This window comes from Pagrus pagrus (assembly GCF_965226575.1).
Source record: "Pagrus pagrus genome assembly, chromosome: 13".
NCBI classification, from domain to species: domain Eukaryota; kingdom Metazoa; phylum Chordata; class Actinopteri; order Spariformes; family Sparidae; genus Pagrus; species Pagrus pagrus.
Window position 1 is genome coordinate 9242825 of NC_140197.1, and position 144179 is coordinate 9387003.

The window sequence follows — 144179 nt, forward strand, 5'->3', positions numbered from 1 at the left end:
TATGAAAAATAGCTCCGCCAATATCAGCTATAAGAATAAAATTCTACTTACACTTTGGGGTTAATAATCTAATAATCTGACATACACAGGTTTGGGGAGTACTGGGATACATGTAACGGGATTATGAAATTAGGATACAAAAAGCTAACCTGTATAGTACCTGTATTATAAAGTTACAGTAAAAATATGTAGTTAGATTACAGATACATTCAGTAAAAAAAAGCGGAGTTCCAACAGGATTGCAAATGAAACACAACAATGAACAATTCAAACTTTATTATAACTTAATTATACAGGTTACATGTGATGGCTGCTGGCTCGATACCTTCGTCGCTCAGCCAGTTGGGAAATTCTTGCAGCACAGGTGGTCCAGCTCCTGTCAAAAAAGGTTTTCGGTGGTGTCGGCCTTGTGGATTTGCTTGCCAAACCGCATATAGACCACGGTCATTTGGATCTTGGTTAACAGGTACGCCAAAATGCGAATTTCACCTCCGTCGGCCGTGTCCCTGCGTTATACGCCGAGGGGCGTAATGCTTCATAGCCAATGCTTCGGGCCAATTACCACATCATTACCTCGGACACGGGCCGGGCTCGGGCTTGAACGCAGCAGCCGCTCTGCCCCTCCCTCTCCGATTCACGTCACTCACATTATATTATACTGATCACATAGTGGTTCGACTATGTCGAATTCAAACCATGATCATGAGGCCCTGTGGACACTTACCATCGGATTCTCTACGTGCGCGTAACGCTATGGCGGTATTTAGCCTCCTCGTTCGCCGTAACGCTGCTTTGTAATAATGCTTTTCGTGGATAACGCGGCAGTATTTTCATGCTATTGGTTTCCAAAGTCGATGTTTCCAGATAAGCTTCAGAGATGAGCGCGGGAGCCAGAGCTCGCAGAGCGTCACTGGAGGTGACTCCACGCGGATGTCACCGGAGACATCATTACACAGGTAAGGCGGGAGGGTTCTCTCTCTGGAGAGGAGGTATGAAGAACACAGCCAGCTCGTTTCCATTAAGCAGAAGCGTAAACGTGAGACGCAGAGGCTCTTCAAAGCGCAGCCTTATTTCAAACCATTTATCGTCATGAAACACCGCAACAAACATTCTGCGCGCGAAGTCCATGGCTGCTGAAGAAAAGTGACGGTGAACACAATTGCAGTTTTTATATGGAGTAGGCTAGTCCGGCCCAGTTTCACGATGTCGTGCAGCGAATTGATTTGATTTAATAAAAATGACAGGACGATGGAGGGGTGTACAGTTTCATGAGCCAATAACGTGAAGGCACGTGTCTCAGTGAACCTGACTATTGGGCAAAGGGAAATCTGAAGAGAAATCTGATTTGATGGGTGGAGACTGATCAGGTGCTGTTCTGTCCAATTACTACTACTAAACCAGCTACTTTTACGCACGAGCCTCAGAAGGCTTCCACGGCTTGATTCTGAGCAAAGATCCCAGCAGAACTGAATTTAGTGAAAACACAACACAACCTCAAAGCAGCACAAGACAGAACACAACATTGGGTCGACCAGTCGTTTGTACAATTAGTGCGTTTGTTTGTCGGGCGCTGTGAGCCTCTGTGCCATCCAGAGCGCACGCAGGCTCACACACCGTCATGTGCTGGAGAAGCTTTAGGAGGAGAGTTTCCTCTGTCACTGCAGCTTTTGACTCTGTGCTCAGTGTCTGTAGTCTGGATGAATATGGACCATCATTAATAATCAATGGCGATTGTTTCACTGTACACACTCTGAATGTAATGAGTAATGTAGTTAGTAGTGTTCATCATTAATGTGGTACAGCTAATACACAGGGGCACGGTGTCAGTTTGGTGCGGTTTAAATGTTTTTACGCACATTTCTTATGAGCAGATGAAAGAACATTTTAAACAACGGGCCAGGACAACATGACAGTTTAAAGTTTGGACATGGACTTTAATGAGCAGAGGAGACAGATACAGACACACACACACACACACACACACACACACACACACACACACACACACACACGTTATAACAGACACATCTTGGATTTGATGAATCAGGCTTAAACAAGAGCATTTCAGTTTCACAAGGATGTAGAATTCAGCAGGGTAAAGTTAGATACACAACTTTAAATCTTGAAATGTACAACAACCGGCTCCTCGGCTTCATTTAGTGAAAGCCCACATAAAGGTATGATACACAGCTGATGAGAGTCGTACGGCTGCTTCCTCGTGACAGCGCACGGAGGAGCGGAACAGGATTCTTCATAGTCTTACTTTTCCACTGTATCCGAATCAAAACACGGTGAGTGGATATCTTTAACAAGAAAAACGAAAAAGAGGAATCAATTACTTTTTCAATGATTCGTCTTGATTCCCGGGCTCCCGAGCCGGGTTGACGCGCCGAGTCAAACCGAGTAGAGCCAGGCCGGCAGATCTAATGCAAACATCGGCCCCGATGTTTCTCTGAAATGATCCTCGGCCAGCGAGCTCCGCTCTGAGTCCCGCAAACTGTCCAAAGGGCGGAGAAGCTCGGGGAGGTGCGCTGTCAGAGATTTGCTTCGTCAAAGTGAAACTTCGGCTCCCGAGCCGGGCTGCCGCGCCTCCCAGCCTGGAAGTCCTTACCGAAAATCTGCTCTATAAAGTGCGACACATTGCCATGTTGAAGCAGAAAGAATGGCTGGATTCAGCGGAAGAATCATCGGGGCACTGCAGCAGATTTCTCTCCGGGATGTCATCTCTCGGTTTGCTGTACAGTTCTGTGACGAGGAGCCTCATGGGATGGTTGTTACCATTAACTTTGATGGGCACAGACTTATTGTGATTTCCATCTTTGTACTGCTGAGGGCGATATTCAACACCAACGGAGAAGAGTTGCAGTGTGTGATCACAGCCACACCAGTCACATAGGCTGACTGTCAGAGATTTGCTTCGTCAAAGTGAAACTCCGCCGATGTACACATCTAAACAATCGCAGGGTGGATGTGGATGAACCCTAATGTACCGGATGAAGTTGTGACTTCAAAAATATCGATGAAACAATCAAATGCTTCGTTTCTCACTCTGTCACTGAAATCATTAAATCATGTTTGGTAATATTGCTCTGCTGTCATTCTTTGATTTTCCAGCAAAAACTTTGGGCTCAGTGGCTCAAAACCACCACACATTTGTAAATAAGTATTGAGATTGTAACTTCATGAAACAAGGACTTTGTAGAGAGTCGTACCTCAACTCAGGAGAAGCAGAGGGTCGTGTAAACACAGACAGGTACAGCCGCACACATTATTACAGACAGATCTTGGATTGTTATAAATCATTCTTTCACAAGATCATTTCAATTTTACAACGATGTTAAAATTATATATTCTGAAGTCTGATACACAACTGTCATATTGGAGACAAACAGTCTAATTTGACATCTTGGGAAAAGTGGAAGAGCGCTGTGGAGCCGTACCTGATTAAAAACAGAGCACTGGGAGGTGAATTGTCTCTTCGTTTTTTCGCAACGCCTTACCTGTGCCGTGTTGCTCCGTGAATGCCACATAACTGACATCAGAGCTGCTTCACTCTCCTGTGACTCATACACGTAAAAGTACCTTTGTATGGATCAGCAGCAGCTACTTTTACGCACGAGCCACAGAAGGCTTCCACGGCTTGATTCTGAGCAAAGATCCCAGCAGAACTGAATTTAGTGAAAACACAACACAACCTCAAAGCAACATAAGACAGAACACAACATCGGGTCGACCAGTCGTTTGTACAGTTAGTGTATTTGTTTGTCGGGCGCTGTGAGCCTCTGTGCCATCCAGAGCGCACGCAGGCTCACACACCGTCATGTGCTGGAGAAGCTTTAGGAGGAGAGTTTCCTCTGTCACTGCAGCTTTTGACTCTGTGCTCAGTGTCTGTAGTCTGGATGAATATGGACCATCATTAATAATCAATGGCGATTATTTCACTGTGCACACTGAATGTAATGAGCAATGTAGTTAGTTGTGTTCATCATTAATGTGGTACAGCTAATACACAGGGGCACGGTGTCAGTTTGGTGCGGTTTAAATGTTTTTACGCACATTTCTTATGAGCAGACGAAAGAACATTTTAAACAACGGGCCAGGAAAACATGACAGTTTAAAGTTTGGACATGGGCTTTAATGAGCAGAGGAGACAGATACACACACACACACGTTACAACAGACACATCTTGGATTTGATGAATCAGGCTTAAACAAGAGCATTTCAGTTTCACAAGGATGTAAAATTCAGCAGGGTAAAGTTGGATACACAACTTTAAATCTCGAAATGTACAACAACTGGCTCCTCGGCTTCATTTAGTGAAAGCCCACATAAAGGTATTAAACATCGCTGTGGAAAAACGCACGATGAGTGTCGCACGGCTGCTTCCCCGCGAAAGCGCACGGAGGAGCGGAAAAAGATTCTTCACAGACTTACTTTTTCACTGTATCCGAATCGAAACAAGGTGAATGGATATCTTTAACAAGAAAAACGAAAAAGAGGAATCAATTACTTTTTCATTGATTCGTCTTGATGCCCGGGCTCCCGAGCCGGGTTGACGCGCCGAGTCAAACCGAGTAGAGCCAGGCCGACAGATCTAGTGGAAACAACTTTAAATCTTGAAATGTAGCCTACTGGCTCCTCGGCTTCATTAAGTGAAAGCCCACATAAAGGCATGAAACACCGCTGATGAGAGTCGTACGGCTGCTTCCTCGTGAAAGCGCGCGGAGGAGCAGGAAAGGATTCTTCAAAGTCTCACATTTCACTGTATCACAGGAATCAATAACGCAAAAAAACACACAATCATAAAAGTGTTTATGTGAGCCGGTTGTACAATTAGCATCCCGGGATCCCGAGCCGGGCTGCCGCGCCTCCCAGCCCGAAATTCCTTACCGAAAATCTGCTCTATAAAATGCGACACATTGCCATGTTGAAGCAGAAAGAATGGCTGGATTCAGCGGAAGAATCATCAGGGCACTGCAGCAGATTTCTCTCCGGGATGTAGTCTCTCGGTTTGCTGTACAGTTCTGTGACGAGGAGCCTCATGGGATGGTTGTTACCATTAACTTTGACGGGCACAGACTTATTGTGATATGCATCTCTACACTGCTGAGGGCGATATTCAATACCAACGGAGAACAGTTGCAGAGTGTGATCACAGCCAGACCAGTCACATAGGCTGACTGTCAGAGATTTGCTTCGTAAAGAGTGAAACTTCGGCTCCCGAGCCGGGCTGCCGCGCCTCCCAACCCGAAATTCCTTACCGAAAATCTGCTCTATAAAATGCGACACATTGCCATGTTGAAGCAGAAAGAATGGCTGGATTCAGCGGAAGAATCATCGGGGCACTGCAGCAGATTTCTCTCCGGGATGTCATCTCTCGGTTTGCTGTACAGTTCTGTGACGAGGAGCCTCATGGGATGGTTGTTACCATTAACTTTGACGGGCACAGACTTATTGTGATATGCATCTCTACACTGCTGAGGGCGATATTCAACACCAACGGAGAAGAGTTGCAGTGTGTGATCACAGCCACACCAGTCACATAGGCTGACTGTCAGAGATTTGCTTCGTCAAAGTGAAACTCCGCCGATGTACACATCTAAACAATCGCAGGGTGGAAGTGGATGAACCCTAATGTACCGGATGAAGTTGTGACTTCAAAAATATCGATGAAACAATCAAATGCTTCGTTTCTCACTCTGTCACTGAAATCATTAAATCATGTTTGGTAATATTGCTCTGCTGTCATTCTTTGATTTTCCAGCAAAAACTTTGGGCTCAGTGGCTCAAAACCACCACACATTTGTAAATAAGTATTGAGATTGTAACTTCATGAAACAAGGACTTTGTAGAGAGTCGTACCTCAACTCAGGAGAAGCAGAGGGTCGTGTAAACACAGACAGGTACAGCCGCACACATTAATACAGACAGATCTTGGATTGTTATAAATCATTCTTTCACAAGATCATTTCAATTTTACAACGATGTTAAAATTAAATATTCTGAAGTCTGATACACAACTGTCATATTGGAGACAAACAGTCTAATTTGACATCTTGGGAAAAGTGGAAGAGCGCTGTGGAGCCGTACCTGATTAAAAACAGAGCACTGGGAGGTGAATTGTCTCTTCGTTTTTTCGCAACGCCTTACCTGTGCCGTGCTGCTCCGTGAATGCCACATAACTGACATCAGAGCTGCTTCACTCTCCTGTGACTCATACACGTAAAAGTACCTTTGTATGGATCAGCAGCAGCTACTTTTACGCACGAGCAACAGAAGGCTTCCACGGCTTGATTCTGAGCAAAGATCCCACCAGAACTGAATTTAGTGAAAACACAACATAACCTCAAAGCAACATAAGACAGAACACAACATCGGGTCGACCAGTCGTTTGTACAGTTAGTGTGTTTGTTTGTCGGGCGCTGTGAGCCTCTGTGCCATCCAGAGCGCACGCAGGCTCACACACCGTCATGTGCTGGAGAAGCTTTAGGAGGAGAGTTTCCTCTGTCACTGCAGCTTTTGACTCTGTGCTCAGTGTCTGTAGTCTGGATGAATATGGACCATCATTAATAATCAATGGCGATTATTTCACTGTACACACTGAATGTAATGAGCAATGTAGTTAGTAGTGTTCATCATTAATGTGGTACAGCTAATACACAGAGGCACGGTGTCAGTTTGGTGCGGTTTAAATGTTTTTACGCACATTTCTTACGAGCAGACGAAAGAACATTTTAAACAACGGGCCAGGACAACATGACAGTTTAAAGTTTGGTCATGGACTTTAATGAGCAGAGGAGACAGATACAGACACACACACACGTTATAACAGACACATCTTGGATTTGATGAATCAGGCTTAAACAAGAGCATTTCAGTTTCACAAGGATGTAAAATTCAGCAGGGTAAAGTTAGATACACAACTTTAAATCTCGAAATGTACAACAACTGGCTCCTCGGCTTCATTTAGTGAAAGCCCACATAAAGGTATTAAACATCGCTGTGGAAAAACGCACGATGAGTGTCGCACGGCTGCTTCTCCGTGAAAGCGCACGGAGGAGCGGAAAAAGATTATTCACAGACTTACTTTTTCACTGTATCCGAATCGAAACAAGGTGAATGGATATCTTTAACAAGAAAAACGAAAAAGAGGAATCAATTACTTTTTCATTGATTCGTCTTGATGCCCGGGCTCCCGAGCCGGGTTGACGCGCCGAGTCAAACCGAGTAGAGCCATGTCGGCAGATCTAGTGGAAACAACTTTAAATCTTGAAATGTACTGGCTCCTCGGCTTCATTAAGTGAACGCCCACATAAAGGCATGAAACACCGCTGATGAGAGTCGTACGGCTGCTTCCTCGTGAAAGCGCGCGGAGGAGCAGGAAAGGATTCTTCAAAGTCTCACATTTCACTGTATCAGAGGAATCAATAACGCAAAAAACATACAAGCATAAAAGTGTTTATACGTTGAGAAGACGATACGTGCTTTACACAAAACTTTTATCATACAAATAGTGTTATTTCTCTGAGTATGTGTGCTCTTTAGCTCCTGAATAGTAAAATGAAATACATCTGATTGCATCATCATCCTCCAAAACTCCAACCATACAAAAAATGTATGGTTGGATATACATTGTATGGTTGGATAAAAGAAGAATGGGCCGAACAAGCCTACGCCAGCCTATAAAGACTGCATATCTGTTCACCGGCGTTTCTCCTTCTTCAGCAGCCATGGACCTCGCTCGGAGATTTTTTTCTGCTGTGCTCCTGTCAACCTGGCGGGTTTGTCTTTATTTTGCCGGGTTTGAAATAAGGCTGCGCTTTGAGGAGCGTCAGGGTCTCATGTTTGCACTAATGCGTAACCGAGTCGTGCTGGCTGTGATCTCCATCCCTCCTCTCCAGAGAGGGAACCCTCCTCACGCACCTGTGTAATGGTGTGGAAACCAAAGACAAGTCAACACCGCCTCATTATCCACTGAAAGCATTATTACACAGCAACGTTACGGCGAACGAGGAAGTTGAAGTACTCCACAGCGAAACTCGCGAGGAGGTAGGTCTATTCGAATGGCAAGTATCCACGGTCCCGTTCACGCTCATGACTTTGATTCACAGCATCGACACTCCGCCAATACAGGCACACGACCTCCTCCACTGAATGGCTGAGCGGCTGCTCACATAGGCCTTCACAACGAAGAGGAAGCAGTGTTGCCAACTCAGCGACTTTGTCGCTATATTCAGCGAGTATTCAGACCACTCCAGCGACTCTTCTTCAAAAAAAGCGACCAGCAACAAATCTAACAACTTTTTCTGGTGTTATTGGAGACTCTGACGTGAAAACACGTATCGTTACTCTTCTCAACGAGCAGCGGGTGCCGCCCTCGTCTTAAAGCACTCACAGGCAGCCCAGTCCCTCCCAGCTGCAGTCAGAGGAGGAGATGTTCACCCCTCCGCGTCCAGACTGCAAATGACTCACGCATGCGCGAAGCCGCCGCTGACTGGATCCCGCCCTGGCTTACAGTCATTTAGCAATTTCTAGAAACTTTGAGGGCAGCCAATAACAACTTTCCTTACCGAGGAGTTGGCAACAATGAGAGGGAGCAGATCCTGTGGACACCAGAGGCACTCCACAACGACATGAAACTTCATGTTAATGCTGCTGAATTCTCCTCTGAGAATGCAGCGGCATTAACTGCGTCCAAGCAGCGCACAGACCAATGGACGGGATCGATGCACTTGACAATGGCTGAACCACCACCACGTCTACATGAACGCAGGCTACACCCTTCTTTTTTAATTTTTTATTTTTTTTTGGCCTTTATGGACAGTACGACTTGAGAAATGACAGGAAACAGGAAGAGAGAGAGAGGCGGAGGGCCCCAGGCCGGGACTGGATGCTGCAGCGAGGACAAAGCCTCTGAACATGGGACACCAACTCCACCAACTGAGCTAATCGGCGCGAGCCAGAATTTCCGGACTCAGAACGTGCCGTCTCCCTCTGAGCGGAGCGACGTCCCCATCCTGAAGAATGGCGCACGGAGGTAGACGAAGTATGTGGCAGATATACAACCGAGATGAGCTCCGTGCCACGGTTAACAACTCCCTCACAAAGTTACATGACCGCCATAAAATGACAACTGCTGTGTGATAATGTTTTAATAAAGTTCTGGAAACTTTGTTGTCATTGTTTTGTTTCACACAGAGACACACACACACACTCGTCGACTTCTGCCGTGTGCTCTCATTAGGACGCGGCAGTGTTGTCATTCCTTCAGTGTGTTCAGGTCGATGATTCAGATAATCTTTGGAGATGAAGTCTCGTGGAAGTCAAAGCTCGCAGCTCTCCATCCCTCCTCTCCAGAGAGGGAACCCTCCTCACGCACCTGTGTAATGGTGTGGAAACCAAAGACAAGTCAACACCGCCTCATTATCCACTGAAAGCATTATTACACAGCAACGTTACGGCGAACGAGGAAGTTGAAGTACTCCACAGCGAAACTCGCGAGGAGGTAGGTCTATTCGAATGGCAAGTATCCACGGTCCCGTTCACGCTCATGACTTTGATTCACAGCATCGACACTCCGCCAATACAGGCACACGACCTCCTCCACTGAATGGCTGAGCGGCTGCTCACATAGGCCTTCACAACGAAGAGGAAGCAGTGTTGCCAACTCAGCGACTTTGTCGCTATATTCAGCGAGTATTCAGACCACTCCAGCGACTCTTCTTCAAAAAAAGCGACCAGCAACAAATCTAACAACTTTTTCTGGTGTTATTGGAGACTCTGACGTGAAAACACGTATCGTTACTCTTCTCAACGAGCAGCGGGTGCCGCCCTCGTCTTAAAGCACTCACAGGCAGCCCAGTCCCTCCCAGCTGCAGTCAGAGGAGGAGATGTTCACCCCTCCGCGTCCAGACTGCAAATGACTCACGCATGCGCGAAGCCGCCGCTGACTGGATCCCGCCCTGGCTTACAGTCATTTAGCAATTTCTAGAAACTTTGAGGGCAGCCAATAACAACTTTCCTTAGCGAGGAGTTGGCAACAATGAGAGGGAGCAGATCCTGTGGACACCAGAGGCACTCCACAACGACATGAAACTTCATGTTAATGCTGCTGAATTCTCCTCTGAGAATGCAGCGGCAATAACTGCATTAACTGCGTCCAAGCAGCGCACAGACCAATGGACGGGATCGATGCACTTGACAATGGCTGAACCACCACCACGTCTACATGAACGCAGGCTACACCCTTCTTTTTTAATTTTTTTTTTTTTTTTGGCCTTTATGGACAGTACGACTTGAGAAATGACAGGAAACAGGAAGAGAGAGAGAGGCGGAGGGCCCCAGGCCGGGACTCGATGCTGCAGCGAGGACAAAGCCTCTGAACATGGGACACCAACTCTACCAACGGAGCTAATCGGCGCGAGCCAGAATTTCCGGACTCAGAACGTGCCGTCTCCCTCTGAGCGGAGCGACGTCCCCATCCTGAAGAAAGGCGCACGGAGGTAGACGAAGTATGTGGCAGATATACAACCGAGATGAGCTCCGTGCCACGGTTAACAACTCCCTCACAAAGTTACATGACCGCCATAAAATGACAACTGCTGTGTGATAATGTTTTAATAAAGTTCTGGAAACTTTGTTGTCATTGTTTTGTTTCACACAGAGACACACACACACACTCGTCGACTTCTGCCGTGTGCTCTCATTAGGACGCGGCAGTGTTGTCATTCCTTCAGTGTGTTCAGGTCGATGATTCAGATAATCTTTGGAGATGAAGTCTCGTGGAAGTCAAAGCTCGCAGAGCTTCACTAGAGCCGGTGTCTGCACGCGGATGCCACCGTAGACATCCCCACACAGCGACATCAGGAGAGTTCCTCATCAGGAGTGATGAAGATCACAACCAGCTACTGTCTGTAATGGAGAAGGGTCAAAAGGCCAAGAGGCTCTTCATAACGCAGCCATTTCCAACCGGTGTGTGTGTCTAGGCTCTGTATAAACTCTTCATGTATATTAAATCAATCCCCCCGTGTCCATATGTTCATCCACTTAACACATAAATAATCAATGTGTAGGTTTGTTTTTCTTTTTAAGTGCAAAGTTGGGAACAAAAAAAAACATTCAATATCTCCTGGAGGATATAGGCTATGTACAATTAGTACAAAAAAGAGTAATCAATAATCAATCTACAAATCACAACACTGAATATGATATCCAAAGTAAATTTATATTAATCATGTCAGAAACAAATTAGTTCAGATGATCCATATAAAAGAGATCAGAGGACGGACTTTAGGACTTTAGTGATATCCAATTTATTATATCTGACTAAAATATTCGGGACACAGGGCGAAACAGAAACGTGTTCCAATGTTTCTTCAGTGTCTTTACAGAAGGTACAGGGGTCCACTTCAAATGTAAACCTTTGTTTAAGAAACTCTGGATAAATCTTATGAATTATTCTAAAATGAGTTTCTTTAACTTATGGGGAAACAGGCCACTTACTAAATTTGGAATGTGCTTAATCCACAACAGAAAAGGTTATCAGCTCAGGGACTGTATATGTAACCCTCTGTTATAATCTTGAAACACCTCAGAGTTCAGAACAGTTGTTATTACATATCAATTCAATTACAATCTGCAGTAACTAGACTTAATATTTGAATACATTGAAGTGCTTTGATACTTTACATATCTTACTATATTCTCTTAGCGAGCAATTTAACTGATACTTTTCTGTAAAAACCCAGATAATCCAATATGTTACAAACAGAATGTATCTCTCCAACCAGTTGTCAGAAAAATCTATGCTGTTACATAGTCTTTCCAAACCTTCAGAGAGAAAGAAACACCAGAGAGAGTTACGTTTGATCAAATATCTTTTACTTGCAGCAAGGGGAGAATCATACACGGTTACAGGTTGTAAGGCTGTTTCTGCAGATCTCCGCAGAATTATGTTAATCACAGTCTTTTATAACTCTGGATACAAAAGTCACACCCAGTGCCAGATGACAAGTTGTCATAGTACATGCCCTTATGTGTCTCATCTCCTTATACAGACTTTTCACAATCTTGCTTCTGTAAATACATGCAAATTACACATTCAGCAAACAAGACAGTCTCACAAGTTGTCTGTCACATTGGGTCAAGCAGGGTCAAATATAGACAAGAGTTTAACAAGTATTTCTCCATCACCAGTCATTCCCAAATATTGATTTCCCATTAATTGTAATCACTCTATTGTTCCACAGAGTTGTTCAAATGAGTAAATATCATGTTCTCCTTGTATTTCAGTGGTGTTATTAATAAGCATTTATTCGTAGTGGGGTTGTCAAAATAAAAAGCTCTGAGGAGATGGGACATCCCTGAAGAACACCCTGTAGCACCTTGACCCTTGAGGTCACTCCAGGGTCCAGAGACAGAACTGTTTATGTCAGTGTAGAACATCTCAGAAATAGATTTTTCCCACAAAACCCAAAAGGTCGAATGCTTCCAACGAAAAGTTCTGTTCAGTGGTGTCAGGAAATAATACAGAACTGTCTTTATCAATACACTGTCTATAATCTAACATATCAAGTATCACCTGAGTATGATTATGTATATTTCTAACCTTTATCAAAGCTCATTAACATTCATCCACTAACTTTGTTAGACCCTCATCTAAATGGTTTGCATACACATGACCACATAACTGTTTGTGATCATTACATAATAAGGTTATGGCCTCCAGCTGTCCAGTCAAAGTCCATCCTGCTTCATATTAAAGACAAATGTCCTGGTGAAGTACAGTACATTCTAAGAAGACATTGTAAAGCATCTCTCTTCTATCCTTCCAAACAAAAAGGTGTAAAATTCCACAGTTATCCCATCAAGTCCTGGTGAAATCCAATGTTTGGGTGCTCATCCAGCATGCCCCAACTCAAATAGATTATCAGCAAAAACAAATGAACAAACAATCATCACATCAGCGTGCGGATGAGCAAATATAGTCCTTAAATAAACTTTGGTGTGAGAAGAATCCAGCTAATTTGCTCGTATATTAACTGATATATGAAGTAACTCTGAATCAGCATGTCTTTGTGTATTAGTGTCTAATACTTTAAGTCATGAAAAGAGAATATAAAAGAGTCCCTCCTCTAATTTAATTAATATCCGAAGTGATGCAGTTGATTTGAATGTAATCAGGTAGCCTAAGTGTGAATCAGATTCACTCTTTCTTGGTATTGTTCTTGGCTTCACCAACAAGTATCATGTTCTCACTTTCTAATGAGTCAGCTGGTCAAAAGTTGTAGATTTTCACATTTAAATTCATGGTAAAACAATAACAGACGAAGCAAGTGTCATGCTGAAGAAGTTGATATATGGGGGTTTCCTCAACTGGTCACCTAAAAGTTGTTTTAACTAAAGGCTTATGGATGAATGAATTATTGATTTATTTACCATTACTTACAGCTTATAGTCTGTAGTGGAACATGTTCGAACATGTTTGCATTTCACTTGTTTCTACTCCCCTACACACACACACACACACACACACACACACACACACACACACACACACACTCGCTCTCTGGATTTGAGGCATACTCTGACATCTTATGGACAGAAACTGTAATTACAGTCTGTACAGTCAATGAGATGTGTGATCATATTTCTGAAATTGTCCCTCATTCATGCTCAGCAAACAGACTGCATGATGAATGTTCATTACTCAAACAGGGACAAATTCTGATTAGAGATCACATTAATATTGTGAATATTAAAATTCCCAGTTTTAATTCCAATTTTGAATAGTAAAATAATAAATAATGTAGGCCTGCTAGTACTGTTGTTGTGTAATACACCTGTTTTTGTTTTTGTCCATTAATAAAAATGTCATTCTTTTGTTAACAACAAAACGTTCACATTTAAACATTTAAATGTGAAACATAAAAAAATGTCGTCTGCCATCAACAACATTATTTTAGGTGATTCACTTTAAAGGGGCAATGCACAAATATGTAGCCAGAATTTCAGTTTAAAACATTCCAAAAATGAACAAAAATTAAAGAAACAATAATGTTGACATTCTGTCAATGACATATCTGTATTGTGTTGAAGAGGTGTTTACTGAAGTTAGCATGTTAAGCAGCTAGCCCTGCCTGTCCTGTACTGTAATACCATTTCGGCATGAGGCGACAGTCCAGTAGCCCCCCAAAGATGTATAAGAGCGGTAAGTTTGGTTTGTTTAAGTGTAATAACTGAACAAAATAAATTCACAGTGTCAAGAAAGGAAATACTCTGACATCTGACTTCAAGTTTCTTTCTTTTGCTGAACTTAGATGAGCTTTCATTCAAACCTCATTCAAAACGCACCAACACAGTCGTGGTTTGTCTTTCCACAATCAACTGTGGCTTTATGGAAATAAATCCTAATTCACAGAGTTAGATGTGAAAATATTCTGGGTGTCTTGTAGGAGGAGGTTCAGGCTGCAGAGGATGGCAGAGGACAGACGCGGTGACAGTACTGTCACAATCTTTGCAGGTTGACATTCGAGGTGCGTGTGTCTGCTAGAATCTGCAGGTGGAGCTGGTGGCTGCAGATTCCTGGCAGAGGCTCGTGTCTGTCAGCACTAATCTACTGATGGAGGCAGTAGTGTTGGTTTTCAGTTGCAGATGGAGGTGGAGGTTGAGGCCTCATCCATCTTCCAGAATCTGTAGGTGGAGGAAACAACAGGTTACTGGCAGAGACTGTAGGCAGAAGATAAAAGACACTTTAGGTGGAGATTTTGGTGGAGGCGTTGCATTTATCTGCTAGAATCTGCAGGTGGAGCTGGTGCAGGTTCCTGGCAGAGGCTTTAGGTGGAGGCTTGTGTTTGTCAGCACACATCTACTGATGGAGGCAGGAGTGCTGATTTTCAGCCAAGGATGAAGGTGGAGGTAGAGGCCTTAGTGGTCATCCAGAATCTGTAGGTGGAGACTTTCAAAGTGTTCAAGTCTCACATTTTCCATGTTGGAAGTCGGTTGTGTGCCGGTTGTCAGTCTCAGTTGGTCATTCGTTGTTATCCGGAGTGAAAAAATCTTCAGTTGAACCAAAAACTTTACAGAAATTGACGAGTGAAATGGGTAAAATGTCTTGTGTTGATGGTTTCAGGCTTTGTTTTTGAATGATGATCTGATAGAAATGTCCAGTTGTGACTGTGTCCTCTCTCATATTGTCTGATAGAAGTTTGGTTTCAGTCCTTATAGAAACAGCTCCTTCTGAGAGGACTACATATGAAGGCTTTTATTTTGACACAGCAACAACATTTCAGACTCTTTTATTTACTTTACTTAATCTATATCTGAGGTTCGTCAACTCTCAGCTTTTATGAACATTATTTCAGTAACATCACAGAGAGCGCAAAAAGTCATCTGTGTGTATTTTATTAATGGAGCCACACACACACACAATAGCAAAACCTAACTTCAAATCTCTGCACCTGATGTCACACAATTCTTCTATTAAGTCTGGAAAAATTTAGTTTAAAAAGTGATTAATAGCCTACATGTAAAATGGTTACATAGAGCCTCTTTTAGTTGAAGGATGAAGTTGTTTTCAAAGGTTTCTAAACGTTATTTGCTTTGATTCCTTAAAATGATTATTGTAATCCTACTTGTGCTGTGACTGAAATCACTGAGTGTCCCTCAGGTCAGCCATATTTCATCAGTGTTCATGAAAGGTAGTAGGTCTGATTTGAACTGATTGTTTGTTTTCACAGTTTGTACTTTTCCGTGTGGGAGGTCGTGAAGTGCGATTGTAGTTTCCAAATTTGACCCCTAGAGGGCAGAAGCACCTTGCGAGTATCAAGTTAGCAATATAATTATCATAAATACAACATATTACACAGTATCAGTTATATACACACAATCAGTGAAGACTGGAAATACTAATATTGTTTTTATTTGTGCTCTCTAAAAAAGTTAAAACTCACTAGCCAGTGGCCTGGCTTCTTTTGATGACGTCAAATGAGCCACATCCGCTTTGGTCGCTCGCGGCAGTAAACATGGCGACCGGCTAATGCAATCGTTCATTCAGACCTGGATTGATTTGTCTCTCAGAGTATAAACTACACGTTTTCCTTCTGTTTTGGTACCAGAGGTGCGACTGTAGGGTGTCCGCTCTGCTAGTTTTACTTGAATAAAAGGTACTTTCTAGTTTTACCTGCTGCGCTGCTAACGCAGATGCTAACGCGGCCCTAGCTACAAGTGCTAACTAGCCTGCTAGCTAACTTTCAAATAAAATGCTGCATGACTGCATGGGATTTAGACATGTATCACGTGGAATCATACCGTCTTTATTGTTTTTTCGGGCCACCTTAAATATTTTCCGCTTTGGGTTACGGTGTATCTAACACAAAGCGATGTTTCATTGGTATAACTTGTTATTTTGTTTTGCGTTGATTGTCAACATTATGCTAACTTGTTAGCTAATAGTACGTTAGTTACTGCTAGCCGTCATACTCAACGAGCCATGCACTGTTTGTTCATCTAAATCGTCTTATGCCTGCCACAGCTGTCTATTTTATCTTTCAACCATTAACGACTATTGTTATCACTAGTGTATTTAAATAAATTGGACGGGCTCTTCTCTCAAGCTACCGTAGAACTGATTGTGATTTGAAAATATATGGTGAAACTTTGCATGGATGGTTTTATTTAACTTGTCATCATTTGTGGGATTTTAATACTCTCCAGGGTGAAGGAGAAGCACCAGCACAATGGGGCGACGTTCGACCTCCTCCACCAAGAGTGGGAAGTTTATGAACCCCACCGACCAGGCCAGTAAGTATAGACCACAACCAAGCTGCTGGGTCCTGTGACACCCACCTGCTGGAGAGCACTAAGTAGTAGCAATCTACTGTTATCACAATGATAACCAATATGTTATTGTTTTCTTCCTTCCCCGCAGGAAAGGAGGCCAGGAAAAGGGAGTTAAAAAAGGTACTAATGGTCTTGTAACACTGTGCTTCATCTTCTTCAATACAGCAGTAATTTTATTTTGTTAAGCACACTTTCCTTTGTCAATACTTCTGCTAGAACAAGAAGCAGAGAATGATGGTGAGGGCGGCGGTGCTGAAGATGAAGGACCCCAGACAGATCATCAGAGACATGGAGAAGCTGGATGAGATGGGTGAGGGGGCTGAGTGCCTATACTACTTTTGAAATGCTTTTGTGCAGTTAAAAATAGGTCTGTGGCTGTACACGTCTTTACTTTTCTTTAGTTATGCTACTGCAAAATTAGATAAAGTTCTTATGTTTGAATGAGGTTAATATTTTCTCAACATTTAAGGCATTTGGAGCTATTTTAATCATCACTTGCAATTTTTTAAAATCATTTTCTAAATTTCATTTTTTCATTTTTTAAATTTCAAACTAAAGCTTTTCTGTAACACCCTCAACAGAGTTTAACCCAGTCCAGCAGCCCCTGCTGAATGAGAAAGTGTTGCGGGACAAGAGGAAGAAGCTACGTGAGACGTTTGAGCGCATCGTTCGTCTGTACGAGAGAGAGAACCCCGACACCTACAAGGAGCTACGTAAACTGGAATTGGACTATGAGACCAAACGAGGGCAGCTGGCTCTCTATTTTGACTCAGTCAAGGTGTGTTTGTGTGTATATTGGTTTGGATGCATATGTATGTCTTTATATTTCATGTATTTCATGATTTACTTTCATGTCTGTTATGTCTTCTTTTTCAGAATGCAGAGTCAGTGGAGGTTGACAGTATCCCTTTACCAGATATGCCTCACGCCCCCTCCAACATCCACATCCAAGACATCCCACTACCAGGGGCTCAGCCTCCCTCCATACTAAAGAAGAGCACCTCATTTGGGTATGTATTATCCTGTCAAATGTCCTGTGTTCAATGTTTCAGCAGGTAAACTCAATAAATGATGCTGCTGAGAATCACTTTGCCTCGGAGGTAATTCTGTTCTTATGTATCGCTCAGTAAAGGACCTCTGTCAGCATCCTCTGGACCGGTTTTGGCAACAGTGCCAGGTGTGCCACGTTTACCTCCAGGGAAGAAGCCTCCTGGGCCCCCACCTGGACCCCCACCTCCACAGGTCCTGGCACTATATGGCATTCCTTCTCGACGAGCTTACGGCACAGATGCAGGTGATGCACAAATGGTTCCCTGAATGCTGATTTTCCATATAATGATAGTAGGACCTTGATTTCAGGATTGCATTGCTGCTCACCTTTCTGCTTGTTACCCTGACTTGTTTTTCCCTGAACAGAGCCTTCCATTCCTGGTCTGGAAAAGGAAACCGCCATGGACTTGGGAAGAGATCGGGACAGCGGCAGTGATAGTGACAGAGATCGGGATGATGTGGACGACGACGAAAGCGACTCTGAGGAGGACAGTGAAGAAGAGAGAGATGAAGGCATAGATGGTGACCAGAGAATGAGTGTTGACAGGCAGGATGACGAGAGGGACAGAGATGAGGATAGAGACAGAAGTGACAGGCATGCAGGTGAGTGTTTCAGTGCCTAAGCAAATTTTTTTAAATTGTATTAAATTGATGTACTATTGGTTTCTGATCTTCTTGATTTTATTTACATAAACGTTACATGTTTAGGTATTTTAAAAGTGTTTTTGGGTTATTACAGAGAATTGTGCTTTTTGGGAAAAAGCATCGAAGTTGATACATGAGATATTTGGCGGCACTCTAAGATGCACAATGAAAATGTATACACATTAAAATATATGTTCTTACACCAATATGTTCTTTTGATGACTGTTTCATAATGTGTAACGTCTTTAGGTCGCAGTGTACGTTTCGCCGACATGACTCCAGAGGCACCGCGTGAAGGAAAGCGCAAGAAAAAGAGGCTGGTTAAGAGGACCAAGGCCATTACCCCCCTGCAGGCCATGATGTTAAGGATGGCAGGTACTGTAGTACACGAGTGTCTTTGCTACATACTTATTAAGCTAGTACACCTTAATTTCTATTTCTGATGACATGGTCTGTTTTTTTAATTTACAGGTCAGTCTGTTCCTGAAGAGGAGGAAGAAGAAGAGGTAGAGGAGGAATACACAGATGAATCAGACAACTCAGACATCGAGGACAGGGGGCCACCGGGGGACAACCAGCCCCACCTTATACCAAATCAGCGTATGCCACCCCCTGCCGGGCCAGTGGGACAGCAAGGACCTCCACACTTGCAAGGCCCACCAATGGCTGGGCCTCCACCTCTGGGTCCACCCCCAGCTCCTCCAATGAGGCCTCCTGGACCACCCTCAGGCCCACCTCCCGGCCCACCACCAGGTTAGTTAATGAAATAGTATGCTCCAAATCTTGATACTAGAATAAATCGCTGGATGTGTTGTTTACTGGATGTGTTCATTATTCATATGACACTATGCATCATTTAGACGTTATATTATTTTATGTTCAGGTGCTCCTCCATTCTTGAGGCCTCCTGGTATGCCTGGAGGCATGAGGGGTCCAATGCCTCGTCTTCTGCCTCCTGGACCTCCACCGGGTCGACCCCCAGGTCCTCCACCAGGCCCTCCTCCAGGCCTCCCACCAGGCCCCCCACCACGAGGACCCCCTCCCAGACTACCACCCCCAGCACCACCAGGTAGGCATACGTGTCTATCCACATATATGTAGCACATAAAATCAGAACGTAGACTGTGTTAGTTTTAAACTGCTTATATTCTTGTCCATGCATGAGCACATGCAGAGCAAATATGAAATGCCTTAAAGTAGAAAAACGATCTCTGTCTAGGCGTGTGTTTTCACACCATATCAGAAATAATCTCTATCTATACTGACACACCTGAAAACACATATCACATGACCATTCATGTACACTGGGCATGCACATGCTGGTGTAAACAGGGAGCAGTAGATTGTATGCTCGGTGGGTGGTCGCTTGCAGAAAATACTAAAATTTCTACTTTTACTTACTCTTTACTTACTTTTACATTTAGTTTCTGTAGTACATATTAATGGTACCAGGGCTGGTACCTAGGCAACAGGTAATTTTTCCTCAAATCAGGACAAAAATGATGAGGTGGAGAAACGTGACTGTGTTTCACAGAATCCTCCTCAATAATGCTGTTTTTAGTAAAACATTGTCTGCAGCCATTTTTGTCCTTTTGTCCATTTTTGTGTTTTCTATCATTGTGTTTTCAATGTCCAACAGTGTCTTTCTAAATGAAGACAATATAACATCCATTCCATCAATGTACAAACTCAAATATAGACTAGGGATGTCCCGATACAACTTTTTCACTTCCGATACGATACCGATATTGCAGCCTTGAGTATTGGCCAATACCGATATCAATCCGATCCGATATCAGCACGAATCATACATACTTTTATTACTTATTTAGTAGTGTGGAATGTTAGAAAGGGCTTGATCAAGTGATATTACTCAAAGAGAGAACAATAGTCAGCAACAGGGTTAGAAAAACTGACCCATTTATTATTAACCAATGGGTTACATACATTTTAACCTTCAATATAAGAATATTCTACAATTAAATAAAATAAATAAAAAATAAATTAGAAGACCCTGAAAAATAACCTCAATAAATCCAATAAAAACAAATTATACTTTTAAAGTGCAAACAATTCAAGTTCACTTCAGTTATTTTTTACTGTCAGTATATGGTGGGAACAACTGAGGGTGGGGACAAAAAAACAAACAACAACAACACAATATTGTCCACTGTCCAACTGCTCAAAGTTAAGAGTCCACAGCTCAAATTTCACTGACTGTGCCCAAAACAATGTGGTCATTGCTTTTAGTCTTCACTAAAAAAAATAGAGTGTAAAAAAAATAAATATATCACTCTAATAACAAGAGCAGAAAACAAATATTAAACCGGACATTACTCACCACCGACAGGGGCCGGTCATCGAGCACAATAAATTGGGCTATCTTTTCTGTTATAGCCAATGCCTTTTTGCCGTCCCGTGGGAGTTTGTCACGCTTTGCAAATGTTTCGGTCAGCGTTGGTTGTTTGAGGGAGCCAGAGGTTTGTTGTTTCTTAGCCTCGGTGGTCTTGCGAAAATCCTCATGCTGTGTTTTGTGATGCTGCTTCAAATGCGCGATGAGGTTGGTCGTATTAAACTTCCCCGGCTCTGTACCACCACGGGAAACTTGTGCATGACAAGTTTTGCACTCAGCTACAACGTCTTTTTCCGACTTTATGGAAAAATACTGCCACACGGCCGACATCACTTCTCCTTGCTACTTTATTAGCAGTAGCACACACACGCTGTTGTTGTGATCACGTGGGCTCTGCATGCATCCAACACGCAGAGCCCAAGTGATCACAACAAGTGCTGCTGGATAGAAGTGCTGGAGCGGAACGGACTGCTTGTATCGGAGCCCTTATATCAGAGATTTTAGATGCAGTCCGATATAATCCGATACTCGTTTTTTGGCTGATATCGGACCGATATCCGATATCAATATCGGATCGGGACACCCCTAATATAGACCAATACTATTTCACCTATTTCACTTTTGCCAGTGATGCTACATAAAATGATAAGAAGAAGTCTGCGTAATCGTTTCCAAAAAGTCTTTTCCACCATCCAAACGTAACTGCTGAAAATCGTTTCTGAATGTCTTCACCCTGTGAGGAGTTTTCCTAATGCCCATTTTCAGTGACTTAAAAACACTGTTAACGTGTCTTTGAAAGGGTAAAATGCATAGAAAAAGCTATGTTTTACAAATGTGCTGACAAGGCCGTACACATCATTAAATATACGTGTGTGTAAACCTACTGTATATTTCAAATCTATGGAGCACAAAGATGAATGTCTCATAAATTTCTCATCAATATGCTTCCGTCTCGTGTCTTTCCACAGGTATCCCACCTCCTCCCCCAAGAGCCGGAGGGCCCCCGCGTCCACTCGCCCCACCACTCTCCCTCTTTCCTCCACCTCTCAACTCCAATGTGCTCAGTGCTCCTCCCAACATCGTCCAGCGACAAAAAGGCGCAGGATCCAACCAAGATGGTCCACAGGGCAACATGCCTCCTCCGGCCATGCCCATGCCCATGAGACCTGGTGTCATGCAGATGCCACCTCCTCCAGGGACAGCTGCCGCCGCCACAGGCCCAAATGCTGGCAACAACCCACCAGGCCATCACCACACAGCTACCATCGAAAAGCGAGCAAACATCACCTCTGTCGCAGCAGCTGGAGGCGGCCTGGCAGCAGGTGCCAGTTCTGGTGGGGCCACCATCTCTGCCAAACCTCAGATTATCAATCCGAAGGCGGAGGTCACCCGCTTTGTGCCCACAGCACTGAGGGTGCGTAGAGACAAGAGCGGAGCAATGCCCGGGGCAGCACCTGGCCCTCTGGAGAAAGGAGTGGGTGGTGTTGGAGGAAGGAGGGGTGATGAAGGTATGGGAGGTGGACAGGGGCAGAAACAGCAGGCCGTAGCTGCTCAAATGGGATTGGTCAACCCAGTCCAGATGGGTGCCGTGTCTCAGTCCAACATGAAGACTAAGGACCAGGTGTATGAAGCCTTTATGAGGGAGATGGAGGGACTACTCTGAGACTCGAGGGGGCAGTGGGGCACGCTGAACAACAGGAGTGTATTTGTTTTGTGTTTTTTTTGTGCAGAGTTATAGAGGTAGCTGTCTTCAAGGCTGTCAGCAAAATCAGTTTGTCTTCAGTAACAAAGGAAAAACTGCTACGTTCTCATCAAACTCATCTTCATTTGATCTGGACTTTTATTTGTCGTATCGAAGAGAATGTGAATTTGATGTACGTGAGAAATCTGATTCTCTAATTGGAAAAAAATTGATTGGTTGCTAAAGAACACTATTCTCTGCACTGAAAAAAAGCCAAGTGCTCTTTGTCTTCATTTTGTTCGTCTTTTTTTCTCTGGCCAGCTATTTGTGATTTTTTTTTGGTATGATTTTATGACTGACTATTTTATTGGTGACCTGCTAAACGTGTACGACATAAAAATTTGAGGTGGAGAATGTTCGTTAACCACCGACAAAATACATGTCTGAAAGTGTTTTCTGCAGCATAATAAACGCGTCATGAACTTGTTTTCACCTCATGTTTCAGTGTGATGTGATTAAGGAGACAATATAGGCAAGTTTATTTATATAGTACCTTTCAGGCACAAGGCAGTTCAAAGTTCTTTACATGTTACAGAGAAAGACATTACAATTGCAATTAAGAGAGTTTAAAACTACCAACAACAAGCAAATAAAAAGTTAGAGATTTAAAATTAGTTAGGTATTTGATTTATTCAGTGATGAAATTTAAGTACATTCACTCAAGCACTGTACTTAAGTTAAATTTTGAGGTATTTGTACTTGAGTATTTCCATTTTCTGTATAATTTCACTCCATTTTGGAGAAAAAAATTGCACTTTTACTACACTACATTTATTTGATAACTTTAGTTACTAGTTACTTTGCAGATTGCAGGCTGCATCAGAGCTAACATAGCATTTTTTTATTAATTTAATTAGAAATCAGATTAAAAAAACAAAAACACTGATTCCGACAATCAGAAAAATGCCTGACTATTATTGGAAAGCTGCAGTAAACAGTAATGTTTTAAGCACTGACTTGAATGAGCTAACAGACCTCGGGTATTCAGAAAGCTTCTTCCACTTGTGAGGAGCATAGAAACTAAAAGCTACTTCACCTTGCTTAGGAACACTGAGTGAACGGAAAGGAAATGGCGTTCCACCAATTTGGAAGAATCCCGCTTAGCCTGGAAAGATAGCCTAAAAATATATAGGAAGGCCCTCCGCAATGCCAGAGCAAGCTATTACTCGTCATTAATAGAGGAAAACAAAAACAACACCAGGTTTCTTTTCAGCACTGTAGCCAGGCTGACAGAAAGTCACAGCTCTACTGAACCATGTATTCCTACAACGCTCAGTAGTAATGACTTCATGAGCTTCTTTAATGATAAAATTTTAACTATTAGAGACAAAATCCATTATCGCTTGCCCTCAACTGGCACTATTGTATCTTTAAACACAGGAACCTCAGAAACAGTTGTAAATTCTGACTTATATTTAGACTGCTTCTCTCCCATCGACCTCCACCAACTAACTTTGATGGTTTCTTCATCTAGACCAACAACTTGTCTCCTAGACCCCATCCCAACTAGGTTGCTGAAAGAAACTTTACCTTTAATTAGCACATCTCTACTAGAAATGATCAACCTGTCTCTATTAACAGGATACGTACCACAATCCTTTAAACTAGCTGTAATTAGACCGCTTCTTAAAAAGCCTAATCTTGATCCAGAAGCTTTAGCCAACTATAGACCTATATCCAACCTCCCTTTCCTCTCCAAGATCCTTGAGAAAGCAGTCGCCCACCAGCTATGTGACTTTCTTCAAAAAATTAGTTTATATGAGGATTTTCAATCAGGTTTTAGAGCACATCATAGCACAGAGACGGCACTGGTGAAAGTTACAAATGACCTCCTAATCGCTTCTGACAAAGGACTTGTCTCTGTCCTGGTCTTACTAGATCTTAGTGCTGCATTTGATACCATTGATCATCACATTCTACTACAGAGACTGGAACACTTAATTGGCATTAAAGGACCCGCATTAAACTGGTTTAAGTCCTATTTATCGGATCGATTTCAGTTTGTACATGTTAATGATGAGTCATCCCTGTATACCAAGGTTAGTCATGGTGTTCCTCAAGGCTCTGTGCTTGGACCCATACTATTCACCTTATATATGCTCCCTCTAGGAAATATAATTCGGAAACACTCCATAAACTTTCATTGTTATGCAGATGATACACAGTTATACCTATCAATAAAGCAAAATGAAACTAATCAGCTTACTAAACTCCATGCATGTCTCAAGGACATTAAGACCTGGATGACCTGCAATTTTCTGCTGTTAAACTCAGATAAAACCGAAGTTATAGTACTTGGTCCTAAACACCTTAGAGATGCATTATCTAATGATATAGCGAGTTTGGATGGCATTAACTTGGCCTCCAGCACCACCGTCAGGAATCTGGGAGTTATCTTTGATCAAGATATGTCCTTCAACTCCCACATAAAACAAATTTCAAGGTCTGCATTTTTTCATCTACGTAACATTGCAAAAATCAGGCCCATCCTGTCTCAAAAAGACGCAGAAAAGCTAGTCCATGCATTTGTTACTTCCAGGCTGGACTATTGTAATTCTCTATTATCAGGCTGCCCTAACAAGTCTCTAAAGAGTCTCCAGCTGGTCCAGAATGCTGCAGCACGTGTACTGACAGGAACTAAGAAAAGAGATCATATTACTCCTGTATTGGCCTCTCTGCACTGGCTCCCTGTAAAATCAAGAATAGAGTTTAAAATCCTTCTCCTAACTTACAAAGCTGTTAATGGTCAGGCACCATCATATCTCCAGGAGCTCATACTACCCTATCACCCAACTAGAGCATTACGCTCCCAGAACGCAGGATTACTTGTAGTTCCTAAAGTCTCCAAAAGTAGAATGGGAGCCAGAGCCTTCAGCTATCAAGCTCCTCTTCTGTGGAACCATCTTCCTGTTTTGGTCCGGGAGGCAGACACCCTCTCTACCTTTAAGAGTAGACTTAAGACCTTCCTCTTCGATAGAGCTTGTAGTTAGGGCTGGCCTGTCCTGGCCCAGCTCTTAGTTATGCTGCTATAGGCCTAGTCCGGGGGAGAATGACACACTGAGCTTCTCTCTCCTCCCCTCTCCTCTCCTCTCCATCTGTATACATTATGCCTGTATACATGCCCCATCTCTGCATGTCACTGACTTACTTCTTCCCCGGAGTCCTTGTGCTTTCTAGTCCTACAGGCTCCCATGGATCCTGGCCGCGCCCGGGTCGTGGATCGTGGATGCGCCCACTGCTATGGCCCTGCCTGATCGTGGATGCGCCCACTGCTATGGCCCTGCCTGATCGTGGATGCGCCTACTGCTATGACTCTGCCGGATCGTGGATGCGCCTACTGCCATGACCCTGCCTGACACCCACCACTACTGTCGCTAATATTAGTCACATCTGTTACATACGTTCCACTACTATTATTGTAATGTATTACTACATACTATCCTTACCATTAATCACTACTACTGTTATCACTAGTAATCACATTTCCATGTGCATTTCATTATTATTGCTGTAATACATCTTTATGTACTTTCACTCCTGTCAACCATCGCTTATAATTGAATACATTGTGATCTCGTTGATCTGCTCTGTACATGCGACATCTATTGCACGTCTGTCCGTCCTGGGAGAGGGATCCCTCCTCTGTGGCTCTCCCTGAGGTTTCTTCCGCATTTTTTTCCCTGTTAAAAGGGCCTTTTTTTGGGTCAAGTTTTTCCTCACTCGAATCGAGGGTCGAAGGACAGAGGGTGTCGTCTCTGTACAGATTGTAAAGCCCTCTGAGGCAAACTGTGATTTGTGAATTTGGGCTATACAAATAAAATTTGATTTGATTTGATTTGATTTGAACCTGTCCCAGATGACCTGAGGCGTCTGGATTGCTTGTTATGGTGAAGTAAATCAGAGATGAATTTTGGACCAAGTTGATTCAGTGCTTGAAGAAAAGTATTAGGATTTTAAAATATATCCTTTGATACAGAAGAAGTCAGTGCAGTGATTTAAGGGTCAGTGTGATGTGCTCCACTTTCTATGTTTTAGAGAGGACTGTGGCTGCAGCTGTCTGATTGATTTCTGTGGACACACCATTACAAAAGTATGGACAACACAAAAATAAGCACAAACATGTATACAAAATAATTATATACATATACACAAAATCATTCTATACATATACACAAAGTTATTATAAACATATACACAAATTAATCATATACACAAAATAATTAGATAGTATAACAATGTATTCCAGGATACTTTATATGTTTGCCTCAAATTAACTTTAATAGCCTATCTAATCTAATATTATATATATTTTAAATAGTATCTATTTTTTAAGGGGTGGGGTAAGTTTAATAAGATTTCGGTGGTGCACTATACCTCGTGTGGCGTATGTTCATATTGTCTATGCGTGCTGACAAACAAGGTCGTGCTAAAAACAACAATTCCCACCATCCATTGCGGCACGAAACTGTTTCCGCATTTGCGCTTTGGGGACCTGACGACACGTTGGGGCGAAAAGCATGGCGGACGTTGAGGAAAACGTGAAGCCAAACACAGATGAAACACTCGACGGTTCGAGTAGTGATGATGATAACAGTCGGTCTAATGGTGGTGAAGTCGATGAGACAGTGAAGAGCTTCAAGGACCTGGTAGGTTTATCTCACAGTGAAGAGGAGACGCCATTTTAGCAACGTCAACAAGCAGCAGCATAGCAGTTTGAGCTAGCTAAACTAAGCTAGTTACACCTGTGTGTTTATAGTATGAAATATACCTCCAGTCTGGCTATGGTGAAATAACTGTTGTAACTTGGTATCAAAACATTATCAGCAGCTGACAAAGGTCTTTACCCGGTGTCTGTGCCGTTCACAGGGTGTCACTGAGGTTCTCTGTGAGGCTTGTGACCAGCTGGGATGGAAGAGTCCAACAAAGATTCAGGTAGAAGCTATACCTGTAGCCCTGCAAGGTGAGTGATCTGGTGACGGTAACATGTTTCTGTCAGCTGAGTCTTTCAGAGAGGGCTGCTGCTGATGCCACTGTGTTTTCTGTGCAGCCCATCAAATCAAATGTGCCTAGAATACCTGTAACACAGTGTACAAGTACTCCATTAGTCCTGCATGCAAAACGTTACATGAGTAAACACACTCGCATAACAACACAATTATCAGCTACGTGTGCCTGATGTCATTATGCAGCAGTCTTAGCCCCGTCAGCACTGCATCAATACATTACATTATTATATTGTTATCACTGATGCATTAAACATTTAAACTGCATTTCAATGTTGTAGCTATTATAGTTTGTTTCATTTACTGCATGACAATGCATCATATTTTACATGTATATCGGTGTTTGTGATGGACGGTTTGCAGGATGTTTTTGTGTTTTTCACAGTCTGTTTTTTGTTCCAATCAGCAAGGATTTCTGGCATTGTTAAAGGTTTTTAAAGTCTTAATCAGCAAACGAACCCTCTGCTATATCTGCTGAATAAATGGGTGAATAAAAAGTACGGTGTATTAGGGCTGCAACTAACAATTATTTTCACTAACAGTTAATCTGTCGGTTACTTTCGTGATTATTTGATTAGCTGTTTGGGCTGTAAAATGTCAGAAAAGGCTAAACAAAAAAAAGTAGATCAGTGTTTAACAAAGTCCAAAACGATGTCCTCAAATGTCTTGTCTCAAAACCAAAAGATATTCAGTTTAGAGGAGTAAAGAAATGAGAAAATATTAACATTTTGCAATTGGGAATCAGAGAAGTATGATTCAGACTGATTAATCAAATAATCAAATATCAAAATAGTTGGCAACTAATTGTTTAATCATTCAATGCAGCTCTTCTGTACATCTGTCTGAAACTTTTTGAGTTAGAATTGAAAAAGTTAAATAAAATGGAAAATTCTCAAGTTGAGTGAGCTAATAACTTCAAATTATAGTACAGAACTGGAGTATATGTGTTACTTTTCCTCCTCGGCCTGTACACATGACTTCATTAACTTCTGTTTGTGCCTTCTTCTTGAACTACAGGAAAGGATGTTATCGGCCTGGCAGAGACTGGTTCAGGAAAGACGGGTGCCTTTGCTCTGCCCATCCTCCAGTCACTGCTGGCCTCACCCCAGAGGCTTCACACCCTCGTCCTCACCCCCACCAGGGAGTTGGCATTTCAGATCGCTGAGCAGTTTGAGGCTCTGGGCTCCAGCATTGGTGTTAAGTGTGGTACGTGTCCAATTAACTTGTTTACATAGATCCAGAAGGGATTCTTTGGTTCTGTACCTGAAACTTGTCTCATTTCTGTTGCAGCTGTCATCGTTGGAGGAATCGATATGATGTCCCAGTCTTTGGTGTTGGCTAAAAAACCACACATTGTTATTGGTAAGGCAATTATTGAAACTATGATGAGTATTTCACAGTATTTATGTAGCACCTAGACCTGCGTTATAATCTAAGAAGACATGGAAATCTAATTTACAAGATGGGACCTTTTAATGTCTATGAAGACTTTCAGTCATTTCAATATGCAACAGTTTGAAAGGATAATAATTTTGGCATCAATGTGATGAAGTGAATGTAATATGTTTACAGCCACACCTGGTCGGTTGATAGACCACATGGAGAACACAAAGGGCTTCTCCCTCCGAGCTCTGAAGTTCCTGGTCATGGATGAAGCAGACAGAATCCTCAACATGGACTTTGAGACTGAGGTAGGTAGTTAGAAACTCTTGATTTCATTCAGTGCAACATGTTCCCACTAGGGCTGCACAATTAATCGAATTTTAATCACGATCACGATTTTGGCTGCCACGACTAAATTAAGATGATCGTCGCGATATTAACATTTAAAAAGCGGGCTCTGTTGCATATCAAATCAAGCACTTTCTCAACCCAATAGTCAGCCAACCACCAGGTGGCGAACGAAAGGTTAGGGCTTCATTAAGCTGCCTAACTAGCAAGCGAGCGCACCCTGCAGCAGCGACAGCCTCAAATAATATTCAACAATGTGACACCCCGTCTTGACATATAGCGACGCGACAGCGAGCGAGCAAGGAAAAGTGATTAGCATGTGTACTTTTCAATCAGCCTGTCCTGACGTGCCACGAGCGATATCGCTCCGTCCAGCGATGTCGCTCAACCCTGAAAAAATCGCTCACTCTGTCTCTATCTGGACGACATTTCGCGGCGGTGTCCCGCCCCTACATTTCTAAAACTTCTAACTTCCTAAACTCCTTCTCTTTTCAGAGTTGTGTCTGCGCCACAGGGCAACACAACTAACTTATTCAACCACCTGAAAAAACACCACAAACCCAAATATGATGAATACATGAAGGCCAAAGCTAACGCTGGTCCACTAAATCCCCATCCGTGTCCAGCGCCAACCCAGACAACCCAGGCACTTTATGGTTGCACTCTGCAATGGCATATTTATTTTTTGCCCTTTGTCTTGGGTACATTTTATTTTATTATTTATGATTTATTATTATTTTAAGTTTCAATTTGAAGCCTTGTTCACATACGGTTTGTTTAAAAAAGTGCAATAAAAAGATGTTTTACCTAACGTAATGAGTAATCGTGATTAATAATCTTGATTTCAATATTGATAAAAATAATCGTGATTATCATTTTGGCCATAATCGTGCAGCCCTAGTTCCCACTATATTTAGCTTCATTTTGTTTAATTATCTCTATTGAATAGGAAGAAAAGAAATCACTCAAGTGGAAACATTCATTAATTTTTACATTTCAATAAAAAATAATGAAACTTGTCTTTCCAGGTGGATAAAATCTTGAAGGTGATTCCCAGAGAGAGGCGCACTTTCTTGTTCTCTGCCACCATGACCAAAAAGGTAGACAATAGTTCTGCTTTGTTCTGTGTTACTGGCTGCTGGTGCTGCAGGTACACCAGGTGACAGAAGAGTACTGACAGTCTCTGATTTGTTTTACAGGTCCAGAAACTCCAGAGGGCAGCTCTGAAAGATCCTGTGAAGTGTGCGGTATCCACCAAATACTCTACAGTAGACAAACTGCAGCAATATTATGTCTTTATACCATCAAAGTACAAGGTAGATCACACAGAAATGCACATTCTCTTTTCATATTTAAATGTCTGGAAACAAATCCTGCATATCAATGATGCTGATATTTCTATAAAGCATATTTAAGGTTGTGTCTGTGCCTGTTTCCGGCAGGACTGTTACCTGGTCTCCATCCTGAACGAGCTGGCCGGCAACTCATTTATAATTTTCTGCAGCACGTGTAACAATGCCCAGCGGGTGGCGCTGTTGTTAAGGAACCTTGGTATCACTGCTATCCCTCTTCATGGCCAGCTTAGTCAGGTAGAGCCTCAGTGAAACACACACACACACAAACACACTCCCTGGAATCACTTGGCTCTAAGAATTGCAAACGTTTGTCCTCTCAGCTCTGCTTTGTTTTTCTCGGTTTACATTTTTGATAAAACAGATTCTGGTCTTTTCTACTGACAGACACCATCATTCACAAGGCCTGTTGTTGTAGTGCAACAATTATGCAGAGCTGTCCACTGCATTTTCTGCAGCTTACAGTAAAAATCACAAAACAAAGTGTTCCAGAGTTGTAACGATTAATGGACTAATGAAACGACAAGAAGTTATTTTTGTATTTTTTTGAAGCAAAAATGACAATGTGCTGGTTTCAGCTTCAAGTTCTACTTATTGTCTCGTAAACTGAATATCTTTGGTTCTTGTGTTGTTGATCACACCTTTTTAAGCCATTATAGGATTTCACTGTGCACTTTGGGAAATAGTGACATAGTGCATTTGTGCAAGCACAATGTGCAATGAAAGTCATTAGTTGCCGCCCTACATCACTGCACTGTTTGCAACAGCATTCTTTGGTGCAATCTTAACACAAAGTTTGGTATTTGGGGTGCCAAAAGATGTCCTTTGTGTAACTTATAAACATTAACAACTCATGTCAGTTAATGTCTGTCATGTTGTGATCTTAACTCTAAGATAAATTCATGTTTGAAGCAGTTGTGAGATTGCATTTATAATATCTACCTCATCAGAGATCTTTCCATCTTCAGTTTTCACTGCTTTCATTTCTTAACTGATGTGCTTAACCATAAGTCTTTTATTCATCCCTTTTATAATAAATAAAAGATAAAAGTGCTGTGGACACACTAATACAGCTAAACTACTCTGCATTTTTTTCTTAATTAAAAAAAAAAGCAATTTACTGTTATTATCATCACTACGTAATTAATGTGATGTTATTATGTACTGTAAATACATACAGTCAAACACTGAATGAAGCTTTTTAGGAAGTTTTCCCAGTAGTGCAAAACTTATGTGCAGTGTCTGTTTTGCTGTCTTGTTATTCACTCTGGATCCTCCTCCCTGCGTCATTCAGAACAAACGTCTTGGAGCGCTGAACAAATTCAAGTCCAAGTCTCGATCGGTGCTGCTGGCGACCGATGTGGCTTCCAGAGGACTGGACATTCCTCATGTCGACTGCGTCATCAACTACGACATCCCCACTCACTCCAAGGTACCTCAGTGCTGACGTTCACATTCCCAGTTATTTGATGATTGTTTGATTTGACTTAAATTTATCTTTGGATCTGTCTGCCCTTATAGGACTACATCCACAGAGTCGGAAGAACAGCCAGAGCAGGACGGTCGGGGAAATCCATCACTTTTGTCACTCAGTAAGAACTTCCTCTCTGATGTCTTGAGACTTGATTGGATCACTTTTTTTATTATTTTGTGTTACACATATTGTGGGTGTCTGCCACCTTTATGATGGGTTTCTGTTTATGCTCCAAGTAAATAAGTGACTATGAGATGACTTCAGTAAACTGACACATTCTGTTATCTCAGATATGACGTGGAGCTTTTCCAGCGAATCGAAACTCTGATTGGAAAGAAACTCCCTGCCTTCCCGACCCAGGAAGACGAAGTGATGATGTTGGTAGAGAGGGTGAGCGAGGCCCAGAGATATGCCCGGCTGGTAAGTCATCTTTACTGTACGAACACTTTTCTGCCCAAATAACTGGAATGTCCTCTCAGACAGACAAATTGAATCTTCTTCATTGGTAGAAAAAGACTGAAAGGACATATTGACAGACGTAACAAATGAATAACACATGTTTTGATTGAGAGTGATGGAAAACTAGTTGGCAAGTGAGCAGAAAAGTCTAAACAGTTAGCTAATAGTAATAGATAAATGGCTAAAATTGCTAGCTTAAAGGAATGGACAATCAGTTTAAATATGTAGCTAAAAGTAATGAAAACGATTAGGTATCGTCAGCTCAAACGTACTATAAGGACCTTTTAGCTGGTTACGAAACAGTCTCAATTTGATACTGATGTCTCTATATGATCTTCACAAGCGAACGAGACCATCACCAAGAAGACTGACTTTTGGGCAGATTCTGATAATTCAAGCTTTTACAGCTGCTCTGTAGTCTGGTGGTGTTTCAGCCGATACTTCTGTACAACTGGCTTATAAGGTAGTATTTTATGTTGGCCTTACTACCAAGCTATATTTTGCTGTTGGCCTATTATGATGAAGACATTACATTATTGGGGAATGCTGATTACTTAACCTTTTAACAAAATTACTATTATCACAGGGGCAAGTTCCTTGTAGCTGCTTTCCGGTTTTAAAGAAAGAATAGATGTCATATCTGTATTGTTTACTGAAAAAAAAAAAAACCCAATTAACATTAAATTGTTACAACAAAATGTCTTGTCTTCCTCAGGAAATGAAGGAGCAGGGTGAGAAAAGGAAACGGCCCAAAGTAGGAGACGGAGACGAGGATGACACAGAACAAGCAAGCGGAGTGAGGAAGAAAGTGAAGGGAGGACCAGGAGGAGGTGGAGGACGAGGAGGAGGAGGAGGAGGAGGAGGTGGAGGACGAGGAGGGATGAAGAAGCGGGGTGGAGCAGCGTGGAGGGGAAGACGCTGAAGCCTCTGACACGAACAGACTGTACATACCCACAACATTATGATGCCTCTCTTGTTTTTCATATCCAACTTGAGCATGCTTTTCTGTATTTAGTACGGAAGCAAACTAATTAATTATAGAAAACATGCTTTTTCTTGTTCTTGTATGAGAGTTTTCCACTTGTAATAAAAACGCCTCAGTAAAACCAAAAGCCTGTGTTTGTGGGAGGCCGATGTGTGATTGCGGGAGTAGTGTTGAGGGTAAAATGGTGCTGTTGCTGCTTTCAGACACAAGGGGGCGGTGTTTCAGTCTACAGCATTTAAATGGAGAAAAGCTACAAATCTACATAATTTTCTTATGTTTTATTTTTATAATTTCAGAATTATAAAAAAAGAACATATTTTAAAAAGAATGCGAGATATCAAATAAATGTTGAGCAGTGATAATAAAAGTTATTTAATAAGTCATGTAGGCAAGCAACAATTGCAATAGCAACCCTTTTTTTATTTTCAAGCATGTTATTGATTGGCAGCAAATTGGGGGGTTGGTTCATTCCAGCCAATCACAACGAAGCAAAGAGGGAGACCGCAAAGTGAGAGCCCAATTGTCTGTGGGCTGCATCCAGTGGGTGTGTGTAATGCATAGATATTTGAGGGATAGATTTTAAATGGAGATAATCACACCATAATGTCCTGAGAAAATGATTATTTTAATGTGTTTGTCCATGAGATAAAGCATATTACGACTGTCCTGAGTGCATACAGCCCACATCACCGCTCAGGTGAATCCTACCACACGGTGTCACAGTGGGTGTATTGATGATCTGCATGGTCACTCTCTATGTGAGCGCACAGTCCATCGTAGGCGGGGAGCCGCAGCAGCAGCAGCGGTCAAGTGTGCTCTGTTTAGGAGGGGCTCCAGTGTAGAGGCAGCGCTCTCTGTGCCTGTGCTGCATACCAAAGCCCAAATACATGCCTGCATTTCAATTGTGTGTGGTAGCTAGTTGCACACAGGGTCGCGTCAGGGGGATATCGGAGTGCTCGGTGAACAGGATCTGACCGCTGCTTTCACTGACTGACACCAGGTGAGTTATTGTTATTATTATTATTGTTGTTGTTATTATTCTCATTCACAACGAGGACCTGGAGGAGAGAGAGCATGGGGGTGTTGGACCAACGGTGTGGATGGACGGAGCAGTGTTGAGGATGGAGGATGGACGGTGCTCTGGAAACTTAGTTTGGCTGTTTGGTTAGTGAGTTCAGAGCCCACCTTTTTTATTCTCAGGTAGGTTAATGTTAGCCTGAGTTGCTGACCTGTTTGTTAACCCATACATGTTATTGAGGTTATGGTGAAACAACATAAAACAAAGTGCTAAAGCTAGCTTCATGATAACTATTTAATTCGAGCTAAACTAAACTTGCTACCTTCCCTGAAGCTAGTTGTTTTTGCTTATTCCCCTGGTAATACACATACTTTTAGCCATCATTAGCAACCTTATTTGTCATATGTTCTTATCAAAATTAGCTTAATTGGTTAGCATTTCCATTTGCGCAGGTGAATTAGCGCAGATATTAGCCTAATATTTGTAAACAGGACTTCCTCCCCTCCGGACTGTTTGTTTCTCTGCTTTCTGGGGACTTGCCAATGCACAGTCATCGTATCTGTTGTATAAGCGCCATCTGTACAGACAAGTGCAGGTTGTAGATATTATCAGGGCGACATGGTGATGTGTTAACTGTGGGGTTTTCCCCACACTGCCAGGTTGACACGCCAGTAACAGTAATGGGCCATTCACGACGTCCAGTTTGATCTGTCGTGAGAGCGGAGCAGCCTACGCAGTATGCGCATTAGTATTGTGCGGCTCCATTCAGTGAGAAGAAGAAGCGCACACCATCAGACCTGCACTGAAACCTGCCTTTAAAATGTGCTCCGACTTTTAATTCGTGTGTCATGCTCTGAGCATGTCCCCTCCTCACTGTGTCCTGTGTATTACTCTGTCATACCACATATCAGGGGTACACCGATTATCAGCCCTGGACGATTTTCCCAGTTATCGTTATTGGTGATTTTTTTCCATCAGATTGCTGATAAAATAAACACATTTAAAAATGTATTATTTTGGCTCCTATGCAGCATCATCTCACAAAGTGTCACGCCCACAACAATATCTGATTGGTAACATGTCACAGTTATAAACACTGAATAATCAAGGAGTAACTAACTGTTGTGGAGAGGAAGTATATAGTAGCCAAAATAAAGTACCTGAAAATTGTGCTTAAGAACTGTACTTGAGTAAATTGTACTTAAGTTTTTTTCCATAACTTGATGAATATCGGTCCCAAATTTCGTTTTTCAGTGTCCTTAATTTCTTATAATCGGTATCAACATCAGCCCTGAAAAAGCCATATCAGTGGACCCCTACCGCATAAGAGTGCAGGAGATTTATTTTGTCCCTGTCTCCTATCATTGATCTGACTGTTTATAATATGATTTGTCATATATGTATTAAATATTTACAGTTTAAAAAACGAAATAATAGCAAAAAATACAAATAATCATAAAGTGAAAGTACAATATCCCTTTGTTGAGTCTGTACTGATCACAGACACCATCTGTGATCAGACATGTGTATGCTGTTTCTGATATTTTATATCCCATGTATTATGTCTAAAGTACCACTCCCTGTCTGTCCTAGGTGGCCACGTTGCTCTGGTTAACCGCAGCTAAGATGTCTCATCGAAGTGGGCAAGAGGACCCAGAGCGGTACCTGTTCGTGGACCGGGCTGTGGTTTACAACCCAGCCACGCAGGCCGACTGGACGGCCAAGAAGCTGGTGTGGGTACCCTCAGAGCGCCATGGCTTTGAGGCAGCCAGCATCCGGGAGGAGCGCGGCGAGGAGGTGCTGGTGGAGCTGGCCGAGAACGGTAAGAAGGTGGTGATCAACAAGGATGACATCCAGAAGATGAACCCGCCCAAGTTCAGCAAAGTGGAAGACATGGCTGAGCTCACCTGCCTGAATGAGGCGTCTGTGCTGCACAACCTGAAGGACCGCTACTACTCGGGACTCATATATGTGAGTGACTTTGACCAAGACCCTTCAAAGATTGTCTGTTTTTCTTACTGTGTATACTTTCCACAGTGGGGAAAGATTAACCTCAAATCTCAAAGATCCCCTGGGTCTCACAGCTGTAGATTCAATTTCACCCCAAGCTATTATAATTGTGAAATGATCTTCAGTATTGTTGCTTGAATGCACACCAGTCTTAACTTTTAGCTGTCTTTTGCATTCTTATGTTAAAGTAAGATCTGATTTGTCAGTGTTTGTTTGGGAACAGAGAGGGCATTGAGCTTTTGGCTGTTCTGAAAGAATCCTGACCACACAGACACACACATATTTGCACACAGTATGAGTGACAGGTCTCGCTGGTCTTTTAAACATTGCCAGACTTTAACCGCCGCTGATTCTTCTCTCCTTAGTGCCTCTAGGATACAGATTGTTGCCTCCCATCGTGGTTTCCCTCTCACCTCAGCCAAAGGCAGGCCTCCTACATAAACACGACTGGTTTCAGTTTGTTTGTCCTCCTCTGTGCTTCTACTGGCAGGCCTTGTTTGATCACAGAGATGGCTTGACCTCTCTCTCTCTTCTGTGGCAGACCCACTGTGCAAAAATAAACAAATTTGGCCCAAAATATAGGTTACAAAGAAGGATTCTGTCACCTAAGGTTCATTCCGTTCCACAAGACCAACATTTTTAGATTTATAAATAAATGTAATTTATTAGAGTACTTTGGAAAAACTCCCTGGTCAAAAACATAATCCAAAACAAACACATTTAAATTTACCTGAGTATGGACAATGCATTGATTTTCTTGTCTAGTCTCTTAATTATATGTTACATTCTGAATTAATCAGAGTCAATGTCTGTAGTTATTTGTATTGTCGCATTGACACTGTCCCCATAATCCAATTTGACTACAGAAGGAGCTGCTCTGTGATGTTCTAGTTGTGATCTTGACCCATTTAGTGACATGTTTTCCAGGAATAGAATGTGGGTTGGCTATCATCTGAGAGACTCTGGTTCAGAGACTGCAGGGGCAATTGTTGCTCTCCCCATCACATCATGATAAAACATCATCACTGGCTCTTGACCCTTCAGCGAAGGTGTTATTATCAATTTCCCATATGCTTTGAATTGACATGCAAGTCCCCCGGTTCCCTCCTGGGTTCCTCTTCATTTTCTCTCTCATACCATGGTGTCATGGTTTCTACTTCTTCGTGGTTCAGAATTGGCTTTGGAGCTTGTTAATTTGCCCCATGGCCAAGAGAAATTGAAAACATGTGTCTGGCTGTTTTGGTTTTCTATCAGGAAGAGAATTTTCCCATTCAGCTCACTCTTAGAAGAAGAAACCCCCAACTTTTTCCAGTGTGTTTGACTTACCCCCCAAAGCTCAGCTACATCTACTGCAGACATAATATAATGCCTCCCCCAGGCTGTGTCCTTAGTTGGGGTGGATGCAAGGGAGGACTTCCCTGTCTGAATCATAGTGAGATCAGCATAGATCTGCTAAAGTCTGCTGCTCACCTACTTTTATGTAAATCTTTACGTTTTAACCGGTATGGTTTTACTGGGCATGCATACTACAGTCTGTAGTTCACTTCACTTTCAGATGTTCAAGTGGCTCCTCTGCTCTCAGTTACTTTGCAGTTAGGCACTTTTTTTAAATACAGATAGGTAAACTGGGTATTTTGAATCAAGATCCAACAAAAAATGATAACACAAAGATATATACCGCAATTCACAATACTGTAATAATGTAGGTTTTTTATTTTTGACATAGTAGCCCCTTTGACACCCAAAGTATGTGGAAATTTTAGCCCAAGGAACTACTTTCTTATGAAAATCAAAGGTTCCTTCATCTAGTTGTTTGCACTGAGGTCTAAACACCCACAAAGATTAGGGAAATGTTTAGCACTGCAAGCCAAACCCCCAAAGTTCCTGTACTTATGGCAAGTCAAGCATTGGGGCAGGGAGTTTTTGGGGTATCATATAATGTCCCAGGAACTTAATTTAGATCCTGGTACCTGTGGTGGAAACGCACAAAGTTCCTTCAAACGTTCCTCCAAAGGTTGCTCGTCCCTGGCTAATACTGACCAATGGCCACTTAAACATCCGTCAACATCTTAGTAATATTGGCAAAAGTGTGATCATGTTCTCTCTCTTTGCCTATATTCTTTCTGTGGATTGCGATCGCACACCTTTACTGTGCAGCAACTGCAACCTGAAGGCTACCTCTGCAGTTTTAGGCCTTTGTGTGGTAGCTATGATTGATTCCTCTCTCCCATGCCGGCTCCCACTGTGGCCCTTTGCCCATCTGACGGCTCCATCCGTGCGAAGTCAGTCAGCGTGTTTAGCCAACTCATTTATTGTAGCAGCTTGCTATCTGTGAGGTGGTGAGTCAGAGGCTAACCGCAGCACTACACACAAGGCTACACCACACTAGCGGGGCTACAAGCAGGCCTTTGTGTCGTTAGATAAGCCTCAGCTGTCAGAAAGCCTCAGCATTCTTCCATGGCAAAAAGATCGTCCGTCTGTCTGTCTCCCGCCGCCCACTTCAGCTCTGCTGCTGCCGCTCAGTGTCCGTCCTGTCTTCACCAACTCTTTCCCACACTCTCTCTCTGTGCCTCACTGCTCCTGGACAACAGTGACATGGACCCTATCTTTCTTTCATCTTGATCTTGACCTTATTAATTTTATGACATTTTGATTTTTTCTGTTATTCAAGTGCTATTTGTGTGCAAGCCAAACATGCCCCATTTTCCTAGTCAGATTTTGCTCTATTTTCTAATGCTGGATCTGCTGCAGGGCAACAGGTAAAGCAGCACAGAAAAAAAACGAATGCAAATAAAAGTGCACCGTCATGCTCCTTCCCATATCCCTGTGGAGACATGTGGATTAAAGTCACATGCAACCTTCAGTATCTGTTTTCTTTTCGTGTCACTATGATTTTGAAAAACATAACCATGAATTTGTGTATGAATTAGAAATAGAATACCGCTGATTCATGCTGCATTGTTAACATACTGCGGTATGATGGCCACCCTGCTCTAGAATTCAGCGAGCAAGAATTTCCAACTTATTAAAGCTGCAGAAAAGCAGGTGTGCTGCTGCTGTCGACGTTATTGGATACCATGCATCTCAGTGTATTGATCATATTTCAAAAGCCTCGTCGGAAGTATTCACAAGCTTTGTTATGAAATCACTAGAGCGAAGCGCTGTCAAGGGAATGGTCAAGGTCTCCTGTACTCCACACAGATCAATGGCACTGAGGCTGCCTCTGCACCCAGAGTGCCCTCTCCAACCTCTACAGTGGAGAAGGGCCTATCAACGTACTGTAGGCACGCTGCCTCACTGATCAGAGATGGCAGATGGGGTCGGCTGTTGTGTCTGCTGTTGGCTGTATGTTGCTCAGCTGTTACTAGGCCACGGCATCCCCTCCCCTGGATCTGATTACACAGTGGAAATATCACCTTCTCTTTCCTGGACGGGGCCAGACATGTCGGTTTGGCAGGCGGTGTTGAGTTAGCCGTATGCTCTGGGAGCAGGCAACAGCAGTAGTAAATGTTCTATATTCTGCAACGATCCTGCAAGATTTTTCACTATGAGTGCAACAACAAGCATGCAAAAATTATGTCTTGCTTTTTAATTTTTAAGGCATTTCTGTTCAATTGAACACAGAGATTGGTGGATAAAGAAAAGGACCTCTGACTTTAACTGTAGATAAATGCCAGACTCAACCTCAATTCAACCACTGGAGTTATTTTTAGAGATCAGATTGACTGACGCACCATTTCAGCTCTGTTCAAAACAAGACACTCTGTCCAGTTTTAACCAAATAAAATGCGCACATGAAGACATGAAGCAGCAAATTACAGTGCCCCCTTTAACCCCTCAGTGGCCTGGGTCCGTCCACCTACAGTCCAGGCATCTCTGTGCAGCCTCGCCAGCTGCCTCAGTGCAGAACCCTGTCGCAGAACAGAAGAGAACAGAACAGACCCCCTATTTATAGCAGCTCCAGTTTTCAGATAAGGGTGAATTAATTTTTCATTAGCCTCGCAAAGGAGAGTGGAGAGTTAGAATTTCAGCAGGCCCCTGTCTCTCTCCGTCTCTGAGCTCTCTCCTCTTCTCAGGTTGGGACCAATTTACTGCAAGGCTGAGAACACGGTTCACTGTTTGTTACACCTCAGCTTCTCAACTGGATTGGACCTAAGGGAGCCCCGTCAGCTGGATCATTGCACCACTCTTCATTTCTGTCAGCCTCCCTCGTCTTTGCCACCTTCTCTCTCCTACCCCTTTCTGCTTCTTGTTTATTTTATATCAGCAGTACAGAGCATCAGTTGCTCAATTCTGCTGACTGAGGGCCCAAACTGAGCTGTTACATAATGGCAACAGTCTTCTCTCTGGGACCTACTTTGTGAACCTATGGTTGCTGAGTCACTCGCAGCATGGTGCCTCATTTGCCCTTGGATGTAGTTTTAATTAAGAGATGTCACAATGGTTGATACTTTGATATGAAAAGACCCCTTTAGGACATAGGTTCTGTAAATATTACATGCCATATATGCTATTTATTGACAGCAGGAGCAACAGGAGAGAAGAGCAGAATGAACAGTTCTTGAAATAATTACAGCTCTTTAAAACAGGCTCAGTCATTTTATTACAGCCTCTGTGGAGAATTCCTGAACTTCATCTCAAAACATTAAACAGATCGTGCTAATTCTTTCTCTCCTATACTCCTGATTTTTTTTGTTTTGTAATGCAAGTGCTTCTTATAAACAAAAAGTAACTGCAGAGTGTACATGTGGTCCCAGAAGGAGAAAGAACAAACATTTCTGCCACACTGACCTTGAAGCCAGCAGGGAGCCAGCTTGATTGATAAACTTAATAACACAAAATAATGACAACTGACCCAACAAAATCCTATATTGATTCTACTAAATGGCTAAAATGTAATCATATCAGTTTGTATAGAATGTATTTTTGTATTTTTACATGAAAAAATTACTTGTATTTTAATTAGATACTTTTTGGTGTATTTGTGCCCATCTCTGATTGTCCATTAATACATTCTTAATTGGTTGCATTCTTCCATTAATCGATAAATATCATTACGTTTCACCATCCAGTGGGTTCAGCCCGAATGAACGAACAGTCCATTTTTACAAAATTGTTTCACTCGATCATAATGTATCATAAAGTATCAGGATTTAATTTTTTGATTATTGACATTTCTGAATCAGTGTTTCAAGAGAGAATCGCAATGCATTTAAGAACATATTTTTTTCCTCAACCTCTAACTACTATTTTATATCTAACAGTCTAACTGATCCAGTTTTAGTTCAGTACCTTCAATACCTTCAGTATTGTTATGACTCTCTTCCACTCTTAATGATTTAAGGTCCATATATATATATATATATATATATATGTATACATTTGCATGTAACTGTTAGTAGTTAAAGTTCATGTTTCTAAGTATGTACTGTATGTGGGTAGATAGTGAGGTAAGTAGAGGTCGGCATTGCCATGCCAGTGATCAAAGTCATACTACTGGAAGGCAGTTTTGTCTCTGTGTAGTCTACAGCAACATCTGCAGAATGAGAGACAGCCATTGCCCCACCAGGGCCTCTCACTCACTCCTGGCTGCCTCGCTGCCTGGTCGTTTCAGCCTGCAGCATAGCTGAGAAGTGTTCATACCACACACACTCTCTGGGGAGAAATCTTCGGGCTAATTACACAGCCAAATGCAACACCATAACTCAGAAAGTAGGCTAAACGTTTGCAGTGCAAGCTCATTGCTGCCACATGAGTCTTTATAATGTTCATACACTCTTTAGTGTAGCTCTGTGTTTGATTTAAAGTCTTAATAGCGCTCTCAGGGCATTGTGATGCTTCAGAAGACACAACAGTCTGTTTAGTGTTTCATTTACTCAGTCTGCCCTGTGTCTATCACTATGTTGCATGCCAGCTACAATGATGTAAGCTCCTAAAACGTGGGTAATGACAGCTCCTGCTACACTGACAGAATGCAGACCTGATGATTTAAAACACTAGGACTTGCCTGTTCCATTTTAATGTGAAGAACACTGATGTTTTACATTTTCTCTCTTCCAATTCTGGCTAGTGAGAGTTTATCTTGCCTGTTTCCAGCAGGATTTGAAAAACAGCCATGGCTTTGTTAATATGTTTTAACATTTCTTGAAAATAAAGTGATTCTGATGTTGAGCTGAAGCTTCTCTTTGTTCCTTACTGTGTAATCATTTCCCATGTTCATCTGTTTTGTATCTTTACAGACATACTCTGGCCTTTTCTGTGTGGTAATCAACCCCTACAAGAACCTGCCCATCTATTCAGAGAACATCATTGAGATGTACAGAGGGAAGAAGAGGCACGAGATGCCTCCGCACATCTATGCCATCTCTGAGTCAGCATACCGCTGCATGCTTCAAGGTATGACAGGCACTCGTTTTCCTCAAATTGACCTTTTAATTTTGTTTTTTATTAAGCTCTTTACTTTTAATTTGGTCTTCATTGACAGTGTGTTATGATGGTCGTCCACTGTGTGATTTTTAATTTTTCAAGATGACATTTCCTTGAGTTGTAGAAGTATTTTCGTCATCTCAAGGGAGATACAAATATATTTTGACTTTCAGTTTGAAAAATTGTGGGTTCTGGCAGCATCAGATGCAGTAACGCTGGAAACTGTTGTTTTTTATGCAAGTACGTGCACATTTGGCAGGGAGTTTAGCTCACTTGCAGGCAGCATGGGGTTTGGCTGCATAGCCCAGGAGATTAGTATGTGAAGAAAGTGTGTGAAGTGTGTGAAAGGTCATAAGGTCAGAGAGGATGTGACATCACCGATTATGTTGCAGAGGTTTGCTGTCATAAGGGGGGGGATCAAGTAGATGACTAACTATCTGGCAGATTTGTTACCGTGTCATGTCGTCAATTAGTTATTACATGGCAATAAGAGGCTGTTCAACACCATCGTCAACACTGTAAACACTAGGCAAAGCATCGAGGATTGGACTGGTTTCTTTTCTGAACAACTGCAACTTTTTTTCCAAGCATGCAAGTTCAAATTCAGACAGGTTCAATTCATAGTAATGATGTTATTTTGGGATAAATGTGTGCTGCCAAACATCCATACTTTGTGTTTGCTTCCCAAACTTTTAAAGAAAAATATAATGCAGAGACACTCTTAAAAAGTTTTGTTTTGTTTTGTTTCCTTATATTGAAATATTTTGTGTTTGAGTGTTTCTGAATTATTCAACAGCTCAACTAAAAGTACATTCTTCTTTGTGGATTTCTTATGATTTATTGTGTTGCAGTCTATTTGGTTATCTACAGTGTATCAGCATTATACTGCCAGCAGAGACAGACAACAGCCTCTCTCTCTGTTTAGAGGAAGTAGCGAGGGGTTTCTGAGCTGCTAATAGCGTTGGTGTTGAGAGGCTTGCCTGCTAGAACTGATGCCCTGTGACAAAGAGATATGTAGAAAAAGAGAGAGAGAGAGCAGGTTCAGCCAGCACCAGTCTTCAGGCTGTCATTAACAGATCTTGTAGAGTTGTTTTCATCTTGCAAAGCTGCTTCATGCCGTGAGCTGCAGCTGTTGCATGCTCAAAATGTTAGCTTGTTTACAGTTTATATTTTAGGTGCATGTCAAAGATAGTCCAAATTGTTTGAATGAATAAAGTCTTTAGGAGGAGAGTTGTGCAACTTAGTCTGCACCTTGCTGTGTATGCATTATCAAGATTTGAACATCTGAGCAAGTTGAAAAAGTAAAAGAGCCACAAGAAACAGGGACTGTGACCCACTTTGGGTCTGACGAATTGTTTTTGAATCTCTGATGTAGAAGAACCGCTGCGATAAGCAGAACCTTTATCACAGTCTATCAGTGTTTAGACAGCCTCAGCCTCTCTGCTGTGTGCTGTCAGTGTCAAACCGTGAAACAACAGCATTACTTTCTCCCTTTTGTTTTACATCCACAGGATTTGAGTCTATAAAAAGCATGTTTGCCAACTTTTCCCTTGCCTTTTATTATAATATTTGTCCCAACATACGTTAGCCTTGATGTGACATTGTCACTGATGTTCTGGTTGACCTCTGCAGCTGCAGCTGTAAAGCTCCAGGGTTTGTGTGTCTGACTGATGTGCTGGAGGCTCCCTGTCATTACACACCCTCAGGCTGTGTTCTGGGCTCTGGTCTAGGCGGGCTGGATCTCCACACAGCTGAGACTTTAACTGGAGCCCTGGGCTGAGCAGAGCCAGAATGTGGACCATTGATTTTTAATGTTTGGTTCTGGACCTTAAAGTGTGTATTATGTGAAGATCAGAGCTCCAAAGTCCTGGAGAACTGTATTTGTTAAGGAAAATATGGGGCTAATGTTTCCCAAACCTTTTTAACTCACTCCATTCCTGTTGGCATCCCTTTTGTTGCACTAACCATATGTTCCTCACACTAAATATAGCTTTATTCAGAACCACACACTCCACCCATACTATTATCACTATGCAAGATGTTTGTCTGGATATGAGACACCTCTCCTGTGCCACCATTCTTTACTCTTACCCCCTTATTCCCTGTCGGCGGTGTTCATTCTTTTGGACTGCTGTCCCTCAGAAGCGAGGGGAGAGGTGGGGGGCAAAGCAGCCCTTGGAATGAGGTCATTGCTGTCCCAGCTCTCCATACCATGCTGTGCTAAATTCTACAAGCTGAGTCATCGTCAAGTTGTCGCAATCGTCCGAGCAGCCCGTTACCCTCTGCTGGGTGAGCAGGGGTGCGTCACCATGGATACCTGAGTGTATCTGTGTGTGTGTGACCAAAATAACCTTCCCCTGGGATGTCTAACAGAGGTGTCACTTGGTGAGAGTGACAGTATTTAAAATGGCAGCAGTGAGGGGCTTTTATTTAATGTAATTCACTGAAATCTCCTTCAGTCGGTTTCTATTTCCTGTTCAGGATGAGGAAAGCTGTGCCTTTTAACGCTCCAAAGCTATTTAGAATCTCCTACTGGTTTATAATTGCTTTCTTTCTTCCCTCAATGACTACCCCTTTCTTTGCTTTACTCACTAGTTTGTTCAGACTACTTCTTTCTTTCTGTTTCTCTTTCTTTCGACCAGAATGTTCTGTCTTGGAAGACGCTGAAGAGGAAAATTCCCCACATCCTTGAAGGCATTTTGGTCGCCTTTCACTTAACATGAAAAATACAAACCGCAGCTCTGCTGGAAGCTTTGTGGTGGCTCAGTTTGCTTTGTTCCTTCCCTCTCCTGCTTTGATCAGGAAACACAGGAGGACAAGTGTGTGGAATGTCCACCTTCTCATCGCTCCTCCACGTCAGGGTGTAGCCAGGGTTGCCATGGTTAGGCCTCTGTTTAACTAACAACGCTGTGTCCCCATTTTCTCTTATTTCACCCCTCAAACAGTCAGACCACAAGGTTTGTGCCACATATTCAGATTCCTAGAGACTGTGTGCATGTATTTGTGTTTTCTTTCATTTTTTTCCCTCTTGTCTGGCTCATGCTGCTGTTTCTCAGGAAGACAGATAAAGCAGACTAACACCCAGGTGGCAACTGCATTATACAGTAGTGTTACTGCAGCTCAGCTTACTCAAGAAACCACAGGGCATCACCGGGCAGGTCCTTATTTTCTGAGGTGAATGCCACAGATTGCTCCTCTGTATGTATGCAATGTAGCAGTAGACCTCTCTTCAACAAAACATGTGAAACACTGCATATATGCATGTGTGTAAGTCAACATTAAATTGACAAACTATGGTTTGGATATTGGCAAATTAAATATCACAGTGGGATTTCTTTAGATTACTGCCAGTCTTGCAACTCCAGCCAATGGTCAAAGTTATGGCTGCTTCTTTCACTTTGAAGCAAATGTGTTGCGCGTGCAAGTTGTGCAACTCCAAGAATCTTAAGCCGCACAGATGGCACTGAATGGTAAAACATGTTCAGAAATAGCTGAACAAACCCCTACCTGTTTCAGGTGTTTTTATTTCTCACAGAAGGGTGTGGATAGGAGAATCTTCCGACATTGCTGCTGATGTGCTATACGTTTCATTTGTTAGAAGTGTGAGAAAGATGAATGGCAAGTTTTCCAGATGGTAGGTCCGAAATCTTGCACAGCTCCCACACCCGTCACACAGATGATACCAGGTGAAAATTAAGTTGAAGAGAACTTACGGAAGTTGCAAAAAAGAGACTGGAAAGAGGCTGGAAATGTGCGCTCACACAAGCAAAAAAGTGGGTTGAGCTACCCAGAAACAACATTGGTTCCCAACTACCAAGTATGAGTGATACTAAGAGCCACTGTCTGCTCATCAGCTGCCGTTTGGCAAAAGATAAAACTAAACTCATCCTCTACACTCCACCCCACATATCCCCAAATAGTATAAATGCCACGACAGAGAGAGAAACATTGTAATAACAATCATTCTACCCCACATGAACTACAGATCCTCTAGACATGACGTGTCTCTTATCCAGCAGCACAGAGGGGGGATATAGGAGGTGACACAACACTCAGAGAAGTGGAAAATGTCTTGGAACTCAGAGGCGAGAGGGAGGTCCATGCTGGGAGAGAGACGGAGAGAGACGAGGGTTCGTTGAAGGCCTTAATATTGAAGGGGGATAGTGGGGGAAAGGTCTGAGGAGGATAAAAGAGGGAAGAACCCTACAGACACGACACAGGATTGGTAGTGGAGATTTAAGCATAAAGAGGAGAGAGTAGAGGAGGAAAGAAAGCAAAGAAAAGCAGAGAATGAGGGAGTCAGGCAAAAGCAAGAGGGGGCAGAGGGGACAGAGTTATGGGGGAAACAGAGCAGAGGGTACAGGGGAAAGGCAGAGGGGGCGGCCAGCATTGTGCCTCACAATGGGGGCTTTGTGCAGTCTGAAGGGGGCTGGGACCAGGGTGTAGTGTGTGTGATTGTGTGTGTGTGTGTGTGTGTGTGTGTGTGTGTGTGTGTGTGTGTGTGTGTGTGTGTGAGGGTGCAGATAGGGAAGACTGGAGCCACAGAGCTCTCCCCTAAGAAATGAGGCCTCTTGTTGGGGCAGTGAGGACTGGAGAGGAGGCCTGGTGAAGGGCACACCCAGGGCCTGAGTGACAAGACAGGTGTGTGTGTGTGTGTGTGTGTGTGTGTGTGTGTGTGTGTGTGTGTGTGCGTGTGCGTGTGTGTGTGTGTGTCAGGGACTTTTTCCCGGTCTGTACTCACTACATGTTCAGGGGATGACTTTCAGACAAATGGGGAAGCCTGTTTAAACAGTATGTTTGCATGAGTGTACTGCAAACATTCTCTGTCTTACACACATACACACACAAGCACACGCACACGCAGACACATACTTCATACAAATACATACGGGCAGATGAGTCATAGATGACAGACAGCTGTTCATAAAGGATAAAATCATATTTCTGTTGGGGATCATACATCTTTTCTGATCTACTACTCCCCCCTGACACTTCTTCTATCTAGTCTCGATAGGGCGATGACTGGGAGGGCTGTTGTGTGTCAGTTGTCATGTATATGTACAGCATGTTACTGTTAAATGGAAAGAAGCCTGAATTCTCAGTTGACAATCAGTTGACAATTTTTTGGGATATTACAAGGTTCAAGGTTCGTTTTTTTTTTTGTTTTTTTAAATCCCTTGGATTTTAAAATGGTTGATGGATTGCAGAGGCTTGGCAGAAATCACAGAATAAGTATGAATGTTAAGAAGACTGTATCTATTTCACCCACAGCTATTGCGTTAATTATTTAGAGTATTGTATTTATTTCAGGACATAAAGGTGAAACTTGGGATGGGTATTTTAGGTCATTTCCCTATTCAAGTCTAAAAAAAAAAAAATAAGACAAACATTCAAGGGAAAATTTAGGAAGAATAAGCCACAGTCCACCTGTATATAAGCCAATCTTGTTGACTTTGCGTGTGTTTACACATGTGTAGTCAATAGTCAACACTCTTCACTGCCATGAAGCCAGGTGGTCTGTGTGACTGTCAGAGACATTCATAGAACTGAGAGACGATGATTTAAAGTCTCTGTCATGTATTCCCCTCGTTCTTGGTTGGTGCTGTCATGAGAGACACATAGCATTGATACCAGAAGCCTGAGTAGGACAGATAGGGTTACCTGACTGATGCTGGGACTGCCCTCTCTCTGACACCCACTGCAGGCCAGGGAGAGAAGCAGCTGGCTGACTGGTGCTTGAGCTTTTCAGTCACTGTGTTTAATGAGCAACTGATGACATATTTGTATTTATTAACACATTCACAAAACTCAGCCACATTTTTGAGGCAATTTTACTTTGTTTCACCTCAGCCTGTCGCTGCTTCCTAGTTGTATGACACAGTTTCCTTTTAGAGCTGCCACAACTAATTAATCAATTGATTAATTATTTTTCAAATGATAAATTAATCAGCAACTACAATAGTTTGATGATCAGTTTGAGTAATTTTTAAGAAATAATGTCAACATTCTCTAATTCCAGCTACTTCGATATTAATATTTTCTGGTTTCTTTACTCCTTTAAGGTGGTAAACTGAGTATCTTTGGGTTGTGGTCAAAACAAGACATTTGAGGATAAAATTTTGGGCTTTAGGAAACACTGATGAACATTTTTCCACCTTTTTCTGTTATTGGACAGACCAAACAACCAATCAATCAATCTAGAAACTAACAACACATTAATCGACAATGAAAACAATAGTCAGTTGCAGCCCTATTTCACTTGAATAAGTAATACAAATGTGACACTGTTGTCACATTTGATCCCTTTTTGATTTAGTTTATTTTATATTCTTTCTCTGACTCCACTAGATTCAGTTGTACGCGGCCACACAGTCTCACACTGATACAGTTGCCCCTGTGTGGCTGGACCCCTGCTCCCCCTTGTGTGTCTGGATTCCTGTGGGGCTACAGAGCTTAGCACTGCGATATTAGAGGTGCCAGCATAAACACACAGCACACGAAAACAGCCTTGTCCTGCTGGATTATGGCAGGCCTAGCCATCACAAAGAACCACTGTGGGCCAAACAAGCCGCCCGACGGCTGCCATCTGCAATCGATTACCTTGCCAAATACTCTCTGCCATATCTGCCACAACTGCTTTCTCTCCCCTTTCATTGGCCTTAAGGCAACACCCAACAGCACAAGGCTAATTTTACACCCTTGGAAAGCGTGCTGTTGTACCTGCCTATGTGTAAGACTTGTAGTGCAAACTGCTACTCAAGATATCCACTGTCTTTAGTGGATAACCCCGCCCAGAGAAGTGTGTAGAATTTATTGTTGGCCTTTGAGCAGCAGTGGTGATAATGTGTATTATGTTTCCATGGGACACTTAACAGGTAATCCATGTTGACAGTGTAAGACATTGACAATAAATGGACATGATGATGTGTGACAGCAGCAGGCGAGCTGGGAGTTGTCCATGATGCTTCATAGTAGCTGTTTCCAAACAGACGTGATGACAAAGTAGAGTGGAGTTCTGCTACTCTCCATTATAGTGCTTTCATTGCATTTTACAATAACACCTAAACTCTGCCAAAAGGAAGAGGTCACAGATTTTAATAAACTGATGACATATTTGCAATCTTCTTCCTGCAGTTTTGGGCCACACATAGGCAGGCATTGTGGATCACAGCATATCACACCTTGTGCTGTAGTAAAATATTGCCTCTGCTCACGTGTAGGAAGAGAGACAACTTATTTCGATTTATGACAAAATACAGAATTTTCATTTGGATCATCAGCTGGAAAAGAAGAGCTGTGAGGAACTTAGATGAACCTAGCCCACAGAGAAAGTAGTGGCATTGTTCCAGCAGCAACACTGAAAGATAAATCAAGTATTAATAGGGCAGTACTAGTAATAGTAATCGATATATCTTAGAAATCGCAGTATGGCTAAGTGCAATATTCAAATCTGCAATGGTAAAATGCGTCACAACATACCATTAAAAATGAAGCATTGTAGTGTTAAAGAGATGCCCCAGCCTACAAATCATTTTCCAGACATGAGAGAACATTATTGTTTGATAAGGACCCCAGCAAAAATCACATCAATAACATCATTGCAATATAATTTTTATTGCATATTGTTCAGCTGTAAGCAAAATGTAATTCAGAATCACTCTGTTCAGAATGTTTTAGACACATAAGATTAGAGGTTAGATGATGAGCATACAATTGTGTTGATTTGGAGTAGTTATTGATTATGAGTTTATGACTGGAATGTAATTAAAAAAAAAATTGTATAGCCAGTCTAAATAACAACAGTCTGAATCGTTACAGAGTATATCAGAAGCAGAGGATAGACCATGCACCCCGTCACTTTTGTGGGAAATGAGAACATAAGTACGTCTCTGTGTTGTTGTGTTTGCTATTTTGAAGCTGTTGGTACTTTGTCTGGCATCATGACCACTGTGCTCAGTGGACCAAAACGTACAGTACGCCTCACTGTTGCCATGTGTCACTCTTCTCCATGTACTACTCTGTGTCACTTATGCGTATTGCTAGTCCTCTACAGCAAGCACAAGCTACAGGTAGTACAACTACTCAAACTGCATGAAACTCTCAGTCCCACCCTCACCAGATGTTACAGTCCCACTCACTGACTCCTGACTGGGAATTTGAGCCATGGATACCAATTCCACTGTGCTACTCATATGTTGTCTCTCTGCTATGCTGCCATATAGCCGGCACATATATTCAGGCCAACAGACATGAAGTACGGTTAATGCAGGGGAATAGACATATTGGATTTCAAAGACTCTTCTAATTATTCCAAGAATGTTTACCACACCAGTCCAGCACCTCTCCATGAAAAACACGTGGGACCTGGTCCTCTACACCCCTCTCTCTATCTCTTTCTCTTTATTATTGCTCTATCTATCTCGATACCCCTCTTTTCCCCTCCCAGGATTTTCTCATTTCACCCCTCTGTCAGAAACATTTGAAAAATGTGCTTTGTGGGACTTGAAAAGGGAAAGACTCCAAAAGCCTGTCTGAATGCTCTCTGTGGAGCTCAGCTCAGACAGTATAACACAAGCCTTACGAGCCAAACACAAGCCCACAGGACATGTGGCTTAGAAGCTGAGTGTAACAAGCAAGAGACTCTAACAGCCATATGTGTTTAACACTTCTCTTAAATATACTGTTTAATCTATTACATTCCATTTCTCTTACCAAAGTTGGCCATCATCAACTCGCAATTTAAACATGAAGTACTTGAAACAGAACATATTTAACCTAATTAACCTAACTCTTGTCTCCAGTCTTTTTTTGTCTTTGTACAAATAAAAGAATAGTTTCGGGGGAACAAAGAAAATGCTTGTGTCATGTACAACATGTGGGAAACATATCAGCTCATGTATGGATCTAAAGCCAGCAGCCAGTTAGCACAAAGACTACCAGCACTTCTAGTGCTCACTAATTAGCATGGTATCTATTGTTTGTAGAAATTGTCCAGAAACTGAAGTATGATGAAAAAATGCACAATTTTACGAGGTGTTTCTGTTTCTCGGCTGGGAGCAGTTGCCATGCAACCAACTGAGGCTCCAGGAAAGTTACTGCAACCAGCCAAAAAATAGTCCAGCACATAACCCCCTTAAAACCCCCACTGTCATGATCTGTCCGTCTGTTTAACAGACAGAAATGAAAGATATTGATTTTCTCCTCTGACTCAAAAAGTGAATAATTGTATCAAAAGATCATATAATCTCCCATGCTTTTCCTTTAAAGTGGCCCCAAAGCCAACCATCTAATAAAGACAGAGAGACACTGCTAACCCATGGAGCCCTCGCTGTAAATCAAATTAATTTATCTGTGTGCAAGTGCGTCAGTATGTGTGTATGGACTTAATTTTCATGAAGATTCAAAGTGATGGCACAGATGAGATTTTTGAGCTGAGTCAATTTTTCTTGGCTTCAAGCAAAGTGAAGTGGGAGTGCTCAAGTGTTTTATTAGGATCAGGTGATGCAGTATTTGGTATGAAATCACTGTGTTTCTGTAGTTTTTTTCTCTTTTTACTACAAAACATTCGATTTTTTTGTATTGCTATTAAGGCAGAGTATCTAATGGGTTACATTAAATGAATGCTGCTACTGATAATCGTGTCCAATACTTTTGTAGTTAAGCATTAATGAGCCATAAATCACCACTGTAGTCTGCAGTTTATATACTGTATCTAAACACTAATTTCCCATCTCGCTGTAATCCTTTACTTGTTATCAAAATGCAGGTTCACATGTTTAAACCAAAGCTGAGGAGTGTTGACATGCATTAAACAGCTTAACATGCTTCAAGTGAGAAAACTCAAGGTGTAAATGATGACAATAGCCTCTTCTCCACCTTTGCATGTGTGTGTGTTTAATGTATCTCTACCCTCACACACTCACTCAGGTGCTCCCTCACACACTGCTGTCATTTCCTCAAGGGTGGGAACATTCACTAACCCATGATGACAATCTATTTCTGTCTGTGATCTCAGCTGCCAACTGTCATCACTATCCTGAAACTGAATCAGAAGTACTGAAACACACTTAGGATTTCATCTGCAAGTATGTCAGCAGGCGACACGATGGTATTTATAGCTTTTTCTGACTCCCATTTGCCATTGTGATCTTTCCTTCTGCTATCACCATTTTCCCTTGTTCATTCTCCTATCTGGTCCCTTCCCACCACACCCTTTTCTCCTCTTCTCACCAGCCTGGGAAGTATTCGCTTGTGCCAGATGCACAGGGGAACATCCTGTGACTGGCAGTGGGATCAAGTACGATCTCCACCCGTTTGTTCATTTGCTGATGGCGTAAAAATGACGCATCTCCCCTGTATAGTCTGCTTCTGACCTCTCTGTTACTGATTTGCACAGAGGGGGGTGTTTTATTTGTGGCTGATGATGAAACACACAAGCTAATAACCATAAAAACAGACATACCCCAACAATTTGCCCCTTAATGTCACCTCTGTTGGACCACCAGCTTGCTGAAAACAACGCCTGCTCCACACCCAAGAGGCCCCAGTGCTTGTAGGGAGGGAAACCAGGGGCATCAGAATTCCAGCACACAAACACACACACACACACACACACACACACACACAGATTGGTACACGCAAATGGCCAGTCAGCTCAGGGGGGCTGTCTGCCCCTCTGTTCGTAGGCTCATGAATGCCCATGAATGCCTCACTGACAGCTGGTTCAACAGCATTACAGTGAATAAAGCAGCAGTTGAGCTGTTAAGTCACTCAGTGGTTACAACCGTATACTGTATGTACAGAGAAGTGCATTGTAGTGACTCAGTAGAGTTTGATCTGTGAGCCAAAATGTTAGTTTGTTATCCTTAGCTGATATCATGAATTATTAAACTGCTGACTTTGGTGCAAGTTGCTACAGATGTCATTTTTGTGCTCATTAGAGACAGGGACTGGTAGTCTTGTGACTGCTGTAATGAGAGATTTTACAACTCATGTATTTCTCATCTTTTAGCCTTACATGTAAAACACTCACTGTGGTGGTAAAAGATGTGGAAATTGAGGAAGCAGGGTGGCTTTATCAAAGATGCTATTGAGGTGCGTTATGAGAACTGTAAGCAGCGTCATTTTTTGCATCTTAGCAAAAACAAAACAAAAATGTTTACTAAGTGTTGTGTGGGAAGGGCCGGGTGGAGTGGGAGCATAGCCGCTGCTCAGCTGATGAGAGCCGGCCAGCTCCGGAGGAGAGAGTCGGGTGCAGAGCCTGATCTTCTGGAGGAGTAAACAGCCATAGGCACATCAGATTCTGCTCTGACCCAGAGCCATTTTCCAATGGGAGGAGAACTCAAAGATTACTTTTAAACTTTTGGGATTAAAAAGTGGATTTATCCTCACTCCTGTTTATCAACCTGACTGCAGCAACAATCCACAGAGGTGACTACCAGTGTCGGGTGTTTATGTTCTGTAATGTCGACTGGAGCCGGAGGGTAAATGTTACTTTACCTCATGAACATAACAACGAGTAACAACTGGAGTCTCTGGTGAATGCTGATTTATTGATTAATGATTAAACCGAACCACACACAGTTTTAGGTTTTTTTTATTAGTTTTATTCACATTAAATGTAGTCGCATTCACGGACTTCCTTCCTTACTTCATACCAGATAGCGACAGGCTACGAAATGAAATGCATTGTTGTGTAACAATGTAAGTAAACAACTCAACAAAATATACAACAAAGGTTTAGTTGTTTTTAGATATTTTAATGCAGGCTTCTTATATATCTTTAGCAATACAAAAGCAGGACGCCTTCACAGTGAGACTTGTTTTAATTGCTTTATGCTAGAGATATCCTCCAAGTTTGTAAATTGGCCACTCATAGACACCAAGTACTGGATGTAAGAATTAAATGCATCCTGTGATCATTCAGGGTACTTCACTGTCTGCTTGTAGCCAGGCTTCTCCTTTGCTCTATTCCACACAGTAGTTGACATGACTATTAATATAACCTTAATCACTATTCGAGGATTCATATTGCTTCGAAGTCTGTTTATCTCATCAAAACTTAAGCTGGAGGATGTAGTCTATAACTCATCTTCAGCTCTCAACTTAACTGTGTTTAATTTGCGTGTTATCATAATTGTCCAGAAGCTTAGAAGTGACAGTTAAACACTGCAGGTACCCACAGACCAGAACACTTTCCAGATCACGCTGACTGTTTGCTACTTCCACTGTCTGGGAATGTGAATGAGCTCTGTCTCACTGATACACACACACACGCACACAAACACACACACACACACACACACACACACACACACACACACACACACACACACACACACACACACACACACACACACACACACACACAAGGCTTTGTTCCTAAGGTTTTAAGAAGCTCTGGACTGTGTTCTGTCTTTGCTTTAGGCCTTTATGAGTAAGCAGGCTGCCATTTTTATATTACCTCCGCACTAATACAATCACCATATTCTACTAGGACGAGGGAGTTGTGTGTGCACGACTGTGTGTGTTTGTGTGTAGATCTCACCACATTTAAAAGCAGTTTATGAGAGAGCAGCTCACTGGCAATCACTCAGGATTTCTTACATGTGTGAAGTGGTTCCCATGGCACTAGAAGTTTCACTGTGTGCAGTTGCATTTTACAACTTCTTTTATGAAGCAAATTGTGAGAGCTCGTGCTGTAGTGTGGAAAAAATGTGTTACATCCAGTTGCAAAGACCCTCAAAAGGTTGAAAATCACATTTCCAATCACAAGCCAACTTCCATTTTTGTTTTTTGTAGCTGCTTGTTACTAATCAGAAAATTATGATTTTGCTCCTTTAATTGGCAAGAAAACTCCTTTAAATGTGTTTTGAAAAGTAGGTGGTCAGTCAGTTCCTCTATACATAAATAAATCAAGGGGCAGGGACTGGTATAATTTCTTACTGTAAGTTAACTCTGCCAGTGTTTTCACAAGATTAAGGAGAATACGTGAATTCAATCATGGATTGTTTGACAGCTAACTGATTCACATGCGCAGAGCTACAATTAAAACAGTTCGCAACAATTTGAGGGCAATTTGTGGGCTCGACTTTTTCTCAAACTGCATTGAACTGGAGCCATATTGCTGAGGACCATTGACAACAAATGGACGTAATTATGATCCTTGTGCCAAGAATGTGTGTGAACACTACGGTTTGGTTTGAGCGTGGTGTGTGGAGAATGTTTTAGGTGGTCATGGTCAGGAGTCCTCCAAACTTTTCAGTCTGGAGCTGAGATGAGAAATTGTGTTCCACGCTCAGACGCTTGCTCAATCCATTTTGAACCACAGCTTAAATGATGAGGTCATTATTTTTTGCACATTTTTGCGCATTAAATATAACCTGTAGTTCACATTACTTCTGACAAGTTTCAAACCGTAGTGATACCACCACATAGACTCTTCTACTCTCCAAATTAGTTTTTTTTTTCTCCGATGAACAAAACATAACACCCCTGTTCCATCGTGCCAGTTTACTGGCTCATTCTTTTATGAATCAATTCGGCATTGTTGCTACCTCCGCTGCTGAGGCGGTGTCTTCATACCTTTAACACAGAACAGCGAGGTGGAATAATGGCGTAACATATCCACCTTGAACAGGCTGTGTTAAAGGGGCTATAGATTATTCAACATGTTTCCCCACCTTCCAGTATATTGTCTTAATCTCTTGGCCTCAAAATGTGTTTTATTTACTAAGAACAAGGAGCTCCATATAAGGAAGGGGGGAACAGTTTACAGTAGATTACATGTATGGGTATGAAAACAGAACAATAAATAGAGTTACAGCCTGGAGAGGCGTACCGAGGCTGTACAAGGTTAAATGAGGTCGATAATAAGGGGTTATGATAACGATTGGGGCTTTTGTTGAGATGGAGGGAGAGGGGGGAACGCTCTGGAATGTGAGGAATGAGGGTTTGTTTAATCCTCGTGGGGGATAAATTATTAGCAGCAAAAGGAACCCTGCTGTGCAAGACAGGCCCGTCTCCTACCTATCATGGGAGTCTAAAGTGAGATCATGTGTATCGGTTTTCGAGACAGACACTACGCAGTTGTTTAAATTGATTGAAATGATAGGTGAAATTTACATCAACTTCAGGAAATTGGTGTCACTGTGGAGCTGGAAATGGCTGCTACATCAGTTGAAAGTGTTGTTTTTGTAGAACTGCCTGCTCTCAGTCTTGAACATGGAGTAGAAGTGAAGCATTTCACCCTTCAGTGAACCATGCTATGACACTGCTGCAATACTGATTGGCCTGAAAGCTGCCTTTTCCTGTGCTGTCATTTAGATTCACATTTAGCTCGTATCCAAACAGAGACTGAACTGTGGTCTAACCTAAAAGCTGATGAATGAACGGGCCAACTTTATTTCCATCTCCTGTTAACATTACCTAAATGACTGGCTGTGAGTTGTTGTGGTGGAAATAACAGTGCAGCTAAAACTTCTGATGAGGTGTTCAAATTAAAAACATCTGTTGATGTGGAAAAGTGATTTTGTCGTCAGTACTCTTTAGTGGTCTGAGTAATCTGGCTTTGCACCATTCATGGGGGGAAAAGGGGAAATGAGAGCAACAGAGGGAAAGAGGAAACACAAAGGGGGTAAAGATTTAGTGAGGCAGTAATGAGCTACTGGAAGGGAAGAGCACATGCAGTTTGATTGGTCCACCTACGCCGAGCCAGCATGGCATCCTGGGTAAATATGACCCAGCAGTTAGTTGCCGTGGTGATCGAGGAAGCAGCAGCTGCCAAGGTGGGAGCACGGACCAGATGGATGCACGCACACACCCACTCAAACAACACAGGCCAAGTTAGACAGTTCAAAGGGAATTTTCGGAAAAAGATCCATCACAAAAAGTTTAAAAGCAGAGCAAGACAAAGTTTAAGAAATAAAGTCAAAACAAAGAATACATCTTTATAATTGCCAGGCTGTCAAAAGTTCACAAGATCTGAAAATCTACTCCGAACAATAACATATTATTCAATAAACTGTATACAAAAGTTGTTGATGTCAGACATTTCTTAAAAGTAAGGACTTTGCTGCATTTCTTTGTCTTTTATGACATTTAAGTCTTTGGGTTTTGGACTGTTGGTTGGACAAAAGAAGATTGATCTGTGGGAAGTTGTCAAAATGTTTTGATTTTGTAGACTAAAGTTGGTTGGTTAATGGATATTGAAAATAATCTTTAGTTGCAGCCCTTTGGCAGTTGTCTGACATTACACGGATTGCGCTCCACTTGATAACTAAGTTTGTGTTTTAGATGGAAGAGAATGCTTTTACAAAACTTGCCATTGGTTCTGGTGAGTGAAGTCAGTATCTACTTTATGTTGTCTGACTTTACAGAACAATAGAATCATAATAGTAAGTAGTATAATATAATATAAAGTAGGTGGTCGATTAAAGCTATGCTTGTCTGTCGTGCAGAGAGCTCAGAGGTGGAGGTGATGGATGTCCGCAGAAGAATATGAGGTCAATGAAAGATATAAAAAGGGTATCAGAAGTAAGCTGGGTAAATAGATGTCTGATGGGCAGCAAATTAAGTGAGTGTGGCTCTAATGGATGTTCAACGGTGTGTGTGTGTGTGTGTGTGTGTGTGTGTGTGTTTGCTGACCCTTTATTTTCTTGATCAGACTTTTGTGAGATTCCTTTGGATGGCAAAGGAATGAAAGGTGGGCTGTGTACATGTAATTTATCCACATACACTCCCAAACATCCCAACCTCACTTTCGTAGGTCCATCTGTTTTTTCATCAGTGATCAGATCAGTCAGTGAGGGTCAGCTGAGGTCATCTTATCTCCCACACTGAACAGAGATTTTTTTTATAATGATGATATAATGATAATGACACAGGTACACATAGAAATGTCTTATATAAATATGACACATTTTTCTGAATTTTCTTTTCTTTTGTTGCTCAGTTTTTGTCCATATAGCTATGCTATCTGTTAGTGCTCATGCTGCTACAATTCCAAACAAATGACTGCTGCTGCTGCTGCCAGAGGGACAAAACATTGTTCTTGTACACCAGAGGAAACGCTTATCTGTCACATGGTGTTTATTAAGGCACCAGAACAACACTTTAGGTAACTGTATGGGCATTTGTGCAGTTGTTGGCAATTGTCGGACTCTTGGGAGGACCAGAGTGACGTAGGGTGAACCTTTTTTTTTTGTATCTGGAGATGCAGAGGATTACAAGCAAGTGCTAATTTCAGAGACGTGAGGTCACACATGCAAACTGGTTCTCCTTTTAATCATGTAAAGCTGTTCGGTGAGTGTGTATTTGGTTTTCATATTCACGATAGCTTACACAGTGTTGCGTGCGTCAGTCCAGTGAGGCTGGAGATGTGATGTCTTGTAAAAATCAACATAAGGTGCATCTGATTAGCATCAGGTTTATGTAGATGTGGCTGTGAAACACGCACAGGAAGAGTAATCAAACTTTGACCCGTGTCTCGAAGGCTGCCTCATCATCAAGGGAGAGTGGGCCGGTTAAAGTGAGCGGCTCATTCATCATTCCCACTGTTACAGTAACGTCCAACACAAGTGTGCATACATTTGCTGGTACATTCATCATTTTTTTGATGAGAAAAAGCAGACTCTTGCTGGAAGGAGAAAAGAGCACCCCATTTAATGATGCGACGTCTCCAGGTGCAAACACACACACACGTACAGCCAAACTCATTTGTCACCTGAGGGAAGTTTACGCTTTAGCGCAAGAACAAAAGGTCATACTTTGGTGAAAGATAACACCTTAAAGACTGTCTTAACTGTCTGTGAAAACTGACACACAACAAGATGTGGGTGAATGGGTTAGAGGAGGCAATTATCCCCACAGTGGGTGGCTAATATTATCCATTAGAGGATCTGACTGATCATGGTCTTTAGCTGCACTGGCTAAAGAGAACTACATCAGAGAATTTTGAACAATTCCCTTAGCAATGCAGCTCACAGTTGTGTGAGATGTGAGTGTATATGGGTAGCCCCTGTCCTTTCAGTTTTATTAAGTTTAGGAGTTTGAAGTTGTTCCCAAATTTGTCTTTCTCAGGAAATGAAAAATCTCCTTACTTCCTGCAACAGTTGAGGAGGAGGACTCACATTGTGACTGGCACAAGACGTATTACTTTAAGATCATTATCAAAGCTGTTGTTGTCTCTGTTCCTCAATTAAGTCTTATGTGGAACCCAAAAGACCTAATTGCATCTCAGCTCAAGGAGCCCATTTGCACACACAACCTGAGATAACATGCCACCATGATGATGTCCACAGAGCTGCTCCCTCCTGTATGCCGCTCACCTCAGATGTTTTAGGCTCTGGCCTGTGTTTTTGACCCATGAGACAAGGTCATTTCAGCTATGTCGTCTATCCACTAAAGGGTGCAGTGACGTCAGGGTCCATTTTCACACAGTACACAAGGAGACAGTTTTGGGATTTGAAGTCATGCCTGTAGGTTTCAGGTATCAGATGACTCTTGATATATGGAAAAAGTGAGTTTAGTGAACAGTTTTGCATGTTTGTAGTTGTCGCTGGTGTCAGAAGATGTGTTGAATGATATCTCTATGATGAAAATAATAAAAATGTTGTTTGATAATTAATAGTGTTAAATAACATCCAGTTTATAATAAATTGAGAAGATAGCTCAAACTTGATGGATGGTGTCGATGAAGGGGTTATTGCGGTCATCTTAGTTACTGGGGTACATAAGACAAAATATTTGGGAACCACTGCTCTACAGGACCTTAAAACACTTTGCCTGATAATTTGGGGCAGTAAAACCTGCTATTTTTAGCTGATCCATCTCTATATGAAAGAAATATGCTACATACATGTTCACAAGTGGGTATAATAAATTAGGGCATGCTGTGATGGTGACAGTTTCTGTTAGCTGATAACTGGTCAGTTCCCTCTTGGTTCTGGTCTTTGTAGTATTTTTCAATGCACAGCAGAGCCTTCAAAGTTGAGGGGTCACACACTTCAGTGAGCATAGATAATCCTGTCATCTGGTCCTTGGTCTGAATTCCTCTGTGATGAAAGGTGTTAGAGCTTTGGTTACCAGTCTGGGTGTCAGTTTATTGCCATTACACAGCATGGCTCTGCAGGGAAGTCTGGATGAAGGAGGCTGAGGAATGGGCTGTTGGCTGTAAAATGTGCTCTTGACACACACACGCACACACACACACACACACACACACACACACACACTGGATTTATGTGACTTTGGTGTCCATGGAGCAATATTTCAGTGTTTCCTGTTATTCTCTGAAGCATTCAATGTCAGTTATGTTCATTTTACCATACTGTCTGATCTCTGGTTAAATTGCATTGCATTTGACCACATGAGGTAGTTTTAATGAAGGGTCAGACCAGGGAGAGGATAAAAAGATGCTGACTGTGTTTTTTCGTTTTTTTTTTCAACAGATCGTGAGGACCAATCAATCCTTTGCACGTAAGTACTGCAACTCTTTACTCCCTGTTAATCCTCCCCGTTTCCTCTGCTCTCCTGAGGTCATTTCTCTGTTGGTTCTGTTCATAAAGCAGCTTGATGGGCTGGAAAATGAAACTGTCAAGATGAAGATTATATTGTACAGCTGCACCTTTATAGGGTTGTTTCATATGAAGGCAGGGTCTTTATATTATAGAAAATATTTATATATACCTTACAGTGAGGAAGAGGAAATAAGCATCGTAATTGTATTGTGTTACATACAATGAGAGTAATTTATATGGATCATCACTTCTGAAGTACTTGGTTGTTTTGTCTCTGTGAAGTAATGTAACCCTGAGTCAGTTGGCCAGCTCCCATCATCCTGCTGTTTTATTTAAAGATTGGTTTCAAATAGCTTTTTGCGGACGATGGGTTGTGCAGCAGCTCTACCCAGTACTAAGGGAATTATGAGTGCGGTTTGGTGCCCTGCCTTCATCCCCTTTGGCAGAGAGTAATTAAGTGCCACACTCTTTCAGTGTGGCTTGAGTTTAGCTGCCAATGGCTGGGCAGGAGTTGTTGCATAATCTGTCCTAAGTTCTCAAAACAACACCCCCTGTTGGTGACAGTGGAGACATATAAGCAGTGTTACCCCAAGGAGGTAGGTCACCCATTCTTGAGAAGCTGCTTCATCACAGTCCAGATATCTATATATTGATTTTAGTACAAAAGACATCGGTTGGAAGTGTATAATAATATTAATTGAAAAAGAAATAGAGAAGGACTTTTGCTGATCCATCAACATACAGTAAAGCATCTTGAAAAGTAATCATAGGCCCATAAAAATGGAGGAAAGAAGTAGAGATGTCACAGTATGAAGAAAAACGGACCCTCTCATTTGAATTTCCCAAAACAATCTGAACATAATGCTGAAAGTCAGAATGAGGGAATGGATTTTCAGACCTTTCAGAAAAGCACCACATGGTGTTAATACAGCTTCAAATGCTAGTCCTCAACCAAAGACAATTAACCCTGGAGAAACACTGATTTGAAAAAAATCACAGGTTATCTCACTATGTTGTGCAGGCCAGCTCACAACCTGTGTTTATACAGGTCGGACTCTATTTAGTCTGCATGAACTTTGCAACAACCAATTTTAATCAGGTTAAAATGCCACAAGCCTATTTAGCATAGCATATAATTATAAGGTCTTGTGTAGTTATGTGGTTTAGCTGTGATGAGTTATGAATAACATCAACAACAGTACTTATTCATATATGGTACTTATATGAATGATCCACACTTAACCTGTGTAAAGTGTCTTCAGAGGGTGAAGGAAGTCACTGCAGTCAGCTGTCAACTCCCAGGTCACGCATGTCTATATGATGTATCCTAAAGAACAGGAGTTCAGGGAGCGCCCCGTGACACTGACAACTTGTAGAATCTCACACTTAAGATTTGAATATACTGTTGACCCTCAGATGTAAGATAGCCATGAGAGAGTGATCAACAGACAAGAGGCAAAATGGCAAGAGGTATAGTTTTCTCAAACTGAGGAGTCCTGCCAAAAGCAAACCCATAACCCTGCATCTTATAGATATAATATGTATGTATGTATAACATTTTCAAATTCGAAAAAAAAAAGGACTACACCTTCGTTATTAACTTTTTTTAGTTTTGGACTTACATTCCAAATGTTTCTAAAAGTGTTCAAACCCAGGTAACGACTCATTTTATTTGGTTGCCTGTTGCTGTACCTTCCGGGTAAATACCAGATGATGCTGCAGTGAGTGAGGAAGACAGTCGGTGAACGTGACTAAATGTTACATCCCTTTTTAAAACATCAACCTCCTCCACGACCATTTCTTTGTGAGTCACTTCAGATGGATTTTCATTGGTATTTGTGGTAGTGTAACACTGAAGATAACAACTCCAATGATCCCATGCCACTTCACAACATTGTCAAACTACTTAATTTGTTTTCATGTTTGATTAAGAGAGCCCTAGTGGCAGAAGTTACTTACTGTGCGTTTAACATCTAAAGAAAAAAGGATCAAAGGTGGGAAAAGTCAGTGAATGGTTATTTCCATGAGATGCATTACTCCTGTAAAACTATGAAGACATCAAGCCAAACTCGGACGTGTAACTCGATGACCTATATTGCAATGCTGTGTATCCTGTGTTCGAGCTCTCGCCCACTGAATTCTAGTGTGACAGCTACAACTGCAGTTCTCGATGTGTATTGGAGCTAATAGTCAGCTAGACTAAAGCCACTGGTATGTAGCTAGATGTAGTGTTGCTGGCCTGGTTTCGGTTTTGGCTTTGGTTTTCTGGGCTCTGGGTCCTGACTGTGGGATGGGCCGCCTGTACACAGCTATCATTAGAGATGGCCCAAAAAGCCTGGAAACTTTGGAGACTGGCCCACCAAACCACAGGGTTCTCCAGTAAAACAGACTGACCGACGAACGGATGGATTTAGAAAACAACAACAGATAGCCTCCTTCTCTCTTTGGCTATTCTTTCCTCTGGATCCAATCCTTCATCCAATCACTTGGGACCACCATAATGATGAGCTATCGTTCTTTCGGTTACAGTTTGATAGTGTTTTGTCTGTACCTTGCTAAACTGTGGACAACTTACACATTACTTCCTGTAGTGTGGCTGTGCCTCGAAACTAAAAGCCTGTAATTCATGAAAGCAAACAAAGGGTGTTGTAATTATTTGTTTGAATAGATAAGAGAGGGCAGAAACTAACATGAAAGTAGTCTGTTTGTTTCCTCTCAAACATTCTTCAATCATTCACACTTTTGCTCCCTCTGGCTGCCCATGTTTATCACCATGCTTTCTATCCCATTTGTTTTCAGAGGTGAATCAGGCGCTGGCAAGACCGAGAACACGAAGAAGGTCATCCAGTACCTGGCCCACGTTGCCTCCTCACACAAAGGACGCAAAGACCACAACATTCCTGTGAGAGCCCCACTGCCTACAGTTTTTCTTCTCATCTCCTCTGCTCTGACCTCAAAGACATCACGTTTGAACTCTCATTGCTGATGGTGCACCTTGTCACCTATTAGATTAAAAACTGAATGTCCACGTTGGCATAGTTCAATATTTTGGGAAACATGCTTTTTTATTTTCTAGCAGATAATTAACACTAGACAGTTTAGAGGATCGATACCAAGCTCATATCTGTCTGATGAACATAAGACCAGTAGCTGATTATCTTCGCTTAGCAAAAAGACTGCAAATAGTGAGACTGGCTCTGCCCAGCAGTAACAAAGCTCAGTAACTAAAACTTAATGACGATTTATTTTTTTTATTCCTTACATAAACTAGTTACTTTAGACCAATACCAAGAATAGTCTGGCAGATAACCTCCATAGAACAGCAAACTGTCATTTTTACACTTTGTTTTTTGCATGGATTATATAATGTGTTAATTATTGAGCCTTAGAGGTTCTCCCTGTTTCTAGTCATTGTGCTAAGCTAAGCTACAGATATGAGTGTGGTATCAATCATCTTTTGTTTCTCCACCAGAAAGCAAATAAGCATGTTTCCCAAAATGTCAAACCATCCAGTCAATGATTTGTATTGTTACTGTGTTTTAGTTCAAATTGAAATGCATAGTTTAGTTTTGATATTCAGCTGATAACAAGTTGTGTATTAATCCACAGCTAACCTAATAGATTTTAATATAGCCGGACTCCTGCTTCATGTCATCCAGTGCCATTCTACCAGACTGTCCCTGATGCTGGGCTCAGTGTGTACTGGTGTTCTGTATCCTGTTGCTTGCACTTCAGGTTTTAACACTTACATTTGTTTATCCATAACAAACAGCCCGAATCTCCCAAAGCATTCAAGCTCCAGGCAAGTGTTTCTCCAGCTTTCTCAAAAAGAGTGTGTGGTCCGTTTTGATGTGTGTGAAGTGCATGCCCCTCTCTCTCAATCTCTGCCGCTTCCATAATGATGTTGATGGACTAATCTAAGCTTCTCTTTTTATGAGGTATTTGTTTGTGCTGGCTCAGTCTTCTCACATTATTATTTGAAGCCCAGTGAATCTGTCATCAAACCCGCAGGCTCATGATACTAAAACACTTTGTTTTATCAAATGGTTCAGATTTAATAGAACAGTTAGAAATTGAGACGTCTATTAAAAACACATGTGAGTTAAATGCCAAAAAGTACAGGTCAAACCTGTCAATTAAAAGTGTTCGTTGTCAGGCATTAACTGACTCTGTACAGCCTGTCTGTGTAGGTTCATCGGCCCTCTGTTTCTGAGGTTTACATCGTGTGTAGGATGAGCACACCAACTGTGATATCAGACCACAGCCACACTAAACATCTCCCCTCAGATGTTTTACTCTAATCTTCATCTTTAACATTTTATTCACGTAAATATCATGCCCAGGTGTAAAATGAAGATGCAAAGGACAATGAAACATGATGCTAGTTGATTGAATCTTTCATATATTCATGCATGTTTTTCATTGGTTATGCACTTTAGATGCATGTGATTAGTTTGAAAAGCCAATTCATTGGCCTATTCTTTAGCCTTGGCTGTGGTAATAATATTCCAGTAACCAACTGCGTGGCTTTCGCAGCCCAGTCAATAACTGAACTCAGGGGATGCTTTAATGTGGGTGTTGTAGCCTCACCTGGATTTTTAGATTTGAATCTATACTGTTTTGTCCCAGAAGAAACACAAATGAGACTCTGCTGACACAGTCCTGAATCCTCCCCAACTCCATCATCTCTCTCTCTCGTGCGCTCTATAAAACTTGATATGCTCTGGCTCACCTCTTCTCTGCTTGATTTACCCAGTAGCTATTTTTCTTTCTCCCCCAAACCAATACCTGATGTCTCTGTGTCCTCAGTAAATCCAATAGAATTCGAGTCTTAACTGAAACCTTTAACCTGCAGCTCTGGGCACACACAATCCGGGTGAATGCCTGTTTAATATGCTGCGTTTCAGTAGCTGAGAGTGAGTAGCTGTAACTCACGGCCTCAGTGCTCCTCAGCCAGAGTACACCATCCGCGCTGACCTCCTTAATGCTGCTTCCCTTCTGCGTTGCATTACGGCTGCTTTTGAGCACAGGCCAGAGGAATGTAGAACCAGGGATCGAGGGAGAGCGAAGATACGGTGGAGGATAGAGGTTTGGAAGGGGGTGAAAAGGGGGGAGATGAAGACGTGGAGAAGAGGGAAAGCAGACCTGAAGGGGCCAGACTTAATATTTCTCTCAGAGAGAAAAAAAGACAGATTAGAACCATTGTTTAGTCTTAACTAATAGAGGGATGTATGCACTGGGTTTTGTTTTATTATAAAATATTCAGAGCCTGAAAAAGTCTTTCCTCTCTCTGATTTACTCTTTCCTTGTTCTGTCTCTTCTACAGGCCAAAGTATTTTAATCCTCTCTCTCTGTTTCTGTCAGTCTCTCTCCTCTCACTTCCTGTATAACAACACATCTAAGTAGGGCTATAGGTTTGCCTCGATCGCCATTTCTGTCTGGCTTACAGCATCGGGCAACAAGTCAGAGCTCACACAAACTTTACACTGTTCCCCCTGGGCAGTCAGAGTCCAGAGGAGTATCTGGACCCAGATCAAGGCAAGGTCTGATCTGCTGTAGGGACTATCTCTGTGCTGTCAGTGCCCTGGATAGAGCAGACTGTGTCATGAATAGAGGAACTGGAGGTTTCCAGGTCCGTAGGGAATGTCCCAACTGCCTATCAATCCAGGTTTTGAGATTTGAAAGGAAGCCATCATTACCATCATCACAGCCATAGGAATGTGCAGGCCAGAAGAAGGCTCTCCCACCTCGAGCCAAAGTAACCACACACTGTAGGGCATATGTCGAAACACATTCGCTATATTGCCTTTGTGGTTTCACGAGTTCCGTCAAACTATTTGCTTGTCTTGGCACGTTAACTTGTCGAGTTCCCCTGACAAAAATCACATTGTACTGCAATAGACTAAAGTAAAAGCCAACAGAGCCATGATGAACTGCTGACTGTCTGAAAGATTGGTTTCGCATTTTACCTTTGCTTTCTCTCGCTGCTCTGTTGGGAAGAATTGATTTTGCCTAATCAACTTTTGCTTTTCGGCAGACACAAATTAAAGTGGGATAAATAGTGGTAAAATATTTATTACCTGGTGCCAGTCGTTAGAAATGTTTGACAGCTAGGAGGCTTCTTAACTTCTCTGTCTTTCTCCACAGGGTGAGTTGGAACGCCAGCTCCTGCAAGCCAACCCCATCCTCGAATCTTTTGGCAATGCCAAGACAGTGAAGAATGACAACTCATCCCGCTTTGTGAGTTACAGTTTCTGTTTAAATGACCATTCTCTTGATTTAAACATATGTACTGAGAGTGTGCTGAAGGGAAACAGGTTTACGTAAGCTTAAAATTAATTATCAGTGCAGTTCACATTTGCCTTAACAGATATGTGCAAAGAAGTGAACACATGTTAAAGATCCTAAAAGGGAGATGTTGTTTTTTTATTATCAGAAATTTTATTCCGCGTAGCTTTTATGTTTTAACTTTGAACTCTTCTTTTTCCCATATTTTAACTTGAACTAAACTGATTTGCTTTTATTTAGGATGAATAACAAACTGCTAAATGGTATGCTAAAACATATAAGAGATAGGGATCTCATGTCTTTATGGTATATATGAAGTTACAGTCAACAGCTTAGCAAGCTAGTTAGCTTATCTTAGCATTAAAACTTGAAACAAGGGAAAAACAGCAAAGAGGATCAGTTGGGGGGAAAAATCCACCTTCCAGCACCTTTCAGCTCACTAATATCAACACAGGACTCCAGAAAGTTACTGCTTACCACCAATATTAGTCTGGTACGTACCTCCCTGTAAAACCACAGTACCTCATTTTACATATGTTTTTGTACAGACAAACAAGATACAGCATCTCAATTATGTCATGCTAACCGTTTTTTGCTCTTTATGCTAAGCTAAGCTAACCAGCGGCTCGCTGTAGCTTCTTTATTACAAATATAGACATGAGAGTAGAATTTTTCTCTACATATTCTATACATATTTCTAAAAATGTCAAACTAATCCTTTAATAAATATTAGTTTTGGGATTTTTTTATTTAATTACGTAACTTTAGAGTATTTAATTTAAGAAAATTATAGTTTATTGGTTTTGTTTCATAAGCCTTTTTTCTCTTATAATTTCCTAAAAATCTAGTATTATAAAGTGGTCTGATTCTGCTCTTTTAATAGTTTGTTATCTCTGATCGTCTAATGATGAGTTACAGGAATCACAACAATTCATGCTCTCAGCATTTGAAATTGTTGTGTGACTAAGTAAACCATGTGGCCAAGATTAACCACCATGGTGTTCAGACCTCATGAATCACCGGCTGTCTCAGAGGAGAAGCGATGAAGAGCGGTCGACAGATGGGCACACGCTTACGTACACACATTCACTGACAGGAAACCACAGACATGCCTGAGATTCTTTCTGACCTGTTAACCTGGCTTTCCCTAATATAGACATTCTGTCCTCCACTGTGTCTCTGTCATCTGCAAGAGTCCACAAAGTGGTATTCAAAATGCAAAGGAGAAGAAATATATGACACATACAGTATAGTACACACGGATATGTGCTTTTTAACAAACCTGTGAAGTTTCAGCAAGTTCAACAACTGTTTTTCAACATTAATATTTGTTTTGTTTCCTGCAGGGGAAGTTCATCAGAGTAAACTTTGACGTCACAGGCTACATTGTTGGGGCCAATATTGAAACTTGTATCCTCATCACTGGGCCAGGCTGAGGGAGCAGGAGGTCAAAGGATTGTTTCAAAAAAACTAAAGGGCAGAGTACACACTGAGTTTAGAGCTGAGGGCAGCGGTCAGGCTACACGACTCACCAAGGCTTATGCATAACCACAAGAATGCCATTCCAATTCTGAATATTCCCTAGTCAGAGCTTTAGGGGCCTGAGCTCTAAAGAAACCATGTTTTTATTGTTATTCCTCCATTTTTATTCAAGTTTATTTATGCCTGGTGAGGAAAATAATGAATTAGGCTCCTCAGGATATTATTTCTTTGTTGTTGCATTTCTAGACAGAGTATGGAGTTGGTTCCCCAGTGATTTCTATTTAGATTTATTGATTGTTTACTTAACTCGAGTTCTTCCTGAAAACACAGAAAGTGCTTGCACGCACTGCACGCAAAACTGCAAGTCATAGAATATGTGGCTAAACTGTTCTGTTGTTCCTCATCAGCAGAAATGTGTTATTTTCATAATATTTACTGTAATTTTTACAGTGACAATATCAGTTTCCTGATGTCCATGCTGTAATTACCTGGTCAGTCCTTAACCTTTGCTCTCAGACCTTCTGGAGAAGTCGAGGGCCATTAGACAGGCCAAAGATGAGAGGACCTTCCACATATTCTACCGCCTGCTGGCAGGGGCTGGAGAGCATCTTCGAAGTGAGTGTCTGACAACCACTATAAGAACCAAAGTATGAGAGCAATGATGGTGAGGTTGTTTGTGACAATATGCTTCAGGCGAGCAGTAGAGCTAAAGAAAGCTGGTTTGAATTAGCACCGGCCAGCTAATCTTTTTCTCTCGTTAAGTTTTAATTAAGCTTGTTAGTACATTGTTTCATGGTGATGCAGAACGTGCTTAGGCATTTCAAGTGGACAGCATATTTCTCTTATGAAATAGTGGATTTGAAAAGCCACTGGATCTCTCCCCCACTTATCCACTCTCTCCCTGAGTCTAGACTGAAAATAGATGCAAATGTAACACATACTTCACTGCAATACAGCATTTTTTGACCATCCAACAATAACTAAAATTGTTACTTTTAAGGGCAAAATCCACACGCAGCATAGTCCTAATACACTTTATAAATATCAGAGAGTATACAGTGAAAAGAGATCTTTAAAAATCTTTCTTTCCTTTCCTTCTCCAGCGGACCTGCTCCTCGAAGGCTTTAACAACTACCGTTTCCTGTCAAATGGTAACATTCCTATCCCTGGCCAGCAGGACAAGGATAATTTCCAGGAGACGTTGGATGCCATGCACATCATGAGCTTTACACATGACGAGATTGTCTGTGAGTTGTACAGTACTTCCAGATGTGCCCTGAAAGAGTGTATTCTTATTCTCCTTCTCTTTCTACAATTAAATCCCTTTGTTTCCACTCTTACTTTGCCATTACCTAATTTCCTACCCTGGAGATCACTGAAGTGTTATCTCATCCTTGCCAGGCATGTTGAAGGTGGTGTCTGCAGTGCTGCAGTTCGGCAACATTATCTTTAAGAAAGAGAGAAACACTGACCAGGCCTCCATGCCTGAGAACACAGGTAAACATGCAACATCCAGTCAAAGTAAAATGCACCCACGCTAGTGTCACTCATGATTCATTAATTGGAAGAAATGAGGTGACCACGTCACCTCAGCCAGCAACACAACAGTTGCTGGAAAACAGATGATCATTTCCACATATATACATACTCATTCTCATTCAACGTGAGCTCATGCTATATAAGAAACATGATTACACAGAAGTTTAAATTGTGTGTCTCTTGGTTTTGGAATGCTTGTAATGCCGAGATGATGTCAGCATCAGCAGATGCTCCAACAGTCTGGACCATGCTGTACTCGCATACTTCTTTGTATAAGACAGAAAAACTGTAATGAGTGCATGAGTGGATGAGTATGGCGTTATTGAGTCTGTGGTATTGGGGTGAGAACAATTAAACATACAGATCTTAGACTGACTTAAACAAAACCTGACCCATTGTGGGGTTTTACTGCCAGGATATGTAGAATTTGGCTATAGTCTTATATCCTGGGTTGTTACAAAGGAGTTAGGCAATATTACTTTAAGACTATTTTATCATTTACTTATCTGAACCTAACATAAAACTTAAATCTAATGCTGAAGATGGTAAAACACACAATTCACAAGCCATATATGTGAAACAGTGTGCACTCTGCATTTTTATCAAACAATATATTTCCTTTGTCCTTGCACTCCCAGTGGCGCAGAAGCTCTGCCACCTGCTTGGAATGAACGTTACGGAGTTCACCAGAGCGATCCTCACCCCAAGGATCAAAGTGGGACGAGACTATGTACAGAAGGCACAGACCAAAGAGCAGGTAAAGTCTCATCAGGCTCTGTCGTTGAGGATTATGTTTGCCTTGTATGTTTATTTATTATTTTTATGACTGTGCTAACATCTTTTGGTCTATAGTGAACTTTTGCAAACTCATGCGTCATAAACATCCTTCTAATGGTTTTTCCTGACTGTAGCCCATGGTCTGAAGTCATACCATGATATATAACTCCAAACTATAACAGCGACACAAAGTTTATATTCTTATTTCTTCTGTCATGACTCAGTGGGCTATGTATTATTTTTTAGTGTTTTTCATAGTTACTCTTCATGGTCCTGTGCTCTTTATTTTATCCTTAGGCTGACTTTGCTGTTGAAGCTCTGGCCAAGGCAACATATGAGCGGCTGTTCCGTTGGCTGGTCCACCGCATCAACAAGGCTCTGGACAGGACCAAACGCCAGGGGGCGTCTTTCATCGGCATCCTGGATATCGCTGGCTTTGAGATCTTTGAGGTGCTTTGATATGAACAAGCCTATTTGTACAAAAACATTTTACTTCTAGACGTTGTGGTTTTGATCTTTTACACATGGATTAAACAGAATCATAAAATGAGCAACAATAAAACATGTCACCAGTACTAACAATCTTCTGCTTCCTTTCAGCTGAACTCATTTGAGCAGCTGTGCATAAACTACACCAACGAGAAGCTGCAGCAGCTCTTCAATCATACAATGTTCATCCTGGAGCAGGAGGAGTACCAGAGGGAGGGTATCGAGTGGAGCTTCATCGACTTCGGCCTGGACCTGCAGCCCTGCATCGACCTCATTGAGAGGCCGGTCAGTGTTCTCCATCTGCGTTTATGACTCTATGGGGTTGCTTTACATATATTTGTATCAAACGACTTCTGTTTCCTCAGAATAACCCGCCTGGTATCCTCGCCCTGCTGGATGAGGAGTGCTGGTTTCCCAAGGCCACTGACAAGACGTTTATCGACAAGGTCCTCCAGGAGCAGGGAACACACACCAAGTTTCAGAAGCCACGTCAGCTCAAGGACAAAGCCGACTTCTGCATCATTCACTACGCAGGGCGGGTATGTATTTCAGCCCATTAAGGTGTCTTGCATTCTTGACTGCTCTCTTGGGAATGGTAGCTGGTTGGACCTACTACTCAATAAGTATGCTGCTACTCTTAGAAGACAGCTCTTAAAAACTACAAAAAAGACAGAAAACCATGTCATGTCCCCTTTATTGCCTCAGATTCATCCATGTGTGTTTTCCTCATGCAACAACTCGGTTTCTGACTCGTTTTTAAGTTTTTCTAGGAGACACAGACTTTGCTCCTCCAAGGCGCCGTTAACCAGGTCATTGCCTGAAAACAATAGCCCAGTTGTCGGACTGCTGCCGTAGGAAGCCCACATCTGGTTCACATTGGTGTGAGATTGAGTCTTTGGTGCCTGGCGGTTACATAACAGAGGTTTTTAACTTTCACCTTTGTGTGGTGGTCTGCCATCGGTAGAGAGAAAACGATACTCCAAAGCATTCCAGAGAGGATGATTGTCAGCCGAACCTTGAAAGCCGATATCATCCCCTGAGTGATAGTTTTTACCTGTCTCCTTTTCCTCTCCTGCACATGTGTATATGAACACACTGTCCAAACATCAGTCCTGGACAGGGGCCTTACCACGATAAACAGGTGAAAACCTCGGACTCATCCACAATTTGATCCTGGAGCCAGCAATAAATTTGAACTTCATTAAATAAATCCTGCTTGACAGAGTGATACTGAAGAGGAAAACAAGTGCTAACACAGTGAGTTTGCTTTTCCAGGATTCTGATGAGACCCATCTGGAGGTCTTACATTCCTCATCTCAGGTTGCCGACCGTGTCAGTTACTTAATATGTTCGGCTCTAATCCAACACTCTTCATAGTGTGTTAGACGTTTGGAAAACACATATAAGTACAAATCAACATCATGTTACAGAGACTAATTCCATCAACACAGTATGGTGCAGTAAGAACTAACTGTGCTGGCAGTCAGTTATAATGAAGTTATATAAAGACTTTTTTGGCTCCCTGTTCAAGGCTTGATACCAAAGTGCCTCTGTATTTTTGTTTTAAGGTCTAACATGGCCATGCAGTGACATAAAAGCATTCTAATAATTTAAAGAGAGTTTTCTTATGATTTTTATCTATAAAGTCTATGTTTCAAACCTACTGCAAGTACCAGATGGGTGAGGTACAACCCGACAATGATGCTTATGTCAGTATTGTGTATCATTGTTTGATGAACTGTCCGCTGCTTATCGTACATTCAGCTGAACATCTGGTGCTGCCTGTGAGATAAAACAACTGTGTGGTGTTTGGAAACACTACTAGAGCTGTCAGTTAACTGACTCTACATACTTTGCAGGCAGGTGAAGCAACAGACCAGTAAGCATTTATCAGATACTGGAAGGCAGTCGTCTCAAAGTGTATTTTGAAAGCATTTTCTTCTTTTAGCTGTTAACACTGGGATATAACAGTAATGAAAGGAAGACGATCAGATGGCAAACATTGAGGTTCATGAGTGAAATCTGATTTGATGCAGAGTTGTTTTTTTGTTTTTGCTGTCGAGATACCAAACCTTGTGTAACCAATTTATAACAGAGGTCTGTGGTTATTATTGGTGTGTAAACTGTACATTACACCTTAACCTGCCTTGAACGTATTCTCATTTTAATCATTTATTCATACATTCAACATGTTTATGTTTTAGCGAAATACACAAGAACATTTTGTTTTCCAGCCACTAAAGTAACTCTGATGAATCTTCTTCAGGTGGACTATAAAGCTGATGAATGGCTGATGAAGAACATGGACCCCCTGAATGACAACGTGGCCACACTGCTACACCAGTCAACTGACAAGTTTGTGGCTGAGCTCTGGAAAGACGGTGAGTCTCCCAACATTTTCTTTTGCCTCGTAGGAGCTCATCAAGCTTTGAATTGTACAAAAGAATATTGTTGTACAATTTAATCTGATGTATAAATAAACCTGCAGCTATCCTTATCAGTCCAGAACGATGTGACACAGATACCTGTTGTGGAGTGAACAAATGAGACACAGAAAGAAAAGCATTTAAAAGCATTTTTGTCTATTAAACGTACCAAACATAGGTTAGCATTGTCAGTGTGAGCATGTTAGCATGCTGAATTTAGCATTTAGCTTAAAGCACAGTTGTTAGAGAGCTGCTAGCATGGCTGTAGGTTCTGCAAAGCCAATTTTGAACAACTGCATCTTGTATTTAATGAAAAGAGGAAATACATTTTCTCATCTCTCACACTTGTTATCTGAGTTTCATCCAGCAGTGTGTCTCATTGTTTTTCTAATGTGGGATGAGTAAGGAAGTAAACAGCCAGGAAACAATTCTGTTTCTCAGAGCCGAATGATAGTTTTATTGCTAAACTTGCATTTTCTCCTTCAGCCAGTACAGTTTTAATAGATCAGCCAGATCAGAACCACAGCCCTTGGACTCATTATTTTGATTTGACATTTGTTTTTTATTGAATCACACACAGTTCAGATGGAAAAAAACATGGTTATATAACACTTTGTGGTCTAATCGCTCTCCTCATTAATAACTGTGATAACCCAACACTATCTTTGAACAGTATACAGTGAATTAACTGACACTTAACTCTTCAGTCCTCTTTATAACAGCTAATTAATGCTTGTGAAAGTTTTGTATGTGTGTGGGTGTATGAATGACGGGTGTATGTGTCTGCATGCCGACTTTTTTCTCTCTCTCTCACTCTCCTGTCTTCTTTTTCTGTCCGTGTCTCTGTTGCTGTAGACATACAGACGTTTCAGAGAGCCTCTTTCTATGACAATGTGTCTGGGCTCCATGAAGCTCCAGGTGAATCATAGTAACACTTAACCTTCGTGTACCACTGGCTTCTCCTCATCCTCTGCACTGGAGGGATCATTGGTTCCCTGTCCTGTCCTGTGATGGCTGCACTGTGCGCCCCTGTAAAAGCTCCCCTCTGGCTTTGCATGGCTGTAATCCAGTTGTAAAACCTCTGATACTAAAACATGTCATTCTGCCATGAATGCTGGAGGCATATTTACCTTCAGACTTACTGCCACAATAATTATTCTATCTATTGGTTAAAAGATAAGCTAGGTAAGGCATTTCTTTTGTAATTGTGCAAAAATAAAGCTTTGTGTACAAAGTTAATTCACTCAACAGAAAACAGATTGATACAATTATTATCAAATGGCTGAAAATGTGAGACAGGAAATATTATAATTAAACATTTGCCTGGTTAGATGGAGGAATTTTAAGACTGCTCTGTACTTTTTTGTCAACTAAAAGGGGTAAAATAAGGAAATGTGCTTAGAGAAAGTGTCGCTTCATCTAAAAAGGGCACATTCTGGAGATATTTGGTCGACGCAAAGCTACACTGATTAGCAGTCCACTGACACAGTTACATAAAGAAAAATATCTCTGTGACAATACAATAAGTTTTGCATTCAACAGACTTAAACCAGTGCATGTGTTTCAGAGCTAAGATGGAAAGAAATAGCAGTGCCCAGATTAATTTTGAGGAATAAGTGGATCCAGAATTGCATTTAAGTTTCTGTTTCAGGAACCTGCATGCCAGACATCTGATCCAACTCTGTGTCATTAATCTTTTTTATTAAAAGACAGCTGGGCTGAGAGACGTTTGTGTTGCTGAACTGTCATGCAGTTGTAGGAAAATCTGAATGGGGTCATGTCCTTGATTTGAGTACAGGTTCACTTATAAACGGGTGGAGGTAACTCACCTAGATACACTGCAATGGGCTGCAAAGACGGTGACGAAGAAGACTGCAAGCTAGTAAACATGGTGTGAATAATGCAGGATTTAAAATACTGAATAGATCTTTAATGCATTTAAAATATTTTTTAGAACTCAAGGATATACACAATGTGTTTTAGTGAGTAACTAAATGTAAACATAACTTTTGTATATATGTTAACAAGGCATAGGGCTCCTTTAAGTTTATTCCTCTTTGCTTTAATTGGATAGTTGACAGAAGAGTGGCAGGACAAATTAACACTTAGGGATGATGTGACAAAGGTCTGCTGGACCGCGAAGATGCTCCTGAAGCAGGAAGTTTAATTTAAATGCATATTTGTACCTAACAAGAATGAGATAAATCAAATAAATAATTTATGCAAATTGCTTATTTTAATTATATAAAACGACCTGATAACCTCCCTCTTTTAGTAATATCCTCAGGAAGATCCTGCTTTAAAATCATTTTTGAATGAAGGATTGTTCATGAGTAGGCTGGCTGAGGGAAACCAGCTCTGCGTGTTTTCTTGCCTGTAATATCAAACCAGCTGATGGTCTCTGGTCACAGCTGGTGTGACATCATGTCTGTCTTCATGCTTTTTCAAAATATTAGAAAAGAGTTAATCCTGCTCAGTTGAACCTTTATTGGTAACAGATAAATTGGATTCAAACACCAAGAAAAGGTTAAAAGTCATTTTGCTGGCTTTTCTCTTTTCTACATTCATGTCAAAAGCACTTTTCTTTGGAGAGCTCTACATTTATAAGTAAATTAGTTACCTTTCCTTGCATTAATACAGTCATCTTTCTCTTTGTCTTCATCTCATTCTTCATCACCAGTCGACCGAATTGTGGGTCTGGATCAGGTTGCGGGCATGAACGAGACAGCGTTTGGTGCCGCCTACAAGACCAAGAAGGGCATGTTCCGCACTGTAGGACAGCTGTACAAGGAGCAGTTATCTAAGCTCATGGCCACACTGAGGAACACTAATCCCAACTTTGTCCGCTGCATCATCCCCAACCACGAGAAGAGGGTGAGTTTTAAAATGGTCACACCTACCCTCGGTACACGCTGGTCTGAGATCTGCTCCACTAAATCTGTTGACCTAACGAAGTAGAGTTTTGGTTTCAAATACACCATCTAGTTGACAGTACATATCTATCACTTTACAGAAATATAACCTGGGATTAGGTTTGGATGAGATCCACTTGTACTGTATGTAGTGACCACAAATGAGTGAGAATCACTGATATGTTAAAAAGGGCAGATACGTTTCATTTTTGGTCACAGGTCTTAATTATATCTAAATTAAAATTCAGCCTATTCAGGTTCAAGTTCATTTATTTATGCAGGACCTTTACCCATACACCAAAATTCAAAAGTCCTCTTCATCATCTATTTTTTTCCTCTCCCTCCTCCCCTAGGCTGGTAAACTGGACCCCCACCTGGTTCTGGATCAGCTGAGGTGTAATGGTGTGCTGGAGGGGATCCGTATCTGCAGACAGGGCTTCCCCAACCGCATCGTCTTCCAGGAGTTCAGACAGAGGTAACTGAAACTAGTATGGTATAAAACAACATGAATTTTATGAAATAAAAGCACATTATTGCCATAAGTAGATAAACATAGTTGTCAGAAGTAGATACATATTTCAGAGATTGTGTATAAAAGTTTTTTAATAAGTCAGAAATCCCCCCCTGTTACACTTGTTACACTACATCTGTTTCTTATATTTGAGCTGCAATTTAACAGTCATGTCATTATGACTCTGTCTTTATAATGCACTTCTCTCTCGGCTCCTTGTCCAGGTATGAGATCCTCACTCCTAACGCCATCCCCAAGGGCTTCATGGATGGCAAGCAGGCCTGTGAGAGAATGGTAAGGACAAATGAGATAATCTCGACTGCTGCCTCAGAGTTAAATGATAAGACAGTGGCATGAAATTATCAAAATGTTATCAACAACAGTCTAAATAAGGCATTAAAAAACTGTTTTCCCTCCCTTTCTCTCCCTTTTCCGCTTCAATGTGTCTCCCTGTCTTTGGTAGATTCAAGCCCTGGAGCTGGATGGCAACCTGTTCCGAATCGGCCAGAGTAAGATCTTCTTCAGGGCAGGAGTCCTGGCCCATTTGGAGGAAGAGAGGGATCTGAAGATCACTGACATTATCATTTACTTCCAGGCCGTCTGTCGGGGATATCTGGCACGCAAGTAAGGGTTTCTCTCCTGCTGCTGTCTGTCTGCATTTGAGATCCACTCAACCCTAAACTGAAATTGAGTCATTTGTATGTATTTGATCACAAAAAAGTAGAGATTGCTGTTGTTCCACTCAGTCTTTTGATCTCCTTTTCTCACTGTAATGCATCAGGGCCTTTGCTAAGAAGCAGCAGCAGCTCAGTGCTCTGAAGGTTCTCCAGAGGAACTGCGCTGCCTACTTGAAGCTGCGTCACTGGCAGTGGTGGCGACTCTTCACCAAGGTGTGTGCTTGCTTGTATGCCATCAAGGGTGTTTGTGCAACAGACCCTGTGTGTCTGCCTCTAGAGATTAGTGATCTCTAGAGGCATTAGTAGAGCTAATCTTCCATCTGTACCTGCAGGTGAAGCCCCTGCTGCAGGTGACCAGGCAGGAGGAAGAGATGCAGGCAAAAGATGAGGAGCTGGTCAAGGTGAAGGAAAAGCAGACCAAGGTGGAGGGAGAGCTGGTGGAGATGGAGAGGAAACACCAGCAGGTCAGCAATACTCTGAACTCTGAACACATTATATAGATTTTTAGGATGCGTAATTTAAGGTTTTAATGTTATGTGTGTGTAGTTAATGGAGGAGAAGAACATCCTAGCAGAGCAGCTCCAAGCCGAGACAGAGCTGTTTGCAGAGGCTGAGGAGATGAGAGCTCGCCTGGCTTCCAAAAAGCAAGAGCTGGAGGAGATCCTTCACGACCTGGAGTCCAGGCTGGAGGAGGAAGAAGAGAGGACCCAAGGCATGCAGAACGAGAAGAAGAAGATGCAGTCCCACATCCAGGTGTGTCCTATTTCCAAGTTTAATTACTTAAATTTCAAAAACATTATTAAATTATGTTTGCCTGTATGATTAAATGCGTGTGTGCCTAGGACCTGGAAGAACAGTTGGATGAAGAGGAGGCTGGCAGGCAGAAGCTGCAGCTGGAGAAAGTGACAGCTGAGGCCAAAATGAAAAAATTTGAAGAAGACATTTTGCTGCTAGAGGACCAGAACTCCAAGTTTCTAAAGGTGAGAGCGAGAAGAAGGCTCTGAAGGTCTGCATTCAAGCTAAGGGTTAAGGATGGACAGAGGTAATGACATGTGAAAGAGTCTTTAAGAAGTTTTTCTCCTTTACTGCACAGCGTAATAATATACAACCAAAAGTTTGAGATCATTCAAATATGTAGATGCTGGGTTGAGACACTAGCTATGCACTTACCTGTCTGTATCTCTTTCCTTTAGGAAAAGAAGCTGTTGGATGACCGAATCAATGAGATGACCTCCATGTTAGCTGAAGAGGAAGAAAAGGCCAAGAACCTGAGCAAGGTCAAGAACAAGCAGGAGATGATGATGGTCGACCTAGAGGGTAAATGACTACAGAATACACAGAATAATAAAGTGGACAATTGCTCTGTAGAATTGTTTGAATTACTCTTCGATGAAAAGACGATTCTTACTTTTGTTAAACTACTGTAACCTCTTTCAATTTAGAGAGACTGAAGAAGGAGGAGAAGACCCGTCAGGAGCTGGAGAAGGCAAAGAGGAAGCTGGATGGGGAGACATCTGACCTCCAGGATCAGATAGGCGAGCTCCAGACCCAGATAGAGGAGATGAAAAGTCAGATGGTCAAGAAGGAAGATGAGCAGCAGATGATGCAGGCGAGGTAGGAGAAACTGGGACCACCACAGAGAAGAGACAACATACTCCCACATAACTTTGAATGAGCTAAATATGGATGTTTGAGCTTTGATCGAGCCAGTGAGGTTCTGCTTCATGATGTGAGTCAGTCTGAGCTAAGTGTTACATAGCTGTACTGAAAGGTCATCGTACTAAACACTGTATGATACACTCACACCTGCCATTTTATTGAACTGATCACACTCCAGACAAGCTGGACAGCAGTGATCTTATCATCTCGTAAAAAAAAAAGAAACAAAAATAGCCTCTGAGCTTTCACTGATTGTTGTGCTTCCCTCTGACATGCTGCCTGTATCTACTCACTGATTCTCACTACATTGGAATGTGTTTGCGCTGACCGTGTCATTGGTGTGCATGTTATTAGTGTGTATCAATCGGTCTTTACAGCACACAGCTCTTTTAAGAAAAGAGGAGGCATCAGCTGCTCTATGAAAGAGTGACTCTGCTGCCACCCAGAGTTCAGTCAGGAAATGTGTGCTTTATTTTTTTTTTAAGTAAGACACAGAAAATAGAATAATTCAGAACTACAAAATGCCGTAATAAACCATAATCAATTAGGTATTTCCAGTGGTGGAATGTAACTCAATACTGTGAATCCAGTACCATATTTAAACACAATCTTGAGGTATATGTACTTTACCCCACTACATTTGTTTATAGCTTTATTTACTACGTACTTAACAGATTTTTTTCTCGAAATATAAATAAACAAATAAATATTGATATTGTATTAATTTTAGGCCACCCAGCAGAATATAAAATAATCAAAATTGGCTCCACCTTTAACAGCTGCATCATTAAAGTAACACATTAGTGCATCAGTAATAATCAGTTATTATAATCTAGTAAAATAATAATATATAATATAATCTGAAATGATTATGCATAAATGAATGATAGCTACATTTACCTTTGGTATATTATTAAGCTGACAGGTATCGGCAGTTCAGGCGTGCTGCAGCGCGGGCGGTCGCGGAAGCAAAGGTTCGGGCCTGGGAAAGGTTCGGGGAGGCCATGGAGGAGGACTACCGGTCGGCCTCGAGGAAATTCTGGCAAACCATCCGGCGCCTCAGGAAGGGGAAGCAGCCCTCCACCAACACTGTTTACGGTGGAGGTGGGGAGCTGTTGACCTCGACTGGGGATATCGTCGGGCGGTGGAAGGAGTACTTCGAGGATCTCCTCAATCCCACTGACATGCCTTCCATAGAGGAAGCAGAGGCTGGGGACTCGGAGGTGGATTCATGCATCACCCAAGCTGAAGTCACTGAGGTAGTTCGGAAGCTGCCCAGTGGCAAAGCACCGGGGGTGGATGAGATCCACCCTGCGTACCTCAAGTCTCTGGATGTTGTGGGGCTGTCTTGGCTGACACGTCTCTGCAACATCGCGTGGCAGTCGGGGATGGTGCCTCTGGACTGGCAGACCGGGGTGGTGGTCCCTCTATTCAAAAAGGGGGACCGGAGGGTGTGTTCCAACTATCGGGGGATCACACTCCTCAGCCTCCCTGGTAAAGTCTATTCTAGGGTACTGGAGAGGAGAATTCGGCCGATAGTCGAACCTCGGATTCAGGAGGAACAATGCGGTTTTCGTCCTGGCCGCGGAACGCTGGACCAGCTCTATACCCTCCGCAGGGTGCTCGAGGGTTCATGGGAGTTTGCCCAACCAGTCCACATGTGTTTTGTGGACTTGGAGAAGGCATTCGACCGTGTCCCCCGTGGCATTCTGTGGGAGGTGCTCTGGGAGTACGGGGTCGGCGGCCCTCTGCTAAGGGCTGTGCGGTCCCTGTACGACCGGAGCAGGAGTCTGGTTCGCATTGCCGGCAGTAAGTCAGACCTGTTTCCAGTGCATGTTGGACTCCGGCAGGGCTGCCCTTTGTCACCGGTTCTGTTCATTATATTTATGGACAGAATTTCTAGGCGCAGTCATGGGCCGGAGGGGATCTGGTTCGGGAGCCACAGGATTTCATCCCTGCTTTTTGCGGACGATGTTGTCTTGTTGGCTCCTTTGGGCCAGGACCTCCAGCATGTCCTGGGGCGGTTTGCAGCCGAGTGTGAAGCAGCTGGGATGAGAATCAGCACCTCCAAGTCTGAGGCCATGGTTCTCGACCGGAAAAAGGTGGCTTGCTCCCTCCGGGTTGGGGGAGAGATCCTGCCTCAAGTGGAGGAGTTCAAGTATCTTGGGGTCTTGTTCACGAGTGAGGGAAGGATGGAGCGTGAGGTTGATAGGCGGATCGGTGCGGCGGCCGCAGTAATGCGGTCGTTGTATCGGTCCGTCGTGGTGAAGAGAGAGCTGAGCCGCAAGGCGAGGCTCTCGATTTACCGATCAATCTATGTTCCTACCCTCACCTATGGTCACGAACTTTGGGTCGTGACCGAAAGAATAAGATCCCGGATACAAGCGGCCGAAATGAGTTTCCTTCGCAGGGTGGCGGGGCGCTCCCTTAGAGATAGGGTGAGGAGCTCCGCCACACGGGAGGAGCTCGGAGTAGAGCCGCTGCTCCTCCACATCGAGAGGAGTCAGCTGAGGTGGCTCGGGCATCTGTATCGGATGCCCCCTGGACGCCTCCCTCGGGAGGTGTTCCAGGCATGCCCCACCGGGGGGAGGAGACCCCGAGGAAGACCCAGGACACGCTGGAGTGACTATGTCGCCCGGCTGGCCTGGGAACGCCTTGGGATCCTCCCGGAAGAGCTGGAGGAAGTGTCCGGGGAGAGGGAAGTCTGGGTGTCCCTGCTCAGGCAGCTGCCCCCGCGACCCGGCCCCGGATAAGCGGAAGAAAATGGATGGATGGATGGATATTATTAAGTATATTTTGACTGTATTACTTTGGAACTTTTACTTTAGCAGTATTTTGAATGCAGGACTTGTAACATCTTATTTTTACACGGTAGTATTGCTCTTTTCACTTAATTACTTACCACTGGGTTTTTCTAGCATATGTAAAATGAATGAATAGCTAAGTCAAATAATTGTTCAAGCACTAACAAAATAACTCAGGTACTTATTTCAGTGTATTATTATAAGTATTTTGTGTTTTTCCATTATCGTACCATCACAGTCACAGTATTGTGTCCACTTTTCACCTGAGATATTGTTAATGTTCTTAATTGTTCTCAATGACAGGGGTGAAGACGAGGTTAGCCAGAAGAACAACGCTCTGAAACAGGTGAGGGAGCTGCAGGCCCAGATGTCGGAGCTGCAGGAGGACCTTGAGTCAGAGAAACTGGCCAGGAACAAGGCTGAGAAACTCAAGAGGGACTTGAGTGAAGAGCTGGAGGCCCTGAAGACAGAACTGGAGGACACCCTTGATACAACCGCTGCCCAGCAGGAACTTAGGTACTGTACTCTGCATTTTAGAGTTATATCATAGATAGGGGGGCGTTTATTTGAAAATATTCTTTTTGTCAACTCTGTAGGACCAAGCGTGAACAGGAGGTTGCAGAGCTTAAGAAGACCATTGATGAGGAGACTAAAAACCACGAATCTCAGATCCAGGACATGAGACAGAGGCATGGCACTGCTTTGGAAGAGCTTTCTGAACAGCTGGAGCAGGCCAAGAGGGTAACACACTGCTTCACAATCTAATATCACAAGATTATCAAATCCAACAAAAAGCGTCATCATTTCATCGCCTGACCACACTCATTTTTGTTGATTATGTCTAGTTCAAGGCAAACCTGGAGAAGACCAAGCAGAGCCAGGAGAGTGCCAACAAGGAGTTGGCCAGCGAGGTGAAGGCCCTGCAGCAGGCGAAGACTGAGTCTGAACACAAGAGGAAGAAACTGGAGGCTCAGCTGCAGGAGTTCATGGCCAGGGTCACTGAGGGAGACAGGGCCAAGTCAGAACTGTCCGACCGCTCACACAAACTGCAGGTAAATATATGATTTGATACAATGGAAGCAGTCCAATTTTTTGTTTTTGTGATAAATATATTCAGAATTAGCTTGGTGTAGATTAGTTGTTGTTTTTCCCCAAAATAGTGATATCATTCCTGGATTTTGAACTTGAAACTAGCAACTATGATGGAAAATAAAATACTTACCAATAAAAAAAAAATAGTTAATGATTAACTGCAGCCTTCATGTACGAAAATTCGGGAGACACTAAAATGCATCATGCTTTTTTGAAAGCCACGTGCAAAAATTGACTTGGTACAGTTGCAGGTGTGAAAAGAACCACATCTCATTGTTGCTGTTGCATCAGATCAAATTAAAAATAGTTTGTAAATTTAAGTATCTGTGTGAATGTGTTCGACAAATACATTTTCTTTGCATTGATAACTTGGTGTAACTCTGGTATATCTCTATGCAGACTGAGTTGGACAACGTGTCAGCCATACTGGAAGATGCAGAGAGGAAGGGTATCAAGATGACCAAAGATGTCACTGGACTGGAAAGTCAGCTACAAGACACACAGGTCGTTATTGTACCTTTGAGCATTAATCATCAACCCACATTTCATGCATCCTTTCTGTTAAACTAACTGGACAAATTCATTGTCATGTAGGAGCTGCTCCAGGAGGAGACACGTCAGAAACTAAACCTCAGCAGTCGTATACGCCAGCTTGAGGAGGAGAAGAACACTCTGCAGGAGCAGCAGGAGGAGGATGAGGAGGCGCGCAAGAATCTGGAGAAACAGATATTGACCCTGCAGGCTCAGGTAGAACAGGTGGTCTCTGGTGTAGAAAAACAATGTTTAGATACTATTTTTCTTGACTTTTATTCAGATTTCTGCTTTTTTGTTGTTGTTCGTAGCTGTCAGACAGCAAGAAGAAGCTGGAGGATGATGGTGGAACAATAGATGGCTTGGAAGAGGTGAAGAAGAAGCTTCAGAAGGACCTGGAGCTGACCAGCCAGCGTCTGGAAGAGAAGACCATCGGCTTTGAAAAGATGGAGAAGACAAAGACCCGTCTGCAGCAGGAGCTGGATGACATAACTGTAGACTTGGATCACCAGAGGCAGATCGTCTCCAATCTGGAGAAGAAGCAGAAGAAGTTTGACCAGGTGAGATCACACTTTACCAGGAATATTGTGCTGGTTTTCACAGACACTGGAAAACAAGTTTGGATAGAATGAGTTTACAAGTTTGTCAAATATTTATTTATAAATAGTCCAACTTAATGATCATGTTTAGATAGATCTCAGGATTTTTTACAAATAAAATTTTCAGAAGATCCTGATCCACAATGTGATGCCTTCCTCCTGTGTAGATGTTGGCTGAGGAGAAGAGCATCTCGGCTCGTTACGCTGAGGAGCGTGACCGTGCTGAAGCTGAGGCCAGGGAGAAGGAGACCAAAGCTCTGTCCATGACCAGAGCTCTGGACGAGGCGCTGGAGGCCAAAGAGGAGCTAGAGAGGATTAACAAGCAGCTTCGTGCTGAAATGGAAGATCTGATGAGCTCTAAGGACGACGTGGGAAAGAATGTGAGTGCTAAGATCGATAAAGCACAAATTATTTTCTGTGACAGTTCAGGAGTAGTCTCACCAATCATCCTCTGTTCATCTCGTCCCTGTCAGGTCCACGAGCTGGAGAAGTCTAAGCGTACTCTGGAACAGCAGCTGGAGGAGATGAAGACTCAGCTGGAGGAGCTGGAGGACGAGCTGCAGGCCACAGAGGACGCCAAGCTGCGTCTGGAGGTCAACATGCAGGCCATGAAGGCCCAGTATGAGAGAGACCTTCAGGGCCGGGACGACCAGAACGATGAAAAGAAGAGAGCACTGGTCAAGCAGGTGCAGAATAACACATAACAGTACATCACACGCTGTTAAACCAACAATTTATTCCCACAAAACTAACAACTTGTCTGGCTTCCCATCAGGTACGAGAGATGGAGGCAGAGTTGGAGGATGAGAGGAAGCAGAGAGCTTTGGCTGTAGCTGCCAAAAAGAAGCTGGAGATGGATTTGAAGGATATAGAGGGTCACATAGAGGGAGCCAACAAGTCTCGAGACGAGGCCATCAAGCAGCTGCGCAAGTTACAGGTACGGATACAATACTTATGTTCGAATTAGTTTCACTTACTACAGTGAGCAGCCTTTCTGAGCAATATGTTTTCTCCTTCAGGCCCAAATGAAGGACTACCAGCGGGAGTTGGAAGACGCCCGATCTTCTAGAGACGACATTTTCGCCATATCCAAGGAGAATGAGAAGAAACTGAAGAGTCTGGAGGCTGAGATTGTGCAGCTTCATGAGGTACAGAAAGTCTGTTGTGTTGCATGGTTACAATGTGCACAGTTTGGGTTGGAGGGTGTTCATGTGTGTGGTTTTTAGATTTATATCAGCTGTATTATCATGAAAAAGTACTGAGTGGTGCCTCTCAATAGTAGAAGTGCTGATGACTAGCTTTTCATCTTTCCGCAGGACCTGGCAGCGTCTGAGAGGGGCCGGCGCCACGCTGAACAGGAACGGGATGAGCTGCAAGATGAAATCTCAAACAGCACTTCTGGAAAGTGAGTTAGCCTCACACGCTTGACCACACATCTGTCGAGAAATGCATCTTCTTGTTTATACTGTCTTTTAACATGGGAGGGAGCAGCAAACAAATTTATCAGAAACACATCTTTCGTACTTAACTCTTTTTGTACTCTTTTTGCAGCAAACCATATCTATTTTACTCTGCTTTGTTAAACATATTGTATATCCATTTTTGGGATCCTTGAGATGAAGCAGGTAAAGAAAGTGAATAAAAAACCATAATAATAACAAGAAAAAACATCAGATAAAGCAGAAAAAGGGGGAAATGATAAATAAGCCTACATAAGTCAAAGAGTGCCCTCAAGCTTATTGTTGTGAAATAGCTCATTTTTTCTAAAATAAGGCTATGAGTCATCCCATGAAGCCTATACATCATTTTGCTTTAACAGGCAAATATTGATTAAAGAGCGTTCACGTCCTGAGGTGAACAAGCCCTCATGATAAACATTTTTAAGACATGTTTTGGGGTTAAAAGGAACCTTTTTTTTATAAATAATTTGTCAAAAACCTTCTTCCAAAGGAAATTTAAGAGATTGTGTTTGTTGGGTCTTTGTCAACACATATACGCAATGAATGTCGTCACAATTTTAACTGTCTTCCTTGTGTCAGGTCTGCTCTGATGGATGAGAAGAGGAGGCTGGAGGCTCGCATCGCTCAGCTGGAGGAGGAGCTGGAGGAGGAGCAGGGCAACATGGAGCTGCTTAACGACCGCTTCAGAAAGACAACTATGCAGGTGTGGTGTGATTTATGAATAGTACGGTGAGGTGGTTCATCATAGAGCTTTATTCATCCTTATTTCCACTTGACTTAGAATTCTTAATTAGCCCGTGCAAAATGATAAATTACGACATATTAGCAGACACACACAATGCAAATCTTCACTCCACCTCTGTCTGTTACCTCCTCCCCTCCGTCTGTCCCTCAGGTGGACACTCTGACTACAGAGTTGAGTGCAGAGCGCAGCACAGGCCAGAAGAGCGAAAATGCTCGGCAGCAACTGGAGCGTCAAAACAAGGAGCTGCGGGCCAAGCTGGGCGAGCTGGAGGGCTCTGTGAAGAGCAGGTTCAAGGCCTCCATCACTGCCCTGGAGGCCAAGATAGCACAGCTGGAGGAACAGCTGGAGCAGGAGGCCAAGTGAGAATTCAATACACCGTTCTCCTCGCATTAACTAATGAACATTTGTATCAAAAAACTATAAACCGTGCTAAAATCTGAGATCAAGGTTGAGTTTTAGGCGATTAAATCCTGCTTTGTTTGTTTAACCTTCACTGATGTCTGTTAAAGGGAGCGAGCAGCAGCCAACAAGATTACGAGAAGGACCGAGAAGAAGCTAAAAGAAATCTGCATGCAAGTGGAGGATGAGCGTCGCCATGCTGACCAGTTTAAAGAACAAGTATGTCTGACACTGTTGACATTAACACTCACCCCACCAAACTGTTTGGCCCCACATTGGTTTTAAAAGAGATCAATCAAGTGTTTTCAGCTTTATGAACAACTCTGTGGTCCTTGCTATTCTCATCTCATTCTCTAATTACATGTTTGGCTGTTAAAGCTCCAATTGTAGGTGTCCACCATTATATCTTACACAAACCTCCTCCACCATTCTACAATTCACATCAGAGACCCACCTTGCTGACTTTTGAACACATTTTGTATTTCTTTGTCATGTATTTATTTGTCTTTCTGTGTGTATGTGTGCAGGTGGAGAAGGCCAACTCTCGTATGAAGCAGCTGAAGCGTCAGCTGGAGGAGGCTGAGGAGGAGGCCACGAGGGCCAACGCCTCACGCAGGAAACTGCAGAGGGAGCTGGATGACGCCACCGAGGCCAGCGAGGGTCTGAGCCGCGAGGTTCACACACTGAAGAACCGCCTCAGGTACGACGCAGAACGCGAAAGCATCTACAATCTGACATTCACAATTTATCATTTTATTTTATATTTATCTTAAATTTCTATTTTAGCCTAAAAGCACTATAGATATCAGTCGTCCTTAATGCTGGCATTGTGGAGAGCATTAAATTTTTTTTTTTTTTTTTTCTTCTACACGTGTCACTTACAACAACTAATAGTCAAATCCTAAATCAGGGATATCTGAAAGTAATTTTACTGAAATCTTACCTGCTAAGAGAGTTGGGAATATCAGATTCTAGTATTTGCTTCAAGAACGCAGATGAGTGCCTCTTTCCTGTTATTCAGAAATGTGTTTAATGTAATAAACATCTGGGTTCATAAAAGTTTTAAAACACCGGCCCATATTCATGAAACCTGTGGGAATGAGTTCAGTCTCAAGTGCTGTAAGAGACATAAAAACCCTCTCCACGTCTGATTTAAGAAATGTACACAAATCGTCTGAGTGAACTGTGATTTAACTGGAGACAAGAAAGAGCCACATCAGTCCTTTATTCAGTCTACATTATTTACATGTAATGTGCTCTAAATGAAAATGATATGTTGACTCACAACTTATTAGTTACCTGACATTACCAAGGCTTTCTGCCCACATGAAACACATAGTGGTCAAACAGCAAGTACTACCGGTGACTCCATAAAGTGTCTATTAAATGAGATTTTACTGGGTAATGAAGTAATATTTTCGGGGGGATTACATGTTATAAATACAGATTATGTCATATAACAGTAAGGTGAAAAAATATCTTCATGCTTTGTCACAGAGCGTGGTGGCAAGCTTTGATATTGTGAATTTCCCAAGTTTTCAAAGTGCAAATCAAAGATTGGGCTCCTTAAAATGAGCAGATGTCAGCCCAATCTTTTGCTTTTAAGATTAATAAACACCTTTGAAGATATGTTGGCTTGATCGATGACCGCTCTTTTGCCTTTGTCTCTGATCAAATACCTCTACTCCTTTTCCTCCTGCAGGCGTGGCGGCCCCATCAGCTTCTCCTCCAGCCGCTCAGGCAGACGTCAGCTTCAGGTGTCGGAGGGAACTTCTCTGGACCTCCTGTCCGACGATGAGCTGGAGAACAAGATCACAGACAACAATGCCAATGAGACACCAGCGCCTCAGCCGGAGTAGAAGAGAAGAAGCCTTAACTTTTTGCTCACAGCCACAACAAGAAATACTTAGACCATCCCAGCTTGAATAGGGACCCTCTTCTTCCCTCTAGCTCATGTCTGGATAGATCTGTTCTCTCCAAACACACACGCAGCATGATCTGAAGCCCAGTATATTCTTGACCTTACTTCTGAACCCTAAACCTTAGCACACACCAGCAGTTGGAACCCCAACGCTCTCTTTCCCCCCTACTTAAGGTTGTAAGAAGCACTACTCTGCCTTACCCCTCCTTGTCAAGCTGCAGGGCTGTTTAATTGCAACTTCCATCATCAATGAGCATAAAAGACTTCAGTAACATGAACAGCAGATGAGCTGTATCGCAGATAGGAGTGCTTTTCTTTAAAAAAGCACATACATTGCACATGTTGTCAACTAAAAAGCCCCTTAATCCAGTCATGCACACAGTAGAAAAACCTTCTGATTGAGTTCTGATCACAATCCAGTGAGAGCACACGTGTGGATGATCATTATCCTCTGTTGGACCAGTATTTAGCTGTTTAAAATGCTTCCAAATGCTAAAGTAATAGCATTGCAATATTTGATAGGAGCAGATCAAGATGAGAGAAAAAGACCCTCTGACTATATTTTTTCATCAGTCTACAGTATACAGTTTGTCCATCATATGACTCAGTTTAGTTATATAAGTAGAACTGTAACTAAATAGTATTTTTCCAATCCTATGCAAGGATTGTTTGCTTGCATATGAATATAGAAATGTGACTGTAAGCTGCCTTGTTGCCTCAGTGCTACAACACGTTGCTCTTTTGACAGTATTGGTTTGACAGTAGGTCAGTGTTGACTTGTAATTATACAGTGCAAGTGCTGAAAGCAGCAATCACACGCATGTGCTCTGGCTTTCTTCTTCTTCTTCTTCTTCTTCTTCTTCTTCTTCTTCTGTGCCTTTTCTCGCTCCCTAAACTCCAGACCCATTTATGCCACATATACTGTTCATATATTGAACCATGCCTATTTTCATGAAGGTATTTTCATAAAATATTCATAAATTTGCATATGTCATAAGATCTTAGTGGGAAACTGATTTTCTTTGATTTGTATGTTCTGCTACAGCTTCTCTGTTACCGCGATTGATATGTCAGACCGTGCGGGATTCTTTGTAGATGGGTGCTATGACTTTTCTTATGGATAACTTTTATACTTTTTGAGTTATTAAGATTTAAAACAATCCAATAGACATCGACTGTATTTATATCTCTGCTATTGTACACAGTGCAAACTCCATTCATATCTCAAAATGCTCAGTGTTGCACATCGATCAACTGTACCAACGCTCATTATCATGACATGTACAGTTTATGAGCTATTAGGAGCTATATAATACATTAAAGTCTATGGAGCCCAATCCACTCACATTGTTTTCATAAGTCACCTGTTTACAGTCAGAATTCAGTGTTTGGGATATCACAGTGGTCAATTAGTCCATGATGATGTTAGATTTGGCATTTGTTATTGGTCGTCACATTTATAGTGTCATTCATTTTCAGCTCTGGCAGGAAGATAATTTCAGTCAGGATGACAGCAATCACACACATTTTCTTTTCAAATATTGGGCATTTTGACAAAAACTGGGCACTGAAGGCTTTGTGGTGTGCCTCTGGGATGAGTCTACAAGCCACCCGGACCTCCAAGCATCAGGAAAAGGTTTGGCAAGAAATGTGTCTTTAAATCCCAGGCTGCTCATTCCCCTCCGCCTCTTCCTCTGCGCCTCCTGATGTCATCCTGATTAGAAGCAGATCAACTGGATTTGATTCGATCAAATATGTATGCCACAGTGCTTCTAAGGAGTGTTGACCGTTGGTGCTGTGTGTTTCTGTGTTTATACACGTTTTTGTTACCTATTGGGGACCTTTGCATAAATACTGACCATGTCAGGACCAGTAGCCTCATGGGGACCAAAGATTGGTCTTAATGTGGCAAAACAGTTATGAAGTCCTGGTTAATGTTAGAGGAATGGTGTGAATTGAGGTTAGTTAAAGGCCAGGGTTAGGCTGTATACAATGAATGGAGGTCAATATAAAGTCCTAACAAGGATAGCTGTGTAAACCTCTGTGTGTGTGAGAGAGAGAGAGAGAGTGAGAGAGAGAGATATTCAGTTAAAGGCAAACTAAAACAGACAATAAGTCCAATAAATTAAATACCAGTGGTGTAAAGTAACCAAGTATGTTTTTAGAAGTACTGCACTTCTATCCATTTTATAGTACTTAAACTTATAGTTAAGTAAGTTAATCTTAAAATTAAAATTAGAACTGGAATAGACTTAATTGTATTAATTAACACTTGAAAAATACAATTAGTTGTTCAAGATTAAAGGGGCAATATGTAGTTTTTGAGAACTCAAAATCGTATTAAAAAAATATTATTATTATTATTATTATTATATATTTTTATATACATTAAAGAGGTCTTGTGCTAATTTTTTAGGTTCATCATTTTATTTGCGTGTCCTAGTAGAATAGGTTTACATACTTAAATTTTTTGAAAAAACATTGTTTTTCTCATATGGTGCTCTGCTGCAGCACCCCTTTACACACTGTGTCTTGAACATGCCATTTTAGCTACGGAGTGAGACATCTTGCCTCCGTTCAATCTCTGATGAGAGTTGCACATGCGCATCACTTAACACGCCGAGCAAGGTAGTGTGATACAAAATAACAGAAGTCCCTTTGGTGTGGACTTTTTCACTTTGCAGACCCTTTACATCAAACAAAATGCTACATAACACAACAAAGGAAAGGAGAAAACCCCAAAGAAACATATGACCTGTTAAAAAAAAAATCAGTCAATGAAGATCTTTATCTCTCTAATTAAAATTTCTTCCCCAAAAATACAAAGTGATTCCCAATCTTTTGGGCTTGTGACAGCTTAATAAAGCTGGTTTGATTGGGGGCCCCTTGTCACATTTCAGATGTGAGTCATTTTCACCAAAGAGACATATTCTCTGTAGAGTGTACATTATCGATGCATCAGTGTTAATCAAATAATGTAACATTATAATATATACGTTGCAGGAGTATTTTTCTGCTAATTAAGCACTTTTACTTTATATTCTCTTCTTAGTTACACTTAGCAAATAAAACTTGTGTACTTTCACTCAAGTAAGGTTTTAAATGCAGGACTTTTACTCGGAATGCATTATGTATATAATGACACTTTTGATATTTCATCATTGATGCACACAAACAATCTCAATCACTGTAATCTTCAGCGCTGGATCAAAACGGTGTGACTGTTTGTTGGGTTAAAACCAACAGCGAGGTGAGAGCGTTCACTCTGTCAGAGAGGAGATAAGGTGCCTGTAATGCGCCGAGTTGTGGAAACAACTTCTGTAATCCTTCATCATGTGACTCATAGTAATAATCACTTGATAATGAAGAGAGACGTCTGTCGTGGTGAGACAGAGGCAGAGGCAGAGGAGGAGAGCTGGTCAGACAACAGAACCTCACTCACACAAACACCTCAGCATCAACAGGTAAGTGTCACTGCAGCTTTGTTAGTGTGTTGGAAACGTGACGTCAGAGTGTGTTTTCAGTGTTTAGCTTGTGGGGTTTTAATTGTTTTATTCACTTTACTGGAAAGGAATTAACATAATTCTATAAGCTGTGCCACAGATTGGTTGTGATACCTTGAAATATAGAATATTCTGAACATTTAGTGGCACTTCTCTCCGTCAAACACAACTTTTATAAACTGCTGCTGTCACAAGCCTGCTATCAATAGGCAGGAGGTGGTGCTTCACAGCAAATCATTTGTTATTATCAACTGTCAGTTCGTTTTAGAGACAAAAACCAATGGATGCAGTTAATTGTACGGTTGATTTTAATGGACCTGCACAGTTGTGACCTTCAGTCATTCATTGACATCATATATTCAAATGCAAATGAGCTGGTGAATCACAGCTGGCAGAGCTGTCCTATAAAAACAGACACAAACCATCCAGTTGTCCTCGCAGGTCCCAGAGGTGATCCTGCCGAGCGGGAGAGGAGACAGAAGACAAGACAAGACGTTCTGGGGGAGACAGAGAGAGAGTTTAAAATCATATGATGTCAGTAGTTGGCGCGCAGCCTTTCATCAAACCAATGCAGCCAGGACCTTCTGTTTCGCCTGGTATCCAGAGGAGACACACACTGCCCGCCAGCGAGGTCCGACCGCTCAACACGCAAGATGCCATTAGCGTCTTTGAGATCGAGCGTGAAGGTAAGTGACCCATCTTATCATGCAGTCGTATGTTGAAGCAGAAATCCGCTCTGAGGGCGGATTTGCTCTCAAGTGTTGCTAAGTGAAGAGAGCATTACGCAGATAGAGGGCTGTGCGTAAAACCATTTCTGGCATCGACGGATCTAATTATCTTTTTAGCATTTAATGCGGCCTTTAGTCAGATGTTCTTTTTATTCACATTTTAGAAAGACAATGTTAAATCTATAAATCTGTGTTAAACACCCAGCTCAAAGTGTGCTGAGCATTTTTTGGTGTGCGTAAAAGTCAAATCAAATCAAATCAAATTTTATTTGTATAGCCCAAATTCACAAATCACAGTTTGCCTCAGAGGGCTTTACAATCTGTACAGAGACGACACCCTCTGTCCTTCGACCCTCGATTCGACTGAGGAAAAACTTGCCCCCAAAAAAAGCCCTTTTAACAGGGGAAAAAAATGCGGAAGAAACCTCAGGAAGAGCCACAGAGGAGGGATCCCTCTCCCAGGACGGACAGGCGTGCAATAGATGTCGTATGTACAGAGCAGATCAACGAGATCACAATGTATACAATTATAATGGGTGGTTGACAGGAATGAAAGCACATAAAGAGGCATCACAGCAACAACAATGAAATGCACATGGAAATGTGATTACTAGTGATAACAGTAGTAGTGCTTAACGGTAAGGATAGCATGTAGTAATGCATTACAGTAATAGTAGTGGAACGTATGTAACAGAGATATGACTAATAACAGAGATATGACTAAAGTAGTGCCAAACTATTTTTGCGCACGTCCATCTCACACTTTCCCTCTCTATGTCTCTCTCAGCTTTTATCTCAGTGTCAGGTGAGTGTCCCCTCCACCTGGATGAGGTGCGTCACTTCCTCACGCTGTGTCCAGAGCTGTCCATGGGCTGGTTCGAGGAGGGCCGGCTGGTGGCTTTTATCATCGGCTCTCTGTGGGACCAGGACAGACTCACTACAGTAAGACATCTTGCACCTTTCCAACTCATCATTTACTTCCTCAAAACAAAGCTCCATGTGATCAGTAATTCTGATCTCTAACCACTCTGCTCCAGGACGCGCTGACTCTCCACAAGCCCCGCGGCTCCACCGTCCACATCCACGTCCTCGCTGTCCACCGCACCTTCAGGCAGCAGGGCAAAGGCCCCATCCTGATGTGGCGTTACCTGCAGTACCTCCGCTGCCTGCCCAATGTGCGCCGGGCGGTGCTGATGTGCGAGGACTTCCTCATTCCCTTCTACCGCAAGTCAGGCTTCAAGGTGCTAGGACGCTGCGCCATCACCGTGGCCAACATGACCTTCACGGAGATGTGGTACCCCATCAGCGGCCACGCGTACATGAGGCGCAACAGTGAGGCGATCCGTTTCCCTCAGCATCCCCTGACCCTGCCACTGACAAAGACTGATGAGCATGTATGACTGTCTGTGAGATGAGATGCACACAGGTTGTGTTTGATTTAAAATTAGTGTCGTATCCTGTAGGACATGTTGGGGTTTTACTCTGTTTTGTTGGATTTCTTTCCCTCTGATCTCCTACTGAAACTCTTTAATCTATCTTGTGTGTGAAATCCTCTTAAAACAAGAATGTACTATACTGTAATGTGATGTATTATACTGTATGTAATCAAGTTTATTTTCATAGACTCTATTCTGTGTTTACCAAGTAAATTAGTGTGTTCAACTGTTCCAACAACTCTGTAGTCAGAGTTAGTTTGATGGTGTGTTTCTTTTGTGTTAGACATTTGGATTTGTACCTTCCTGCTTAGCAGCGTCATGGACTTCCCACAACTATGGACTGACGTCAGCCTGCAGGCTTTAGCCGCTCAACCGCAGCTCCTCCAGCTCTATTAGGGGGTTTTAGCTGTTGTAAACGTCGGAGGATTTAGAAAAGGGATCCACTCATCATTTAGTCTGCAGATCCAATGACCTGACTTAGATTTTGGTAAGATAGGACTTCGTATTGTGATGTGTTTGTTTCATTTTTGTGTCTGTTGCAGTATCAATCTCAATAAAATGTTTTATACTGTTTTTTAAGATGAAAAATGAATGTTTTTGATTTGATTTGTCCTCTCCAAGACATTTTAACTTTTCCCTTGAATACCTCATTTATTTTGTCATGAGAGTGTGTTTACCTTTCTGTCTCCATATTAGTACCTGCAACTGTACCTCCTCTGGCCAGCCAGTGGGAATCCTTATGCTCTTGAATGGAGCTTTAATCCATGACATCGACTCATGTCTAATCCACTAACGTGCCAAGGACAAATTGGGCACCTAGTGGTCACCTCAAAAATGACCCAGATGTCCAGTTGGCATCAGCACAGCTTGAGCAGCGCAAATATGTTTAAAGTCTGATGCCAATTTAATCTTACCATCAGCCCCTATCTTGTGCCCAAAGCCAAAAGGAAGAACCCTGTGACACAATGCTTTATGTGGCCTTCTGGGCAATAGTGGGAGTCTCCACTGAAACTCAGATTGAAGTTCACAGTGAAAAATGAACTCTTTGCCACATCATCACCACAATTTACACATTGTACACCACCGACAACAGATGTCACTAGTGTGGTATCGTGGCATATGAACAAGTGAAGTTGTTAAAACTAATTAAATCAAACAAAATTATAATCAAACTTAACAAGTAGATATAATGTAGGAAAAAGTTAGATTAACTTTACTATATTTACCATTTTCAACTGGTTTCCTTGTTTGTTTGTTTGTTTGTTTGAACTTTTTCAAGTGAGATGAATTGGTCAGATTTTACATTGTGAGGATCACCGGACAGGAAAACAATCAGGGGAATATGATTTTGATCAGAATCTTCAACAATGAAAAAGTTGACGTGTCAACTCATGTTTTCTCTCAGGAATTGAAACTCCTTCAGGTTGTGTCTCGTTTTGTGAACCTCGCCGGTCAAGTGGACTTGTGGAGGTTATCTTTGGCGACATTTTCTCCGACAGACAGGAGTCTGCAGATTGAAGATGGCTTGCAGCATGTTTGGTCTCAAGCTGATGCAGCCAGCTGGCATCTTTGCACAGTTGGCTGTCGTTGAAGTCTGAGATTTACTGGAGTTTATTTCCTCTGGCAGAAACCAATGAAGAAAATGTGGAACTTAATTAGTGTGTGCGATAAAGTTGCTTTACTTTGGCAAATGTGTATTGTTGTAGTATTGTGCAGAGTTGCTCAGTGCCTGGATGAAGATGCTTAGGACTCATGTTTTGTATTTTCTATCATGATCATACCTTGGTCTGATGTTTATTTGCCATCTCTACAGAATAACAATATACACTATACAATCTTGACGTACACCTGCTCAATCTGGAAAGTGTCATGAGATGACTTATGTTGTGAATTGGAGCTATACAAATCAAGACTGATAGATAGATAGATAGATAGATAGATAGATAGATAGATAGATAGATAGATAGATAGATAGATAGATATAGTATAGTGCCATATAAACAATGGTGGGACAAAACACAGAGCTCATAGGACAATGTGGGCTTTATTTAACATTGTTTGACTTTATTACAGGGTAATTTGGTGCTAAATACAATAAAACAGTGCTGTAAAATAAAGTCAAACATCATTGTACTCTCTTGTTGCCTGGATGTTCTCCAGAGTCCTGTGGAAGTTGTAGGTAGGCTGCTGGAACATCGCCACATGCTTCCTTGATAGTTTTCTTGTAATGTGTTGCTAATTAACCTCTAAGAAAGTCTAATAAGGTATTGGCAAGGAAGCATGTGGTTATGTACTAGTAGCCAAGTCTTTTTTCTAGTTTTTGTCTCATTTGTTATGAAACTTGGCTTATTACGTCTTATTAGTTCACTTGCAACATTACTTTTACTTTTTTATTATCTAATAAATAGCATATTATTTCTAGTTTTTGTTTAATTTGATATAAAATTCACCTTGTTACATCTTATTAGTTGACTAAGGTGATAACTGTGTTTTATATTTTCTAAATCATCTCATTAGTGAATGCGAAAATATATTTCTGTTGCATCAGGGTTTATGTATGTTTGGATTGATAAATTGATTTCCAATAGCATTAATAAAGTGCCTGTCTGACTCTTTTTATCCCTAAATATATCACACCTCCTGATATTGTCGAATGCAGAGGGAAAATACAGCCCAGTGCTCACTGAATAAGAGTGCCTTTAATACCAATTGAAATCATATTGGCATGATTGCAGGGCAGGCGCACAGGGAGGCTTCGTTATCATCATTTATAGAGTGAATAAGAGACAAATGTGCAAATGCTCATTGTCAAGGCTTAAACCATCAGCACTGCAGTCTAGTATTACTTCAATAATAATCCATCCAAACAAAAAGGAGCTGCCAATTACCATGTTCATCACTCAGGCGATGGTCCAGTGCAAATGTGTTATTTGTGTTTCCACATACTATATGAGATGCTGACGTATTCTATTTAACAGGCTTTTCAGGGAGGTAGTCGTCACATATACACAGTCGCACCATTGATAGAAAATAAAGGTTGTACACTCTGCTGCCAAAATGTGTATATTTGTTTAAAAGAATAGGGAAGAAAAACAAGCAAAAAGCAAAAAAACAATACACACTGCATGCTGATGTTGTCATTACAGCATTATGTATTCTAACTACTTTAAGTGAGGTGACACAGCCATCAGGGAACATCCTTCACCCCCCCGCAGACACAGAGTGGGGCCACTTCAGCCTCCAGACAGGCTCATGTGCAGTAATCCCACAAAGTCCTTTCAGTCACCGGGTAATCTGGCAGACAGACATACCAGCAGAGAGGCCGCATATTCCCACACAACACCATTTACTGTAATTGTGGGGTCATATGCGGTCTTTTCCCCAACAAATATCACCTTTTAATCCTTGTCAGGAAAAAGGGGGATTTAGACTTTTGTTTACAGTTTTGGTAAGACATTGCTAATACGTATACCTGCTGATAAGGTAGTGCACTCTGGAACTACATAAAGACCAGTGGGTCCCCTAATATTTTAGTTGTCTGCATGTTTCCAATGCCTGCATTAGCCCAGGCAGTCTTTTATTAGACCTCATCCATGTAGGCTGATGAGTTTGACCTTGTTAACCTTAACACACTACATGCTAGTATGTGAGTCATGTTTAATCTGTATCCTTAATCCATAATTTCCAAGCATCTGATTTGTCAGGGTTTACGAGCGTGTATATTAAGTACAACTATGTTGCCATGAGATTAAGTATTAGATACAGGAGATGAGTCACCTTCTTGTGGAGCACGTTTTTTCTGGAAATGGAAAGATATGTGTCATAATTATAATTATTAATTTATCAAATGATCATAATTATAATATTAATAGAGTGAATCACCAAGACGTCACACTAGCAACAACATTCACTTCCTAGTAGAAAACTGGCATTTGATTTACATTGTGGAGATGTTAAATCAAATGTAGCTTTTAAAGCTATAGTTAAAGACGTTTCTACGTCTGCATGTACTGTGATGCTTTGCTAGCATTTTTTATATCAAAACAACAGCGACATCTCGGACTAGTTTAACTGCTAGTTTTGGGTAAACTCAATATGTTATTTTCTTTAGGCTGTGGCCCAACAGGTGAGTAAGCTTTTCAAACTAAGATCAGTGAAAGTGTTGTCTTTGGTGAGATATGATGAATTAGGTGTATTTACTTAGAAATAACATCATGTATAAGACAGTTATGTATGTAAGCGCATCACAAACGTAGTGTGTGATGCATGGGTTGTCTACCCACAAGTTATTGTCAGCAACCATTTTGATTCAGTCTACATTAATAGTAAGACAAGCTTCTACAGCTAGCAGCTAGCAGCTGTGTGCGGCTGTATTTAGCTAGTGTTGCTTTGAGCTAAATGCTAACACCAGCATGCTAACATGCTGAAATGACACTACCTAACATGCCGGTACAATGTTTAGCATCTTCAACAATTTAGCTTAATGTGTGAGTATGGTGCAGATGAGGCTGATGGGAAGGTAATCAGTTTAGCAGGTATTTGATCATAACCCAAGGTACTGGATGAATTCAAGTTTTGACCTGTATGTACAGTATGGGTACCAAATGTCCAGCAAGCAAATACTTGTCAACCTATTTCACTTAAACAACAAATGTCAACCTCATGTTGGCAGTAGAGTAAAAGTTGGGGGAACAACAGGGTCATCAATCTTCCTCTGGGCACCAAACATGTCTGCACCAAATGTCATTGAAATCTGTCAGTTGTTGAGATATTTGGACTAAAAAGGTGGATCGACCATTGAGTGACAGACAGACCAACACTGCCATCATTTGAGCCTGGGCTGCTAGTATAAGTAAAAACCAGAGGTCAGACTGAGGACCATCATAAGATTGCCAGCATTATCACAGGTGAAAACCCCAAACCTTCTGTAGTTTATGAATTAACTTGACTCGATTTACTTACTTATGTTTCTATGATTCATCCTTTTAATATTTTAAATAACAGGACAGAAAAATATATGTGAGGCTTGTGGAGTTTATTTACTTTTAAAGCGGTGAAAAAAACAGTTTACCAACAAATATTACCCTCGTTTCAACAGCAGACCCTTAAATTACATTGAAAAAAAGAGACCCAAATGTACAGTTTAACCAAAAAGTAGTTTTTCCCAAGTATGTGTATGAACATGTCAATCTTTGTTTTACTAGACAGAATTATCGTACACCCTCTAGCACCAGTGGCTGCAGCAAACAAAACATGATACATCTTGAACTTAACATCTAGTATTTGCCGTAGGGGGAATTGAACCTAAAGTTTGAGTATGACGGGGCATTTGAGGCATCAGTGGAGGCTGCAGGAAGCAGCAGGAGCCCCGTGCTGATGTCTCTCTTACACCGATCCATCGCCTGCTTGTATGATATCTTCTCTTTAGTGATTGGGTCCACCAGCTCTTTTGTGTGGGAAGTCTCATCTATTAGCTGATCAGCAGTTGTGCTGTCAATTAGATTGTCGGCAAGAGCTTCTTGGACAGTGATGCGGCCTGCTTTAGCGGGGTCCACCAACCCACCAGTCAGATACTGCGCCTCCATGTACCTCCTGGCATTTTCTCGGGGCATATACCCTTTCTCTGCTGCCCGTCCCACTGCGAGTCGCCCTTTGGTCACTGGATCCTCAACTCCAGTGAAGGCCTTCTGGGCGTTCAGAAGCTTGTACATGTGACCTTGGTCAATTAAGCCTTGTGCGGCTGCCTTGTGGACGGACAGTTTGTCCTTTTTGTTGAGATCAACGATTCCACCGGAGGCTGCTTGTGCCTCCAGCAGCTTCAGAGCCGTGTCGTCGTCAATGAGTCTGCGGGTCAGGGCACTTCTCACAGACATGCGGCTTTCAGTGGTGGTGTCAAAAATACCAGAGATGGGGAAATACTCGTCACCAGCTGAAGCAGTGAGGTTGTTCAGACTGGAACTACGGTGAGTGTTGAGGCCACTGAGGTTGTTCAAACTGCCACTAAGGTGAGTGTTAAGGCTGGTGTAGGAGGACCTAAGGGAGGGTTGCACGGAGCTCAAAGGAGAGATAGGAGACATTGGAGACATTGGGCCAGGTCTGGTGGGTGATCTTGGGATTGTTACTGGAGGAATGTAGGGCGGTTTGGTTTCCCCTACAACAAGAAGGGCCAACTCAGAAATGTGCATAGTCCCTTCCTTGTAGTGCATCAGATCAAGTTGGGTCAAGCGACCGTCTCTCAGAGCATCCTTGATAGAGTACTGCTTTCCACTTTTGCGATCCTGCAGAATTGTTGTATCCCCATCTGGACCAGTTGAAGTGATTTCCTCCCAGTCACACTCCAACTTTGACAGCTTAATGTAGTGGTCACGTTCAATTAGGCCATGCATGTAAGCATCATAGGGAGACATGTCTTTACCCGTTTCTGGATCCAAGATGGTGATTTTCGTGGAAAGACTTGCCTCTCTGGTTTGACTTTCAGAATGGTCTTCTTTTTTAATGCTGTCCTGCAGCTCAATGATGAGTGAATCTTTCTGGTGTATTTTGTCTTTTTCGTCGAGGATTTCTTTCTCCAGACGTTGCAATTCAGAGGATGTTTTAAGACTCCTGTGCCGCGCCAACTGGTTTCTCTCACTCATCAGCTTGGACTGTTGCTGGAAGGTTATAGTGATGTTCTGTCTTTGAGACTCCAGTATTTTGAGCTGTCTGAGGAGATCCTCCTTCTCTCTCTGCTGAGCATCTCTGTTGGTGATGAGAGTAGTCTCCTCCTGAGAAGTTACAGTCTTCGACGTCTGCAGATGGCTTATTTTGATGTTGACATTCTGAAGTGTATCCTCCTGGTCACGCCTGAGATTTCTCTCCTGTGTTACTAGCTGTCTTAGATGTTCAAGTTCAGCTTCCACTGCTGGGTCATTCTCTACACGAACAACTTCTCTGTAAACAACTTTCTCAACAGACTTCTCCTTTTGCAGAACTTCCAACTTGACCCTCAGGTTGCGAATTTCTCTCTCAAAATTACGGATACTAGTGCCCTCAGTCTCCAAGTCGTCACGTAAACCATCAATAAGTTTTTCAAGCTGAGGCTCCCTCTCCACTTTGAGGATCTCCTGGATGACAATCTTTTCCTCAACGGGCAGAGGAGCATTTTCAAGTTCATAAATGCGAGATTTGATCTGTCTGAGCTCCGACTCTATTTGGATCTTCTTCTGACGATCATCCATCTGAGCCAGGGTACTCTCTTTTTCTTGAACCAATGCTCTGAGCTGTCTAACCTCCAATTCAAGCTGTCTACGGACTTTAATTTCCTCGTCCAGGTTCCTGTTCAACTTCTCATGCTCCAGAATCTGCTTGGGGTCCTTCTGAAGACGCACCACTTCCTGTGTTACAATCTTCTCCTCTGGCTTCTGCCTTTCAAGAAGAATGTATTGGTTCTGGAGGTCAAAGACACACTCCTCCACACTGCGCCGTTGCTGAATCTCTTCTCTTACATTCCTCCGAAGTCTGTCAGCCTCTTTCTCAAGGAGAGGATCATTCTCATATTTGATGAGCTCAGTATTGACTAGCTTGGTCTCCACCTTGGATTTTTCTGCCTTCAACTCGTCTCTCTCTTTAAGGAGTCTGGTAAGCAGCTCAAATGTAGTGTCATAGTTGACTTGCAGACGGGACGCTTGGTTGTTTAGCCTCTGTAATTCCCTGATGACTTCTGGACTTTTCTCTTGTTTGATCACCTCCTGGGTCACCTCCTTGTACTCCACTTTGGGTTTCTGAGCACGCAGGGTAGTGAGAGTGGCTATCACCGTGGTGATTTCTTTCTCCATGTCTGCGCGGTTACGGCTTGTTTCCTGCAGCTCTTTCCTCAGACGCACCAGCTCAACTTCCGTCTCAGGATCAACTCTGTAGATCTCATTGATGATCTCTTTGACCTCAACTTTAGGCCTGAGCTTATCCACTTCACTATAGCGTAGCTGAAGGGTTGTCAGGTTCTTCAGCAAGATGGCAATCTCATCTTTCTCCTCCTCCAAGGCTGTTCGTAGTTTCTTCGACTCTTCAAGTGTTTCTGGATCTTGCTGTACTTTCTTAACCACCTTGGAGACAATCTTGGGTTGGATGGTGGGAATTACCCTCTCCAGTGTGTTTATCTGGCTCCTTGTGGCAAAAATGCTCTCGTTCAGAGACTTGCAATGGGATTCCTCTGCTGCAATATCACTCTGGCACATGAAAACATCTTTCAGCATCTCTGGATCCTTTTCAAACCTCACCACCTCTTTCTGAACAACTCTCTCCCTGATTTTAGGTTTCTGCTGAGCGAGAACAGTGAGCTCAGTTTTCACATGAACAGTCTCGGTATCTCTTGTTTGAAGCTCCAGTTGTATCCTCTGTATCTCATCTCTAATCCTGGCAGCTTCTTTGTCAAGCTGCGGATCTCTCTCATACTCAGTCAGTATCTTGGTCACCAGTTTAGGCTCAACTGTAGTCATCTGCAATTCCAGTTTGATAATCTTTTCGTTTAAAATTTCTATCTCTGAATCGAATCTTGACCTTTTGAAAGCTTCCTCCTGGATCCGTTTTTTCAGGGACTGTAGTTCCATCTCCAGCTTGGGGTCACGGTAGTATTGCACCACCTCCTTCTCCTCCACCCTCTCCACTCCTCTCCTGCTTTTCAGAGACAAATACCGCCTGCGATATGTTTCCAGGTCTTTTTCCGCATGTAAGCGCCTTTCAGTCTCCTCACTTAATTCATTTTTCAGACTAACACTCTCCTCAAGGTCCTTCTTCTGGCTCTGTAGCTGCAGCTGCTGACTGACAACTGCCTGACTGACTTTGTCTTCATTCTGGGAATGAATAAAAGGATGTAAGAGAGAAATGTTCACTTCAGACCAACTGACAACAATAATTTTATTGAAGAATGCTTCTACTGTTACTATCAGTGAAAACTGTTAATGATTTGATTCAGATTCCATATATCATACCCTGGCCTTGATGTTCTTTGCTACTTCCAGCTGGCTGAGTAGCTGGTCATTTTCTGCAGACACCTCAGAGAAAAGGTTCAGAAGGTTTTTCTCCTGTAGTTAGAGGCAGAAGGCAAAGTTAAGATAGCAGTGGAAAAGTAGAGAGGCATCATGAGTTCTTAGTTTTCTTTGGGACCCGTGTCCACAGCGTTTATTTTAGGCAGAAAAGTGTTGGCGGTGTGCTTAGGAGCACTGGGATGAAGTGCTTGTGCGCTGAGAGAAAAAACACTGCACACTGGTTTTGATTGACAGCTACTAACGCCATGGTAACGCATAGGGTGATCAAAGTGCATAGGGTGATAAAAGTGCACTTTTTCTCTAGGCAGCCACATGCTGCTGCATACGCTCGCTCCTCATTAGAAACAATTGAAAAAAAGACACTGATGCCCAGAAAAAAAACACATGTGAACACGGGCCCTTAGGTTGTCTATAACTGCACCTTTCTCTGAACAGCCTGAGCCATGGTTAAAGTTTGACGTCTCTTTAGGATTGGTTCATCATCATCGTCATCCTCCTCGTCATCATCGTCATCATTTAGAGTGCCACTGTAGGTTTTTGACTTAACGTCATGCTCCTGAAAGGAAATATATTTAAACATTGAAGGATTAAGCACTTGGAAGTACAAAGCTATTTACCCTTGAAGTTGCAAATGGTAAATAAGAGTAATAATAGTCTCTTAACTCACATTTAAGACTTTCTGGAGATCACAGGAAAGACCCCTGACATGGTCTAACTCCTTTGATTTACTCTTGATGTCCTCCATCACTCTCTAAACAAGACAAGCAATCCAAAAACAACAGCTAATGAGACAAAGCAGTGTTAAGCCATTGTTGAAACACATATGAGTTAGTTGTACATAGAGGTTGGAGACATATAGTTTGTAAACAAATACATTCACTTACCTTTTGAGAATTCTGCTTGGCTCTTATCTGCTCCACATCATCAGTAGGTTTAATGGCATTATTTGGCAAGTTGACCAAGAAGAAATCCAGTGACTGAAGACCATTCTGGAAATCTTGATTTTTACTGGTTGCTTCCTTTATAAGAGCAGACCTAAAGGAAAAAATAAATAAATAAATAAAATAAAAAAAAAAAAAAATAAAAATATATATATATATATATATATATATATATATATATAAACTCCTCTTCACGAATGACATATTTGTCAGGACATCAGAGAAGTTTAAGAAAAAACACAGAGCCACAAACAGTTACAAAAATGCTTGAATCTTTTTTTTTGACTCACCTTTCCTGGAGCTGATTATTGACAATCGCATAACGGTTATTCAGCTTCTTCACCTCATCCTCCTGGCGCCGGATGTCAGGACAGTATTCATTGAAACGTTGCTGCAGGGGGCTGCATGCTTGCTCTGTCAGGTCCAAGTCTCTGCCTAATTTATTCAACTCATCCGTCTTTGAGGCGACGTTCTTGCGCATTTCCTGGTTGGCATTAGGAGAAAGAACAGAGATAAAGTAAAAGTAAAAAAACAAAAAGAAAACACCATACATGTAGGTTTGTATTCTTCTTTCTTCTCATAATTATGTGAGCCTATCCTGAAATTGTTAAATATTTGACTGTTTTGGTTGCATTATAAAACACGACACCTGCAGCTGCTGGTTGCGAATCTGAAGGGCCTTTTTCTCATCAGGAATGACTCCATCTTTGGCTAGCTGCTCCTCAAACCCAGACACGATGCTGTCCACATTCTTCATCTGCTTCTCCAGGTACATGGAGGCTGTAGCTCTGTGGTTAGAGGAGAGACATGATAGGTAAAAACACAAAAAAGCACACAAATAGATGTAAACTTTGTAAGTTTTGCTAAAAAAACAGGCACAGGAAGTTATAAAGTAAAATCTTTGCTAACATTAGCTACCATAAATTAGAAAAATTCCTGAGGATGTTGAATTGAGTAAGTGTAAGTCTTACTGCTCATATGAAGACAGCTTTTCATTTTTAACAGGAATAATCTGTAATTAGCTCCGGCAAGGAGATTATGTTTTGCCCGTGTTTGTTTGTTGATTGGTTGGTTTGTCAGCAGGATTACACAAAAACAACTGAACAGATCACCACCAAACTTGGATAGAGGCCCAGAACAGACCCCATTAACTATTTGTGCAGAACCAGATAAAGGAACGGATCTCACGAGAGTTTCATTCTCGTTTCTGCTTTTAAAGTTACAGTTTCACTGTAAATTAGAACGTTTCCTGATAACTTGTTTCGCTGGCGTGTAAACATAAGTTTACACTTAGAGTGGTCAACTACTTTTAATCTATAAGGGCCAAAAAATAATAAATAAACTCTCCTAAAAATGTTTGTGTATATTACATTGGTTAGCTAAAGCTAACCAGTGTTGTTAACAGTAAACCATGCCAGGTTTTTTATAGTGCAACATTTGACTATAAAGATGTGACATGTCAGGGCAAATTATGTCAATATGTAAAATATATGTTTAACTGTATTTACTGTATTTCTGGCGAGGGTAGCATACTACACTGTGCTACAAGATATAACTTCTTCTTACTTTTTACTATAAAGATCAATGAGGGTGTTGATGTCATCAATCTTGTTGTTGACAGCGCTGAGTTTGGGGGGCAGGCTGGAAGTGGTAGGTCCCAGGGGTTTCTTGGCCAGAATAGGCCCCATCTCTCTCTGCACCGCAGCCTTCTCAGACTCCAGTTTTCTGACAGCCTGAGCTGATTTCTGGAGAGAAAGTCGGTCAAGACAATAAGACGGACGTATGTGGACGAAGTGAGTACAACATTCTGAAAATGATTAAATGTAAGCTCATAAGATCACATTATGAAAACATTATGTTGCTCATGTTAACCTCGTGTTCTTGCAGCCTGTTGGCCAGGTCCTGTGTGGGGCTGCGGTTGTCCAGCGGTGCTCTGAGTCGACCCTGGATTTGTTCTTCGCACTGTTCAAGGGCTCTGCTGATCCTGTCTAATTCATTGGCCAACTCTGCAGCTCTGGGATCCTCTGGAGCACTTTGTACAGTGGCTGAGGAAGAGCAAAGACAATGATTCTACAGTAACAAGTTAGATAAGCTTAGATAATACATCTGAGTGTCTTTTGTAATCTTATAGCCTGGGAAAACAAAATATGTTGTGGTGTATTTTTTCTCACCTGTCTTCTGAGGGCGAACCACCTCCACTGTGGGGTTTTTCAGGGAGGTCATGAGTGTAGATCTACGTCTCTTCAGGCCACTCAGGGCTCTGTCCAGACTGAACACACACAGACACACAGTGTTTCATCAATCACATGAAAAAACATTGGAAGTTAAACATTCTGCCGATCATGAGTTTGTACTCTGTACCTGTCTACTTTCTCCTGGGCCTCAGCATCAGGCGGTGGGACCATGAAACACGCCCCAGGGAGGGTTCTGGTTTTCCCTCTGCTGTCCTGAAGCTCCCAGTCCTTAATATCAGAGTTGGACATTAGGCTTAGTGCCTCACTGCGCCTCACTGTGTCCTGAAACAGATGGAGGTCAAATTCAGATACCACAAACAGAATATTTTGCCTTTTCATTCATCCTGTACAGCCTGCAAACGACCACTGATCACATCCTACCTCTTCATCTGCCCAGTCACACAGGGACACTGCAGTGGTGGGTTTGGTGGGCTGGACTCGGCGTGACTTCAGGGGCACGACGCTGCTGCTGAGCTCCTTGAGGGCTGCCAGTCGCTGCTCGTTCCTCTTCACTGCTGGTTCATCTCCCTGAAGGTAATAGTGAGTTAGAGAAGAAGCAAACCAGTAAATAATCATCTGAATAGACTTTGCTAAATTTGCTTTATTTATGAAAAAAAATTTAAAAAGTCCTATTTTTATTAATCTTTTTTATCTATTTTTTTTTGGGTTGTTTTTTTCTCAGGAGTATTGTACATGAAGGCTCTGCTCTGGGTTAGACACAAAAAAGTTGTCCAAGTAACTCTGTAAACCTGCTTGTTGGAAAACAAGCCTGCAAACTGTGCTAAGACTAAACAAACACTGCAAGTCAACACAGGAGCTGAGCTGAACACTGTGAGTAAAACTTGTACAACTGAACAGGCAACTTCTCACACTGAAAACTCAAAAAAGTGACATATAAATTCTCCACTTTTCCTCCTACTTGTTCTTTTATTTATTACATTTCTTCAACTGGAAGCAACATTATGTCACTTTGTACCTTTAAAATGACAGCTTCAAAATCATGCTGACAGTACAGTGTCTTGTGGGTGAATGATGTCTGTGTTTCAGCCATATCGCCCCATCACATGTTTCTGCACTATGTAACTTCAGTGAGGGCATAATCACAGTGTCACATACATGTTTATTTCAACCAACATGCAAGTTTTCAACACATACCACCGTTATGACGTAATGAGTTTTGTTTGTAGTCAGCACCTATGTTACATCTGACTAATTGTTACAGACCTGGGATTTGTATTTATGACAGTGGTGTTGCACTCAGAAACTGTGGGTGGCACCAAGTGGAACAAAATTCCAATTTCTACATAATGTTGCTGTTACTCCTCCAGAGTGCTTTAAAAACGACTGAATGTTATAATTCAATGTGAAATAATATGTTTATATTGCAGAATAGGGTAGTTTTAGCCTACTATTTGCATGTATGTTTGTTTTTTTTCTCACTTTTTTTAACACTGCAAGATTGTGCGAACATTTTTGCAAATTTCTTATTAAATAATGCATGGATCTTGCTGAAAAAAATCAGGTGTATTTAGGTGGCTGGTGTCGGTGTACCAAATTAATGTATGACAGAACAGTTTTGGGGGGGAACTTATGCTAATGATGCTCCAGCTAATGCTCCAGAAACCATAACAAAACACAGTCATACCTCCAGCGCCAGCAGGACCTCGGAGTTGCTCTTGCCTGCAAGAGACTTTGGATCCAGAGTGGAATTGAGTCTCTCCAGGGACTCAGACAATGTCTCTGCATCCACCTGGAACTGCATTGAACAAATAGTCTCTTCTTAACAATGAGCTGCAGTGAGCTGGTGGATTTAGTAGAGGAACCATGAGCATGGTGGGTCATAGTGTCAGAAACTCTTTACCTTCCTGTAGTTCTCAATGTTGTCCAGATGTGCTTCCTGGGCCAGACATAAGTTGAGGAAGGCTTGCCACTCGTTCTGCACAGCATCTCTGTGTAACTGACAAAAACAATTCAATTTGATTATAATCTGCTCAGTGTGATTGATTTCAAGTCATAACACTGTGTCTGACAGAGAAGATACCTGTATTGCTGGGCTTCCTGGGTGTCTCTTTTCAACAAAACGATCTCCTTCCTCCTGCAGCTGGTTGATCTCACTCTCATGTGCTAGTAGTCCACCATTTTTGAATTTCTGTGTACAAACAAAGACAGCGAGATGTAGGAGACATGAAAATGTTTCAAGCATTCAAATCAGATTCTCCCTGCAGCTTAGCCGTTACTGTGTACCGTACTGGTTACACCAGTTGGGTCTCAAGCTGCTGCAGCGGGCCCCGAGAGGATTGTGCTTGAAGGCAAGCTAACAAACAAAATGAAGTGTTCTTCTTTTCCTCAGCTTCTCTCTCTGATCACAACATCAAAAATCAGTAAGGACGTCTGCCTTTTACCAACGTCACCATCAGCATACATGTAGTGGCTGTCTCCTCACCTCATACTCCATGCGGACGCTTTTGGGGTCAGCCATGCGATCACTCCAGTCTCTCTTGAGGATCCTCTCCTGCTGGCCTGACAGGTAGACCAGCTCCTTACTGCAGCTCTGCATGTACTCGTACAGAGAGGCCAGGTGGTTGCGTCTCTGCTTGGAGCTCTCCTGCAGAACACACAACATGCATGCAAGATGTACACATTACATATATAAATCACTCTGAACTTGACTGAAAGCCTGAGAGTAAACAAGTGCAAAAAAAAACAAAAAACAACCAACTCACAAGAAGTTTAGCATATTTCGCTCTGAGGGCGTTGTACTTCTCCTAATAACAAAGAAGAAGAAGATAAATGATCCATCCTGCATGTCATCCTGCAGCGTGCATGCATGTGTTGATGTACCGGTGCATGTACCTGTGATGTGGTGGTACTGGGCTGCAGCTGGGTGTCGTAGGCCTCGATCGCCTGGTGCAGAATGTTGTGTGCTGCAATCTGCTTCTCTACATCCGTCAGCTTGGGGCCATATGCCTCTGAATTTATCTGTTTCTGTAAATCACAGCATTACAACCCTGTTACACTTCACAATCACAAAGATGTTTAGCTACTCCAGATTAACCTAAAGCTCAAACTGACTTGTTTTTCATCCAGCAGTGGACCCCAGCTGATCTTCTGTGTCGGCTCCAAACCTAGTTTCTGGTTATACAGTTCCCTGTGGGTGGCACAGTCCCTCGCCCAGCGATCATGCAGATTTTTCACACTGATAAAGGAGACACAGAAGTATTTCAGTCACCGGAAAGTACATGGGTGGAGATCAGTAGAAGAAAATGTGGAAACTATGCTTTTGTTGGCCAGCATACCTCGACGGCATGTAACATTTCGAGTTTTAGGTGTGTCTGTTGGCATTGTGCCTGCGTTTGTGTGCTAGTTTGTCTGTGACACCCCAGAATAAACTCACTCTTTCTCTATTTCCAGAGCCTGCGGGTGCTGCAGCTTCTTGGACTTGTCCACGTCCATGAAGAGGTCCTTCAGCAGCAGCTCAGCCTCCGCCAGGTTTTCTGCGTTCACCTTCTGGTGGATCAGGGTCATTTTCTTCCCATCACGCTCTTTATCCTGCACAGGAACCAAAAGAGCAGAGCAGTGTGTTTGTGAGGTTCAAACTTTTGAAGAAAAGTTTAGTTCTGATACTTTTCCGTCAAAAAAGTTTTTTAATATGTCTTTATTTACAAGTAAAAATAAATGAATATATTCAATAAAAATAAAGAAAACAAGAAGATTTAGCAAAGACCAAACAAAGATGGTCATACTCTTTACTCTCACAGAGACTACATATTGTGTTTCCATCACAACGGCAGCGTCTCAGTCAATTAAACTTGTGAACTCAGCCTTTATTACTGAGAATTTATAGGTCAAAACTGATCAGGTAACGGCTTTCTAGTATCACAATAAGTATTTTTGTGCTCTCTTGTTCAGGTCTCAAAGTCTCCAGCTCTAGAGAATTCTTACCTCATCCAGCAGCTCCTCTGATTGCAGGATGTTCTTCTCTACTTTGTCTGCATACTTCTGCATGCGAGAAACCAGCACCGCCAGGTCATTGGCTTGACTCCTGGGTAAAAACACAGAAATGGGACAGTCAAAATGACAGGATTGTCTGCAGAAGCTCCAGATGTTTCTTGGCATCCTTTGAAGACAGATATACTCTTGTTACTGTGATTAAAGGGGGTACTGAGATCTTTTACTTAAGGGAACACAGCAGTACTAGAATGTAGAAATACTACAAGTTAAAGTCAAGGTCCAGTGTGTAGGGTTCAATCCGCATCTATAGTAGTGCACTTGCAGATTGCAACCACCTGAATAACCCTCACTTTACCCTCTACTGTGGCTGCTACAAACACGAAAGGCCCTCTCTAGAGCAAATGTTTGGTTTGTCTGTTCTGGGCTACTGTAGAAACATGGTGGACTACTTCGAAGGGGACCCGCTCCCTCGGTAGATATAAAAGACGCATTCTAAGGTAACAAAAACATAAAGATTCTTAGTTTCGTAGGGAATCTGACCAAAAGTTATTTTACAGATTAATCAGGAACTAAAAAAGACAATATTTCAAGGTAAAACAACATATTTGATAACCCTCGATGACTTCTGTTCTGCTAATGTTAGCAATCGACCACCTTCTAGCTGACATTGCTGTTTCATAGTGTTACATGATATGACAGGAAAGGCACAAATCAATTCTCAAACATTGACGCAAATCTGCTAGCAATAGCAATAGCTAATGGTTTGTCAAATATATTGTTTTATTTTCGACCTGGAGGCAGCTAACTTCCAGTTTAGTCCCCGGCTAGCTTGAATGGGGATAAAAAGATTTAATCGCACAGCTCTTCTAGACTTTCTAAATGTTATTGGCCCAAATGGAGCAAATTCTAATAGTGAAACAACTGATTTCACGGGGGGTTGTCACGCTCAAAAAAATGTTGCTACTGTTTTACAGCTTCTTCTTTTAAAATGTGAAATTATGGGGAAAAGTGTGTTTGGGCCACAGTGTATCATGCAGTGTCGTAATTACACAGTTTGGCAATGAATGTGACGTCAGAGGAAAATGGCTGCCAATAGATCCTCCCTAATCCTACACACCTTTAAGTAGAAGAACAAAAGTATTAGCAGTAAAATGCACTTAAAAGCAGAATTACTCCTGTAAGACTGCTATATTACTGTGTTAAAATGACTAATGCTGGTTGAGGTTATATTCTGTCAGGCAGTTCAATCTATAAATGCATCATATTTAAGAAGTTGATTAGATGTTGTGTGTAATCTTGATATTCAGAGTAACTAATAAGAAAACGAGCTGTCAGATAATTGTAGTGGGGTAAAAAGTGCAATATTTCCCATTAAAATGTAGTGGAGTAGAAGTATAAACTGAAAAAACTCAAAGTGACTGAAAATTTTACCCCACAGTACAGTACTTGAGTAAATGCAATTAATTACTTCCCACGACAGGGTTGGGAATGTATATTTGTATTAAAAGAGTTGCTTTTGCACTTCTGACCACGTTACTTCTGTTCTTCTTGTGATTAATTGACACCAAAGTGAACGTGAAGAACAAAAAAGATTCCTTTGCTGGCATGTGACCCATCAACACATCCTGCAGACCTGTTTGTGCTCTCTGGGTGTTTGTTCTGTCATTCCTCTTCCACTGTTATATGAAAGCCAACTATTTATTCTGACACACCCTCACCAGGACCCAGGGGACACTAGTAAAAGGGTGGGCGGGTCAGGAATGTTGTCTGTTCGTGTGTGACACTGCTGAGATGAACGTGTCTGTCACACCCTTCCATTCAGCTCTTATCAAATGAACAGTGTCACTTATCTCCAGTGGGGCCGTGACAGTTGTAGTCAGACATTATGGCTCGTAGTAGGCGGAGGACTGGAGGACAATTACTTTGTGTGCCAGTGATTTTTTTTTATTGCTTCCAGTGGTGGAATGTGAAGTACATTTACTGTCGATTTAAACATTAGGTACTTGTACTTTACTTTTACTAGTATTGTCTTGTCATGCCACTTCATACTTTTACTGTGCTTAAATTCAGGGGAAAATGTTCATTTTTTACTCCTACATTTATTTGACAGCTGGTTATCAATGAAGGTTTATTGTATCTTAAAGGCTTGTCATTTTCATATGTTATGCATATAAAACATATGAAAATCTTGATGCATCAGACCAGAAATTTTCAAACTTTTCGACATCAAGGACCCCATAAGTGAGAGAATTTCAACCATGGACCCCCATTTGATAAGTTTTTGTCCCAGGGTCCTCCATCTGATAAGAGTAATGTTATTGTTTTTGTTTTGGATGGAACAGTAATTTATTCTCTCAGACCCCCAACAGTGTATACAAGTAGAGCTGAAGTCAATCAATAAGTCAAATTACATTTCATTGACTTCATTGATTTTTTTCATGACTGAATAACTAAATAAACAAACAGACCGTAAAGGACCAGACAATTTCATATTGTTTTACTTTGTTTATATGTGATGGACCCTGCCACCTTTCTAGTTTCAAACAGTGTTCCGGGTACCTTATTTTCTTCTGAGAACAGCTTTTTTGTTTGATTATGGAAAAAATAAATATCATAGTTATAACACAGTTTTTACTTCTACCTCATAATATTGTAAATATAAATAATCTGAGTTTGGATTTCTTTGCCAAAACGACATAGTGCCCCTTTAATTATCGTTTATGTCATTTCTAATGCAAAATATTTTTATGCTTCCAGGTTCTCAAATGTGTTCTCAAATTTGAAAAAAAAAAAAAAAAAAAAAAAAACAACAACCAAGAATTGTGAAGGATTCATGTTTGGCAACTGTGACAGGTGTTTATGAATATATTCTGATTTTTTACAAATAAAAGAATCGATTAATCAGCTCATAATGACAATAATAATAAATAATAATAATCCCATATACAATTGTTAAAAATGTGTTCCTATTCAACTAAAACAATAAAATCTGGCCTCCAGATTAATGCACGATACAATAAATAATAGCATAACAGACATTTTTTGCTCACTTTTCATATTTCAAGTATTTTTTTAAATGCTTTTACTTGTAACTAGTGCTCCTTTAATCAAACAGGCTCTTATCTCTGCTGCAAAGGTCCAACATGTGGCTGAGTCCATTCATGACTGAGAACTGTTACTGTTTCATGCTCTGTCTAATGCAAAGCTATTTCTTGCCAAAATCCTGAATTATCACCCTGTATATCCGAAACAGTGTGAATACATGCCGGCAGCACATTATGCACTCTCTAACTGACTCACTCACTTCTTTTCAAGCTCAAGTGTCACTATTACGATGAAGACAAACAGACCTTGCAGCAGAAACACCCTGCCCTGACACTCCCTCGGCCCCTCCTATCTCCTGGACAGGAATGTTCAACAGTATGTGTCCCCCTTGGGTGACATATTGCACCGACAGGAGATAAACACTCAATCGCTTTGAGAGGTTGCACAATATCAAACCTCTAGGAGTCCACACATTTATTGCCATGTGTAACTTCATAAAACATGATTGATTGAGGCAAGAGTCGACTCACTCATGTACTCAAACAACCACAGGCTACACACTCTATTATAGGCTGTCTCGGCTGAATAAGAGCAGTTAAAGGCACAGTGTTTCCCCATATGAGTCAGTACACTGGCCTGGTGAGTGGCACCTGTATTAAGTGAGTCAGTAAACGTTGATGCTACACCCTTTGGGGTAAAGATAAAAACAAGTGCTGTGGTTGAGTGATGGAGTCAGGCGAGGTGACAAAAAGACACTCAACACGTTGTACAGGACGAGAAGAGGGAGGATGCACTCATTTTCAAAAGACCTTCGCGTATCTTTAGTTTTTAGAATAATGAATTCAAGTCTTTAACACACAGTGAATATACAGTGAAACAGTCAGATCATTGATGCTTTAATTTGACACCTGTCTCCTGTATTGTCCGGGGAACTATACCGGCCATCTCCTGTGCAAACACAAATGGGATCATGGTACAAACGTGCCCCCATCCAGCATGAAACAGATTACAGGAGAAACAACCAGTGCAAGGAGATAAGACAGGGGACAGTAACATAAAACTATAAGTAACCTGACACCCACACACACACCCACACACACACACACACACACACACACACACACACACACACACACACACACACACACACAGAAAGGTGGCAGAACTCACTTGCTGATCTTCACAGGAGAGTATTCCTTCGACATCTTGGGGGTCCGAGCGTGTTTCTTCTAACTCCTCACTCTCCTCGTCCCTCTCACTGCTTCTCGTCTGCCTTGTCTAGGCCTCTGCTCCACCTTAAGGAGCGTCCACCTGTCTCAGCTCCTCCCAGGCCAACAGGTGTGTCGACAGTAAAAGCAGCGGAGGAGCAGACCGGGCGGACCTGTTCCTCGATCCTGCCGCTTCACAGCCCTCGTCGCTCTCACTTTATATTTAAGGAGCTAATAAATGATTGTGTGTGTGCGTGTGTGTGTGTTTTAAAGCATGATAGGCAAACAAGCTGTTGATGCCACACTTGATACTTGATTGTATAAATAAACCGGACACGCCCATGTTTAATTTAGATGTTTATTTGTCTTATTCGTGAGTGTAATAACAAATGGCTACCAGACAAGGTAAGGGAGCGTGTGAAATTTAAAAGGAGATCCATAATTTGTTCTTATTATGTGAGTTATGATAAGCTCGTAGGAAGCAGGAGCTAGCTTGCTAGCTAGAAGCCTGTGCTTAGAAAAAATAGTTGTTCAGGCTGCCACACTGGAAAGATGACATACTTAAACAGTGTTGATCATAAGCTTTAAGTACACCTATGATGCCGTCAGATGATGTTGTAGACACAGTAGATGACTCACTGTCTTGTGGAGCGAGTTATTCGTGGAAATGGAAAGATGTATCATGACCGTACACCTCCCATAATAACAGACCCAATCACCATGACGGCGAAGTAGCAACAACATTTTACTTCCGGGTATATGTATTACAGAGATATGAAATCTACGGAAGCCCTAAAGGGCCATGCATTCATACATTTTATTTCCTCCGTTTTCCCGTGATAAGGAGTTAATTTCATTTATTTTCTCGAGATCTCGAGTTATTATCTTGAAATAACAACTGCTGTTTTCCCGAGATAAAGGGATCATTTTTCTCGAGATCTCGAGATAACGAAACTTTGTTTTCCCGAGATAAAGGGATCTTTTTTCTCGAGATCTCGAGATAACGAAACTTTGTTTTCCCGAGATAACGATATAATTAATTTGAGATCTTGAGCTGTTGTAACATTTATTCATTCCCTTCATCAAAAACTGATTTAGTATGGAAAGCATAATCGCACGAAACAAACAGAGAAATAGACTTACCTACAGTAGTGTTCAAGAAACCCATCGGTCAGCATGCCATGCCACTTGTGTGTGATGGAAATCTCAGGCCTATCATATCACAGTCATTATCTCGAGATCTCAAATTAATTATATCGTTATCTCGGGAAAACAAAGTTTCGTTATCTCGAGATCTCCAGAAAAATTATCCTGTTATCTCTGGAAAACGGCAGTTGTTATTTCGAGATAATAACACAAGATCTCGAGAAAACAAATGAAATTAACTCGTTATCATGGGAAGACGGAGGAAATAAAATGTATGAAAGCATGGCCCTTTAGGGCTTCCGTAGAAATCAACAAACTTGTGGTTTTCAGCCATGACTGTGTAGCTTTTAAAGCTATAGTAAAACACTGTGGTCCGACTGTCTGTCGTTTCTGCATCTTCATGTACTGTAGCTAATGCTTTGCTAGCATCTTTGATATCTTCCACCCAGCAACTCGGGGTAACTGCTTTAGTCTGTAGCCCATCAGGTAAACTAGACAAGGCAAGTTCTGAAGAACTTACGGTTGTGAATGCTGCCTGTTGAGAAGCTGACACCAAATACGGATTGCTGGCTGTGAAAACTTTGAATATTGTCAAGAATATATGAAATATGTTAAATATTTTAAGGGTTTTTGAATAGTCGAAGCTAAATGTGCATTGTTGGCTTTGAAAACTTTGAATAATGTCCAGAATATCTAAAAACTGTTAAAAAAATATGGGTTTGTTGAAAAGCTTAGGTCAAACTGAATTGGTGGCTTTAATGTATTTGAAGTCTCGTCTGAAGAGAATGAAGCGTCTTAACAGTTGGGTGAGAATAGAGCATTAAAATTAGAATATAACCTGTGAGCCGAACTGCAATGCTTCCTTGAATTTGTGTTGAAAAGCAGCTGGTGTATGAAGAGATGTTACAGTGAGAATGAATCAAATACTCTGAATGGGACTGAAAAGTTAAATAAATGTCAATGCATCAATAATTGGGAACAATCATTAAATATTAATATCATTGTAATAATGTAATTATTAACAATCATTATATAAAAATATTTAAATGGAATTTCTGACTCCAATGAATGAAAAGATAATAGTTAAATATAGTTAATATGTTGGGAAGTATACTGTGTGTGTGTATGTGTGTGCGTGTACATGTGTGGTCATTGGTGCACGCTGTGCATATTTGGCTGCATTTGTAGCTGAGGCTCTCCTCACATTATCATGCTTCTCCCTCCAAAACAGTAACTGCTATCAATTAAATAATGATATGATAGAAACTATGAGTCTTGTGAGCACTTTGTGAAATTTTTGTGTGTGTATGGTCAAAAATGGATCTTGTGGAGCAGTTCAGAAAAGTGGATGTGTTGCCGCCATATATTTTTCCTATCAGTTTAATGGGACTTAATGCAGCAGTTGGTCAGTGTTCTTGTCATTTAACCCCACCGAGCCAAAAGTTTTTGTCCAATTGCCTACAGAGAACCACTGTAGCCACCAGCACGATTTTTCCTGATGCCGTAATTTTTTCTGCTGGAGTGAAGATTGTGGAAGCGAGGGCGAGTTTAAGACGAGGTTTTTAGAAATGTTTTGAGCTCCTCCCCCCTCTATCAGTTGGCTCCTCCACTCTGACTGTCAACACCCCCCCTATACACATCAATGCAAAAATCTGAAAGTGGCTGAAACGTTATGAATGATTGAACTGTGTCCGTGCCTCCAGCATTCAAAACCAATTAGCTCTTCAAACAAACATTAGTGAATGTGTTGTTATCAATGAGATATGAAAGCATCAAACATGCTTTTTAGATGAATAAGATGTATTTACTTTGAAAGTACAATATGAAAAAGTGGTTGTAAATGAAGTGTGATGCAGGTTTTTTTTATTGTAAACATTGTGATTCTGTCTATATTCGTAGTGAGACTGAGTCTACAGCCATGCCAGCTGCTTGGTGTGGTGGTACTTATAGCCACAGAATGGCTTTGAGCTTAATGCTAATGCCAGCATGCTAACATGCTGAAATGACTGCTAATATGCAGAATTTTAGCAGATACAATGTTTAGCATCTTCAACAATTTAATTTAACATAATAGTATGGTTACAGTTGTTAGTTATGCCTCTGTACAGCTGAGGCTGATGGGAAGGTCATTTGGTCATAACCCAAAGTATTGGACAAATTCAAATTTGGACCTGATGAAAGTTACTATATGTACACCAGATTTCCAGCCAGTAAATACTTCCTCTGGGCATTAAATGTCTGTATCAAATGTTGTCGAAATCATTTTGTCAGTTGATGAGATATTTCAAAAGTGGTGGATCGACCACTGACTGAGTGACAGATCGACATTGCCATCTCTTGACACTGAGCTGTTAGCATGACTAAAAACCACAGGTCAGAACGAAGCCCATCATATGATCAAGTGAAAACTCCAAACCTTGTGTAGTTTTCCTCTGATTCATCTCTTAATATTTTAAATAACTGGACAGGAAAATGTGAGTAAGGCTTGTGAAGTTTATTTAACTTTACAGTGGTGAAAAAGCAGTTTAACAGTAAATATTACCCTAATTTTCAGAGCAGACCCCAAAGTTGAAGAAAAAAAAAAACAAGAGTAAAAAACAGTCCCATACTTTTACCAGAAAAGTATTTTCTCCTGTGTAACCGTTAAGTTTATGAATATATCAATGTTTACCTTTATATGCCCCAGATAGCATTATCATACACCCTCTAGCACCAGTGGCTGCAGCAAATATAACATGGTACATCTTAAACTTAACATCTAGTATTTGCCATTGGGGTTAGTGAACCGAAAGTTTGAGTATGACGGAGCATTTGAGCCATCAGTGGAGGCTGCAGGAAGCAGCAGGAGCCCTGTGCTGATGTCTCTCTTACACCGATCCATCGCCTGCTTGTATGATATCTTCTCTTTAGTGATTGGGTCCACCAGCTCTTTTGTGTGGGAAGTCTCATCTAGCAACTGATCAGCAGTTGTGCTGTCAATCAAATTGTTGGTGAGAGCTTCTTGGACGGTGATGCGGCCTGCTTTAGCGGGGTTCACCAACCCACCAGTCAGATACTGCGCCTCCATGTACCTCCTGGCATTTTCTCCAGGCATATACCCTTTCTGTGTTGCCCGTCCCACTGCGAGTCGCTCTTTGGTCACTGGATCCTCAACTCCAGTGAAGGCCTTCTGGGCGTTCAGAAGCTTGTACATGTGACCTTGGTCAATCAAACCTTGTTCTGCTGCCTTGTGGACGGACAGTTTGTCCTTTTTGTTGAGATCAACGATTCCACCAGAGGCTGCTTGTGCCTCCAGCAGCTTCAGAGCCATGTCGTCATCAATGATTTTGCGGGTCAGGGCACTTCTCACAGACATGTGGCTTTCAGTGGTGGTGTCAAAAATACCAGAGATTGGGAAATACTCGTCACCAGCTGAAGCATTGAGGTTGTTTGTACTACCACTAAAGTGAGTGTTGAGGCTGGTGTAGGAGGACCTAAGGGAAGATTGCATGGAGCTCAAAGTAGAGATTGAGGTTGATTTGGTTTCCCCTACAACAAGGAGGGCAAACTCAGAAATGTGCATAGTCCCTTCCTTGTAATGCATCAGATCAAGTTGGGTCAAGCGACCGTCTCTCAGAGCATCCGTGACAGAGTACTGCTTTCCAGTTTTGCGATCCTGCAGGGTTACTGTATCCCCATCTGGACCGGTTGAAGTGATTTCCTCCCAGTTGCACTCCAACTTTGACAGCCTGATGTAGTGGTCACGAGTAATTAGGCCACACACATAGGCATCATAGGGAGACATGTCTTTACCAGTTTCTGGATCCATGATGGTGACCTTCGTGGAAAGACTTCTCTCTCTGGTGTGAGTTTCAGAATATTCTTCTTGTTTGATGCTTTTCAGCAGCTCAATGATGAGTGAATCTTTCTGCTGTATTTTGTCTTTTTCGCTGAGGATTTCTTTCTCCAGACGTTGCAATTCAGAGGATGTTTTAAGACTCCTCTGCAGTGCAATCTCGTCTCTCTCAATCACCAGCCTTGACTCTTGCTGGAAGGTTATAGTGATTTTCTGTCTTTCAGACTCCAGTATTTTGAGCTGTCTGAGGAGATCCTCCTTCTCTCTCCGAAGAGCATCTCTGGTGGTGATGACAGTAGTCTCCTCCTGAGAAGTTACAGTCTTCGACGTCTGCAGATGGGTTATTTTGATGTTGACGTTCTGAAGTTTATCCTCCTGGCCACACCTAAGATTTCTCTCCTGTGTTACTAGCTGTCTTAGATGTTCCAGTTCAGCTTCCGCTGCTGGGTCTTTCTCTACACGAACAACTTCTCTGTAAATGACCTTCTCAACAGACTTCTCCTTTTGCAGAACTTCCAACTTGACCGCCAGGTTGCGGATTTCTCTCTCGACACGACTGGTATTAGTGGCCTCACTCTCCAAGCAAGCACGTAAACCCACAATAACTTTTTCAAGCTCAGCATCCCTCTCCACTTTGAAGACCTCCTTGATGACAACCTTTTCCTCAATGGGCGTATTTTCAAATGTATAAATGCGAGATTTGATCTGCCTGAGCTCTGAATCTAGTTGGATCCTAATCTGACGATCATCCATCTGAGATAGGCTAGTCCCCTTTTCTCGAATCAGGGTTCTGAGCTGTCTGACATCTATTTCAAGCTGTCTACGGGCTGCTATTTCCTCATTCAGAATCCTGCTCAACCTCTCATGCTCCAGGATCTGCTTGTGGTCCTTCTGAATACGCACCACTTCCCGCACAACAATCCTCTCCTCTATCTTCTGCTGTTCAAGAAAAATGTATTGGTTATGGAGTTCAGTGACAGACTCTTCCACACTGCGGAGTAACTGACTCTCTTCTCTCACAGTCCTTCGAAGTCTGTCAGCCTCTTTCTCAAGAAGAGGATCGTTCTCATATCTGATGAACTCTTTAACAACAATCTTGGTCTCCACCTTGGATTTTTCAACCTTCAGCATGTCTCTCTCTTGACAGAGTGTGGTCAGCAGCTCTAGGGTAGAGTTATAGTGGAGTTGCAGGCGGGAAACTTCGTTGGTTATTGTTTGTAATTCTCTGGTGATTTCTGGGCTGTTCTGAAGTTTGATCACCTCCTGGATCACCTCCCTGTATTCCACTTTGGGTTTCTGAGTACGCTGGGTAGTCACAGTTGTTGTCACTGTATTAATTTCCTTTTCCAAAATTATGAGTTTACGGCTCCATTCGTGCAGCTCTCTCCTCAAACGCACAAGCTCGGCTTCCATCTCAGGAGTGACTCTGTAGAACTCATTGACAATCTCCTTAACCTCGACTTTAATGCTTAGCTTCTCCACTTCACTATAGCGGAGCTGAAGGGTTCTCATGTCCTCCATCAAGATAGCAATTTCCCGTCTCTCCTCCTCCAAGGCTATTCGTAGTTTCCTTGACTCTTCAAGTGTTTCTGGATCTTGCTGCACTTGTGTCACCACCCTGGTAACTTCCCTTGGTTGGATAGTGGAAATGACCCTCTCCAGTGTGTTTATCTGGCTCCTTGTGCTAAAAATGCTCTCGCTAAGTGTCTTGCAATGGGATTCCACCGTTGCAATATCACTCTTGAACATGAGAACGGCTTGCAGCATCTCTGGATCCTTTTCAAACCTCACCACCTCTTTTCTGACAACCCTCTCCCTGATTTTGGTTTTCTGCTGAGCAAGAACAGTGAGCTCAGTTTTCATATGATATACCTTGGTATCTCTCGTTTGGAGCTCTAGTCGTATGCTCTGCATCTCATCTCTAATCCTGGCAGCTTCTCTGTCAAGTTGCAGATCTCTCTCATACTCAGTCATTATCTTGCTCATCAGTTTAGGTTCTATTTTGGTCAGTTGCGCTTTGGTTACTTTCTCTTTGTAAACCTTTATCTCTGAATGGAATTCAGACCTTTTGAAAGTTTCATCCTGGATCAGTTTGGTCAGGGACTGTAGTTCCATCTCCAGCTTGGGGTCACGGTAGTATTGCACCACCTCCTTCTCCTCTACCCTCTGCACTCCTCTTCTGTTCTTCAGATTTACAAGCCTCTTACGGTATGTTTCCAGCTCAAGTTCAGCACGTAAGCGCCTTTCAGTCTCCTCACTTAATTCATTTTTCAGACTAACACTCGCTTCAAGGTCCCTCCTCTGGCTCTGTATCTGCCGAGTGATGATAACCTGACTGACTTTTTCTTCATTCTGGGAATGAATAAAAGCATATGAGAGAGAAATAGTAACTTCAGACCAACTGACAACAATAACTTTACAGAAGAATGCTTTTACTGTTACTATCAGTGAAATCTGTTAATGATGTGATTTGGATTCCATAATATCATACCCTGGCCTTGATGTTCCTCGCCGTTTCCAGCTGGATGAGAAGCTGGTTGTTTTCTGCAGACACCTCAGAGTAAAAGTTCAGTAGATTGATCTCCTGTAGCAGAAGCAGAAGGTAAAATGAGTTTGGAAATCAAAGACAACAGAGTTTAAATTGTAGAGGAAAAGTAGAGAAGTTTCAGGAGTTTTTAGTTGCCTTTAGGCTGTTGTCTATAACTGCACCTTTCTCTGAATAGCCTGAGCCACAGTTTGACGTCTCCATAGGATTAGTACATCATTCGTGTCCTCATTGTCATCATAGTCATATTCATCATTCCACGTGTCACGGTAAGATTTTGACCTAACCTCATACTCCTGAAAGGAAACATATTTAAATACATGAAATATCACAGCCATCAACTATGTTCAACGGGGAACTCCATCAATTGTGCAAACTGCATGAGGTGAAAAAAGTAGTATGAAGTCTTTTATGGCTCCGAAGGAAGCTACATGTAATCTGACAAATCGACTCCAGTGATGACACTTGGTGGCTAAGTTGCATTGTGGGTAATGTAACTTAGCCACTGAGCCACATCACTGGGGGCAATTTAACAGATTACAAGTAGCTTCCTCTTGAGTCACAAAAGGCTTTATACAACTTTTTTCACATATGCAGTTGTACTCCCTAAGACCTGTAAACACACTTTATGTGTAAAATTGGTGGAGTCACACTTTAAGTTGCAAATGGTAAATAAGAGTAATAATAGTCTCTGAACTCACATATAAGACTCTCTGGAGATCACTGGAAAGACCCCTGACACGGTCTAAATCCCTTGATTTACTCCTGATGTCCTCCATCACTCTCTAAACAAGACAAGCAATCCAAAAACAACAGCTAATGAGACAAAGCAGTGTTAGGCCATCGTTGAAACACACAAGTTACTTTTAATTATACAGAATGTGGAGACAGGTTGATATTTGTAAAGAAATACTTTCACTCACCATTTGAGAGTTCTGCTTGGCTCTTATCTGCTCCACATCATCAGTCAGTCTGATGGCATTATTTGGCAAGTTGACCAAGAAGAAATCCAGTGACTGAAGAGCAGTCTGGAAATCTTCATTTTTACTGGTTGCTTCCTTTATGAGAGCAGACCTAAAGCAGAATATAAAAACCCCTCCTCCTTACTAATATATAAAACATAAGTAAAACATATTTGTCAGGACATCAGAGAAGTTAAAAAACTTACAGCCTAACACAATTACAAAAATGCTTGAATCCATTTTTTGACTCACCTTTCCTTGAGCAGTTTCTTGACAACCGTGTAACGGTTGTACAGCTCCTTTACCTCATCCTCCTGGCGCTTGATGTCAGGACAGTATTCATTGAAACTGTACTGCAGGTGGCGGCATGCTTGCTCTGTCAGGTCCAAGTCTCTGCCTAATTTATTCAACTCATCCCCCTTTGAGACGACGTTGTTATGCATAAGCTGATTGGCATTAGGAGAAAAAACAGAGATAAAGACAAAACAACAACAACAACAAAAACCTATAGGCTTGTATCTCTTTGGGGCATCCCCTCATAATTATGTGAGCTGACCTTAAATTGCTAAATATTTGACAGTTTTGGTTGCATTATAAAACACGACACCTGCAGTTGCTTGTTGCGATTCTCCAGGGCCTTATGCTCATCAAGAATGACTCCATCTCTGGCTAGCTGCTCCTCAAACCCAGACACGATGCCGTCCATGTACCGAATCTGCTTTTCCAGGTTCACGGAGGCTGTAGCTCTGGTTAAAAGGAGAAAAACACACAAGGTGATAACAAAAAGGAACTTTGAATATCGTTTTACCAAATAAAATATGTGTACTCACAGATGTGCTGCTTGTCCAATTAAAAATTAGATGAAAGTGTAACTTTGTAAGTTTTGCTAAAAAAGGGGCACTTTGGCTACAAATGATCATTATGGGACAATGCTAAATGCTAAATGATTTATAGTTATAAAGCAATATTTACCTGAATTTTGCTAACATTAGCTACGATAATTTAGAAAAAATCCTGAGGGTGTTGATTTGAGCAAGCGTGAGTGTTATTGCTTATATGAAGATAGCTTTTAATTTTTAACAGGAAGAATCTGTCATTTCTTCTTTTAAAGTTACATAGTTTCACTTTGATTTAGGGATGCTAACGACTTATTGCCATGAAAATGTTTGAAATTTAGTTTAAACCTAGACTAGGCAACTCTTAAAGAATACAATAAACACAATTCAATCAATGTTTAACTTTGAAAGAATATTGTGTATATGACATCCTAGATACAGTTAATGGATGCTCTGCAAAGCTCTTTATAAAGCGACGAGGAAGACATGACATTTCAGTGCTAATTATGTCAATATGTAATTTAAATATGTACATTAATAAAATAATAATAGGTTTAACAGACAAGTATTTGTGGTACCGAATAGTGAGTGAAGTAACATTTAATCTACTGGTCAACTAATCGCACAGATCCCTATTTTGAATGCTTTTGTTTTAAGAATCATCTTGAAGAAAAAAAATCTACCCTCTGCTACAAGATATAACTTCTTCTTACTTTTTGTTATAAAGATCAATGAGGGTGTTGATGTCATCAATCTTGTTGCTGATAGCACTGAGTTTGGGGGGCAGGCTGGAAGCGGTGGGTTCCAGGGGTTTCTTGGCCAGAATAGGCCCCATCTCTCTCTGCACTGCAGCCTTCTCAGACTCCAGTTTACTGACAGTCTGAGCAGATTTCTAGAGGGAAAGTCAGTCAAGTCCGTGTCAGTAATCACATCAAGATGGAAATGTGTGGACATGTTGAGGAGAACATACCAATAAATAAAGTGATGATACTATAACCTAGATCATATTGCTAATGACTAATTTTGCTCATGTTCACCTCAAGCTCATGCAGCCTGTTGGCCAGGTCCTGTGTGGGGCTGCGGTCTCCCAGCGGTGCTCTGAGTCGTCCCAGGATTTGTTCTTTGCACTGCTCAAGGGCTCTGTAGATCTTGTCTAATTCACTGGCCAAGTCTGCAGCTCTGGGATCCCCTGGAGCACTTTGTACAGTGACTGAGGACGAGCAAAGACAATATTTCTGTATTACATCAAAGTGTCTTTTGTGGTCTTGTAGCCAGGGAAAGAAAGTAAGTGTTCTGTTTAAGAGTTTGTCTTCTCACCTGCCCTCTGTGGGTGAACCACCTCCACAACAGTTCTTACATCAACTGACTGTGTCAGCTCCAAACCTAGCATCTGGTTATACAGTTCCCTGAAGGTGGCGCAGTCCCTCACCAAGCGACTCTGCAGAGTTTTCATCCTGAAAAAGGAGACAAGGAAGTATTTTAGTCACTGGAAAGTAGACGGGTGGAGAGCATTAAAAGGGAATGTGGAAACAACGCTCTTGCTGGCGGGCATATCGCGATGGCATGTAACATATCAAGTTTTAGGTGCGTCTGTTGGCATCGTGGCTGCGTTTATGTGTTAGTTTGTCTGTCACACTCCAGAATAAACTCACTCTTTCTCTATCTCCAGGGCCTGTGGGTTCTGCATCTTCTTTGACTTTTCTAAGTCTACAAAGAGCTCCCTCAGCAGCCGCTCAGCCTCAGTCAGGTTGTTTGCATTTGCTCTCCGGTGGATCCGGGTCATACCCTGCCGATCACGCTCTTTGTCCTATACAGGGGCCAATGGAGCATAGCAGTGTGTGAGTTTGTGAGATTCAAACTTATCTAAGTTTGAAGAAAAGCTTTAAGGTTTGTTGATTAATACGTTATTTAAGTTCTTGTTATTGACTTGATTTACAGTCTCAAATAGTATCAAAAGTTAGAAATCATATTATGATGGTTCCCAGGTCTCTGAGTGCTGAACATGCCAAATAATGACTTTGCATTAGTTCTGGTGCTTTTTTTTGGAAAGATGTTTTAATGCCACTTTATTAACATGGAAGGACCAACTCCCTGTAATGAACATGGAACAACAGATTTTGCTGCACTCTTTACTCTCACAGAAATCACATACAGTATAGTCACCAAAACAGCAGCATGTTAGTCAAAGTTAGTTAGTTAGTTAGTTAGTTAGTTAGTTAGTTAATCACACTTGGAAATTCAACCATTATTGCTGAGATTTTATGGGTAAAACTTGCTGCACGTTTGCCAACTTTAATATAGTCAAGTCATGAGTTTTTATTTTCATGATCCGAGTCTGGTTTAAGTCTTGTGTCTCCAGCTCTGGTGCTATTTGCACTTCTTACCACAGTCAGAAGCTCCTCTGATTGCAGGATCGTCTTCTCTGCTCGGTCAAAATTTCTCTGCATGCGAGAAATCAGCTCAGCCAGGTCACTGGACTGAAACCTGGGTTAAAAAAACAGAAAGAGATCCGTCAAAATCCTCCAAAACAATCACAAGCTCCAAATGTTTCAGATATACTCTTGTTACTGTGATTGTTATTATCATTGTACTTAAATACCTATATGCAAAACATTTAGGGTTAGGAGTGCATCAATGCTTTTAAGAGGACCAGGTTTGTAAAGTAATGAAGGAAGTATTAAAATGTTTGACCTCAGTGAACACAGCAGTACCAGACTGTAGAAATACTACAAGTCCTGCATTCATCATTTTATTAAAGTGGAAAGAGAAAAGTATAAACAGCTAAATACACAAAAACGTCAAAGACGATTGTAATCGTGACAGGCATTCCCATTGTTTTCTAAATTTTAACAAACCAAACGTCCTTTACTTAAACAGGCTTTTATCTCTGCTGCAAAGGTCCAACATGTGGCTGAGTCCATTCATCACAGAGTGCTACTTTACAAACACACAGCGCTGAAGCAGAGCTGTTTCTTGCCACATCATCAGTTATTGACCCTTGTATGCAGGCAGCACATTATACATTATGACTCACTCACTCACTCACTCTTCTATTTAAGCTTAAAGGAAATCTATTATGCTTTTTGGCTTTAAAAAAAAAAAAAAAAAAAATTCAGTGTATTATAGTTAAAAAGTCTGCACCAACAGAAGCTCCTCTTTCCCACAGAAAACACTGCTCATAAACGCCTCGTCAGTAGTCCCGCCTTTAATTCTGTGACTTCTTGGCATCACACTAAGTCACCATGTGACATTTGCATAATTTCTGCCTCGTGGGTAGTTTGGAACATAACAATTAATTCGGCACAGCTGCCCTTGTTGCTGTTAGCAATGCTGGCTCAGGTGAGTGTGAGCTGACCAATCAGAGCAGAGGAGGCAGAGGGGGAATACAGCGCTGCTGCACTGGACAGTATGAGAAAACTGATGTGTTTTTTTACCATTAAAGCATGTAAAACTATTCTAGTAATGACCCAAAATAGAATTATGAACCTGAAAATGAGCATATAATATCCCTTTTAAGTGTCACTGTCCCGATGAAGACAAACAGACCTTGCAGCAGAAAGATCCTGCCATGACCTGTCCCTCGGTACTTCCTGTCTCCTGTAAAGGAGCGCTAATGTTCAACAGAATGTGTCCCCCTTGGGTGACATTTTGCACCGACAGGAGACATACACTTTGAGAAGTGCAGTGTAGAGGTCTACACATTTATCACCATGTGGAACTTCATAAAAAAATGATTAATTGTGGCAAGAGTCAACTCACTCTTGTACTCAAACAACCACAGGTTCCAACTAATGATGATGATACACCTTTTGGCTAAAGACACAAATAATTATAAGTGCTGTGGTTGAGTAAAGGAGGCAGGCGAGGTGACAAAAAGACACTCAACATGTAAAGTTGCACAGGACAAGACTGTGATACAAGACTGAGGTTTTCATAAATTTTCCTCATGCTCCTTTAGTTTTGGCAAAAGTGAACGAAAGACAGAGAATATATTTTAACAGTCAGATAATTGCTGCTTTCACATGGCACATGTCTCTTGTGGAACATTTCAGTTTTTTTGTTTTATTGGGGGGTGGGGATAAAATAGCCCTCTCATGTGCAAACACAAATGCCTGCATGCAACCAGTGCAAGACAACAAAACAGAGGAGACAGGACAAGTGACAGTAACATAAAACTGCAAGTAATGTGTCATCCTAACAGCTAAGTTGTCGAGCGTGCTCCGTGTCCTCACTGCAGCTTTTGCAGGATTTGTGAATCTGACCTCCGACTTGTGGCCCTTTGCTGCATGTCACGCTCCTGTTACCTGTCACTGCTTGCCTACTCCATCATTAAAGCCAAGAAAAGGTAAACCAGTTTTTTAAAAATATCAACCCCAAAACAAGCAAAAAAACCAAACTGTAACCTTACACACGCACACACACACACACACACACACACAGAGGAAGGTGAAAGAACTCACTTGTTTATCTTCACAGAACCGTACACCCTCGACATCTTGGAGACCGTCCGGGACTGCTTCAGTAATCTGAGTCAAAGTGCGTTTCGTCCAACTTCTCACTACCTCCTCTCCTCTCACTCCTTCTTGTCTCTTGCGATGCCCCCCTCACCTCCTAATAAGCAGCATCCACCTGTCTCAGCTCCTCCCAGACGAGCATCACAACCCTCCTTGCTCCGACTTTATTTTCTGTGAGCTCAAAGCCAAATTTTTTTTAAATGCATGATCAATTAACACAAGATGAAGCCTCAAACAGCTTCATGGTGCTCGCGGTGCCACACCTAAAAATCTTTCATCTTTCTGGCAACACACCTGCCCATAGAGATACAGCTGCAGCTCTGTTATCAGCTTCATGCAACACACAAGACATTATAAACTTTAATAAGCACTCACTGTTTCCACATGAATGGAAACTAGATGGCTGGTTTATCATCATCTTGTACTTATTGTTCATTAAGACATGACAAGCCATTATCTAATTTGGATGGAATTATCATATTCATATATTATCATCATTATCATTTTTTTATTATCATCATCCATAAATATGTCCATCATTTGTTCTTATTAAGTGTGTTTTTATAAGCTTGTAAGCATCGGCATATGAAGATGAGCTAGCTGTTCAGGCTGCCACACTGGAAGGATGACATACTTTTGATCACAATAATGCTGAAGGTTTAACTGAACACAATTAGTTTTGGCGCAGGCAGCCTGAACTACTTTGAACTACTCTGCACCCTGAAGGGTTGGTACACCAAACCTGATCCAGACAAAGCATACTCATTTCCTACTATCAGTGGTTATCAGACACACACCCTGGGAAATTACTGCCTTGGCAAATGAGGAGTCAAGGTCTACTTTAAAAAAACAAACTTCACCTGCTGTCAAAAGAAAAGATAACAGGTAGTGTGAAAAATGTGCTGCGTGCAAAATATTTCATTTATGCTGGCACACAACCCAAGTATGCACGATGCACAATAAAGTGGGTGGTGGGAGTTGGAGGCAAGTGGAGTCAAACAATGTCACCTTTCATGCTTCAGTTGGAAGAACTCGGCCCAGCACGTTGCTCCGTCTCATGCTTGCAGTAGGTGTGTCTGACACACACCCAGAGCAGTTAGTCCTCAGACAAACACCTACATACCTGCAGGGAGAGAGGGGGAGTGCTGACAGAGGAGGAACACAATGGTAAAAAGATCACACTGAGGAATGAGTGAAAGGACAGGAAAGTTGTTAAGTGTAGTAGTAGTAGTACTCTCACCTGGCGTTGACCTTTAACCCTGGCAGTACTTAAAGCTGCTATAATTTATATTTTAACAGTCACAATGTATCAGATGTGAAAACCATGTGAAAGGGGTCACTCCTCCGGATTAGAATTATCACCAATTATCACTTATTTGGGAGCTTAAGGCTGAGTTTCAGTTCATTGTTTTGGTTTGCAAGGCCAAAACATCACTGTTTTTGTTGACTCACAGTTCTCATCATAGCTTCAGTTTTGGTCGCAATTAATTTTATTTTTTATCATCGGTTGGATTAAAGATAAAAAAAACAATAAAACAAACACTGATTTTGATAAAAGTGTTTAATATTGGATACTCAAGAACAATTCGTATGGGTGACTTTCACTTTTATCAAAGTAATATTTTTACACAATATTTTCACTTTTAAACTGCTAAAAACCCACAGTAAACCATCCACTCAGTAGCAAACTGCTGACAGACAGCTGGTGAAAATTGTGGAGCATTTAGCGGCTAATGAGCCAGATATTTCTCTCAGGAGAAAGTGGAGACCAAACACAGAGCTAAAAGTAGAGATAAAAGTTGGTAAGGTACCCTCTAATCACAACTTTCTGTGCCCTGGTCCCGCACGGCATACACCTGGTGCCCTTTTAATTTTTTCGCCCCTACCCCTCAAATATCCTGTGTCCACCACTGTCCAGGTAAATGATTATATGGCTTCATTTCCACAGGATATGTAAATAAAAAACTGTGTGCTGAAAAGTTTGCTCCATCAACTTAAAAGGTGATTATTTATTTTCACAAGGAATCTGTCTTTGCAGGTTTAATAATTAATTGACATTAATGCATCAGCATTCATAGTTAGCAGTTTCTACCAGATGTAAAGTGCAGGGCAAGATCAGAAATAGAAAGTATCTGCTAGTCTCTTGTGTCTTTCCCTTATTGATAAGGTGTACAAGAACACATTTCTCTCTAGCAGATCAAACCAAAATGACTACAGTTGATTTAACACAAATATGATACTTTATAAGCTTCACAAAGAGAGTATTAATTGCATAATATGGTACAGTTGTTCATGTTATTGTGTCCACCCCTGTACCTTAATCAAGCACAGCCCACCTGTTTGAATTCCACATTGTGCAATCCAACCAAGATAAGCATAACCTGTGATCTAATGTAAACACAGTGAACTATGAATGACATGTCACTGTGTTTCACAATGTTTTACTCTGAATATAGAAAAAACAAACATAAAAGCCTAACAGGTTTTTTATATACTGAATAGTGTTGTCAACAGCAGGGAGTTGCTGTCACATATCAAAATGCAAACAAAAGCAATTGACTCATGAGGAAGGACGCTCAGTAGTATCTACATGACGAGAGTTCCACACATACCTCCAGGCCACGCTTCTGAAAAATGTTGAAAAACAATTTACATCAGCCGCGCCCACAGCTCTAATCTCTAATCAGCAGGTGTGCTGCTGACCTGTGGCCAAGTTTCAGTCTTTGATTATACACATGACAGGTGGAGCAACAGTGCGACTGTGACGCGTGGGCCCAGACTCTGAATCTTTTATAACAAAAAGATTCATATCAACAAATGCGCTTATTATCAGATAACCGATAACGATTAACATCAGGGTGTGAAGTGACTGTTATACATGTTGCTTTTGTCTTCAAGCTCAGACAAATATAGGGATGTCTTGATCAAATGTTTTGGTGCTGGTCCTCATAGGCATCCTTGTAGCACCCAATACCCAGATAGAAAAATTGTTGCGGCCCAGACCTGGCACATAGCAGACACATGGATTTGACCCACATGGAGCCGAATGATGGCTCTTGGGCGGTCCTCTCCTGTTTGCCAGATCTGAACCACAAGCGGGCCTTACTATGGCCACATGTCAAACAAGAACTGGCCCAAGTAGTTTATTCTGTTCGCTCTTGGCTGACATGTGGCCAAGATGTGGCCTGCTTGTAGTTCAGATCTGTCTACAGGAGCGGACTGCCCAAGTGTCATCATTCCATGCGCTTTGTGAGCCGGATGAGGCGGTCTGGTACAATTGTGCTATCTGGGTAATGTCAGTATTTCCTGAGAATGTAATAATGCCTGAAAATATAATACAATTGGCCATCTGATTGAAAATGTTATAAAACCCAATTATGTGATAAAATATCTGAAAAATGTAATTTCACAGATAAAGTAATAGCTTTCAGGTGGGTCATTTTTTTAAACTGATGATGTAATAATTGTGACGCATAATGTAAAAATGTAAATGATAAGTGTAATGTCAAAATCTACAACTGACAAGTAGTGGTGAGATGCATTAAACTAAAATCCCTAGCAATGTGAAACCAACCTGCTTAATCTCATGCTGATTGGTCTTCATGTATGGTCTGTCCATTAGACCAGAGTGGACCTAAGGTTAGACACCATCAGAAGATGGCAAAAGTTGCAGAAGATGGATAATGTTACAGGGACTAGGAGGCAAAGAGTCAAAGAAATGCTTATTTTTATCAAAGTTCACAGTGATTTTTACTGAATAAGGTGTCTCCTCTGCCTCTATGTCATATAGCATCAGAATGACATCATATGTCAAATGACCACTTTGTCGTTTGACATAGAGGATGAAGTCATTTTGACATTGACACCCTTTATGGAATAAGCATTTATGATTGGTTATGTATGTTTGTTTCAGGTGTCATGTAGACCCTCATCAAATAGTGTTGCTTTCGAGAGTGAAGGACAAGTTAATGAACATTTACCTGGGGTTTCTAGCGCTGTTCGGGAGCTAATCTGACCTGGTCTCCCAAAGAAGTCGTCCATCACTCGCTCAATTAGACCAGGATGTTGACTGCCTATGTGCACATGGCTGCATGGTGCACAAAGCCTGCACTTCAACCTCATAGACATTCTGGACTGAAATTGAGCATTGTATTACATTATCTGTCAAGTATTACATGAAAAAATGACCCAATGTTACATATTCCTAATAATGTAATAAGGTATTACATAATTAATAAAAATGTTCTAACAATTTCAGTCAGGATATTTTATTACATGATTCGTCACATCATTGGGTTTAATTTACTTTTCAATCAAGTTAGGTGCAAATATTCTGACATTTTCAGGAAATTATTAAATTATGGGTGCGACAGTCCTTTAATGTTGAGTGTCTGCAAATACTTACAGTACATTAAACATACATTAAAATTAGCAAAGCAACCTGAATATTTGAACGCAGACTATCACTGCTTGAAAATATAATCTGTATCACCGGTTTCATACAGTGGTGTGTGTGGTGTCGTCGAGTTTGTACCCAACCTGGGGGTCAGGACCACACCCGCCAAACGGGTTCCAATACAAATGTGTGTGCCCACGAGATGATTTAACAGGATAGGGAACAAATAAATATTTCTGCATATTGTTTTGCAAGACTTTTTTCCTTTCTATTAAAAGAAAATGTAAATTCCCACACACTACAGCACAACAGGAGCACTCTTGCGTAGTAGCTGAAAGTACTATGGAGGATTTTTTTCAGTTGTGGGTATGCATACTATTCAAGGGTGCAACAAGCGATTCTGAAGAAAGATCACTGTCATTGTTGACTCACATTCCGAGGTTAAATACAGACGCTTTGGTTTGGCAAGTCGCCAACCCAAAGAGACTTAGGGTGAGACTCAATCAATCACATACTCAGCCATCTTTCTCCATATGGTGCCCAGAAATATCCGGAGTCAGTCATAAGTGATGATTAAGAGGGCTTATTTTTGTGTGAGCCAGTACATTGTTTTTTAGGAACTTCCTACATAGTATACCTTTAACCGGGAAAATAACACTGAGAAAGACCAAAAATGTTCAAAAGCAACACTTCTGTGGCTCCCACGGGCCCACCATCTTATCTGTTAGTACTCAGTATTTTAGTCTGCTTGTATGAGAGTGTATCCCTCTTAACACCTCACACCTAAAAGCATGCATGTTAGATGCCAAGACTTTCTATAAGATGTAAAACTATCTGTAGTCCAGATGATATGCGACAAATTCGAGATATATCTTTCACTTTTTCATGAGAGTGAAACATGGTAAAGTTGTACAGTTTGGGGCGCTGAACAAAATGCCACATCACATCGCGACATGACAGCCATTTCATTTTCCCCCAAAACTGAATTATGTGTTTTGCATCATATCTCCTGAACCAATCATAACAGAGAAAAGGTGATATCTAACCATTTATTTCGACGGTAAAGCATTACAATGATACTGTTTACAACATCAGAAACTGTTCAGGTGAACATGTATTGGTGAATTCATTGACATTATGAGAAGGAAACAGTATCTGAGAAGCTAGGTGAGACTTTGAAATATCATGTCAGTTGGATACATGTTGGGCAGAGTTTTAAAAGCTTGCATGTAACAAATATGAAAGGTAATTTAAACAAAGTTTAATTTGTTTCACTTTTGTCATATTAACAACATCATCGAGAGGTTGACAGTAGGGGTAGCACCAGGGTGCTGGTTCTACTGTTGAGCCCCCAAAGATGTCATGGGCCTAAATCAATGAGACACTGAAGGAGGATGTGCCTATTTACAAACCTGCTGAGGCGTCCAACACAGCTCCAGTTTAGAGGGAGGTACCTTAAGGGAGGAAAAGGAGAGAGCAAGGCTGCAGGCTCACACATGGCTCAGCTTGAGCACCTGTAAAGGTAAACCAGTTTCACTAAAAATATCATATTTTGCATACATCTATATGGGTCTTTCAAAGCCACAAATAGATACGTCACCTCATTGCTATGCATGTTGCAAACACCTGTATTTAAAAACTAAAAACAGTGTTAACAATATTAATAGGGTCTAGCAATGTCAAGATCTTTATGACATGAGGAGGGGGTGCTCAAACAATCCACAACGAAAAATAAAAGTTGTTTGTAGTTGCTTTAAGCTAAGTTGCCAAGTTCATAATATGAATGAAGGAATTCATTGAATAATAAAATGTATACTGTATTTTCAGGGTTTATTAATTAGGTCTACTCAACATGCATGCAGGCACATTAGAAAGTCTGCCCAATGTTATCAGATACTCTGGTAACATGGCAAAATGTGGTCCTCGACACATACTGTAGTGGGAACCAGCCACAGAAGCAATTTTGAGTACTTTGCCAGGTGATATATCGATATATATTTGAAGATGGGTTTGGTGCGACCCATGAATACTGAGTACTCATGTAATAATGTAGTAACGACTACTGAGAACTCATGTCCACATGTTAATGGGCATCGTGGCTGGTGTGTTCCCATTGCAAGATGGTCTGTAGTTTTCTTCTCACAGTGTAACAGAATTTGACATTAACTGTTGACCGTCATAACAATTTATGATATAGTTTATGGTATCACTGTAATCCTTGACAATCAAAACATATGGGTAGACATCACCTTTTCTGTGTTATCATGTTTGGTTCAGGAGATATACGATGCAAAATAAATATTTCGGTTATGGCTTTTTTTTTTATGTTTTTTGCGATGGCGTCCTCTCTAAAAATGTTCAGGGCCCCAAACTGTACCTAGTGTCACGCTATTATAAAAATTGAGCAATTTTTTCGTAGATCATCTTGACTACTGGTCTTCTACCAGCAGGTGGAGACATTACACCATTTCTCATCCATCTCCCCCAAACCAAACTACAGCTCAGAGGTGTAGTTACAAAGTGATACATTTGGGCAAATGGCACGTCAGAAGATATTGAGTTATGAGTCATCAAAAATAGTTAATGTTCCCCTGATGCCAGCCTTGGCATCACATGCGAAGCATGAGACTGACAGGTTAGACAGGTTTCCACAACTGGTGAATAAATCAGAAGAATGTCAGACTAATTTCCATTCATGCGACAACTATTTTGCAAATATCAAGACACTACAACCATCAGTCCACTGTTGATTTTGGTACTGTAATGTGATACACTACTCAAAATTAGTAATATTTTAGCATTTCAATTAATTGTGAATTACATTCATTTTTATTTTGTCCCGTCAGTATTTTTGGTTCCAACAAATAATGCAACACATTTCATTTTACCTTCATTGCAATATCCCAAACTAACTGTGTTGTGTACTTTCCACATTAAGGGTCATACGCTGGTTCTTGAGGTTATACACGACACCGAGCATAACTTGCTAAAGTTTAATGGTGAATAATGACACCTGCTGGACAGGAAAGGCAGTACAAGTGTTCAATTATTTTCCTCAGAATAGATTACTACTACAATAGTTTCAACTTTTAAGTACAGAATAAAAACACCATGTTTTTTTTTAATGTTTTATTTGAAAGATCATGCAGTGCACTTCCAAGGTCGGAGCTTAACATCACTTTCAATGATACACATGAAAAACCAATACATTTGTAATTACCTAGTACAAAACATAAGCATTACTGAGGAATGTAACAAATAAAATAAAATGGGGGGGAAAAACAAGTGCGCAACACTATTGCTGCACTGCAGATCTTAAAAGGCTTAATAGAGGTTGAAGTTGTTTTTAACCCTGTTGTGTAAATACAAAAAAATCTGGATTAAGTGTAGAACTTAAAAAACGACAAAAAGCAATAAATTACTTCTTTCAAGTGTAAAGTGTGTTTACTGAGAGAACTGAGGAGGCATGGGGTAGGGCACCAGCGGTGGGGGGTGCTGCTGCGGAGCCTGTGCCTGGGGGAAGGGGAATGGGGGATGACCCGCGCCAGTCTGGGCTCCAACCTTAGCGGGAGCAAACTGTGGGGCCTGGAAGTTGTTCTGACCACCGAACGCTCCTGCTTGGCTGTTGAAGTTGGACTGTCCATTACCATTGTAGCTGCCTCCGCTGAAGCCGTTGGCGCCGCCATTATTGCCCCCATAGCCTCCTCCATTCTGTGAATTTGTGCCAAAAGCTTTGTTTGGTCCATTATCATAACCTCTACCGTTATCCCTGTCCCTAAAACCGCCAAAATCACGCCTTCCAGAGGAGTATCTATCCCGACGGTCATAGTCGCCACCTCTGCCTCCCCTTGAACGACCTGGAAAAGAAGAACAAACTTAAGGCGTGGCAATAGTCATTTAAAAAAAAAAAAAAAAAGTTTAGGCAAAAACTAGTTTGAGATACCAAAATGCTCTTTATGATTAACCAATCGACTTCTCAGAATAGAAAAGGAGAGCAGCAGAAAAAAAGTGGCTGCAGTTCACAGCACAGTTTCTGTATCTCACCAATTAGATTTACCTCCTCTGTCTTCCGCCATCTGGAGGAGCTTTGGGTTGATGGCCTGGTTGGCCTCGCGGAGCACAGAGATGAGGTCACTGGCCTGCCTCATGTTGTTGGGAGTGAAGAAGGTGTAGGCTGTGCCTGTCTTTTGGCTACGAGCCGTTCTGCCAATGCGGTGGATATAGTCCTCAGAGTTGTTGGGGTAGTCAAAGTTGATGACAAATTTCACGTCTTCAACATCTGTAAGATTGTGTTGCAGTGTGGCATAAAGGAAGAGGAGGACAGCACACAAAGACGTGCACCAGCGCCACCACAACAACCAGATCAAAAACAAAAGTTAGTACTGCCGTGAGGTAGGGACGGCTAGTAAAATCCACAAGGCTGCAAAAGACTACCATTAGACAAAACGGATGAACATTTACTCCACGGGGAGACTACGGTGGGAAAAGAGAACCGATGCACACTCCATTGGCTTCCAATCCAGATGGATAAAATAAAAGCCCTCCCCTGTTGAACCACTGCCAAACCACCCTCAAAAAGAATGGATCAGAAGTCTTACCCTTTTTGGAGTATGCATTCACTAGTCGATTCCCATTGCAGCATACTCCCCACATACTGTCAAGTGACCCACAGGTGTCCCCCTCACAGTAGGGCTGCTATGCACACTACTGCCTCCTAGTGTGCTTCAACTAGCACTTAACCAAGGTCCCTTTGTCAGGCTTGCTATAAAGCTCACACTGCAGTGTCTCTTGCTGAGAAACTGTAGATCTGAATCAATTTGCAGGATGCCTACAAACAGAACATCCCCACTCTCGGCATGGCAAGATATTTCCAGACCCAGTGTTCACTTGATCATAATGTCTCTCGTTGGCAGGTCTCGACATGACTTTGAAACGCAGGCGAGGGAGGAGTGTGAGCTTGGATTTTGTCCAAGTGTGTCCAACTTAGCATGTCCCACTGTCACCAAAAGCGCCAGTAGCCATGTCTTTACAGAGGTGAAGGTATGATCGATCTGACAGACTGCTCTTCCGACAGAAGTTTAGGAAACTGCGACATTAACGCCACCCATGCTTTACAACGAGTCTACACAACAAAAAGCACCCCCCAAATGACTCAAATAGCTTGCAATGCAGTGCCCAAACATACATGCAAGACAATAGGAGACAGTGTAGCTGGGCTTTGAGCTGGGACAGTTACAGAGCCTGGGTGTGTGAAGCAGTCCAAACCATTGCCAGAGAACAGACGAGCATGTGGGGGAGGAACTGTGGCCAGCCCTCAACTCGCCCCCCTTTTTAGGCAGGCCAGCGCGTTAGCTGCACTTGGGCCTGGTCACCTCTGTATATCTGCTCGACTGGGAGACCCGTGCCTCGCCAGTCAGGACACCTCCAAGAATCCTCCTTCCCCCTCTGGAGACCTGGGCTTGTCATGCCAAGGCCCTGCCACACAGACTGCTCCTTCAGGCCAGGGGAGAAACTCAGAAAGAAGCAGAAGAGTTAAAGAAAGCAAATACACTTTCTTTTTTGAATTACATAAGAGTACAAAACTCATCAGGGAGGATACTGACCTAGACCTCTGGAGGCAACATCTGTAGCAATGAGAATTGGAGCCTTTCCGTATTTGAACTCTGAAAAAATTAAAAGGAATTGAATCAGACATGATTAATGTTTCCTGGAAGTTGCACAGCTCCAATTAACCACTAACGGAAATGTTCTGGTGATGCAAGCTTACCATTGAGAACCCAGTCTCTTTCCTGCTGGCTTTTGTCTCCGTGGATTCCCATAGCTGGCCACCTAACAGGATTAAAGAGTTCAATGTTAATCCATACAATGATTATAAACTCAAAAAAAAAAAAAAAAGCAGTTCTGTTGTGATCAGCATTTTAGCTTTGACACTTACCCATCCCTTCTCATCCTCCTGGTGAGGTCATCACAGCGCCTCTTTGTTTCCACGAAGATGATGGTCTTGTTCTCTTTCTCACTCATGATTTCCTCAAGCAGACGAATGAGTCTAAACAAAGGAAACAAATAAACAGTAAGTTTTAGATTCTGTAAATGAATCACTGTCACCAGTAGCCATTATGAAAACATCAGCTTCAACACTTGCCATTAGAGCCACACTACTCACTTGTTTTCCTTCTCTCCGTCGTTGCAGACGTCCACTATCTGCAGGATGTTGTGGTTAGCACTGAGCTGCAGCGCACCAACATTGATCTGGACGTACTCCTTCAGGAAGTCTTCTGCCAGCTGGCGAACCTCTTTGGGCCAAGTAGCACTCCACATCAGAGTCTGACGGTCAGGCTGTCAAAAACAGTAATGATTAGCAACCTGTTCCCTTAATATATACATACATCTAGTGAGAAGGCTGTCCTACAGGACATGTTTTAATATCATTCAAGTAAAGCAAACACATACTCTGATTTGGTCCACAATTTTCCGAATCTGTGGCTCGAAGCCCATGTCCAGCATTCTGTCGGCTTCATCCAGCACAAGATAAGTGCACCTTCGGAGGTTTGTCTTTCCTGCCTCAAGGAAGTCAATGAGCCTTCCCGGAGTGGCGATGCAGATCTCAACACCTTTAATGGGAAAGTCTTTGTTAGAACTAAACTCTAGAAAACTCTGAACTTACCATTTGATTTTGGTCAAGTTTTAAAGAAAAAGAGGGCTACAGTACCTCTTTCTAGGTCACGGATCTGGGGTCCCTTCGGTGCTCCTCCATAGATACAGGTGGACTTGAGGCGAGAAGCTCTGCCATATTCTGCAGCTACCTGTTGTACCTGCTGTGCCAGCTCACGGGTAGGGGCGAGCACCAAGCACTGTCAATGAAAAATACCGGCTATTTATTACAAGTCAGTCAACGTGAATCTTCACACTTATCAGTCTGATTAGATGAGGCCAGAAATCTTTTAAAACTCAGAATTTGATAACTGCAGCGCATCATACAGGTTGATCTTTAACTATATAAACTTCACTTCATGAAATGGAATACCAAAACAATGATTAACATGTAAATCTATTTGATACTGTGTGAATGATAACTTACAATGGGTCCGTCTCCACGTTCCAGGAAAGGCTGATGGTTGATGTGCACGATTGCTGGCAACAAGTACTGCAGAATAAACAAAAAATATTGATTATATTTCCATATATTTGCCAATCTGGCCTGTCACCACAGGTCAATGTGGCGTTTGTTCGACATCGCACCAGTTCAGTTAGATAAGAACATTTAACTTACGGAAAGCGTTTTGCCAGAGCCAGTCTGCGCAATGCCGACCATATCCTGGCCACTAAGAGCCAAAGGCCAACCCTGTGCCTGAATGGGTGTTGGTTCGGTCCAGTTCATTTTGTTGATCACATCCATCACATAAGCTGCAGAGAATAGGTAACCATTAACTGAGATGCAAATTTCCATCATGACATAGTTTCTTATTGTGCGTTTTAAACTTACATGGGAAGCTGGCCTCGTGAAACTTTGCAATAGGATTTGGGCATTCTCTTCCCTTAACTGTAATGGTTTTGGCCCTTCTGTACTGCTCAACTTCTTGCTGCAAGATCAAAATGAGGAGAGTTCAGTGGTCATAACTGATTGCATAACTGCAACACGTGCAGGAGAGAGAACATTTCTGGTGTTGCATAACACATCGAGGCCCATGCTGCCTACATACCATAGACCTCCGGGTTACGTCGGGATGCTGTTGATAGAAGTTTTTCTCAAACTTTGGGAGCTCGTCGAGATTCCACTGTTTCTTCCGCAGGCGTTCACCGGGATTGCCGAACTTTCCTCCACCACCTCCTCCACCACGGTTACCACCAAAGCGAGGAGGACCACCGCCATAGCTGCAAATAAATTAACCGTTAAGTCGTGGTGTACAAAGTCAGGTCGGGCTCGGTCGCTTCATCTACAGCGACGAGGAACAGTAGTTTCAGACGAACAAAGGCACACCTTAACTGCGTCATTCTGTGGAAATATACAGCTGCCATATACTTTCCAGCCAGCAGAGGAACAATGGAAAACAGCCGGCATTTTGTATCCGCATTCATGCTGCCACATGGCGAAAAGCCGACTAGCCAGCTGTACTAGCAACACTACCTCGGAGCAATACACGGCACTACGTTACGTAGTATCCAAAAAGTGAACATCGTGTACAGATAAAGCTATGTCAGAAAACTGGTTGTTTTTTTTAATCAAAGTAGTCTCGCGATATCCGCCATTAGCTTCCCGTGGCCGTGAAATGTAACGCCGAGCTAGCTAACGGTATCCCGAAGCTAACGACAAGCCGCTGTGCCGGGGCACGAGGCCAAACTAGGCCTTGAGCCAAAGACAACGGGCTCCGATCCCCGGCCTGGGCCTTGCGTCGATATATAAAGCCAAAATACCCCATTTTCGAATTGGTATAACCACACTTTTTAAAAAAAAAACGTAAATTAGGGTAATTTCCATTTCAAATGTAGTATTTTTTAGTTAATTTTAGTTTTTCTCCCCTTAGTTATATGGCTAGTCAGCCATTTCTTCGAATCACACGAGGGAAAAACTCATCTAAAATGGGAAGAAATAAAGTACTTACCCTCTATCTCTGTCACGGTCCCTATCTCTGCCGCGGTCTCTGTCGGAATATCCTGGCATATTGTAAACAATTAGTATAAATAAAAAAGATAAATATACTTCTTTTTGGCTTGACCGCCGTCTAAAAAAAACCCGACCGGCAGTGGTGCTGAAATGCCGGTAAAGCAAAAATGAGGGCCGGTTTATATGGCAAGAGGAAGTCCCTCTTCCGATGTATTCATCCGCCATACGGTTTTCAACTTCAGCCTCTGCCGACAGACAACATAGAGCCACTGTGTAACAACGAAACTGTGGTTTAAATTCACTGTCGCTCTAAAACACTACATCTGATTCCCTCAACGCTCCACTGAATATACTTTATAAGCTAAATTAGATCAGACGGAAGGACATTAGTAAGGTTTTGTACAAAAAAATCACACGCAAACAGTGTGTATGAAGAACACAAATAATACCCTTGAAACTGTGTTTAGTATTTACTGATTGTTTTAAAAATGCTACCCTGAAAAGCCCACAACTCTGTTTTCCGCTGCCTCCTTTCCATACTTTGTATTTTAATGATTATAACAGAGCTGGCGGATGGATATGTACGAGACAGAAACTGGTTATCCGGCACTGACTGTACTTCCGATGCTTTACGGTAAGTGACGTCATCAGGACCAACCCAAACATGAGAGACTTTTTTTTGTTCTCTCTTTTTAATTTTTCAGCTGGTCCCAACATGAATCTTGTGATACATTTTCACTTGACTTGTGTTGGAATAAGTGGGCAAGCAAATGTTTAGACATTACTACAGATTATTTGGTTCAAAACTAGGATTTTGACGTTTAAAGTGTGGCAGAAAGAAGTTTTCTTTATGTCATGTTGGTAACCCATGAAAATAACATTTTTTTTCTGTGAGATGAGCTTTACTGACTCTTATTGGGAGTATTATTAAGAGTTTTGTCTTTCATGTTTATGGGAGTGCACCTTTTTTATATAATATATATATTAATACTCTATTAAAGTGGCCAAAAAAGGTAAGACAAAGTACATGACCGTGTATTTTTTTTTAGCTGTGACAAACAGCTCGGTTTATCATCATTTTACCCCCTTTCCCTGCCCCCCTCTGAGCCATCTGCCAGACGATTAATCCACATTGGTATCAGTGTGTAAACAGTGGGTGGTCGGGGACATGTTCCATTCAGATGTCAAGTCTTTACATCACATACTTGACATTCATCTCAGGCAGCATCGTACTAAAAAGCCCCTTATAAATTGATTAAATGGAAGTAATTGCTGTGCCAAAGATCCTGTTTAAGCACAACTAAGCAGTTTTACAATAGTTTAGATTAAAAAGCGGTCTTTTTCATGACATTTAAACA

The 144179-nt window shown here is 41.8% G+C and overlaps 7 protein-coding genes across 11 annotated transcripts; 4 read left to right on the forward strand and 3 right to left on the reverse strand.

Annotated features, from left to right (window-relative positions):
* The first annotated feature begins 16002 nt into the window (after positions 1-16002).
* wbp11 (WW domain binding protein 11) lies at positions 16003-23061 on the forward strand. Its single transcript, XM_084372566.1, has 12 exons — positions 16003-16164; positions 16715-16801; positions 16929-16960; positions 17057-17150; positions 17422-17618; positions 17717-17850; positions 17968-18134; positions 18257-18493; positions 18785-18910; positions 19007-19288; positions 19419-19604; positions 21857-23061. The coding sequence occupies exons 2-12, from the start codon at positions 16738-16740 to the stop codon at positions 22549-22551; spliced, it is 2214 nt and encodes a 737-aa protein (XP_084228692.1). The 5' UTR covers positions 16003-16164; positions 16715-16737; the 3' UTR covers positions 22552-23061.
* Positions 23062-27101: 4040 nt separating this feature from the next.
* Positions 27102-33760, forward strand: ddx47 (DEAD (Asp-Glu-Ala-Asp) box polypeptide 47). The gene is made up of 12 exons (XM_084370834.1): positions 27102-27275; positions 27496-27589; positions 28650-28838; positions 28923-28994; positions 29205-29323; positions 30392-30463; positions 30563-30679; positions 30806-30952; positions 32010-32147; positions 32237-32307; positions 32480-32609; positions 33364-33760. Exons 1-12 carry the CDS (start codon positions 27147-27149, stop codon positions 33568-33570), a joined length of 1485 nt encoding a protein of 494 aa, XP_084226960.1. The 5' UTR covers positions 27102-27146; the 3' UTR covers positions 33571-33760.
* Positions 33761-34407: 647 nt separating this feature from the next.
* On the forward strand, positions 34408-91257 carry LOC311267691 (myosin-10). 4 transcript variants are annotated; one of them, XM_084370886.1, is made up of 43 exons: positions 34408-34633; positions 36245-36622; positions 42901-43057; positions 61537-61564; positions 64405-64507; positions 65378-65407; positions 67753-67845; positions 69240-69303; positions 69892-69990; positions 70479-70622; positions 70777-70872; positions 71553-71671; positions 71989-72141; positions 72292-72465; positions 72546-72719; positions 74447-74561; positions 75462-75524; positions 77287-77480; positions 77872-77993; positions 78254-78323; positions 78493-78653; positions 78811-78919; positions 79039-79170; positions 79253-79459; positions 79549-79686; positions 79900-80023; positions 80149-80320; positions 83473-83685; positions 83766-83910; positions 84015-84221; positions 84661-84765; positions 84856-85008; positions 85104-85352; positions 85559-85771; positions 85865-86077; positions 86167-86328; positions 86411-86539; positions 86708-86796; positions 87431-87554; positions 87747-87955; positions 88106-88214; positions 88523-88695; positions 89698-91257. In XM_084370886.1, exons 2-43 carry the CDS (start codon positions 36278-36280, stop codon positions 89852-89854), a joined length of 6036 nt encoding a protein of 2011 aa, XP_084227012.1. In that variant the 5' UTR covers positions 34408-34633; positions 36245-36277; the 3' UTR covers positions 89855-91257. The 4 variants fall into 4 exon arrangements, with proteins under 4 accessions (XP_084227012.1, XP_084227014.1, XP_084227013.1 ...); XM_084370888.1 differs by lacking the exon at positions 75462-75524; XM_084370887.1 differs by lacking the exon at positions 65378-65407.
* A 2691-nt stretch (positions 91258-93948) lies between these two features.
* LOC311267660 (serotonin N-acetyltransferase-like) lies at positions 93949-96134 on the forward strand (the record flags this gene model as incomplete). Its single annotated transcript, XM_084370853.1, has 3 exons — positions 93949-94105; positions 94935-95089; positions 95185-96134. The coding sequence occupies 3 exons, from the start codon at positions 93949-93951 to the stop codon at positions 95545-95547; spliced, it is 675 nt and encodes a 224-aa protein (XP_084226979.1). The 3' UTR covers positions 95548-96134.
* Positions 96135-100601: 4467 nt separating this feature from the next.
* Positions 100602-116690, reverse strand: evplb (envoplakin b). Its single transcript, XM_084371619.1, has 22 exons — positions 115948-116690; positions 111724-111823; positions 111176-111330; positions 110854-110977; positions 110635-110766; positions 110505-110546; positions 110225-110386; positions 109823-109930; positions 109643-109738; positions 109427-109537; positions 108163-108309; positions 107909-108063; positions 107719-107816; positions 107420-107592; positions 107114-107292; positions 106197-106335; positions 105838-106031; positions 105491-105641; positions 105274-105357; positions 105028-105162; positions 104550-104642; positions 100602-104411 (listed from the first exon to the last, which is right to left on the reverse strand). Exons 1-22 carry the CDS (start codon positions 115980-115982, stop codon positions 100860-100862), a joined length of 6165 nt encoding a protein of 2054 aa, XP_084227745.1. The 5' UTR covers positions 115983-116690; the 3' UTR covers positions 100602-100859.
* A 2920-nt stretch (positions 116691-119610) lies between these two features.
* On the reverse strand, positions 119611-129804 carry LOC311268456 (envoplakin-like; the record flags this gene model as incomplete). The annotated part of the gene is made up of 13 exons (XM_084372131.1): positions 119611-123318; positions 123458-123550; positions 123676-123807; positions 124213-124296; positions 124435-124585; positions 124726-124919; positions 125081-125219; positions 126023-126201; positions 126347-126519; positions 126627-126763; positions 126962-127116; positions 127694-127793; positions 129770-129804. 13 exons carry the CDS (start codon positions 129802-129804, stop codon positions 119890-119892), a joined length of 5001 nt encoding a protein of 1666 aa, XP_084228257.1. The 3' UTR covers positions 119611-119889.
* Positions 129805-137331: 7527 nt separating this feature from the next.
* On the reverse strand, positions 137332-142980 carry ddx5 (DEAD (Asp-Glu-Ala-Asp) box helicase 5). 2 transcript variants are annotated; one of them, XM_084370504.1, is made up of 13 exons: positions 142820-142980; positions 141920-142091; positions 141703-141799; positions 141490-141623; positions 141298-141363; positions 140929-141070; positions 140670-140830; positions 140383-140555; positions 140155-140265; positions 139987-140048; positions 139823-139882; positions 138277-138498; positions 137332-138076 (listed from the first exon to the last, which is right to left on the reverse strand). In XM_084370504.1, exons 1-13 carry the CDS (start codon positions 142876-142878, stop codon positions 137664-137666), a joined length of 1872 nt encoding a protein of 623 aa, XP_084226630.1. In that variant the 5' UTR covers positions 142879-142980; the 3' UTR covers positions 137332-137663. The 2 variants fall into 2 exon arrangements, with proteins under 2 accessions (XP_084226630.1, XP_084226631.1); XM_084370505.1 differs by having other exon boundaries at positions 137904-138076; positions 138264-138498.
* Between the last annotated feature and the right edge of the window lie 1199 nt (positions 142981-144179).

Bases quoted from the DNA above. Each gene is read 5' to 3' on its own strand.
- wbp11 (XM_084372566.1), top strand. From the start codon at position 16,738: ATGGGGCGACGTTCGACCTCCTCCACCAAGAGTGGGAAGTTTATGAAC. The intron at 17,619-17,716 runs GTGTGTTTGTGT...CTTCTTTTTCAG, and splicing joins TCTATTTTGACTCAGTCAAG to AATGCAGAGTCAGTGGAGGT. The intron at 18,494-18,784 runs GTGAGTGTTTCA...TAACGTCTTTAG, and splicing joins CAGAAGTGACAGGCATGCAG to GTCGCAGTGTACGTTTCGCC.
- ddx47 (XM_084370834.1), top strand. From the start codon at position 27,147: ATGGCGGACGTTGAGGAAAACGTGAAGCCAAACACAGATGAAACACTC. The intron at 27,276-27,495 runs GTAGGTTTATCT...TGCCGTTCACAG, and splicing joins TGAAGAGCTTCAAGGACCTG to GGTGTCACTGAGGTTCTCTG. The intron at 32,308-32,479 runs GTAAGAACTTCC...CTGTTATCTCAG, and splicing joins TCCATCACTTTTGTCACTCA to ATATGACGTGGAGCTTTTCC.
- LOC311267691 (XM_084370886.1), top strand. From the start codon at position 36,278: ATGTCTCATCGAAGTGGGCAAGAGGACCCAGAGCGGTACCTGTTCGTG. The intron at 67,846-69,239 runs GTGAGTTACAGT...TGTTTCCTGCAG, and splicing joins ATGACAACTCATCCCGCTTT to GGGAAGTTCATCAGAGTAAA. The intron at 80,024-80,148 runs GTAAATGACTAC...CTTTCAATTTAG, and splicing joins GATGATGGTCGACCTAGAGG to AGAGACTGAAGAAGGAGGAG.
- evplb (XM_084371619.1), bottom strand. From the start codon at position 115,982: ATGTCGAAGGAATACTCTCCTGTGAAGATCAGCAA. The intron at 109,931-110,224 runs GTGAGGAGACAG...GTTTGTACACAG, and splicing joins GCGTCCGCATGGAGTATGAG to AAATTCAAAAATGGTGGACT. The intron at 109,739-109,822 runs GTATCTTCTCTG...TGTTTTTGTCAG, and splicing joins CAGGAAGCCCAGCAATACAG to TTACACAGAGATGCTGTGCA.
- ddx5 (XM_084370504.1), bottom strand. From the start codon at position 142,878: ATGCCAGGATATTCCGACAGAGACCGCGGCAGAGATAGGGACCGTGAC. The intron at 142,092-142,819 runs GTAAGTACTTTA...ATTTATTTGCAG, and splicing joins GACCGTGACAGAGATAGAGG to CTATGGCGGTGGTCCTCCTC. The intron at 138,499-139,822 runs GTCAGTATCCTC...ACAATCTTACAG, and splicing joins TGTTGCCTCCAGAGGTCTAG to ATGTTGAAGACGTGAAATTT.